Source organism: Schistocerca piceifrons, chromosome 10 (genome assembly GCF_021461385.2).
Source record: "Schistocerca piceifrons isolate TAMUIC-IGC-003096 chromosome 10, iqSchPice1.1, whole genome shotgun sequence".
Classification (NCBI taxonomy): Eukaryota; Metazoa; Arthropoda; class Insecta; order Orthoptera; family Acrididae; genus Schistocerca; species Schistocerca piceifrons.
Genome location: NC_060147.1, coordinates 24949004 through 25093182, shown reverse-complemented (window position 1 = coordinate 25093182; position 144179 = coordinate 24949004). Strand labels below are relative to the sequence as shown.

Here is a 144179-nt window from a genome sequence, read left to right as displayed (position 1 = left end):
TACGGATGCCACACTGATGAGCAATACTCAAGTATAGGTCGAACGAGTGTTTTCTAAGCCACCTCCTTTGTTGATGGACTACATTTTCTAAGGACTCTCCCAATGAATCTCAACCTGGTACCCGCCTTACCAACAATTTATTTTATATGATCATTCCACTTCAAATCGTTCCGCACGCATACTCCCAGATTTTTTACAGAAGTAACTGCTACCAGTGTTCGTTCCGCTATATATAATCATACAATAAAGGATCCTTCTTTCTATGTATTCGCAATGCATTACATTTGTCTATGTTAAGGGTCAGTTGCCACTCCCTGCACCAAGTGCCTATCCGCTGCAGATCTTCCTGCAATTCGCTGCAATTTTCTAATGCTGCAACTTCTCTGTATACTATAGTATCACCCGCGAAAAGCCCCATGGAATTTCCGACACTATCTACTAGGTCATTTATATATATATTGTGAAAAGCAATGGTCCCATAACACTCCCCTGTGGAACGCCAGAGGTTACTTTAACGTCTGTAGACGTCTCTCCATTGATAACAACATGTTGTGTTCTGTTTGCTAAAAACTCTTCAATCCAGCCACACAGCTGGTCTGATATTCCGTAGGCTCTTACTTTGTCTATCAGGCGACAGTGCGGAACTGTATCGAACGCCTTCCGGAAGTCAAGAAAAATAGCATCTACCTGGGAGCCTGTATCTAATATTTTCTGGGTCTCATGAACAAATAAAGCGAATTGGGTCTCACACGATCGCTGTTTCCGGAATCCATGTTGATTCCTACAGAGTAGATTCTGAATTTCCAGAAATGACATAATACGCGAGCAAAAAACATGTTATAAAATTCTACAACAGATCGACGTCAGAGATACAGGTCTATAGTTTTGCGCATCTGCTCGACAACCCTTTCTTAAGGCTGGGACTACCTGTGCTCTTTTCCAATCATTTGAAACCTTCCGTTGCTCTAGAGACTTACGGTACACGGCTGTTAGAAGGGGGGGCAAGTCCTTTCGCGTACTCTGTGTAGAATCGAATTGGTATCCCGTCAGGTCCAGTGGACTTTCCTCTGTTGAGTGATTTCAGTTGCTTTTCTATTCCTTGGACACTTATTTCGATGTTAGCCATCGCTCGAACTATGCAGAATCGCGGACAATTGTGGCCTTGTGACATGAAATTTTTGTTTGAGAACCTGAAGTCCCTGAATGCCTGCAAATGGTCTCCATGTAGCCGAACATGAACATTTCCAGTCATTGATCGCTTCATTTGGGCCAGAGGACCCAGTCCATTCCGTTTAAACACACCACACCAGCGCACCAGCTTGCAAGGTGCCTTGCTGACAACTTGGTTCCATGGCTTCGTGAGATCTGCGCCACTCTCGAACCCCACCATTGTTGTTGTTGTTGTGGTCTTCAGTCCTGAGACTGGTTTGATGCAGCTCTCCATGCTACTCTATACTGTGCAAGCTTCTTCATCTCCCAGTACCTACTGCAACCTACATCCTTCTGTATCTGCTAAGTGTATTCATCTCTTGGTCTCCCTCTACGATTTTTACCCTCCACGCTGCCCTCCAACACTAAATTGGTGATACCTTGATGCCACAGAAGATGTCCTATCAACTGATCCCTTGTTCTAGCCAAATTGTGCCACAAACTACTCTTTTCCCCAATTCTGTTCAATACCTCCTCATTAGTTATGTGATCTACCCATCTAATCTTCAGCATTCTTCTGTAGCACCACATTTCGAAAGCTTCTATTCTCTTCTTGTCCAAACTGGTTATCGTCCATGTTTCACTTCCATACATGGCTACACTCCATACAAGTACTTTCAGAAACGACTTCCTGACACTTAAATCTATACTCGATGTTAACAAATTTCTCTTCTTCAGAAACGATTTCCTTGCCATTGCCAGTCTACATTTTATATCCTCTCTACTTCGACCATCATCAGTTATTTTACTCCCTAAATAGCAAAACTCCTTTACTACTTTAAGTGTCTCATTTCCTAATCTAATTCCCTCAGCATCACCCGAGTTAATCCGACTACATTCCATTATCCTCGTTTTGCTTTTGTTGATGTTCATCTTACATCCTCCTTTCAAGACACTGTCCATTCCGTTCAACTGCTCTTCCAAGTCCTTTGCTGTCTCTGACAGAATTACAATGTCATCGGCGAACCTCAAAGTTTTTATTTCTTCTCCATGAATTTTAATACCTACTCCGAATTTTTCTTTTGTTTCCTTTACTGCTTGCTCAATATACAGATTGAATAACATCGGGGAGAGGCTACAACCCTGTCTCAGTCCTTTGCCAACCACTGCTTCCCTTTCATGCCCCTCGACTCTTATAACTGCCATCTGGTTTCTGTACAAATTGTGAATAGCCTTTCGCTCCCTGTATTTTACCCCTGTCACCTTCAGAATTTGAAAGAGAGTATTCCAGTTAACATTGTCAAAAGCTTTCTCTAAGTCTACAAATGCTAGAAACGTAGGTTTGCCTTTTCTTAATCTTTCTTCTAAGGTAAGTCGTAAGGTTAGTATTGCCTCACGTGTTCCAACATTTCTACGGAATCCAAACTGATCTTCCCCGAGGTCCGCTTCTACCAGTTTTTCCATTCGTCTGTAAAGAATTCGCGTTAGTATTTTACAGCTGTGACTTATTAAACTGATAGTTCGGTAATTTTCACATCTGTCAACACGCACTTTCTTTGGGATTGGAATTATTGTATTCTTCTTTAAGTCTGAGGGTATTTCGCCTGTCTCATACATCTTGATCACCAGATGGTAGAGTTTTGTCAGCACTGGCTCTCCCAAGGCCGTCAGTAGTTCTAATGGAATGTTGTCTACTCCCGGGGCCTTGTTTCGACTCAGGTCTTTCAGTGCTCTGTCAAACTCTTCACGCAATATCGTATCTGCCATTTCATCTTCATCTACATCCATTTCCATAGTATTGTCCTCAAGTACATCGCCTTGTATAAACCCTCTATATACTCGTTCCACCTTTCTGCCTTCCCTTAGGCTAGAACTGGGTTGCCATCTGAGTTCTTGATATTCATACAAGTGGTTCTCTTCTCTCCAAAGGTTTCTCTAATTTTGCTGTAGGCAGTATCTATCTTACCCCGAGTGAGACAAGCCTCTACATCCTTACATTTGTCCTCCAGCCATCCCTGATTAGCCATTTTGCACTTCCTGTCGATCTCATTTTTGAGACGTTTGTATTCCTTTTCGCCTGCTTCATTTACTGCATTTTTATATTTTCTCCTTTCATCAATTAAATTCAATATTTCCCCACCATGAGGCCTTAAAAACTGAAACTTGGACTCATACGGCTAGGCAACTGTTTTCCACTCGTCTAGGGTCCAACCGATGCGATCAAGAGCCCAGAAGAGGCGCTGCAGGCGACGTCGTGCAGTTAACGAAGATACTCTGTTTCGCTCGTCAGCTGCCATAGCCTATTAAAGCCAGATTTCGCCGCACTGTCCTAAAGGGTAATTTGGTTTACGTCCCACATTGATTTCCGCGGTTGTTACTGTATGTGCAGTGTTACTTCTATGTTAGCACTGACGACTCTCGGTAGTTAAGTGAAGGCCGTCGGCTACTCCTTTGTCCTTGGCGAGAGGTAACGCCTTACATTTGGTGTTCGCGGCACATTCTTGTCACTGTGGATCTCGGAATATTGAATTCCCTAACGATTTCCGAAACTGAATGTCCCATGCGTCTAGCTCCAACTACCATTGGACTTTCTAAGTCTGTTAATTTCCGTAGTGGGGCCGTAATCGCGTCGGAAACCTTTTCTCTTGAATCACCTGAGTACAAATGTCAGCTGCGCCAATGCACTGACCTTTTATACCCTGTGTACACGATACTACCGCCATATGAATATGTGTATATCGCTGTCCCATGATTGTTGTCAAAAAAATGGTTCAAATGGCTCTGAGCACTATGCGACTTAACATCTGACGTCATCAGTCCCCTAGAACTTAGAACTACTTAAACCTAACCAACCTAAGGGCATCACACACATCCATGCCCGAGGCAACATTCGAACCTGCGACCGTAGCACTCACGCAGTTCCGGACTGAAGCGCCTAGAACCGCTTGGCCACACCGGCCGGCGATTTTTGTCACTTCAGATGTGCATTCTGCAACTCAATATACAAGGTGCGACAATAAAGTAATTAGATTGATTTTCTTTGCAAGACTGGCAACCCTGCAGGCTTGCGTAGGCACAATATCTTTGACCTTGGTCTAGAAGCTGCTTCTAGTCCAAGCGGCACATCGATGCAACTGTTCAGTCGTGAGTTGTGCTGTAATAAGTTAACACGCGTTTGTGTCTCTCGTCACGGAAATGCAATCGCGTAATATTGAGCCACGGTATGCCATTTCTTTTTGCGTTAAATTGGGTGAAACCGCGACGAGAACTTACGGTAATTTTCAGAAGGCTTTTGGAGAGGAGGTTATGTCAAGTGCTCAAGTTTTTCGTTGGCATAAAATGTTTAGTAAAGGCAGAACGAATGTTGAAGATGAAGACCGCAGCGGACGACCATCAAGCTCATGGACGGATGTCAACTTGGCGAAGGTGCGTGAACTCGTACGATGTGATCGAAGATTATCCGTGAAAATGATTGTAGAAGAACTGAACATGAATTGAGAAACGGTTCGTGTAATAATAACTGAAGATCTTGTTATGAGACAGATTTGTGCAAAAATGGTCCCTAAAACTCTCACACCACAACAGCAAGAAACACGGAAGAATGTGGCAGCCGATCTGTCAGAGAAAACGGAAATAAATCCAGAATTGTTGAGCCGTGTTATCACTGGTGATGAAAGTTGGTTTTCTCAGTAAGATCCAGAGACAAAACGCCGAAGTCCGCAATGCTGCTCAAAGGGATCACCCAGACCAAAATAAAAAATAACTCACGTGTCAAAGTCAAAAGTGAAATGCATGCTTGTGTGCTTCTCTGATTCTAAGGGAATTGTTCATACAGAGTGGGTACCGCCTGGACAAACAGTTAACAAATATTACTACAAAGCAATTTTAGACAGATTTCGTAAAAGGGTTCTTCGTGTCCGTGCCAACACTGCTGATAGTTGGATTCTGCGCCATCCCATACTGCTCTGTCAGTACAGCAATTTTTAACCTCAAAACAAATTTCAGTACTACCACAGCCACCTTATCTACAAGATATCGCTCCGTGCGACTTTTTTTCTAATTCCAAGAGTCAAACAGCACAAGATGTCCAAAAAGCTGTGACGACGGACTTGGAGTATATTACAGAAGATGAGTTCCAGAAATGTTACAGCAATGGCAGAAGCGCTGGAAAAAGTGTGTGCAATCAGAAGGGAACTACTTTGAAGGAGACAACACGAAACTTGACTAAAACGGTAAGCAACATTTTTTTTTTCACATCAGTCTCATTACTTTATTGTCACACCTCGTATACATAGCGCCAATCGTATTCCTAAGTATCATATTGTCATGCAAATTGTTCAAAGGCAATATCAATAATATCTGGCTAGTCGCTGAATAGTTTTCAGTACAGCAGATAATACAATCTACCTCGTTTTAATCTGTAACCGCCCTGTAGAGGCATCTTTGACACCCACCGCATTTTTGCCCTTGCCATCGGCTCTCCGCTATTGGTGGCAGAGTTGCAGGCCGCAAGACTGACAGCGTTACGCAGTGACACGTATCGTAAACACAGAATTTGCCCCGTTTTTTGACAGTGGTTTCACCTTCAGCTGTCTGTTTAGCAAACAAGGAGCAGATCTCGTGTTGGCTTACGAAATAAACCACCACTGTCGTAATAATCGGTCCCTTAAAAAGTGTCTGCTTCATGCCCAGTTTGTTCCTCTATAGCTGCTGGACCGCAGATGTTCTCGGCGCCAACAAGCCCGATACTTGCTTTCTATCAGCATGCAGTGACAGGTGCTCACCATCATCAATCGCGCTGTGACGTACTCTGACACTCCACTGCTTTTCTCTTTCGTCAGAGTTCAGCAGAAACAATCTTTGAGTGCGTTAACTGTATAGAATAAATGACTGGGGTAAGGAGTAGACCCTTCTTCTATGACAGACCACAACGGTGTTTAAGATGTAAGCCGGCCTGTGTGGCCGAACGGTTCTAGGCGCTTCAGTCTGGAACCGCGCGACCGCTACGGTCGCAGGTTCGAATCCTGCCTCGGGCGTGGATGTCTGTGATGTCCTTAGATTAGTTAGGTTTAAGTAGTTCTAGGGGACTGATGACCACAGATGTTAAGTCCCATAGTGCTCAGAGCCTTTTGAACCATTTTTTAAAGATGTAAACAAATAGGTTTTAACGCTAATTTTTTCACAGAAATACACGAATTTTCACAGTTTGCAACGTTACAATTTAGGACAGTTGTCAAGATAACGCATCTCATACTGAGTAAGTGAAATAACTCTAACACAACAATAGCAAATTTTAACCAGAAGTTGCTTTACAACATTATTCTTACAACTACGTCATGAAGTTGGCCAATACTACGATAAATTATCCGGTTCCGGTTCTAAGTTCGGCACTATTTAGGATGACAATCAAGCCTACGGAGGAGGGTTAGTTTTGTGACAAGCTGAGCGAAAGATTACCCAAGGTTGCTCGGCTTTACAGTGGTCACAAGCTGGTGAACCAACAAGTTACGCCTCTGCTCGCCGTATTTACCTTAGGTGCCATGAACTGTCGTTTGTATGGCTGCTCTCGTCCTCAAATTCCTGTAAAAGCTAATCAAAACCTTTGCTGATTTTTTCAGCAGAAACTCTCCTATGTTTCTCGTCAGGTGAGAATATATGCACTCATCCTTGATCTTGGAATATGGCGATATGCACGTGCATGGCTGCAGCAGCAAGCATGTTACACTACTGGACATTAAAATTGCTACACCATGAAGATGACGTGCTACAGACGCGAAATTTAACAGACAGCAAGAAGATGCTGTGATATGCAAATCATTAGCTTCTCACAGCATTCACACAAGGTTGGCGCCGGTGGCGACACCTTCAACGTGCTGACGTGAGGAAAGTTTCCAACCGATTTCTCACACACAAACAGCAGTTGACCGGCGTTGCCTGGTGAAACGTTATTGTGATGCCTCGTGTAAGGAGGAGAAATGCGTACCATGACGTTTCCGTCTATGATAAAGGTCGGATTGTAGCCTATCGCGATTGCGGTTTACCGTATCGCGACATTGCTGCTCGCGTTGGTCGACATCCAATGACTGTTAGCAGAATATAGAATCGGTGGGTGCAGGAGGGTAATACGGAACGCCGTGCTGGATCCCAACGGCCTAGTATCACTAGCAGTCGAAATGACAGGCATCTTATCCGCATGGCTGTAACGGATCGTGCACCCACGTCTCGATCCCTGAGTCAACAGATGGGGACGTTTGCAAGACAACCATCTGCACGAACAGTTCGACGACGTTTCCAGCAGCACGGACTATCAACTCGGAAACCGTGGCTGCGGTTACCCTTGACGCTGCATCACAGACAGGAGCGCCTGCGATGGTGTACTCAACGACGAACCTGGGTGTACGAATGCCGAAACGTCATTTTTTCGGATGAATCCAGCTTCTGCTTTTAGCATCATGATGGTCGCATCCATGTTTGGCGACATCGCGGTGAACGCACATTGGAAGCGTGTATTCGTCATCGCCATACTGGCGTATTACCCGGCGTGATGGTACAGGGTGCCATTGGTTACACGTCTTGGTCACCTCTTGCTCGCATTGACGGCACTTTGAACAGTGGACTTTACATTGCAGATGTTTTATGACCCGTGACTCTACCCTTCATTCGATCCCTACGAAACCCTACATTTCAGCAGGATAATGCACGACCGTATGTTGCAGGTCCTGTACGGGCCTTTCTGGATACAGAAAATGTTCGACTGCTGCCCTGGCCAGCACATTCTCCACATCTCTCACCAATTGAAAACGCCTGGTCAATGGTGGCCGAGCAACTGGCTCGTCACAGTACGCCAGTCACTACTCTCGATGAACTGTGGTATCGTGTTGAAGCTGCACGGGCAGCTGTACCTGTACACGCCATCCAAGCTCTGTTTGACTCAATGCCCAGGCGTATCAAAGCCGTTATTACGGCCAGAGGTGGTTGTTCTGGATACTGATATCTCAGGATCTATGCACCCAAATTGCGTGAAAATGTAATCACATGTCAGTTGTAGTACAATATATTTGTCCAATGAATACGCGTTTGTCATCTGCATTTCTTCTTGATGTAGCAGTTTTAATGGCCAGTAGTGTACAACGTCCTCTCAGCTCTCGCAAGAACAATTAACTAAGTGGCTGTTTCGTTTCGTGGAGCTCAACGCTAATATCTAGCTGAGTGTCTGCCGCAGTTAACGTAGTGTTGACTCAGATTTCTCTTCTGTGTCAGAGTTTTATGCACCCCATTGTGCATTGACGCCAGTTCAGAGAAGAGTGTCCACTGAAATTTCGGTCTTCTCTTTCTCGTAGCGAAACTGTCCCTCACCTGGGTCCTTTCGTGTTCCTCGTCACGGCTTGTTCCGACCAATAGGAGCGTTCCTCTTATTTTGTGGAAACTCTCTCTCTGCCAATCACAAAGGCCCTACCACTAAATTGGGTCGAAATCCCGGCACTTCACTCCTTCCTAGTTCGTTCCCGCCAATCGGACATTTTGTGCCTGCTCCAGACGCCTAAAAGTTACATGCGTCCAGCATGAGGGTACCACACGCTGTTCACGTGATCAACTGTGTCACCGGTTTGTTCGTATCCATTTGGAAATTCCGAAACGCAGACTCCCTTCCATGCTACTCTAGTGGCCCGCTACTTGCATTCCTGCACGAGTAACCTAGTGCCCTCTCTGTGACTCGCGCCATGGGACGCCCCCTAAGAGCTTTCCATTGTACTGGTCATGGTGCGCCCTTCGTGCTTGTTCGTGCCTGCTCCCAAACAAAACGTTTCCTCCCGCTGCTTCTTCCACAGCTTGCTCAATGACATGCAGTATATAGGATCAGTGTGTTAATACCGTCTGTTGAGTGTCATCCGTCTGCATTACATACTTATAGGCAAATGTGCTCATTTTCTCCGAAGTAAGTTAGGTGTCATGTTCACCGTCCCATTACGATGCATAAAAACTCTCGTGTAAGGCGCGAAATTGACAGTCATTTAATCTGCCACCTTACAGTGCAACTGATGTGACTGCACCAATCGCACTCGCCACCCACCCTGAAGCAAAGGTAGAACCAGCACAGTGCCGTAACCTCTGCGAAATAGCAAGTTTTGTGCAGCGCAGCGGCCAGGTCGCCCCAGTTAAGCAGACCGCGATGTTTACTTCCGCACAAATGCAGGGACTCCAGTCAGGACCGAACCAACACCTGTGGTCGCTTCCCGCTACAAAAGATACACTGTAACAACTTCACATAACTTCACTCGCACTGCTAATCACGTATTCCGTCCCACACGGCGTTGTCCGGTATCGAAATGCACGAGTGCTCTGCCACAGAAACCACCTTCAGGCTCTCTTGGCTGCGCGGTCACACCCCGCGTAGAGAATGTCTATGAGCGCTCTGCAAATCTCTCTACGGCCCCACCCCGTCCCCTATCAGAGAGGCAAACCTCGCGCGTAAGGAAATTATCGCTGCCATCGACCACAGAATATCTCAGTAGATGAGCTACACTTTTTTAGAATTCTCCCAGTAAGTCGATCATCAGCCCTCGCTGCGACCATTCGACCTCACTGATACCGAACTTAGGTGTTCATATCGCTTTGCATCGTTACGCACGGATACTTAATCGACATGGCTGTGTCAAGCAGCATACCAGTAATATTGCATTTGTACATTACAGGATTGTTTTTCCTACTCATTTGCATTAACTCATTTTTTTCAATCATCACACCTAGTAGAAATTCTGTTCAAGTCATCCTGTATTCTACATTCAACCAACCACACCATTTCCGCACACTACATCTACATCTACATCTACATGACTACTCTGCAATTCACATTTAAGTGCTAGGCAGAGGGTTCGTCGAACCACAATCATACTATCTCTCTACCATTCCACTCCCGAACAGCGCGCGGGAAAAACGAACACCTAAACCTTTCTGTTCGAGCTCTGATTTCTCTTATTTTATTTTGATCATCATTCCTACCTATGTAGGTTGGGCTCAACAAAATATTTTCGCATTCGGAAGAGAAAGTTGGTGACTGAAATTTCGTAAATAGATCTCGCCGCCACGAAAAACCTCTTTGCTTTAATGACTTCCATCACAACTCGCGTATCATATCTGCCACACTCTCTCCCCTATTACGCGATAATACAAAACGAGCTGCCCTTTTTTCCACCCTTTCGATGTCCTCCGTCAATCCCACCTGGTAAGGATCCCACACCGCGCAGCAATATTCTAACAGAGGACGAACTAGTGTAGTGTAAGCTGTCTCTTTAGTGGACTTGTTGCAGCTTCTAAGTGTCCTGCCAATGAAACGCAACCTTTGGCTCGCCTTCCCCGCAATATTATCTATGTGGTCTTTCCAACTGTAGTTGTTCATAATTTTAACACCCAGGTACTTAGTTGAATTGACAGCCTTGAGAATTGTACTATTTATCGAGTAATCGAATTCCAACGGATTTCGTTTGGAACTCGTGTGGATCGCCTCACACTTTTCGTTATTTAGCGTCAACTGCCACCTGCCACACCATACAGCAATCTTTTCTAAATCGCTTTGCAACTGATACTGGTCTTCGGATGACCTTACTAGAAGGTAAATTACAGCATCATCTGCGAACAACCTAAGAGAACTGCTCAGATTGTCACCCAGGTCATTTATATGGATCAGGAACAGCAGAGGTCCCAGGACGCTTCCCTGGGGAACACCTGATATCACTTCAGCTTTACTCGATGATTTGCCGTCTATTACTACGAACTGCCACCTTCTTGACAGGAAATCACGAATCCACTCGCAACAACACAGCTTGATTAGAAGTCTCTTGTGAGGAACGGTGTCAAAAGCTTTCCGGAAATCTTGAAATACGGAATCAACTTGAGATCCCCTGTCGAAAGCGGCCATTACTTCGTGCGAATAAAGAGCTAGCTGCGTTGCACAAGAACGATGTTTTCTGAAACCATGCTGATTACGTATCAATATCGTTCCCTTCGAGCTGATTCATAATGTTTGAATACAGTATATGCTCCAAAACCCTACTTCAAACCGACGTCAATGAAATAGGTCTGTAGTTAGATGGATTACTCCTACTACCCTTCTTAAACACTGGTGCGACCTGCGCAATTTTCCAATCTGTAGGTACAGATCTATCGGTGAGCGAGCGGTTGTATATGAGTGCTAATTAGGGAGCTATTGTATCAGCGTAATCTGAAAGGAACCTAATCGGTATGCAATCTGGACCTGAAGACTTGCCCGTATCAAGCGATTTGAGGTGCTTCGCAACCCCTACACTACACTACAGTGAAACGTCTCTGTGGAGTCGTTTCAAAAGACGCTTCTCTCACTGGATTCTGTGCATCGTATTCTGCCCACCGCCTGATTGCGGTTAAGACTGAGCAATGAAACTAAAGCGTATTAAATGCTATTATGTTTGATTTTTTTTATGTTCCATAGGAAATCACGATCCGTATTTATTACGTCTTTCCCTTTGCCCTATCCTATGTGTGAGTGAATGTGACTGAATGAGTGTTTTTACTAGTGGTTTCGGGTTTCTTTTGTGGGGGACGCTGAGTTGGTTGTCGCCTCCTAGGAGCAGATGATGTTTGCTTCTCGATTGGAGGGTAGCACAGGATGACCGACTTGGGATCCCAGTTCCTGGACAGAGAGGTTCACCCATTTTAGTCTGAGGTTGGTATGTCTGTCAGGTTGGTGGAGGAAGCCTACCCCTCTGGCAGCTTCCGTTGCACCGATAGTTAGGCGAAGTCTGGTACAGAAAGGACACTGCAGCTAGCGGTTGGTGAGTACAGTTCGTAGCTCCTGGAGACGGTTTCTGCTGATAGGAAGTAGGTCGAATTAGAATTTCCCTATGTTAAACTCATGGAATATTTAAGTACTTCAGCTTAACTGAAGCGTGTGTAGTTATGTATTTTCGGAATGTGGCATAATTATTTCGTTAAAAAAATCGGGGAAGACGGTGGTTGAAATTAAAAGTGCGGAAGTTGCTTTGTTCCTTTCGGACATCATGGTGTGGAATTTCTAGCAGTGAATATGTTTAGGAAAAGCTAGTCAGCCTAACTTCGGGTGAACGTGAGAATAATAGTGTTTTCGAGCGAGTGTGATCTCTATTGTTCTTTTTTCTATTTTTTTGGTGGAAGATGCTATTGTCTCTTTTATTCGTCTCGTACCTCGTGTTTGGTGACCGATGATCCTTCTGGTCTACTACTATACTGCAGTAGGTTTTCATATTACCAGTTTAATTGTTTCGTGTATTATAATTTCAGTAAAATACGAGTTTTTCGTGCGCATACGGTTTGTTTCTGAACGGACCACATGTAAGTTGAAACGGTTGCGGGGGTCTCTGCCTTGCCGAGTTAATTTTATTTCGTCGTGGCAAAGTCATTCTGGTATTGCTCCATTAAAATTTGTTACATTTGTGCTTGGTTTAATCTCTAATTTCTGAACATTTAACTCGTAATCAAGTTTACCATGTGCTGCCGTTTACCATGTGCCGCCGTTCGTAAGCGGCAGGGACGGTTTCTACATCCTATACCTACTCTACTCTACAAAACCTTGCGAATCGGATAAACCTCTTTCATAGCTAGTGCATGAGCATAATAGTGATAGGTATCTCTCTGAACTATTTCTATCGTGGGTACGTAGATGGAATGACTGAATTATTGTATTCCACTTCCCTTTTGCGTGTTTTTTCCTTTTTAATTGCGCCATTCTGCCATTTTTTGGCGATTTATTTAGTTAAATTTTTTATTCAGGCACCAGTCATGTGTACTCATAGGATGTGCATCAAATTCATTCATGAAATAAATGTGCTATGTAAAAGATAAAATCTGCGTCCTTTATCTTTTTCATTGGTGCCACTTTTCAAATTAATATTCTATTCCCTGATTTTTTAAAATGTTAGTCAGCTTGCTTGTGATGAAGAAAACTAGGGAAAACAATCAAAATGAAGAGGTGTACTGTCTCAAAATTAAGGAATTCGCATTTAATTAAACAAGGTCATTGATGTACGACATGCAATGCTGTTCATCTTGTTAGTTTCTTTGAAAAATTTGTATTCTTATAATTAAATTGCTAATTTAATTAGACTGATTATTTCCAGTTCGGTCTTTTCTTAATTGTTAGGAACGGCTTGGGCTTGTGGCGAACCAGTAATTTTTAAATTTATAATTGTTCTTGTGTGGTGGCTTGACCGTCACCACGCACAAGGGTTACATCTCCAGTAGTCCTGGTATGTGACGTATGTCGAGCCTTGGCTAGGATCCGTTTACAGTTCTACATACATATCTTACAACAGTGTCATCAGCAAACAGTCGTAGATTGCTGTTACCAAATCCATCAGATCGTTTATACGTAAGAGCGGACCCATGACGCTTCCCTGGGACGCTCTTGAGCGTACCCTCGTCTGGTGAACACTCGCCGTCGAGAACAACGAGCTGCATTCTATTACTCAAGAACTCTTCTACCCTTTACATATCTGAGAACCTAATCCGTCTCCGCAGACCTTCGTTAAAAGTCTTGATTGAGACAGCGTGTCAAATGCTTTCCTTAAATCTAGGGATATGGAACCTGTCTGTTGCGCTTCATCCATCATTCGCAGGTTCTCTACGAAATTAGGGCAAGCAGAACTTCCCACGAAATCCGTGTTGATTTGTGAATGTAGGCAGTCTTTATAGACGATTTGTTGTATCTACTAGTGTTCTGCCAGTAAAACGCAGTTTCTGGTACGCTAACCCGACAAAATTAACTACGCGATCGTCTCAATTTAAGTTATTCGTAACTGTCCTCGCTAGGTATTAAGCTGAATTGACAGCCTTTACATTTGTGTGATTTATTGTGTAACCTAAACTTAACGGATTTATTTTACCACTCACGTGGATGACATCACGCTTTTTATTGTCCAGAGTCAGTTGGCACTTCTGGAACCACGCAGATCTCTTGTCTTAATCACTTGAAAGTTGGTTTTGATCATCTGAGAATTCTAGTACACTTTAAATGATAACTCATCTGCAAACACTGTAAGAGGGCTTCTCAGATTGTCTACTAAATCGTTTTTATAGATTAGAAATAGCAGAGGGCCTATAACACTTCTGTTTTATTCGATGACGTTCCGTCAGTTATTCCGTCAGTTACTAGGAACTTTCTGACACGAAATCACGAATCCTGTCGCTCTACATCTACATCTACATACATACATACTCCGCAAACATACGGTGCGTGGCGGAGGGTACCTCGTACCACAACTAGCATCTTCTCTCCCTGTTCTACTCCCAAACAGAACGAGGGAAAAATGACTGCCTATATGCCTCTGTACGAGCCCTAATCTCTCTTCTCTTATCTTTGTGGTTTTTCCGCGAAATGTAAGTTGATGGCAGTAAAATTGTACTGCAGTCAGCCTCAAATGCTGGTTCTCTAAATTTCCTCAGTAGTGATTCACGAAAAGAACGTCTGCTTTCCTCTAGAGGCTGCCACCCGAGTTCCTGAAGCATTTCCGTAACACTCGCGTGATGATCAAACCTACCAGTAACAAATCTAGCAGCCCGCCTCTGAATTGCTTCCATGTCCTCCCTCAATCCGACCTGATTGGGATCCCAAACGCTCGAGCAGTACTCAAGAATAGGTCGTATTAGTGTTTTATAAGTGATCTCCTTTACAGATGAACCACATCTTCCCATAATTCTACCAATGAACCGAAGACGACTATCCGCCTTCCCCCACAACTGTCATTACATGCTTGTCCCACTTCATATAGCTCTGCAATGTTACACCCAAATATTTAATCGACGTGACTGTGTCAAGCGTAACACTACTAATGGAGTATTCAAACATTACAGGATTCTTTCTCCTATTCATCTGCATTAATTTACATTTATCTGTCTTTAGAGTTAGCTGCCATTCTTTACACCAATGAGAAATGCGGTCCAAGTCACCTTGTATCCTCCTACAGTCACTCAACGACGACGTGCCCTACGACACAGAACAGTAAGGAGTAGTAAACTGGAAACTTCAGTTAAGACTCATTCGCATTGCCACAGGCAATATCAAGGCAGCAATCGGGCCTCTTGGGGGTCCACGTTCCTGTTCGACACCCACTCGCCTCCGTGTCCTGGAACCAGAGAGATCAACCAACCACACGGCTACCGACACCAAGTACATCACCGATGTTCATCAAGGGTCAGCGTAGAAACCGGAGTTGGACTGAGCGAGACCATTATCCGCGCTGGGCAGTGGCTGCCCCTGCCAACCGGCAACCAGCCGCGGCCTCTAGGTCTCCAACACCGTCGCTTGGGCGTGCAGAAGCTGAGCTGACTGAACAGACGTCAGCGAGAATTCAACACGCAGCTGAATGAAGCGCCAGCCCAGGCTGGTGCGGGAGAGTAACGAATAGTGAACACAGGCTGTAAATAATTGAAATTTAATAATGTTTTACTATAAAACTAACTAAACTAAGCGCCGTGCAAGCAGGCCTCGAAAAGCCCAACGGTACTGACCAACCGCCGTGTCATCCTCAGCCGATAGGCGTCACTCGATACGGATATGGAGGGGCATGTGGTCAGCAAACCGCTCTCCCGACCGTATGTCAGTTTACGAGACCGGAGCCGCTACTTCTCGATAAAGCAGCTCCTCAGTTTGCCTCACAAAGGCTGAGTGCCCGCAGTTTGCCAACAACACTCGGCAGATATGAACGGTCACCCATCCAAGTGCTAGCCAAAACCGACAGTGCTTAACTTCGATGATCTGACGGGAGCCTGTGTTACCACTGCGCAAGGCCGTTGGCAATGTTTTACTATAGTCCGACTCAAATTACCTGACTTGATTTTATCAAGGAAGCAAAAACAACAGTGGTCAAGCCCGTTGCTCCCGGCACCGAAACAGAGTTTATTGTGCGGTATCGCTCCCTGTGTCTCTATCAAAGCCAACCAATGCCCTTGGACAGTGCAAGGAGATCCTTTACAAGTGCTTTGATAGACACAGTTTCTTCAGGTCTGGCTAATCTGAATATTCTGTGTCTTTTAATCTCCAATGCCTCGCACACCAAGATCAAATGTGATGCGGTTTCTTCGCCCACACCACATATCCTACATTTGGGGTCTTCTTCTATTGACCCCACTGTATGTAGGTGTTTTTTGCAATTCCCATGACTTGTCAATACAACCATGAGTTTCATTTCTCTCCTGTTCACGCCCAGGATTGTGAGACTTCTCTTAGAACGTGGTTTCGGCATCGATACCTCGCCATGTTTTTGCTTTTGGACCGAAGCCCAATATTCTACATGCTGTCTCCTTGTCCAGTGTCATAGTTTCATTTTGATCATCGCCTTCGTGATTGTCAGGACAGGTTCTGGTCCAATAAATGGTGTCACCGGCCCCATCCTGGCCAACCTATCGGCTTGCTGAGTGACCAGGGACCCACAATAGGTTTGCCCTATTGCTTTCTGCCAGATCCACAAGGACTTTGTGGCATCCTGCCGCGATCTTTGATCTTGTTGCAGTGGCTGCCAGTGCTTTCTGGGGTGCTTGGCTGTCTGAATAAATGAAAGTGCTACGACCTCTGTAGCACCTCCGCAAGTTCTCCTCCACACACACCCTGATAGCAGATATTTCTGCTTGAAACACAGTGGCCATCTTCCCTGGAGAGATTACACTCTCCAGTCTTGGCTACACTTCATATACCGTGCCCCAATAGCTTGGTCTGTTTTCGAACCGTCCGTGAGCCAGATTATGTCCCCAGTACGGTGTAGAAATTTGTTCTCCCAGAGCTCTCTATTTCCAATTACTATAATGAAAGGCTTGTTGAAGCAGCTGGGAGCTATTATACAGGGTGAAGCGAAATTCGCGCACTCGGGCTTCGCAGCGCGACTCCTCACATGCCAGCGATAAAAAAATGTCTCGTGCAAAATTTCGTCTGTGGAGTGCATCTGGAAGAAAAAGGACGTTAAAGATTGGCAGTCTGGCAACACTGTAACCACATGTATGGTAACTAGCTTTGTCAGCGGATGTTAGTTGTGCTGCACAATTGCTGCACAGGATAGAGTTTTGGACTAGCATGCAGGAGGTCGTGGGTTCGATCCTGGGTTGGGGTGCATTTTTTTTTTATTTTCTAATTTCATTCTGACTTTTCATACTATAATATACGTCGTTTCTTAAGTCACATGTATCCTAAATTTACAACATTTTGTAACTCTGAACGTAACAAATACGTGGTTAGACAAATAAGAAATAGACAGTTGAAGCAAATGACCCGTCATAGGACAGAATAACTACAAAAACAATATCAGTTTCGAGATGCTAAAGATGCACCTGTTCCATGTAACGTGCACTACTCCTCTGACAGATGTTTCCACAGTCCCATCGATAGAATAATAAAAATAATGCATTGAAATACATACTAAATAGCTTGGGGTTGCCAGACTCAGTGATGAAAGGCATGGTGATAACACACACAAATAGTAACCTAGTTTGGACATTATTGGCAAATTATTGGCAATTCTATTGGTAACGTAAGGCCCTAACGAAATGTATGGACCTGAACGAGGCAAGAATAATAGTTGCTACCAATCTCTGGGACCATTGGAGGAGGATACAAAGAAAACATGTTTCGCATCTAGTGGATGAGGTAACTGTGAAATTCCATGACACGAAAAGGGCTTCTTTGAAAGCTGACCAATCTTCCATTTCTACGATTGTAGTATGTAAGTGCAAGAGTTTTCTAGAGGACCCACTGCAATGGTTCAAATGGCTCTGAGCACTATGGGACTTAACATCTGTGGTCACCAGTCCCCTACAACTTAGAACTACTTAAACCTAACTAACCTAAGGACATCACACACATCCATGCCCGAGGCAGGATTCGAACCTGCGACCGTAGCAGTCGCGCGGTTCCGGACTGAGCGCCTAGAACCGCTAGACCAACGCGGCCGGCCCCACTGCAATCGCTGTTGACGATTAAGATGCCAGATACCATACCACCTGGACCACATTTGCCAAATAAAAAACATAAGTCTCAACCCAAAATCGAACCATCGACCTGTTGCATGGTAACCCTAACCTGTAGCCACTGCACCAACTGTACAGCACAAGATCAGTGTGCTAGGAGAGGTAGTTACCGTAAATGTGGTTACAGTGTTGCCATATTGCCACTCTTTAACGTCCTTTTTCTGCTTTGTATACTCGTCGGACGAAATTTTGAGACAGATATTTTATTTCCCGCTGACATGTGAGGAGTTGCGCTGCGAAGCCCGAGTGCGTGAATTTCGCTTCACCCTGTATAGTCGGCCGGTATTTAACTGATAGCCGCGTCTGCCACTAGCCACTACAGTGTTGCCACATCGACTGCCGACTAGTGCCCGGTTATAGATGACGCACAAACGCGACGGGTCACTTTACAAATGCCGTTAACGTGTAACGCGGAGCAATATTGGAAGCCGCAAGGTTTAACGAGATGCTTATTTTACGTGACCAATGAGTGAACTGCAGCAGACGATGTATTTTGTAGCCCTGAAGTTAAACTCATATTCTAAGGTCACCACAACCTCGTGAGAGGCAATGTAGGCCGGCCGGTGTGGCCGAGCGGTTCTAGGCGCTACAGTCTGGAACCACGCGACCGCTACGGTCGCAGGTTCGAATCCTGCCTCGGGCATAGATGTGTGTGATGTCCTTATGTTAGTTAGGTTTAAGTAGTTCTAAGTTCTAGGGCACTGATGACCTCAGAAGTTGAGTCCCATAGTGCTCAGAGCCCTTTGAACCATTTTTTGCAATGTATTCAAGAAAACGGCGATCAGCTACCTGCGGCGGAATTAAAATGAAGGTCGATTTGTTCAAAGATCTGATTAATGCAACCTTCAAAAAATGGTTCAAATGGCTCTGAGCACTATGGGACTTAACGTCTGTGGTCATCAGTCCCCTAGAACTTCGAACTACTTAAACCTAACTAACCTAAGGACATCACACACATCCATGCCCAAAGCAGGATTAGAAGGTGTGCCCGTAGCAGCAGCACGGTCCAGACGGAGGCGACTAGAACTGCTCGGCCACAGCGGCCGGCGTTCGCTTTGTCTTCGGCGGTTAAAGTTAACCTCTAAGAGCAAACCCAAGACAGAAAAATTCACTTTAAGCGCTAAAAACAAACTGTAATTTCTCGATGTCACTGACTACCCGACATTACCCCATACTGCCCACTAGAGCTATCGCGTTTCCAACTGATGATCAGTCCTGGATGGCACCTGGTTTGCAGAATATAGGGAAGACAGGCAGTTCCAACCGAAAAACGAATGATAGGAAGAAATATAAGAGCAAATAAAAGAGTAAGTGCGATGATGAAAATTGCACGACGAAGTAACAGAAATAACAAAAAATAACATTTAGACCAATTAGTTGAATAAAAATAACAATCGAAGTTCTTTAATTACATTTAGAAATTAAAAAAAAATCGCTTAGTCCGACGAGAATCGAATCTACGCTCTATTACGCATCATACCTATATGCTAACCACTGTGCTATTTCAAAACACTGTTCTCAGATGCCATATTTAAACTGTATTCACCCGGTCGCAACGATGAACTGTAGTCTACAAGAATTTGACTTCACACAATGTCACGTGGAGCATATCTAAAGTAAGCCGATCTCTGTGATTATGATAATTGTATACAGGGTGTCCCAAAAAGAATGACCCGATTTTAACTTGTAATAACATTGAGACAAATGTCACTAAGTAACTGAAACAGCGCTAGATGTAATCGGCACGGTCTAGGGCTTCATAAAAAAATCCGCTAGGTGTCGCTACGAGCGCTGAGCTGGAGCGTGCAGCCAGTCTCGCGCAATATGGCGCAACAGAGGGCGTATTATGTTATCGAATTTAGTCGCAGTGCAGCGGGCGTTTCATATTCCATTTCGTGCTAAACCACCATCACCGAAGAACATTCGACGGTTGTATAAACAGTTTGAAGAAACAGGGTGCCTCTGTAAAAGCAAAAGTCCTGGCCGGCCTCACGTTCCTGAACAAACAGTGGAACAAATCCGACGAGCATTTAAGCGGAGCACGCGTCGTGCTAGCCGAATCCTTCCAAAACCCAGGCGATCACTGTAGGCAAGACCACCCCTTCCATCCGCCTCCTTGATTTCTATCTCACCGTCTATGGCCGTCCCATCGCCCTCACTCCCACCCTTAAGTACCTTGGCGTCACCCTCGACCGTCGCCTCTCCTGGACTCCCCATCTCCAGACAATCCAAGCCAAGGCACGTTCCTGCCTCCGTCTCCTCAAGCTCCTTTCCGGCCGCACGTGGGGTCTGGACCCCTCCACCATCCTCCACACCTATAAATCCCTCATCCGCCCTATCCCTTGTTATGCCCATCCGGCTTAGATCTCCGCCCCCCCCCCTACCTTTTATAAATCCCTCCAAATCCTGGAACGCCATGCTCTCCGCCTCGCCTATCGCATCCGTCTCCCCTCCCCCACACGGATCCTGTATGATCTCATCCCCTTCCCCCACCTCCTCCTTTTCCTTGAAAGGATACGGATCCTGTACACCTCCCGTAAACTTGATCCTCCTCACCCGCTCGTCTCCCCGATCCTCTCCCGCCCCCGCCCGCTGCCGCGCCTGTATTCCCACGTTCCGCCCGGTCTCCATCTCTCCACCCTCCTTACCCTCTCCCAAGGTGGCTTCCGCCAGCTCCCTCTCCCTGATGATGCCCTCCTCCCCTCCATCTACCCCTCCTACCAACTTTGATCCTCCCGCCCTCCTCCTGTACTTACTCGTCTGGGCACCCTCCCTCCCTACTCTCCCTTTTCCCTCCCTCCTCCTTTTCTCCCCCCTCGTCCCCCGGGCCTCCCCTCCCCTGTCCCTCTCCTCCTGTCCCCGTCTCCTAAGCCGTGGCATCCTCTTTTCCTCCCCTCTCCCCCTCCTCACCACTGTTCCCCTCTTGGCAGGTCCCCGGACTTGCACACGCTCAGTGGACATTCGCGCGCCGGAGATCGCCGCCATCAGCGTATCGTGTGTGCCGTCATGTTTCGTGTTCAGTTTCGCCGTCACGCTCCATTGTTCACCAGTGCCATCGTCTTCTTCAGTGTTTGTGCGTCGGGTCTACAGTTCGTAGTGTGGATTGTCATCAAGTGTGAACGGATTCTTGTGCTTTTATGTTCTTGTGTCTCCTGTTTTTTCCCGCCGTTTTTCTAAGTGATGCTTCTTCTTTCTTTTATCTCCTTGTACTCTCTTCGGCCAGCCTACCTGATTGTTCAGGTGTCAAAATAACAATAAAGTAAAAAAAAAAAAAAGTGCTAGCCGAGAACTTGCGTTACCGCGCATGGACAGTAAGGCGTCTGTTACGGCGTCGTTCAGTCCTCAAACCGCACCGATTACAACTGGTATAAGCTCTTCGAGATACTGACAAAGTGAAACGAGTGGACTTTAGCAATGTTATTCGAGAGGACGTGGAAGATGGCACTTTTATGTCACGGTTGATATTCAGTGATGAGGGAGCTTCCCATATTTGTGGTAAGGTTCACCGTCATAATGTGTGTATAAGGGGGATCGAAACTCCTCGTGAAACAATTGAACACTAACGTTATCCACCAAAAGTGAATCTTTTTCGCGCTGTTTCGCAAAGCAAGGTTTAAGGCCCCTACTTTTTTGAGGGAGAAACCGTAACAGGACAATCGTATCTTGCAATGCTACGGAACTGGTTATTCCCACAACTTGACTCTGACAATTTCTTCTACCGGGAAGATGGAGCACCACCACACTGGCACAACAACGTGCGCAGTTTCCTCAATGCCAACGTGCCTCAACGATGGATAGGGCGTACAGGACCGCGAGACCAGGCTTTACACTCTTGGCCTCCTAGGTCCTCTGACTTAACACCATGTGATTACTTCTTGTGGGGATACGTTAAACAATGTGTTTACGTTCCTCCCTTACCTCGGGACATTGATGGACTAAAACCCCGAATATCAGCTGCTGTAAATGGGTTCAAATGGGTCTGAGCACTATGGGACTTAACTTCTAAGGTCATCAGTCCCCTAGAACTTAGAACTACTTAAACCTAACTAACCTAAGGACATCACACAACACCCAGCCATCACGAGGCAGAGAAAATCCCTGACCCCGCCGGGAATCGAACCCGGGAACCCGGGCGCGGGTAGCGAGAACGCTACCGCACGACCACGAGCTGCGGGCTCAGCTGCTGTAGCTTCAGTGACAGAAGACACCTTACGCTCAGTTTGGGATGAATTCGGCCATCGGCTGTATGCCGTCCGTGCAGCCAATGGAGGACATACTGAACATTTGTGATGGATTTTTAAAAACTTCTGTCTTTTCTGAGTAATTTAGTATGCAATTTCTTGGTATTAAGGTGGTGGTATCCCAGCATTTGCCTGGAGCGATTTAGGGGTATCACGGAAAACCTAAATCAGGATGGCCGGACGCGGGATTGAACCGTCCTCCTCCCGAATTCGAGTCCAGTGTCTAACCACTGCGCCACCTCGCTCGGTGTGTTGGTGTTAAGCCCTTCTTCCTAATAAATAATTCTATTTAAAATCGTGTCATTCTTTTTGGGGCACCCTGTATATAGTAATGATCGCGTCGAGTGCGGAGATATCCAATAGTTTTTGGTTACTGTTGTGTATGAAATGTATGTATTGCATTAGCATTAGCATTGTTGTGTGTGTGTGTGTGTGTGTGTGTGTGTGTGTGTGTGTGTGTGCGAACGCGCGGGCGCTCGTTGTTTTAGATGTGGTTATGATATATGATGAAATACGATGTGATTCGGAATCCATATACGTCAAGAAAGAAAGCCAGGCAAGGAATTGGAAGTGAACCGCCCAATTGTGTCAGTTTGGCAACGGCGAACGTTTCGGGCTTGACGTTGAGCGCTCTGATTGGAGGAAACCAGTTCCAACGCGTGAGGTGTCAGTTATCAAGTAATTTAAGACGGACTATAGCGTCAAAGACGCTTCACAGGCTCCCAGTAGCCATCCTGACCTCACACAGGTATGTCTCGGATCGGTCCCCCTGCACATGGTACTCCATTGTCACGCAATCTGACCAGAAGTCGCTCGTGAGGAACGACAACAGAAACGTTCTGGAAATGTAGGAGGTAGATTGTACACTTGCGATGTTGGCCGTGTGTAGCTGTGACGTCTGATGTATTCCGCCTGGAGGAGGCGAACGCTGCCCGCTCTACGGCTGAGACGCTGTTGTTACGCGCAGAAGCAGCTACTGTGCTGTAAGTGCCCGGTGCTAATGGCCGGCCGCGCCTCCAGTTTGCGTTCGGCGGCGCCTGCTGGGACACACCTCACCCCCTCCCGTCATTACGGGGAGAGGCGCTCTGCCGCCCCCACCCCACCCCTCCCTCCACCCCGGCGCCGCCCCCACAACGGGGTTAATGGCGCGTTAAACGCGCTGCGCCGCCCCAACTCCGGCGAGATCAGACGCGGCGGCCTAACCGTGCCCGGCGTGCTAACAGCACCCCCCACCACGCACCCACTACCCAGCAGCCGACGGAAACTGCTTACAGCACCTACAAGTGTTCAGTACAGTACCTCGCGATCCAACTTGAAACCTGTCTGCTGCTAGACACCTACCATGACGTGCCCTTACTCACGTAAAGTACGTAACAAAAAGGTCTGGCCAAAGTTTCGAGAAACATTCCTCACACGGAGGAAGGAAAAGAGCCCCAGAAAGGTTTCATTTCCACGTCAGAACTCATTTTCTACTTCTGTTCACTATCAGATTAATCATGGTTCAAAATGGTTCAAATGGCTCTGAGCACTATGGGACTTAACAACTGTGGTCATCAGTCCCCTAGAACTCAGAACTACTTAAACCTAACTAACCTAAGGACATCACACACATCCATGCCCGAGGCAGGATTCGAACCTGCGTCCGTAGCAGTCGCGCGGTTCCTGACTGAGCGCCTAGAACCGCTAGACCACCGCGGCCGGCGATTAATCGTGGGAAATACACAGAAGCAGCACGTGTAACCGTTACATGAAAAGTCTTCTTAGGTAATTTCCAACAATGTTTGCCATCGAAGCCGCATGGTCCAAACGATAGATATCGAACGTGCGATTCTAAATCGATCACGCGACTGTGGTGGCTGGCGTTGTGATCAATTATTTGTGATCGTCATTTTTATCTGTTTTCCGCCGTTCCCTTGGTTGCTCTAAGTTACACGCCTCCGCGAATTAATGGGACGCGGCCGGAGTGGCCGAGCGGTTCTAGGCGCTACAGCCTGGAACCGCGCTGCTGCTACGGTCGCAGGTTCGAATCCTGCCTCGGGCATGGATGTGTGTTATGTCCTTAGGTTAGTTAGGTTTAAGTAGTTCTAGGGGACTGATGACATCAGAAATTAAGTCCCATAGTGCTCAGAGCCATTTCAACCATTTTGAATTAATGGCAAAAAGGGAATTGTTCCCGTAGCGTACACATCACATGGACTTTCACATGATGACAACACCGACAACGAGTAACGTAAGTCGTCTACTTTGTAATTACAAGTATTTTTGTAACGCTCTTCTTTTGTCGTTGCTGTAGTGACCACCACATACAGATAACACCCGCCACCAGAGTCGCGTGATCGATTTAGGATCGCTCGTTCGATATGTATCGTTTGGACCCCGCGACTTCGAGAGGCAATCATTCTTGGAAATTACCTCTTCTTACATCAGATGTTGAAACTACCCAGTAAATGTTCAGACCACGCAGTAAGCTGTAATTCACAGGTTTATCGCCAGTGTTTGTTCTTTCAATTCAGCGAAGGTAATGTAGGCATCTGACCCACTCTGGCGGCCCTTCTTCCTGTCAGAGAGAAAAACCCCGCGGTAATGTGTACGTGTGTGAAGTTACAAGATATCCACCCATGTCTTATAGATATCCCACTGTATGTGTCATGCAGTGTAGGTTCTTTATTAGCTTTGCATCAGATCACCTTCCCATCTTCATACTACGCCAAGTTCTCAAAGTCTATCAGTCAGTTAACGGAACGATGACGAAAACTGTAGGTTCAACACTAACATTATACTATTTTACATGAAATATACGAAACACCTACAGTCCACCCATCAACGTGCTAGTGGTATCTTGGCATTACAGTCCTCAGGAACCAAACGATATGTGTACGAAGTTTGGCTGAATTCATTTTGTTTTCTATAGGGCCGGCCGTGGTGGCCGACCGGTTCTAGGCGCTTCAGCCCGGAACCGCGCTGCTGCTACGGTCGCAGGTTCGAATCCTGCCTCGGGCATGGATGTGTGTGATGTCCTTAGGTTAGTTAGGTTTAAGTAGGTCTAAGTTCTAGGGGACTGATGACCTCAGATGTTAAGTCCCATAGTGCTCAGAGCCATTTGAACCATTTTTCTCTAGGCTGTTCAGAGTACTGCTTAGAAGTCGCTACTTTCCCAATCGTGGAAAGAATGGAGGTGCTAGGGGATATGACTGGAAAGGTAATTTTCAAGTGGAACTATGTTATAGATGTAGATAGACTGGTTTAAATTACTCTAGTCGTTCCAGAGCACTGTTGAACCCCCCCCCCCCCCCCCCCCACACTCACAGACGCTTCATATAGGGTGTTTTACTGTTCCTATTACAGGCTTCAAGCGTTCGTTCAGGGAACATAGCGCCCCCATCGAGGACATCTTGGGAATGACTTCCTTCAGGATAACGACATCGCTCGACCAGAGTGGCCGGCATGTTCTCCAGACATGAACCCTATCGAACATGCCTAAGATAGATGTTCGTGGACGACCACTCTGAGGGATCTACGCCGACTCGCAGTTGAGGAGTGGAACAATCTGGACCGACCAATACAGGCATGCATCAATGCAAGAGGACGTGCTACTGGGTATTAGTGGTACCGGTGTGTACAGCAGTCTGGACCACCACCTCTGAAGGTGAATAATTATAATCTTCCTAGTGTTTAATACGTTAAAACATGGACCTTATATACAAGAGCTTTGCAAAAACTGCTCGAAAGTAACGTGCTCCTAAAATAGCGTAAAACCTCTCTAATTTAATTTATGAGCATAACATTGAGTCATAGGAGAAACGACATGCATGGCATAATTTCCTACTAAAAATCATCCATAAAGTAAGTTAAATGCTTCTAGTATATCTGCAGATATGACTTGTTCCTAAATCAAAGTCACAACTGTCACTATTGTATCGAGTGCATAATACTTCCGTTTTAGATACGTGAAAATGGCCTAAGGCCGAAATTGTACAATCGTGAATGAAATAAAGAGAATGACAGCTGAAGGCGTCACGAAATCATTCAAAAAATTCATCGCAGCTGCAGTTGCATCTATAATAAGTGTTACGATCGGATCACTTCCAAGTCTCCTGGTTCACGATACGCACACGGCGGGGACAATGAGCTCTGATCTCTGTCCTCTACAGATGTGTGTATCGTTTGCTGTAGTGAGAACTCACCTCTGAACTGCCAATGTCGCAGTCTCCTTAGCTGCTCTTCTCCTTTCTCTGAAATCGCCGCTGGTTGGCCCCCGCTGCGCAGAGCGCGTCGCGCAGGGAGCTGATGCAGACGAAGACTGTTGCCCGGCAACGTGCGTCCACGGACGAGACAACAATCAAGCTGTCTGGCAAACGCGGGCGCTGGCGTAAACACGCAGGCGTGCAACTGCTTTGTGTAGAGGCTCTCTCCGCTGTCACGCAGTACCAGACGGTAGGCCAAGGGGAGTCTGGCGGAAGATCTCCCCTGTTATAACACACCAGTAGCACCCTCCTCCCCTCTGCACAAGCATCCGCTTCTGTAACGAAACGAACTCCCATACACAGGATAGCGCAAATGAAAGTAACCCGGGGAACAGAGTTTCAGGGTACAAAGAAACACAGCAGAGGAAAGGGAATACAGCACTAACCTGACTATAGCAATTATTGAAAGTGACCACCACTCATATCTTGGCCCTTTCGGGCCCTGGTCAGCAACTTGCTAAAGGCGGATCGAAGCTGGGCTGCTGCAGTTTCATTCGAAATTTTCTGCTGCAGTCCTTGAAGACTACAAGGGTTGTTGCGATATATATTAGACTTATGGGCTCACCCCACAGGATAATCGTGTTGTGGTTTATGCAGATTAACGCAGCTAAATGACAAGTAACAACTATTTAAGGGACCAAATAAACTTTTGCTTTATTCGTACAACACATATTAATACATTTGGCTATGCAAATATATTACGTTGCCCATCATCAAACACGAAACATGTACAGGGTGATTCAAAAAGAATACCACACCTTTAAAAATGTGTATTTAATGAAAGAAACATAATATAACCTTCTGTTATACATCATTACAAAGAGTATTTAAAAAGGTTTTTTTTCACTCAAAAACAAGTTCAGAGATGTTCAATATGGCCCCCTCCAGACACACGACCAATATCAACCCGATACTCCAAATCGTTCCACACTCTCTGTAGCATATCAGGCGTAACAGTTTGGATAGCTGCTGTTATTTCTCGTTTCAAATCATCAATGGTGGCTGGGAGAGGTGGCCGAAACACCATATCCTTAACATACCCCCATAAGAAAAAATCGCAGGGGGTAATATCACGGCTTCTTGGAGGCCAGTGATGAAGTGCTCTGCCTGGCGGCCGATCCATCGCCTCGGGTAGTGGTGGCGCTCCATCCTGCTGAAATATGAATTGTTGTGCTTCTTGTTCGACCTGAGGAAACAGCCAATTCTCTAACATCTCCAGATACTGTAGTCCAGTTACAGTAGCGCCTTCGAAGAAAAAGGGACCAAAAACTTTATTGGCTGAAATGGCACACAAAACGTTCACCTTAGGCGAGTCACGTTCATACTGAGTTGTTTCCCGCGTGTTCTCAGTGCCCCATATACAGACATTGTGACGGTTGACTTTCCCGTTAGTGTGGAAAGTTGCTTCATCACTAAACACAATCTTTGAAACGAAAGATTCATCTGTTCCCATTTGAGCAAGGATAAAATCACAGAAATCGATTCTTTTAATGTTATCAGCTGCAGACAGTGCTTGAACCAATTTCAGACGATAAGGTTTCATAACTAACCTTTTTCGTAGGACTCTCCATACAGTTCATTGTGGAATTTGCAGCTCTCTGCTAGCTCTGCGAGTCGATTTTCCTGGGCTGCGAACAAATGCTTGCTGGATGCGTGCTACATTTTCATCACTCGTTCTCGGCCGTCCAGAACTGTTCCCTTTGCACAAACACCCATTCTCTGTAAACTGTTTATACCAACGTTTAATACACCACCTATCAGGAGGTTTAACACCATACTTCGTTCGAAATGCACGCTGAACAACTGTCGTCGATTCACTTCTGCCGTACTCAATAACACAAAAAGCTTTCTGTTGAGCGGTCGCCATCTTAGCATCAACTGACGCTGACGCCTAGTCAAAAGCGCCTCAAGCGAACAAATGTACAACTAAATGAAACTTTATAGCTCCCTTAATTCGCCGACAGATAGTGCTTAGCTCTGCCTTATGTCGTCGCAGAGTTTTAAATTCCTAAAGATGTGGTATTCTTTTTGAATCACCCTGTATATTCCGCAGAGCCTAATGCACTCTGCACATGCTGGGTGGCCAGCTAGGGACGCGACGAAACTGACCTCTGCTGCCAGCTCTGTAAGGCGTGAAGATTGTGTAAATGTGCTCCAAGGTTCGGCCAGCTTTATGGACAACTGTTACGTACTGTTGGAAAAAGAACCGTTGGGCATTTCCTCCTCCGTTAAAGCTGCCACAAATTCACGCCCATTAGTATTGTGAGGAATCCACTTGTACGTGGAGCCCGATTTTGTAATATAATTCATGAAAAATGACCTGAAACGATTTTTTTAAACAAAATCTTTACTTCAAACCATAATAATTATACAATGTTCACCCACTTCCTTATCTGATTAGTGGGTGATAATAATTATACAACTGATATAATTAAGTTGCAGATAATTAGAATTTTCAAGTGAGCTACAGTTGGAATTACAAACAATGGGCATTTAATATCAAATACCTACGACTTATATCTATTACTTATAACTAGTTCCTATCGCATGCAGCGTCACCTGTGTGCCAGTAAGATATAAAGCTACTTTTAATCTGCCTTGCTCATGGAGCTAAACCCGAAGAGCATGCCCCTGGCAATGGGCAGGCCAAGATGTTGATTGGCTGCAGTTCCCTAGCATAATTTTCCTAAACTAAGTCCTACAAACTGACTTATCCTACGTCATATCCGGTGCATGTCCTTATCGGTAGCATTGAACCCCACTACCCCTAATCCTGCACGTGGCAGATTCCAACTATGATGGAAAGTCGGGCAGTCCACGCACAGGCGGTGTGGGAATAGGGTTCCGGACGCAATCGGTGTTGGTTGTCTCAGTTGTTATTTAGTTCATGTCCCTCAGGTATTCTGTTAAAACTTTCCGTGATACCTCGTTGGCCAATGTGTTTAGCAGTTGGAAGGTGTCTTCACGTCCGAGCAATTGGTGTGTGTCATGGTTCGGAAGTCTGTCTCGAAGTGTAGTCGCAACATCATTGAAGAAGGGGTACTTGTAAAGCACATGGTCGGGAGTACCCTCTGACACGCCACAGACACATGCGGGCGTAGCCCTCTTCCCAAACCGACATTAGTATGTCGGGTAGGGTCCATGGCCAGTGAGAAAATGGATCAGTCCTCGTGTTGGCTCAAAATACACTCCTGGAAATTGAAATAAGAACACAGTGAATTCATTGTCCCAGGAAGGGGAAACTTTATTGACACATTCCTGGGGTCAGATACATCACATGATCACACTGACAGATCCACAGGCACATAGACACAGGCAACAGAGCATGCACAATGTCGGCACTAGTACAGTGTATATCCACCTTTCGCAGCAATGCAGGCTGCTATTCTCCCATGGAGACGATCGTAGAGATGCTGGATGTAGTCCTGTGCAACGGCTTGCCATGCCATTTCCACCTGGCGCCTCAGTTGGACCAGCGTTCGTGCTGGACGTGCAGACCGCGTGAGACGACGCTTCATCCAGTCCCAAACATGCTCAATGGGGGACAGATCCGGAGATCTTGCTGGCCAGGGTAGTTGACTTACACCTTCTAGAGCACGTTGGGTGGCACGGGATACATGCGGACGTGCATTGTCCTGTTGGAACAGCAAGTTCCCTTGCCAGTCTAGGAATGGTAGAACGATGGGTTCGATGACGGTTTGGATGTACCGTGCACTATTCATTGTCCCCTCGACGATCACCAGTGGTGTACGGCCAGTGTAGGCGATCGCTCCCCACACCATGATGCCGGGTGTTGGCCCTGTGTGCCTCGGTCGTATGCAGTCCTGATTGTGGCGCTCACCTGCACGGCGCCAAACACGCATACGACCATCATTGGCACCAAGGCAGAAGCGACTCTCATCGCTGAAGACGACACGTCTCCATTCGTCCCTCCATTCACGCCTGTCGCGACACCACTGGAGGCGGGCTGCACGATGTTGGGGCGTGAGCGGAAGACGGCCTAACGGTGTGCGGGACTGTAGCCCAGCTTCATGGAGACGGTTGCGAATGGTCCTCGCCGATACCCCAGGAGCAACAGTGTCCCTAATTTGCTGGGAAGTGGCGGTGCGGTCCCCTACGGCACTGCGTAGGATCCTACGGTCTTGGCGTGCATCCGTGCGTCGCTGCGGTCCGGTTCCAGGTCGACGGGCACGTGTACCTTCCGCCGACCACTGGCGACAACATCGATGTACTGTGGAGACCTCACGCCCCACGTGTTGAGCAATTCGGCGGTACGTCCACCCGGCCTCCCGCATGCCCACTATACGCCCTCGCTCAAAGTCCGTCAACTGCACATACGGTTCACGTCCACGCTGTCGCGGCATGCTACCAGTGTTAAAGACTGCGATGGAGCTCCGTATGCCACGGCAAACTGGCTGACACTGACGGCGGCGGTGCACAAATGCTGCGCAGCTAGCGCCATTCGACGGCCAACACCGCGGTTCCTGGTGTGTCCGCTGTGCCGTGCGTGTGATCATTGCTTGTACAGCCCTCTCGCAGTGTCCGGAGCAAGTATGGTGGGTCTGACACACCGGTGTCAATGTGTTCTTTTTTCCATTTCCAGGAGTGTATTTCATGTCCAAGCGCTCCCTCACATCTGGTATGAACTGGAAAGTTCTACGTCCAGTTTCTTCAAAAATGGTTCAAATGGCTCTGAGCACTATGGGACTTAACTTCTAAGGTCATCAGTCCCCTAGAACTCAGAACTACTTAAACCTAACTAACCTAAGGACAGCACACACATCCATGCCTGAGGCAGGATTCGAACCTGCGACCGTAGCGGTCGCGCGGTTCCAGACTGTAGCGCCTTTAACCGCTTGGCCACCACGGCCGGTCCAGTTTCTTCTACCTCCCAAGACTCCTGCCAAAGTTCCTCCCCTCTTTTCCATATTTCCGTTTTGTCCTCCACCCTTACACCCATGATGTCTACAATGACATGATGTCTACCTGAAACGATTGTCATATGTACGGGAGATTATATCTTTGACACCACTTAACCAAAGATGTTGTCCGAGTGACAGAATAGATTGTAAGTAAGGGCGCGCGGAGTGCAGTAGCAGTTGCCGCTGCACTCTGTTATAGGTAGGATGTAAGGCTTAAAACTAGTGGCTAGCTATGAGAATTTAGATATCAGTCTATGGACGCAGCATAATACAGTTTTTTATAAAATCAAGTGATGAATTATATCATTTGTACTCACACGGACCGAGTAAATGTTAGGACGTAGTTATTTCTATAAAACTGTAAAATGTTTTATTAATTTGTGAGGCTGTAAGATTGTCAGGAACTGAAGTTGAAAAATGGTTATAATGGCTCTGAGCACTATGGGACTTAACATCTGAGGTGATGGGTCCTCTAGAACTTAGAACTACTTAAACCTAACTAACCTTAGGACATCACACACATCCATGCCCGAGGCAGGATTCAAACCTGCGACCGTAGCAGCAACGCGGTTTCGGACTGAAGCGCGTAGAACCGCTCGGCCACACCGGCTGGCTGAACTGAATTGATACTGATGGTTAAAAAATGCTGAGCATTGCCCATGGCATTTATAGAAGAGTAATGAATTTATACTGTAACTGAAAGGTAAAGCAACCGGAACAAATTGGCAAGGTAATGAAATTTTGTACATTTAGTGTTCAGTATGCAGCAACGTAATGTGGATTTTGCTAATTTGACAGTGCTGATCCTTGAATGTAGGAACCAAGTATTTTCCATCAGGTCGATTAGGTATACCTGATTTGTAATATTTTGTGTGTTTTGTAATCCTGATACAGAGAAGTTAAATTTTGGAATCTATTTTGTCAAACGATGTCAGACTTTTTCTCATGTAACATTCCAAGTGTTTTTAATTACGGCAGTAAGTGAGAACTGTAGAACAGTTGAGAAGTTCACTGATTTTGAAGTAAACGTTAAATGCTTATATCAGATTTTGTGAAGCAGAAACTTTATTTTGAATACAATTTTCAAACTGAAGCATTTGGTCTTACGATATCCCCTTACGAGTACCTCATCCTCTTCCACGTCGTGTTTATTTGAACCCAATGAATATTTTTTTAAGAAATCATTCTTCAGTCAGAGTAAGAAAAATATTAATGTGCGAGAATCAGAAAGGTATTAATGTGGTAACAGCTTCAACACGGGCAGCATTGCACAGTGCAGAACCAATATCCACTATTTTCACTGAACATTTGCGAAGTTATTCATTTATCAACCAGTCAATGTAATTTTCATAATCAAATCAGTCCCTCTGAAATTCACCCAAGTCAAGTGCAGAGCGATATAAGTGGGACAAGCATGTAATGGCAATTGTGGGGAAGGCGGATAGTCGTCTTCGGTTCATTGGTAGAATTTTGGGAAGATGTGGTTCATCTGTAAAGGAGACCGCTTATGAAACACTAATACGACCTATTCTTGAGTACTGCTCGAGCGTTTGGGATCCCTATCAGGTCGGATTGAGGGAGGACATAGAATCAAGTCTGAGGCGGGCTGCTAGATTTGTTACTGATAGATTTGATCATCACGCGAGTCTTAAGGAAATGCTTCAGGAACTCGGGTGGGAGTCTCTAGAGAAAAGGAGGCGTTCTTTTCGTGAGGAAATTTAGAGAACCAGCATTTGAGGCTGACTGCAGTACAATTTTACTGCCGCCAACTTACATTTCGCGGAAATACCACAAAGATATTATAAGAGAGATTAGGGCTTGCACAGAGGCATATAGGCGGTCATTTTTCCCTTGTTCTGTTTGGGAGTGGAACAGGGAGAGAAGATGCTAGTTGTAGTACGAGGTACCCTCCGCCACGCACCGTATGGTGGATTGCGGAGTATGTATGTATGTAGATGTAGATATTATTTGTATGAAGCTATTTTACGGCCGAAATTGCACTTCACTGTGCCAAGGTTTAATATTTTGTATGCCTACTGTGGAGAGAACAGAATACCAAGATTACATCCGTTGCGACCCTAGAGTTAAGGAACATTTATTTCATTGTTTATTTGCAAAAGGAATTTTATCAGTTTATTGCACAGGGTCATGGAAATCGGTGCTCACGAGAGTGGGTGAATTTCAGAGGGATTGATTTGATTATGAAAATTGCGCATTGGTTTTGCAGATTAAGTCATTTGCTCAACAAAACTTCACACAATAAATTTGCATGACACGACCATTACGCATTTCCTATTCATTTGCAAACAAAAACACAAAACCTTATTAAAGAACGTTAAACTGTTTTAAAGGACGTTACATCATCAACTCGTCTGAACCACTTTTATTTGTTCCACCCTGTATAAAACTTTTTCAAATTTCTGCCTGTTTTACAAATGAGCTGATATGTTACACATACCGACATCGTACATTCCGACAAGGGTCACGCAACATTTTACTTCGTCCATCATACGTCTGGCAAAATGACAACAACAAGAAAAATTTGACACACTATCTCATATGGAGACTAGCTGAGAGTCCTCCTTCCAGCGCAGCGTTTAGGAAATTAACGGAAAAATGATAGCAGTACCACAAGTACCCTCTGCGACACACCGAAAACTGACTTCGGCGGTGTGTACACATTTCCATACTTGGGCCAGGTGTAGATCCAGTTGGCTCAGTCACCCTATAGTCGACAACCAGTGCAGAAGTATGTAAACGAACAAAGTGATTAAACCACATTTACGATATAGTGAACTGTGTACATTACTGTTCGGAGTCAAAATACGATGGCAGTTCAATAAGTAATGCAACACATTTTTTTTCTGAAACAGGGGTTGTTTTATTCAGCATTGAAATACACCAGGTTATTCCACAATCTTTTAGCTACACAACACTATTTTTCAACGTAATCTCCATTCAATGCTACGGCCTTACGCCACCTTGAAATGAGGGTCTGTATGCCTGCACGGTACCATTCCACTGGTCGATGTCGGAGCCAACGCCGTACTGCATCAATAACTTCTTCATCACCCGCGTAGTGCCTCCCACGGATTGCGTCCTTCATTGGGCCAAACATATGGAAATCCGACGGTGCGAGATCGGGGCTGTAGGGTGCATGAGGAAGAACAGTCCACTGAAGTTTTGTGAGCTCCTCTCGGGTGCGAAGACTTGTGTGAGGTCTTGCGTTGTCATGAAGAAGGAGAAGTTTGTTCAGGTTTTTGTGCCTACGAACACGCTGAAGTCGTTTCTTCAATTTCTGAAGAGTAGCACAATACACTTCAGAGTTGATCGTTTGACCATGGGGAAGGACATCGAACAGAGTAACCCCTTCAGCGTCCCAGAAGACTGTAACCATGACTTTACCGGCTGAGGGTATGGCTTTAAACTTTTTCTTGGTAGGGGAGTGGGTGTGGCGCCACTTCATTGATTGCCGTTTTGTTTCAGGTTCGAAGTGATGAACCCATGTTTCATCGCCTGTAACAATCTTTGACAAGAAATTGTCACCCTCAGCCACATGACGAGCAAGCAATTCCGCACAGATGGTTCTCCTTTGCTCTTTATGGTGTTCGGTTAGACAACGAGGGACCCAGCGGGAACAAACCTTTGAATATCCCAATTGGTGAACAATTGTGACAGCACTACCAACAGAGATGTCAAGTTGAGAACTGAGTTGTTTGATGGTGATCCGTCGATCATCTCGAACGAGTGTGTTCGCACGCTCCGCCACTGCAGGAGTCACAGCTGTGCACGGCCGGCCCGCACGCGGGAGATCAGACAGTCTTGCTTGACCTTGCGGCGATGGTGACACACGCTTTGCCCAACGACTCACCGTGCTTTTGTCCACTGCCAGATCAGCGTAGACATTCTGCAAGCGCCTATGAATATCTGAGATGCCCTGGTTTTCCGCCAAAAGAAACTCGATCACTGCCCGTTGTTTGCAACGCACATCCGTTACAGACGCCATTTTAACAGCTCCGTACAGCGCTGCCACCTGTCGGAAGTCAATGAAACTATACGAGACGAAGCGGGAATGTTTGAAAATATTCCACAAGAAATTTCCGGTTTTTTCAACCAAAATTGGCCGAGAAAAAAAATGTGTTGCATTACTTATTGAACTGCCCTGGTATTCTGCCTCAAGTACTCATGCCGCTGGCATAACTGACACGGTGGTAACGCATCTCTTTACGAATAAATACGTCCAGAGAGCTTAATATATTTCATTATATATTACGACGTTCCGACTACTGCCACCACCAGGTAATAACTTAAAAGCCATAAAACAAAATTACATTATCGAAAGTATCTTCTAAGATGGCTTGAGCCATGCTGGTGACACTTCCAGTGAGGTGTTTCAATGTCTGTGTGGGAATGGCAGCCCATTGTTGCTCAACAGCCGAAAAGACGGCAGGCAGTCGTGTTGAACGATGGGATGTTGAGCTGAGCAAACAGATCGCAAAAGATGTTTCGTTAGGTTAAGATCGAGACTTTAGGCACGCCAGTCCATTTCAGGAATATTTCCCACAAACAATTTTCTCACTGACGCTATTTGGAGACACGATGATTCATGCAGTCATCGTCTCCAAACTCATTCCTCTACTGTACGCAGCACACAATGGTGTCAGTATGTTCATATCGTTCAACTTTTAGAATTTTCTTAAGCGAAAGAAGGGGGTATACGAGTAGTCTTCGAATAAGATGGGTATATCTCTGAGCTAAGCTCTTCTTGTAGTGGTTGTTGTTGTTGAGGCCAGGCAGTCGAGAGTTGTCAGATAGCGGGGCAGTATGGAGACGGGAGGCATTGTCGACTTGTATTATGAGTAACTACAGTTGTGCGTACTGTTCTCAGGTTGATGTTAAAAGTGTGTACCTCCATGAAGTGAAATAATTAGTTACAGTAGAGAAAAATGCGTATCAGAAATTATTTCGTGTTTCCAAAAGACGGAAAAAGAATTCTTACGTCATCGCCTCTTAGCCAAAATAAGAGGTACAAGGTACTGTCATACCTGATCAGCAAAACTTATAACAATGGAGAACAGTTCTGTATTAAAAAAAATTCTGTAGGAAGCACATTTAATTACGCTGCAATTGGGAACTAAATTATGGTACTGTAGGATTGTATCCACAGGTACGACAATTTCCAGATCAACTCATTTAAATATAGTTGTATACTCTCATTTATATAATCAAATAGCATCACTTTACTACTTATTTTTTATAACTAATTACATTTTTTATTAGATCCTGTGCTACACTGCACGCCGAACTTTGTTCAACACCTTCTACATTCTGATCCGCTGGCGAGGAAAGTCTATACGCCATGTTAAACAAAAAAAGCATCTAAACGACCTAGAAGGTTTTATTCGCTTAATCTGTCATTGATTACACGCTCATGTTTATTTACATTACTAGCTTCATACGCCAAGGACACACAGCGGACTGCGAACACAAGTGAGTCAGCCGGGTCGTGGCGAACTGGGACGCCAGATGGATCGCAGTGGAAGGGTGGTCGGCGGCCGGGGGATGATGACCCGTCTGTTGCCTGGAAGTTCTGCAGCGTCACCCGGCGCGAATTCTCTCGGAGCGGAGAACAGGGGATGAAGCTGGACTCAGTGGGACCTCCCAGGTACGTCTCATTGAGGAAATTCCGGCAAAACAACATGTCCGTGAGTCAACGGGTTTCTTCAATGACGGTGCAACAGTGAGCCGTCGAATAAAAGGGGTGAGGACGCCGTCTTTCCCTGACCACGAAAATTTATTTCTATCGATCTACGTTACATACAGCCAATCAGTTTGTTGCAAATAGTAGCTTAACTCTTAAAGCTTTTTATGTATACACTTCTACGGTGGTGGGGTGAAGAGAAATGCTCCGATTTCTTTATCTGAAAACTCTTTTCTATCAAAACAATCGTCATTAATATTCTACCTCTTTATTATTCATGTCTACATTGTAAGACGTGTATATTTCTATTGTCTATTGTCAAATCACCATTTATGAAAGATGTTTATATTTTATTAATAGGATTAAGTAGGAATAATTAATATTTGTCATGTCGGAAATAATTGTGGTAGCAGGGAATGTCTGCACCAAAGTATTGTTGACAAAACAGACCGCAAATTGATAGAATTGTAGTAAAAATGACGGGAGAGACAGCGTATGGATAGATTTTAAGAGAAGAGAGGGAAAGACCGCGCATTGATACATTTTGTAATGGTAGCAGGGATTGTCTGCACCAGAAAGCATTGTTGGCAGGAGAGACCGCACTTAAGCGTTCGTAGGAAGTCAGTAGTAAGCGAGAAGTGAAGCGAGTCGGTAGCAGGTCTGAAGCGAGAGGTTGAGAGGAGCGGTGTGCCTGCCAGCCACCAGCTATGATTTACAAGAGATTATAAACGGATGTACAGAGACATCAGCTAACTACTATCATAAGAGGAACTAATATTATTGTATTATTTTATTTGAGACACTCAAGACTACTGAAGGTATGTTTGTGCAATGCTAGTTGTAAGATTATTGTAAAAAGTAAGTCCCATTTGAACGTTTGTAAAATCATTTCAATCAGAATATAATTAATTTTTACCAGCAATATTGCATTTCTAATTATTATCCATCCCAAAAACCATCAACGTAAAACTTTGCAAAATTTTGTTGTTGTCAAGTGAAAAACTATCAATTACGTAACTTCAGTCATATTAATTAAAGAATAACGTCAGCTTTGCTATTAAAGAATAACGTCAGCTTTGGTAATAAATACAGCCACTTATTATGACAGCCCACCAGCAGCTAATAGAGTATAGTAAAACAGAGTAAGTATATTCATGTCGCAGTTCGATGTAGCTTAACAAGAAGAAGGGACCGGTTGGTAGGACATGTTCTGAGGCATCAAGGGATCACCAATTTAGTATTGGAGGGATGCGTGGAGGGTAAAAATCGTGGAGGGAGACCAAGAGATGAATACACTAAGCAGATTCAGAAGGATGTAGGTTGCAGTAAGTACTGGGAGATGAAGAAGCTTGCACAGTATAGAGTAGCATGGAGAGCTGCATCAAACCAGTCTCAGGACTGAAGATCACAACAACAAACAACAACAACATGCTACAATTCGGAGTGTTCTACCGGCAAAGGACCGCAAATACGAGAATGTACGCTTGAAGCATAAAGACGTAGAATGTTGATAACGTTTGTTTTATTTAAAAAGCCTTAACAGTTTTCGCATAAAATGTCGAAGACACTACCTGTCAGCATCTCCTCGTACGCATGTACATCTACAGCGTCGGATTACTTCTCTCTCTCTCTCTCTCTCTCTCTCTCTCTCTCTCTCTCTCTCTCTGTCTCTCTCTCTCTCTCTCGTTACAGCTGTAGTAATTTACGAGTCCTGCTGCCACAATGGCGTCTATTTAGGAGAAAGCGCGATGTGTTTTGTACTTTCATGAAACACGGTCGCCTGCAAAAGTTAACTGGCAGTCCTGAAGCGCCTATGGTCTAAATTTGCCGTATGTGAAGAACATAAAACGATGGTGTGGAACCTTCAAAGAGACTGGCAGTGTTGACGACAAGGCAAGAAACGGTAGACCTGGGGCGTGAAAACAATAAATACACGCCTACGTTCACGTCTGTGTGACGTCAGCGATGTAGTGCTAACGGTCGGCAGGCATAGTCGCATATTTTTTTCGAAGGTTTCGTCAAACTTCTTTGACCAAACAGCTCTGCTGGAGCTATTACACGACCGTAAATTTTTTCGTCACAGTCGTTCGGGAAAGAATTCCGAACAGTTAACAACAGCATGTGTTGGCGGCGAGTGCGCTGCTTGAAAAGAAAGAGAAATGGAAACGATAGTGGTTGAAACCGTGGACAGCGAGGGGAGAAGCTCGAAGTGTTCAGCAGAATTAGCTGCGAAAACTACAGCGCGAGGACGTAAAGAAGAACAAAAATTATTTGAGAATGGGCGAACAAAGGTTGCAGTTTGCCTTCATGAAAGTGGACCCTCATATTTGCTTTCACGATACTCATTTAAGACATGCCAGTTCTTAATTTCCTTCTTCATAATCGATGTTTTTGGAAAGTCTACAGCTGTGTCATTCATGACTTAAATAATGAAACACTGCACTAATTGAGTATTTTTTGTGCTTAGTATGGTGATTTTCGACAATTTGTCATCATGAAAAGGAAATATTCACATAGGCATTTTTCGTGGTGTTTGTATGTCTGTTATTTCGCCTTCCTTGCCTTATAGTTATGTTTTATGGTTTACTGCAATCTGACACATTTCTTTTGTCCCATTTTCCGAAACAGCACATAAAATATCTATGAAAATCTTTGTACTTGAAATTGAGAATAAATTCTTTCAAGCCATCTTGCATAAATACACAACTATTTAAGTCATGATCTCTTTTTCTGCTAAAGGTCCTCTGATGGCTAAATTAAGATTTATAGTAACAGGCGAAAGCTATTTCAACTTCCAATATAGTGCTCGAATCCCATGTACTATTTTATGCATTGTTCCAGTAACACGTGAACCAATATATAAATCACCTAATGACGAAATTATGAAGATTAAGTACGGTGCAAATAAATACAATTATTTCTCTTACGTATACAGTGAACACACTCGGCTTTTCACACTCCCATCTCCTTCCACACCCTTACTTTTTTACGTGTAAGCTTCACGTCATCCACAGTGCAGCATTTTCGAATGCAGCTAATTGCTGGAGCTGTTTCTTCGTAAGATTCCAGAAGCTTAGTACGGTTTTTGTAGTCAGCGTGCTTTGAGGTAGGATGAATTTCGTATTCTTGACACTTTCCAATAATCACTGTGGTGGTAGTCACGTGACAAACATACTTCGTTATTTTATAGCTTGTTGTTGTTGTTGTTGTTTTGGTCTTCAGTCCTGAGACTGGTTTGATGCAGCTCTCCAAGCTTCTTCATCTCCCAGTACCTACCGCAACCTACATCCTTCTGTATCTGCTTAGTGTATTCATCTCTTGGTCTCCCTCTACGATTTTTACCCTCCACGCTGCCCTCCAGTACTAAATTGGTGATCCCTTGATGCCTCAGAAATTGTCCTAAGAACCGATCCCTCCTTCTAGTCAAGTTGTGCCACAAACTCCTCTTCTCCCAAATTTTATTCAATACCTCCTCATTAGTTATGAGATCTACCCATCTAATCTTCAGCACTCTTCTGCAGCACCACATTTCGAAAGCTTCTATTCTCTTCTTGTCGAAACTAGTTATCGTCCATGCTTCACTTCAATACATGGCTACACTCCATACAAATACTTTCAGAAACTACTTCCTGACACTTAAATCTATACTCGATGTTAACAAATTTCTATTCTTCAGAAACGCTTTCCTTGCCATTGCTAGTCTACATTTTATATCCTCTCTACTTCGACCATCATCAGTTATTTTTCTCCCCAAATAGTAAAACTCCTTTACTACTTTAAGCGTCTCATTTCCTAATCTAATTCCCTCAGCATCACCCGAGTTAATCCGACTACATTCCATTATCCTCGTTTTGCTTTTGTTGATGTTCATATTATACCCTCCTTTCAAGACACTGTCCATTCCGTTCAACTGCTCTTCCAAGTCCTTTGCTGTCTCTGACAGAATTAAAATGTCATCGGCGAACCTCAAAGCTTTTAATTCTTCTCCATGGATTTTAATATCTACTCCAAACTTTTCTTTTGTTTCCTTTACTGCTTGCTCAATATACAGATTGAATAACATCGGGGAGAGGCTACAACCCTGTCTCACTCCCGTCCCAACCACTGCTACCCTCTCATGCCCCTTCACACTTATAACTGCCATCTGGTTTCTGTACAAATTGTAAATAGCCTTTCGCTCCCTGTATTTTACCCCTGCCACCTTCAGATTTTGAAAGAGAGTATTCCAATTAATATTGTCAAAAGCTTTCTCTAAGTATACAAATGCTAGAAACGTAGGTTTGCCTTTCCTTGATCTTTCTTCTAAGATAAGTCGTAAGGTCAGTATTGCCTCACGTGTTCCAGTGTTTCTATGGAATCCAAACTGATCTTCCCCGAGGTCGGCTTCTACCACTTTTTCCATTCGTCTGTAAAGAATTTGCGTTAGTATTTTGCAGTTGTCACTTATTAAACTGATAGTTCGGTAATTTTCACATCTGTCAGCACCTGCTTTCTTTGGGATTGGAATTATTATATTCTTCTTGAAGTCTGAGGGTATTTCGCCTGTCTCGTACATCTTGCTCACCAGATGGTAGAGTTTTGTCAGGACTGGCTCTCCCAAGGCTGTCAGTGGTTCTAATGCAATGTTGCCTACTCCCGGGGCCTTGTTTCGACTTAGGTCTTTCAGTGCTCTGTCAAACTCTTCACGCAGTATCATATCTCCCATTTCATCTTCATCTACATCCACTTCCATTTCCGTAATATCGCCCCTGTATTGACCCTCTATATACGCCTTCCACCTTTCTGCTTTCCCTTTCTTGCTTTGAACTGGGTTTCTATCTGAGCTCTTGATATTCATACAAGTGGTCCTCTTTTCTCCAAAGGTCTCTAATTTTCCTGTAGGCAGTATCTATCTTACTCCTCATGAGATAAGCCTCTACATCCTTACATTTGTCCTCTAGCCATCCCTGCTTAGCCATTTTGCTCTTCCTGTCGATCTCACTTTTGAGACGTTCGTATTCCTGTTTGCCTGTCTCACTACCTGCATTTTTGTATTTACTCCTTTCATCAATTACATTCAGTATCTCTTCTGTTACCCAAGGATTTCTACTAGCCGTCGTCTTTTTACCTACTTGATCCTCTGCTGCCTTCACTATTTCATTCCTCAAGTCTACCCATTCTTCTTCTACTGTATTTCTTTCCCCCATTCCTGTCAATTGTTCCCTTATGCTCTCCTTGAAACTCTGTGCAACCTCTGGTTCTTTCAGTTTATCCAGGTCCCATCTCCTTAAATTCCCACCTTTTTGCAGTTTCTTCAGTTTTAATCTACAGTTCATAACCAATAGATTGTGGTCAGAGTCCACATCTGCCCTTGGAAATGTCTTACAATTAAAAACCTGGTTCCTAAATCTCTGTCTTACCATTATATAATCTATCTGAAACCTTTTAGTATCTCCGGGGTTCTTCCATATATACAACCTTCTTTCATGATTCTTGAACCAAGTGTTAGCTGTGATTGATTTATGCTCTGTGCAAAATTCTACCAGGCGGTTTCCTCTTTCATTTCTTAGCCCCAATCCATATTCACCTACTACGCTTCCTTCTCTTCTTTTTCCTACTGTCGAATTCCAGTCAACCATGACTATTAAATTTTCGTCTCCCTTAACTACCTGAATAATTTCTTTTATCTCATCATACATTTCATCAATTTCTCTATCATCTGCAGAGCTAGTTGGCATATAAACTTGTACTACTGTAGTAGGCATGGGCTTTGTGTCTATCTTGGCCACAATTATGCGTTAACTATGCTTTTTGTAGTAGCCTATCCCCATTCCTATTTTTTTATCATTATTAAACCGATTCCTGCATTACCCCTATTTGATTTTGTATTTATAACTCTATATTCACCTGACCAAAAGTCTTGTTTCTCCTGCCACCGAACTTCACTAATTCCCACTATATCTAACTTTAACCTATCCATTTCCCTTTTTAAATTTTCTAATCTACCTGCCCGATTAAGGGATCTGACATTCCACGCTCCGATCCGTAGAACGCCAGTATTCTTTCTCCTGATAACGACGTCCTCCTGAGTAGTCCCCGCCCGGAGATCCGAATGGGGGACTATTTTACCTCCGGAATATTTTACCCAAGAGGACGCCATCATCATTTAATCATACTTACTTTAAGGGTGAGTAGTGGAAATGTATTTGCTCATTAAGGACCAGGTGAGAACTCTTTGACTGGTGTTTATTAATGGCCAGAATTTCGAGTAATTTTAGCTTTCTGTCTTAGTTCCTATATGGGAAACATCACATTTCACATCATATGAATAATATTCATTCAGAGTGTGCTCAGCGAAAATGGAATCTTTGTTTTCAGCCTCCAACTCCTTTGATTCTCAGTCTAGTAGTTACAGCCTCTAACAATACCACCACTTGCAAAGTAGGTTAGAAATCAGATTAATAATGTTGCTCACGCAGCATATGTTCGCTTTATCGGGCAACAACAAAGTTATTGACTGTGGATGGTATCGTCAGAATGGAAATAATGAAGTCACTGTAAGAAAGTCATTAATTTTGGCGATTATCTTGAATCGATTCCCATGTAGATTTCGTCGAAGTTGTTATGGCTCATCTTGTTGATTCTAGGGTGATTCCACTTTGACTGCTAGAAGGTCCAGATCTGTATTTTAGCAATATTTGAAGACCTAACAAATGCGTTTTTCAGGAAATTGTTAATGATTAAACAATCGCAGATCAGAACAATGGTATGGTAGAAATAATTTTTGACTTGGTGTTCACGATCCACATTTTTATTAAACTTCTCGTAAATTCACATATACACTCCTGGAAATGGAAAAAAGAACACATTGACACCGGTGTGTCAGACCCACCATACTTGCTCCGGACACTGCGAGAAGGCTGTACAAGCAATGATCACACGCACGGCACAGCGGACACACCAGGAACCGTGGTGTTGGCCGTCGAATGGCGCTAGCTGCGCAGCATTTGTGCACCGCCGCCGTCAGTGTCAGCCAGTTTGCCGTGGCATACGGAGCTCCATCGCAGTCTTTAACACTGGTAGCATGCCGCGACAGCGTGGACGTGAACCGTATGTGCAGTTGACGGACTTTGAGCGAGGGCGTATAGTGGGCATGCGGGAGGCCGGGTGGACGTACCGCCGAATTGCTCAACACGTGGGGCGTGAGGTCTCCACAGTACATCGATGTTGTCGCCAGTGGTCGGCGGAAGGTGCACGTGCCCGTCGACCTGGGACCGGACCGCAGCGACGCACGGATGCACGCCAAGACCGTAGGATCCTACGCAGTGCCGTAGGGGACCGCACCGCCACTTCCCACCAAATTAGGGACACTGTTGCTCCTGGGGTATCGGCGAGGACCATTCGCAACCGTCTCCATGAAGCTGGGCTACGGTCCCGCACACCGTTAGGCCGTCTTCCGCTCACGCCACAACATCGTGCAGCCCGCCTCCAGTGGTGTCGCGACAGGCGTGAATGGAGGGACGAATGGAGGCGTGTCGTCTTCAGCGATGAGAGTCGCTTCTGCCTTGGTGCCAATGATGGTCGTATGCGTGTTTGGCGCCGTGCAGGTGAGCGCCACAATCAGGACTGCATACGACCGAGGCACACAGGGCCAACACCCGGCATCATGGTGTGGGGAGCGATCTCCTACACTGGCCGTACACCACTGGTGATCGTCGAGGGGACACTGAATAGTGCACGGAACATCCAAACCGTCATCGAACCCATCGTTCTACCATTCCCAGACCGGCAAGGGAACTTGCTGTTCCAACAGGACAATGCACGTCCGCATGTATCCCGTGCCACCCAACGTGCTCTAGAAGGTGTAAGTCAACTACCCTGGCCAGCAAGATCTCCGGATCTGTCCCCCATTGAGCATGTTTGGGACTGGATGAAGCGTCGTCTCACGCGGTCTGCACGTCCAGCACGAACGCTGGTCCAACTGAGGCGCCAGGTGGAAATGGCATGGCAAGCCGTTCCACAGGACTACATCCAGCATCTCTACGATCGTCTCCATGGGAGAATAGCAGCCTGCATTGCTGCGAAAGGTGGATATACACTGTACTAGTGCCGACATTGTGCATGCTCTGTTGCCTGTGTCTGTGTGCCTGTGGTTCTGTCAGTGTGATCATGTGATGTATCTGACCCCAGGAATGTGTCAATAAAGTTTCCCCTTCCTGGGACGATGAATTCACGGTGTTCTTATTTCAATTTCCAGGAGTGTACTTCTTCTTAATTGTCACTTCATCAAGAAAACAGTTTTGTATCAATCTTCATATATTTAATTTCCACTTTAACCAAACACAAGACTTGACTGTTCTTTTAGAAAGCGAAGTAACAACTTAACTTCTGCAAAGTGAAACTAAGACTGCTCTGTGCGCATTCGCGCCAAAATCATTACAATTAAGTCAAAGATTATGACAGTCTCACAGAAAGGAATACACACAAGAACCATATCACTGCAACATATCGATACATCGGAGTACCTATACATTAATAAAACCAAATGTGAATATTGTCACAAAAATATGTCTGTTACTTCGCAGAAAAATAGTACGATATTACTGGTATCGAGAACTGGGGTTGGAGTGCCGTAATGGTCACGTAAATAAAGAACCATTACAAGCCCTACCTGATTGACCTACATATAATTTGCCACACAGATTGCAGGAAATCCTATAAATTTCGCTCTGTTCTGAAGATGGAATCTTATCTTTACTGATGAACAGAAAGTGGGCAACAGCATTCCTAGTGTGAAAAGGTGGAGTGTATTTCCTGGGTTTTAGTTTACTGACAAGAACGAGTGAAGTTCTACCCACATATAGCATGGGGGCCGATTTGTTACCAGTGTGGTTTGGTGCTGCCTGCGGCGGATGAAGAAGTGCTGTTATCCTCTGACTCAAGTTCGAGAATTCAGACTGAGAGTCTGATAACAAACAAACGATAATGTTTTGTGGTGTAATTACAAATTAACAGTTTCAGATCTTTTCCTTTGCTTGTAGCGTGAAACCTTACTTCCTGTCAAATTTCACGATCCTGTATTAACATTAACTACCCTATGGTGTTTTGATGAGTGAGTTTGCGAGTATCACAGTATGTAGCGTAAATGAACGTGTCTTTTGATAGCATTGACTTAGAAGCAAACGTTAATTCACCCAGAGACCATAGACTTCAGTATCTGACATACACTTCAGCTTGATACGTTTACCTGTTCCGAAGAAAAAGGGATCTATCTTAACAGACGGACGGACAGACATACAGTCTGATAACAAATTACAAAGACTTTTTTTCGTGTTATGTAATTACTGATTAACATTTCTCGGATTTTTTCCGTTGGTTGTGCTGTTACACCATGCTTCTTGCCATCTTTCATGGTTCTGGGTCAACAGGAAATACCCTGTAGGTTTTGATGAGTGACATCTTTATCTTTTGAAATCCTGTCTTCCTCTGTTGCGTGTAATATTGCGGTATATTAGATAGATTAAACAGGATCCCACTCAACAAGACAAGCTATGAAAAAGAAATGAGTACAATCATACAACAACGAGTATGACGCACATGTAATACACAGGCTCAATCAAAACATAAAAATACAAATACAAAACAAACACAAGAATTCCAGTATACAAGATAACTCACAAGCTGCAGACTTACAAACACAGTCAACCAACACACACAATGAAAACATCACACAGAAAAGAACCAGATAATATACTATGACTTACACACATAAATTAGCACACAGAGTTGCCAACATACTAAAGAGATAGGATTTTCACATAGCAAATAAGACTGAGCAAACCCTCCAATCGCGCCTAAGTCAACCAACTATCAAGAGGGATAAATTCCAGGGATCAGGAATATAAAAACTTAAATATCAAAGTTGTGATGCAGTATACAAAGGCATGACATGCACGAATTTTAAAACATGGTACAAACCATTCCACATGTGCACAATATTTAAAACACCATAACCACCACCCTACAAACAAGGAACAGGAAAAGAAAATAATGAGAGTAAACAACCATGACAAATACCTTATACAAATGCAAGAAAAATTCCACATTCAGAAAGCCATCGCTGAAAACAAACATGTGATAAATGAGCAAACACACATCAGTACAGGCTCCCTACTACACTTAAAGAAATGATAAGATAAAAAATTGTCCGTTTCACACAAGCAGCCACAAAAAGCTCACCAGAATAAATATTGTTTCACACAAACACACACTATATATATATATATATATATATATATATATATATATATATAAGAAGTTAAAGAAATAATGAAGTCACTCAAGAATCGTAGAGCACCAGGAGAAGATGGCATCATCGCGGAAATCTGGAAGTTGCAAGACCCAGAACTCACCAAAGACATCCACAGGATCTTGGAAGACATCTGGAAGACCATGAAAATTCCTGGCGACTGGAAAACTGCCCTGATACACCCACTACACAAAAAAGGTGACGAGACTGACCCGAACAACTTCAGAGGAATATCCCTACTACCGGTCACATACAAGATCCTCTCTAAAGCTTTACTGAACAGACTAGAATGCCAAACCGACCACTTGATTGGGGAATACTAAGCAGGCTTCCGTAAAGGGTGGTCTTGTGCGGAACAAATTTGGAACCTGAAAATGATTTTACAACACAAACAGAACCTGATCATTACCTTTGTTGACTTCAAAAAGGCGTACGACTCTATCGACCGGAAAACTCTCTTCAATATTCTAGCAGAATACAAAGTAGACAACAAAACACGGGCTATCATAGAGCAAACTTTAACCAACACGACCTTCAAAGTAAAGTTTTGTGGGGAACTATCAGAGCCCTTTGAAATTCGCACAGGTGTCCGACAAGGCGATGGCTTCTCACCTCTCCTTTTCAATCTGGTGTTAGATAAGGTCATAAAAGAATGGGAAACATCACAACAGGGGATAACCTTAGGAAACCTACAGATTACATGCCTGGCTTTTGCAGACGATTTGGCGATTGTCACGAAAGGTATAAAGGAAACAAAAGACGCTATTGAAAAACTGCACGAAATCGCTTCCAAAACTGGACTACAGATCTCTTACGAAAAGACACAGTTTATGAGCACAAAGAAACTCTCATCTCTGAACACAAAGTATGGCACGATTTACAAAACGGCAAACTTCAAATACCTCGGTGAAACACTACAAATGAGTGGACATAACAGAGACTCAAGCGAAGAAAGAAAGACTAAACTGGACAAGGCATACAAAGTAGTGTGGAATCATTACAACAAGAAGTCTATCTCACAAAAAGCCAAATTACGCCTCTACGACACGGTGGTGCTCCCCGAGGCACTATATGCAGCAGAGACCACACTAATCCTAGGGCATACACGTATCAGACAAATAGAAAAAGTAGAACGGAAAATACTTAGGAAAATATTTGGCGCAACTAACAACAATGGAATATGGATCAAGAAACCTACAGAGGAACTATACAAACATACGGAGACAATCACAGAAAAGATTAGAAAACGCAGACTACAATTCTATGGACACCTATACAGAATGCCATCACACAGGCTGACCAAACAGATCTTTGACTGGGTAACCACTAGAAACAACAAATGGGTGGCAGAGGTAGAAAACGACCTGAACCAGCTCAACATAACAGCAGACACAATAAACGACAGAATAAAGTTCAGAAACATCATTAAGAAAAGTAAACTACATGAGATACAATGCGACAAACGAACAGGCATAAAATGGACCGAAGAACGCAAGCAAGATCACAGCCAGAAGATGAAAGAAATATGGGCAACCAAAAAGGCAATCAAGATGAAGCCGAAGACACAAAGCCGACAAGAAGCATGGACAGAGGACCGGAAACAGAAACACAGCGAGCGAATGAGGGAAGTTTGGGCAGCAAAAGGAACTGGCCATGTAGTTTAGTCCAAATGCGCTCTTTAAGGGCAAAACACCAATAATAATAATAATAATATATATATATATATATATATATTATATATACTCGGGACGGACCAAAACTATCACATCCTCGAGGATAAGTACCCGGAGTAAAAACCGGCGAAACGAAGAAAACTAACACAAAAGCCCAGACACGTCTGTGTGGTAACCACCGGTACTCTGGCCAGCGTCTGTCACCAATGGTGCGGCTGATACGAGCTCCAGGAACTGAAAATCCCTGGTTCTACCAAACTGGCGCAAGCCAGACGAATTACAAGCATAATGGCAAGTACACCTAAAAACAACATTACCCCAGGTGGACGATCCACCCGTCGCGAGACGGCAACCAGGCACTCGGATTCTGGGGGACCTGGAGATGTACTAAAGGGGGAGTCGGAGCGCTCTGGCAAACTACCCAAGAAAACACACACACACTTTGGCACCTTCAACATACAGACACCAATACAAACGGGAAAATTACACAATCTAACAACGGAACTCACCAGTCAAAAGATCTCGGTCCTAGCGCTACAAGAAACAAGATACACGGATTCAGACACAATAGACTACGGAAACTACAGATTCTTCATGAGTGGAACCAACAGGAAAATCGGCAAAGGAGGAGCACTCCTCGGCATGGCCTTCGCAGTAAACAAAAACATCCTAGACTCAGTAAAAGAAGTCAACGCGATCAACAACAGGCTCATGACCATGCGAATCAAACACGCCAACAAGAACTACACCCTCATCAACGTACATGCCCCCACGAACGCAGACAACAAGGACAAACCAGAAGAAACAGACAAATTCTGGGACAAACTCGAAACCACCCTGGCAAAAATACCCCAAGACAACGCGAAAATTCTACTAGGCGATTTCAACGCACAAATCGGCAGAGAAAAATGCTACAGAAAATCAGTAGGAAATTTCCCTGCACACAATTTCACCAACAAAAACGGCACCAGACTGATCGAACTCTGCCAGCAAAACAACCTCAAAATCATGTCAACCTCCCTGATGAAAAAGCCCAGGAAACAAAAGACGTGGCGATCACCAGTCCACTCACTAGGCGAATTCCAGATAGATCACGTGGCACTCTCCTATGACAACCAGAAAGAAATCCACGACGTCCAAGTGAGAAAAGGCGCCAACATAGATTCGGACCACTACCTAACAAGAATCAAAATCAAACTCACACCAAGAAGACAACACAAAAAGAAATTGACCTCACCGAAATTTGATACAAGAAAGATCAGAGAATCGAACATCACAGAACACTGGGAAAAACAAGAGGCGAAAGATTGGACCAGCTTTAAACAAAAAATTGTGAACACAGCCAAAGAACTGATCCCGCTGACTAGAAAACCCAGGCACCCTTGGTGGAACCCTACCTGCGAAATCGCCCTACAAAATCGAAGAACAGCTTTCACAAACTACAACAGCAACAAAACACAAGAAACACAGGACAACTTCTATGAAATTCGAAGACAAACATCGAAAACAATAAGACAAGAGAAACGCAAATACATAAACGATCAGCTAAACTCCATCGAAGAAGACTTCAGAAATTTCAACACACGGGATTTCTACAGGACGTTCGCCAACCAAGTCAAAGGATACTCACCACAGAAACTCTGCTTCAGAAAAGAAGACGGAAAACTGGCACTTACCAACAAAGAAAACTGTGAAGAGCTCGCGAAGTACTTTTCAAAATTACTAAATTGCCCGGAACCTAACTCAACCTTCGAACCCCGAGAACCGGCCAACGCACCGGAAGACTCACCAAAACCAACAAAAGAAGAAATCCTCCACTGCATAAAGAAACTGAAAAACAACAAGGCAGCCGGTGAAGACGGAATAACGGCAGAACTGCTGAAGAACCTAGGACCAAACTCGCTAAACGAAACCACACAAATCATACAGAACACCTGGACAACCGAAATCATACCTGACGACTGGAAGACCGCACTCATTCACCCGCTACACAAGAAAGGCGACAGGACAGACACAAACAATTATAGAGGAATTTCCCTGCTACCGGTCATCTACAAAATTCTATCAACCTGCCTTCTCACCAGAACGCAAGGACAACTGGAACCCGCCATTTCGGAATACCAAGCGGGTTTCAGACCCAACAGTGCCTGTCCCGAACAAATCTTCAACCTGAAATTGATCATAAAATCCCACATGACAAGCCCCAAAAAAATCATCTGCACTTTCGTCGACTTCAAAAAGGCTTACGACTCGATCGACAGAAAGTCCCTCATCCAAATCCGCAGAGAAAAAGGCCTAGACCAAAAGACCCGAAGACTAATCGAACAGACACTAACCAATACAAAATCCAAAGTCAAATTCATAGGCGAAATCTCGGACCCCTTTGAAATCCACACTGGTCTAAGACAAGGGGATGGACTATCCCCGCTATTGTTCAACATCGTCCTGGACAAAGTAATGAGCGAATGGGAAGCTGAAGTCAGGAGACAAAACACCTGGAGACCAGTCACATTAGGAAGGAAAAGACTGGAAATCCCTTACCTAGAATTCGCAGATGACCTAGCGATACTGACCTATGACCCAACATCAGCAAAAACACACATCGAAATCCTGAAAGAATGCGCCGAGAAAGTCGGCCTACAAATCTCTTTTGAAAAAACGCAAGTTCTAACAAGAGAAGGCGACGACATCACAACCAAGTACGGCAAAATTAAAGGGGTCACACACTTCAGATACCTAGGCGAAATCATCGAACCGACCGGAACAGAGAAACTGGCTTACGAAGACAGACAACAGAATACACGGAAATCACTAGGCATGGTACGAAACGTCTACAACAAACAATGCATTTCCAGAAACACCAAGATCAGACACTATAACACAGTGATCAAACCCGCCGTACTGTATGCCAGCGAAACACTAGCACTCAACAGGAAAATCAAAATTGAAGAAATCAAAAAAGAAGAACGCAAAATCATGAGGAAAATTTTAGGAGGAAGACCCACACCAGATGGCTACAGACTACAGAAGAACTCAACAGTAGAAGCATGTTCGAACATCGAGAACGATATGAGAAAAAGGCGCCTTAAATTCTACGGACATTTAGATAGACTTCCTGAAACAAGACTCACCAAGAAAATTCTAGAACACATCAAGACACTTAAAGTCTCGACACCCTGGATGGAAGGAGTCCGAAAAGACCTACAAGCAATTGGCACCACAAACACCACAGACAGAAGCACCTTCCGAAAACACATAGACAATTGGGAAGTAAAGTCAGAAGCGCTAAAACAGCGGACCAAACAAGAATGGTCTGAGGAGAGAAAAGAGGCCCTCTCCAAGAGAATGAAGGAGTACTGGAAGGACAAGAAGAACAAGCCTTCAAAGTCATAAGCTTAACGATTTCCTTTTAGGGAAAATTCGCCAACAATAATATATATATATATATATATATATATATATATATATATATATATATATATATATATATATAATAACACAGATACTTCAAAATGTCTCTATTCAGTTCCTAGTGCTGTGAAATGTGGAAAAACCCATGTGGGAATTATAAGAAGAGGAACGGCACCGAAAATGGAACAGGAACGTAATATGTAGAAAATCGTCCACGGAACCTGTAAGTAGAATTTAATATATTGCAACATAATAGCAAAAACCAGCCAGCAGAACTGTTTGTAACCTATAGGTACATTGCCCAAAATGTAAACTAAATAGTAAAAATATGTACATATTTCAGGCCACTGAAGATGCCTTGGAGAGAATAAAGCCGAATCGCGTATGGCGTTCACTTACAGTCAGACGGTCCAAAAGTAAAAATATCAATATACCATAAGTTTAATAAGTGAGTTTATGAATATCAAAATATGTGACATAATTGGCCGTGTCTTTTGATTGCATTGACTTAGAAGCTATAATTTTTGCTCTGTCAAGATACTATAGGTCCTAATACGTGAAATAAATTTCACCTTCATATGTCTACCGGCTCCCGAGGAAAACGGTTTCGAACAGTTGGAGCTAGACAGATAGGAAGGCAGACGGGCAAAAAAGTGATAATATAAAGGACCCATTTTTACGGTCTGAACTATGGAAACGCAGATAGACAGGCAGACGGACAAAAAAGTACACTACTGGCCATTAAAATACAACACCACGAAGATGACGTGCTACAGACCCGAAATTTAACCGACAGGAAGACGATGCTGTGATATGCAAATCATTAGCCGGCCGTGGTGGCCAAGCGGTTAAAGGCGCTCCTGTCTGGAACCGCGCGGCCGCTACGGTCGCAGGTTCGAATCCTGCCTCGGGCATGGATGTGTGTGATGTCCATAGGTTAGTTAGGTTTAAGTAGTTCTAAGTTCTAGGGGACTGATGACCTTAGAAGTTAAGTCCCATAGCGCTCAGAGCCATTTTTTTGCAAATCATTAGCTTTTCAGACCGTTCACGCAAGGTTGGCGCCGGTGGCGACACCTACAGCGTGCTGGGTGGACGAAAGTTTCCAACCGATTTCTCATACGCAAACAGCACTTGACCGGCATTGCCTGGTGAAACGTTGTTGTGATGCCTCGTGTAAGGAGGAGAAATGTGTACCGTCACGTTTCTGACTTTGATAAAGATCAGATTGTAGCCTATCGCGATTGCGGTTTATCGTATTGCGACATTACTGCTCGCGTTGGTCGAGATCCAATGACTGTTAGCAGAATATGGAATCGGTGGGTGCAGGAGGGTAATACGGAACGCCGTGCTGGATCCCAATGGCCTCGTATCACTAGCAGTCGAGATGACAGGCATCTTATCCGCACGGCTGTAACGGATCGTGCAGCCACCTCTCGATCCCTGAGTCAAGAGATGGGGTTGTTTGCAAGACGACAACCACCTGCACGAACAGTGCGACGACGTATGAAGCAGCATGGACTATCAGCTCAGAGACCATGGCTGCGGTTACCCTTGACGCTGCATCACAGACAGGAGTGCCGAACCTGGGTGCATGAATGGCAAAACGTCATTTTTTCGGATGAATCCAGGTTCTGTTTACAGCATCATGATGGTCGCATCCGTGTTTGGCGACATTGCCGTGAATGCACATTGGAAGCGTGTATTCGTCAACGCCATACTGGCGTATCACCCGGCGTGATGGTATGGGGTGCCATTGGTTACACGTCTCGGTCACCTCTTGTTCGCATTGACGGCACTTTGAACAGTGGACGTTACGTTTCAGATGTGTTACGACCCGTGGCTCTACCCTTCATTCGATCCCTGCGAAACCCTACATTTCAGCAGGATAATGCACGACCGCATGTTGCAGCTCCTGTACGGGCTTTTCTGGATACAGAAAATGTTCGACTGCTGCCCTGGCCAGCACATTCTCCAGATCTCTCACCAATTGAAAGCGTCTGGCCAATGGTCGCCGAGCAACTGGCTCGTCACAGTACGCCAGTCACTACTCTTGATGAACTGTGGTATCGTGTTGAAGCTGCATGGGCAGCTGTACCTGTACACGCAATCCAAGCTCTGTTTGACTCAATGCCCAGGCGTATCAAGGCTGTTATTACGGCCAGAGGTGGTTGTTCTGGGTACTGATTTCTCAGGATCTATGCACCCAAATTGCGTGAAAATATAATCACATGTCAGTTCTAGTATAATATATTTGTCCAATATCCTTTTATCATCTGTATTTCTTGGTGTAGCAATTTTAATGTCCAGTAGTGTAATACTACAACGGTTCTATTTTTACTGTCTGAATTGGGGAACCGCAAAAATTATTATTATTATGAGCAGTCCTAGTATAATCCGCCACAGACTGTAATGCGCTTTTCGGAGAACGGATATAGATGCCACACCTCGTTACGTCATCGCCTCCTGCACGTGTAAATTCTCATGGATAACTACACATTGTCTTGAGCACGCCGCTCCCACCGCCTCGCGAACCTTAGCCGAGTCCTGGCGTGTGATTTACGCCTTTCAGCCATCCCTTGGGCCCTTCAGTCCTTCCCTCGACCGATATCACCCCTCCTCCCTTTCTCCTCCCACCCCTCCTCTCCCTACCTTCATACACGGCTACACCGCGGCGCAAAACTTACCTGCATTTCCTGCCGCCATATATAACCGCCTTCATTTCCCGCCGTTGGCGGCCGAAGAGCATCGCACGCGAGTTCCGCGAGCGAGCAGAGAGAATCTTGCAAACGCCCCGCAAAACTTGTATAATATTATTTTTTATCTCTGCCCCTCTAACTCTCTCTCTCTCTCTCTTCATTCCATATCCACACAGGTTGCCCCCTCCCCCCGCTACCTCTTACAATCTCCTACTCCAGATGACGACGCTACGAAAGGGAAATTGGAGGGGTAAGCGAGGCGCGGTTTCGAGTTTCGGCAAGTGGTGGCAGGAAGGCGGCAGAATGCGACCATTTTTCACCGAGCGGCGCCGCAGCTGTCTGTAGGCGGCGCGGCACCCCGCCACTGTCTGCTGCAGACGCAGACCGGCGAACCAGCAGGACCAGCACTGCGCGAAGCGTCGGCAGGTGGCGAACGGTCCCCACATGTACCCGCAGAAAAAAATCCTCACTTATCATTACCTCCCCTGTGACTATTTTCACTCTTCACTGGTATACAGGGTGAAAAGTATTTAAACCGAGAAACTCTGGGAGGTTGTAGGGTTGGGTTGTTTTGGGGAAGAAGACCAGACAGCGAGGTCATCGGTCTCATCGGATGAGGGAAGGATGGGGAAGGAAGACGGCCGTGCCCTTTCAGAGGAACCATCCCGGCATTTGCCTGGAGTGATTTAGGGAAATCACGGAGAACCTAGATCAGGATGGCCGGACGCGGGATTGAACCGTCGTGCTCCCGAATGCGCCACCTCGCACGGTGGAGATTGTAGGGGACATCAAAATAAATATTTTTCCCTAAAGTCATTTTTTCCTACGAGGGTTATTTAAACCGTTGGAGGCCGTATTACGCTCTTCAGTTGATAGAGGCCGTATTACGATCTTCCGTAGTTAGAGGGCGTATTACGCTTTTCAGTTGTAGGCAACTGCTGTCCACCAGTGCAGTAGTGCATTGTCTCTGTTTACTAATGGAGCGATACACCTGGAGTGAGTACACTGATATGGTTGGTGCGTACTACGTAGCGCACCACAGCGGACGAGCTGCACAGCGGGTTTATCAACAACAATATCCTAATCGCCGTATCCCGCATCATACGACATTTGCTGCTGTGTACCAACGTCTGCGTGAGACCGGGTCATTTAGCAGGTTACCTGGACAGCGACTCCGTCGCACAGTAAGAACGCTGCAATTTGAGGAAGCTGTCTTGCAGCATGTGGAGCGGGATCCTTCGATCATCACTCGTGCAGTGGTGCGTCACATGGGGACGAATCAGACGAATGTTAAGAACAGTCCTTCGAGAGTAACTGTTACGTTCATTTCACTTACAGCGTGTCCAAAACCTGGAACCAGTTCATTATCCACCCAGAGCACAGTTTTCGCAGTGGTATCTGGAATAGTGTGAAATGCTTCCTGCATTTTCCATCCTCTGTGTTGTTTACCGATGAAGCAACGTTCCAGGGTGATGGAGTCTTCAACATGCACAATTCGCATGTTTGAAGTGAGGATAACCCACATGCCACGGTTACTAGCGCTCATCAAGTGCGGTTCTTCGTTAATGTGTGGGTCGGTGTTGTTGGAGACTGTTTAATTAGTATCTGCTACCTGGTTGTTGTCACTTGGTCATAAAAAAATGGAAAAGTGTTTGTTGGTTTAATTAATTTGCCGCCAGAGAAATCTTCCTCTACCGGTTTAAATACTCCTCATAGGAAAAAATGACATTAGGGAAAAATATTTGTTTTGATGACTCCTACAACCTCCCAGAGTTTGTCGGTTTAAGGGGCTCCGGAAAGGCTCAAAATCATGAAAAGTTCAATTTTTAGTTTTTTGCAGACTATTACCTTTTAATAGATATATAATTTATTCAATTCCGAAGACTGCAACTATTTTTAAATTTTTTTTGAAATGTGTTCTACATGGGCGTGACCCACTGTGGCGCTGTTAAACTGCTGTCAAATGGTGTTATTATTAACGTCCGTGTTCATCAGGTACATTTTAGTGATGTGAGATAAAGTATGTGCTGTGGCTAACCTGTGATGGTTCAATATATATCGCTGGTGTGATTGTCGATTGTTTCATGTTTATTTACTCTGTCGTTATCTCGAAAATATTCGTAATTAATTCTGTTTCTTGAGTCTCTGTTTTGTTGAAGTATAATAATGAGTAAAAGTAAAGTTATTAGAAATCCACTGAAGGCTTTTAAGAAAAGGAGAAATGTTGGAAAGCCAAAGGTATGTGTTATTACTGTAAACAATAAAGACGATAACCAAGTGAGTGAACCTAACCTCTCAAGTACACCTGCCCATAGCAGTCAAAGTGGGGAAGAAAATACTTCACAGAAGAAGCTTGGTTCAATGAGTGAAAACTATGAATGTTTTATGGGCGAATCGGATGTGAATGAAATGTTTGATATGTCGGTTCTCAAAGGAATTTTTTCAAACCGTGTAAGATGTATTCATTGTAGTGAAGTTGGTCTGGAACTCTCCATAATAAAGCACGTAGGACTTGCTAGTGAAATACAACTGAAATGTGATAAGTGTTCATACATGACCACCTTTTGGAACAGTGTTGCAGTAACTGCAACTGAAGAAAATGGTAGCAAAATCTACGAACACAACAACGAGCGATGCTTGCTTTAGACAAGGAACGCCTTCGGGCTGCAGACAGGGCTGTAAAGAGTCTAGAAATACAAGCAAGAGTAAAGAGGAGGAGGAACAAGAGGAAGCTGGAGGAGGAGTTTGCAGAGGATGAAGATAATCCATTCTATGGACCTGGAATGCACTAAAAAGTTAATCCAATCTTTGTCGCTCGATTCCCAAAACTTTTATTTTCTCATACTAATTACATGTTTTCTAAGGATCTTCCAAACATATTTGTTTCAAACTTTCAGTAAATGTTACACAGTACCATATGCATAATTTAACACAGCCTTTTTCCAAAAAACTGTATATTTTTGAATATATAAATAAAAAATTGCAAAAAAATGTTGTGAATTTTCATTACAATTGAAAAAATCATCTTTAATAACTGAACTAAAATTTTGTAAAATCCCTGTGTTAAGTTGTAGCCCATATTCCAATAAATAATCTGTAAAAAGTTCAGCTTCCTACCTCAAATACTTTGTCAGGAAAGATGTAATTTATAAGCGTTATTTTAACATTGCAAGTATAGGGCGTTCCGGAGCCCCTTAAATACTTTTCACCCTGTATAAGCTGTATACGGGGTCAGGCACCTAATACAGACCACTCCAAATATAGACCGAATCTTTTAAATCCACACATATTATAAAAACGAATTTATGTGTGTGCGTGTGTGTTTTCCCCATCTTCTCCTAACCACTGGATCGGTTTCAACCAGACTCGGTACACAAACATTGATGAGCCAAAACATTATTGGAATCTGTGATTCTTCAGTATCTCCCGGCGTATTTCTTGCTCGAACTGTCCACGGGTATACTGTCGGTCCATAGTGTCCAACGGGCGCAATATTTCGGCGATCAGACATGTCACCATCGTCAGGTGCGCTGACGAACTGAGCTCCTGAGGTTTGTTGTTTTTTATTTTTTTAGCACTTCTCATTCCCGCCTCTGAAGGAGGGCGGCCTGTTTCAGGGCATGCTGGCGTCCCTGTTCAGCCGTAGAGTTTTTACATACTTATTTTTATTTGACACAATTTATGTTTCCTGCAAGTGCGTTGTTATATATGGGTGACAATTTCGTTACAGCAGGTTTTTTTTTTTTTGCAAAAAACAAAAACAAATATAATAACATAACAGATTTTAAGTACAAAAAAGAAGAAAAGGTATGAAATACACAATGTACGTAACGGTAAAAGAGAAAAGACATATAGAATACAAAAACATGTTAACATTATAGGAACTAATTGGGTAATTAAGTTAAATATATGTAACGTATATATGTATGTGTATTTGGTTGATAGTGTGGTGTGTGAGAAGTTGGAGCGTAGCTGGTTTTACATTTTTTTGTAATTATATATAAATAAATATATATATTACAGTATACATTTATAGGTGGTGATGTGTTTCTTCCTTATGTGTTTCCATTTTGGTACGTTTTTGGTTGTTGATTTATCCTGAGAGAGGGCGTGCGGAGTTTAGTGTTGTTTAGATTGTTTGTGTTTCTCGTGGTGGTTTGTGTGTGGCAGATGTGGGTGTGTTTGTGGTTAATCATTTACTCTTTATTCAAGGTGAGTTGGTGTTGTTGTGTTGCAGGATTGGGATGAGGTCAGGGAATCTTTTGGCTGTGTTTTGGGCTATTGTGTGAGATCGGTGTAATTGCCTCGTCCGCTCTAGTCGCCAGTTCGTTTCCTTTGCTGGCCGTCTTTTTGCATAGACGCAATGCTGGTTCCGATGCCCTGCTGAGGTTGTAGCCGGAATCTCGGTTGATGAGTCCGAATTTCGATAGCCTCTCTAACGACGCTGTCCCAGTATATAGATGTCTGTGCCAAGACTGTGCCATGTTGGTAGTCCATTTCGTGATTTTCGGACAAACAGTGCTCTGCGACCACCGACAAGTTGGAGTACCCAAGTCGAGTGTGCCACTATCTTCGATGGTGCGCACCGTCTGTCCTATATAAGTCATCTCACACTGACGCGGAATCTGGTATATGCCGGCCTTCCGCAAACCGAGATCGTCTTTGACACTTCCCAATAATGCTCGCGTTTCATTTGGTGGGCAAAAGACAGTTCCAACTCGGTGTTTCCTCAATATTCGTCCTATTTTCCCCGATAGTGCCCCAGTATACAGTATATAGGCAGTGGCAATCTCTTTCCCCGTGACTTCTTCCGTCACCACACGTTGTTGGGTTGGGTTGTTTTTGGGGAGGAGACCAGACAGCAAGGTCATCGGTCTCATCGGATTAGGAAAGGAAGTGGGCCGTGCCCCTTCGATGGAACTATCCTGAAGCGCTTTAGGGAAATCACGGGAAACCTAAATCAGGACGGCCGGACACGGGATTGAACCGTCGTTCTTCCGAATACGAGTCCAGTGTACTAGCCACTGCGCCACCTCGCTCGGTCCACACGCTGTAGTGTAGACGTGGGGCGGCGAGCGCGTCTGATCTGCCATTCCGAGTACCCGTTTTTCCGGACTACAGTTTTGAGGTGTTCCAATTCTTGGGGCAGACTCTCTGCGTCAAATATGGTGCGCGCCCTGTGCACCAGTGTGTTTAGCACCCCATTCCTTTGCGCCGGGTGATGGTAGCTATCCGCTTGCAAATACAGGTCATGTGCAGAGAACATCAGAGGCACACTCCACTTGGGTACCCCAACAAGTCGGCGGTCTCAGAGCACTGTTTGTCCAAAAATCACGAAATGGACTGCCAACATACCAGGGTCCTGGCACAGACATCTAAATACTGGGACAGTGTCGTTAGAGAGGCTGTCGAAATTCGTACCAGGGACGGATTCATCAACCGAGACTGCGGCTACAACATCAGCAGGGCTCGGGAACCAGCACTGAGTCTAACTAAAAAGACGCTCGGCAAAAGGAGAAGAACGGGAGACCAGGGCGGACGACCCTCAGGGGCTCAGTTCGTCAGCACACCTGACAATGGCGACATGTCTCATCGCCAAAATATTGTGCGCTTTGGACACTATGGACCGGCAGTACACCCGTGGACTCTTCGAGGATTATAACAATCTGCTTAACAGCTTGTTTCTCCGTCTTTGCAACGAAATACATCACTGATTCAGCGTTATCAGGGATCCACGAGTTTGTTGGTAGGTTTCTCCAGGCGCGTGGCATTAGATGTCTACGCACAGGTCATCTAATTCGCTGGTTTGCGTACGCGGTTATGGCACACGATAGCGACCAAGATGGTTTCCATAGGATGTATTGTTGTTGTTGTGGTCTTGAGTCCTGAGACTGGTTTGATGCAGCACTCCATGCTACTCTATCCTGTGCAAGATTCTTCATCTCCCAGTACTTACTGCAACCTACATCCTTCTGAATCTGCTTAGTGTATTCATCTCTTGGTCTCCCTCTACGATTTTTACCCTCTACGCTGCCCTCCAATGCTAAATTTGTGATCCTCTGATGCCGCAGAACATGTCCTACCAACCGGTCCCTTCTTCTTGTCAAGTTGTGCCACCAACTCATCTTCTCCCCAGTTCCATTCAATACCTCCTCATTAGTTACGTGATCTACCCATCTAATCTTCAGCATTCTTCTGTAGCATCCCATTTCGAAAGTTTCTATTCTCTTCTTGTCCAAACTATTTATTGTCCACGTTTCACTTCCATACATGGCTACACTCCATACAAATACTTTCAGAAACGACTTCCTGACACTTAAATCTATACTCGATGTTAACAAATTTCTCTTCGTCAGAAACGCTTTTCTTGCCATTGCCAGTCTACATTTTATATCCTCTCTACTTCGACCATCATCAGTTAATTTGCTCCCCGAATAGCAAAACTCCTTTACTACTTTAAGTGTCGCATTTCCAAATCTAATTCCCTCAGCATCACGCGACTTAATTCGACTACATTCCATTATCCTCGTTTTGATTTTGTTGATGTTCATCTTATATTCTCCTTTCAAGACACTGTCCATTCCGTTCAACTGCTCTTCCAAGTCCTTTGCTGTCTCTGACAGAATTACAATGTCATCGGCAAACCTCAGAGATTTTATTTCTCCTCCATGGATTTTAATACCTACTCCGAACTTCCATTTTGTTTCCTTTCCTGCTCAATATACAGATTGAATAACATCGGGGAGAGGCTACAACCCCGTCTCACTCCCTTCCGAACCACTGCTTCCCTTTCCCATAGGAAATGTTCATCAGGCGAATTTGGTAGTGAGAGCTCGCACCATAATGCTCCTCAAACCACTCTAGCACGGCTCTGGCTCCCAGACACGAACTACTATACTGCTGAAAAATGACATCGCCGTCGGGGAAGACATCAAGCGTGAAGGGATGCAAGTAGTTCGTAGCTGTTAGCGTGTCTTCGATTACTACCACAGGTCCCATTCAAGCGCAGGAGAATGTCTCCTATAGTGTAATATCGCTCCCACCAGCCAGCGTCCGTGGCGCACTGCACGTTTCCAGCCGCGGCTCACCTCGATGACGGCGTCTGTCGAGACGAGCATCGACCTGGTGCACCAAAAACGTGTTTCGCCTGAACAGCCGACACGTTTCCATTGATCGACGGTCGAATCCCGATGGGCCCGAGTCCACAGCAATCGTAACCGAGGATGTCGTTGGGTCAACATGTGAACACGTAGGGATCGTCTGTTGCGGAGCTCCATGTTCAACAATGTACGATGTGTCGGAAGTTCCATGCGGCTTTTCGCGGATGATGCTGTAGTACACAGAGAAGTTGCAGCATCAGAAAACTGTAGCGAAATGCAGGAAGATCTGCAGCGGATAGGCACTTGGTGCAGTGAGTGACAACTGACCCTTAACATAGACAAATGTAATGTATTGCGAATAGATACAAAGAAGGATCCTTTATTGTACGATTATATGATAGCGGAACAAACACTGGTAGCAGTTACTTCTGTAAAATATCTGGGAGTATGCGTGCGGAACAATTTGAAGTGGAATGATCATATAAAATTAATTGTTGGTAAGGCGGGTGCCAGGTTGAGATTCATTGGGAGAGTCCTTAGAAAATGTAGTCCATCAACAAAGGAGGTGGTTTACAAAACACTCGATCGACGTATACTTGAGTATTGCTCATCAGTGTGGGATTCGTAGCTGGTCGGGTTGACAGAGGAGATAGAGAAGGTCCAAAGAAGAGCGGCGCGCTTCGTCACAGGGTTATGTGGTAAGCGTGATAGCGTTACGGAGATGTTTAGCAAACTCGAGTGGCAGACTCTCCAAGAGAGGCGCTCTGCATCGTGGTGTAGCTTGCTGTCCAGGTTTCGAGAGGGTGCGTTTCTGGATGAGGTAGCTAATATATTGCTGCCCCCTACTTATACATCCCGAGGAGATCACGAATGCAAAATTAGAGAGATTCGAGCGCGCACGGAGGCTTTCCGGCAGTCGTTCTTCCCGCGAACCCTACGCGACTGGAACAGGAAAGGGAGGTAATGACAGTGGCACGTAAAGTGCCCTCCGCCACACACCGTTCGGTGGCTTGCGGAGTATAAATGTGGATGTAGATGAAGATGTAGACCGGCGTACTCCGAAAGACTTGTGCGTGCACCAGCATTGTCCTCTTTCGTCAGAAATGCCGCACATCACCTTCTAACCTATTTTACAGAGCAGCCAAGCCTCCAAACCCCACGTCCTGTGAAAAGTTGTGGACGTCCAACTACCTAGCGCCCAGTGGTAGTTTCACTGTCCTTCTACATCTTTCCGTAGATGCTCACGACAGTAGCACGTGAACATTCGACCAGCTTTGCCGTTTTCGAGATACTCGTTCACAGGCTCTGCGTAAAAATAATCTGCCCTTTGTCAAAGTCGCTTATCTCAATGGATTCCTCCATTTGCAGCGAATATCTTCGCTAGGCCGATCGCGTCCCCCCCCCCCCCCCCCCCCCGTGTCTGCTCCGCTTACATGCTGTTGTTACCGCGTCACCTGCCCACAACGCCACCAAGAGCCATCCAAGCGTCGTGGCGGGCAGTGGTCGTAATGCTTTGGCTGGTCAGCGTATGTAGACATGAAGAATAAAGGGGCAGAATGTCAATAACCGTTATTTTATTTAAAAAGAGTTCTCACATAAAAACGTCGGTGCATTTATCTTCAACGTGCCACCATGGAAGTGTGTACATAAAAAGCTTTAAGAGTAAAGCTGCTCTTTCCAACAAAGTGCATGGCTGTATCTAGCGCAGAGGGATAGAAATACACTACTGGCCATTAAAATTGCTACACCACGAAGTTGACGTGCTACAGACGCGAAATTTAACCAACAGGAAGAAGATGCTGTGTTGTGGAAATGATTAGCTTTTCAGACCATTCACACAAGGTTGGCACCGGTGGCGACACCTACAACGTGCTGACGTGAGGAAAGTTTCCAACCGATTTCTCATACACAAACAGCAGTTGACCGGTGTTGCCTGGTGAAACGTTGTTGTGTTTGCCTCGTGTAAGGAGGAGAAATGCGTACCATCACGTTTCCGACTTTGATAAAGGTCGGATTGAAGCCTATCGCGATTGCGGTTTATCGTATCGCGACATTGCTGTTCGCGTTGGTCGAGATCCAATGACTGTTAGCAGAATATGGAATCGGTGAGTTCAGGAGGGTAATGCGGAGCGCCGTGCTGGATACCAATGGCCTCGTATTACTACCAGTCGGGATGACAGACATCTTATCCGCACGGCTGTAAAGGATCGTGCAGCCACGTCTCGACCCCTGAGTCAACAGATGGGGACGTTTGCAAGACAACAACCATCTGCACGAACAGTTCGACGACGTTTGCAGCAGCATGGACGATCAGCTCGGAGACCGTGGCTGCGGTTACCCTTGACGCTGAATCACAGACAGGAGCGCCTGCGATGGTGTACTGAACGACGAACCTGGGTGCACGAATGGCAAAACGTCATTTTTTCGGATGAATCCAGGTTCTGTTTACAGCATCATGATGGTCGCATCCCTGTTTGGCGACATCACGGTGAACGCACAATGGAAGCGTGTATTCGTCATCGCCATACTGGCGTATCACGCGGCGTGATGGTATGGGGTGCCATTGATTACACGTCTCTGTCACCTCCTGTTCGCATTGAGGGCACTTTGAACAGTGGACGTTACATTTAGATGTGTTACGACCCGTGGCTCTAACCTTCATCCGATCGCTGCGAAACCCTACATTTCAGCAGGATAATGCACGACCGCATGTTGCAGGTCGTGTCCGGGCCTCTCTGGATACAGTAAAATGTTCGACTGCTGTCCTGGCCAGCACATTCTCCAGATGTCTCACCAATTGAAATCGTCTGGTCAATAGTGGCCGAGCAACTGGCTCGTCACAATACGCCAGTCACTACTCTTGATGAACTGTGGTATGGTGTTGAAGCTGCATTGGGCAGCTGTACCTGTACACGCCATCCGAGCTCTGTTTGAAAATGGCTCTGAGCACTATGGGACTTAACATCTGTGGTCATCAGTCCCCTAGAACTTAGAACTACTTAAACCTAACTAACCTAAGGACATCACACACACCCATGTCCGAGGCAGGATTCGAACCTGCGACCGTAGCAGTCGCGCGGTTCCGGACTGAGCGCCTAGAACCGCTAGACCACCGCGGCCGGCGCTCTGTTTGACTCAATGCCCAGGCGTACCAAGGCCATTATTACGGCCAGAGGTGGTTGTTCTGGGTACTGATTTCTCAGGATCTATGCAACCAAATTGCGTTAAAATTTAATCACATGTCAGTTCGAGTATAATATATTTGTCCAATGAAAACCCGTTATTCATCTGCATTTCTTCTTGGAGGAGCAGTTTTAATGGCCAGTAGTGAAAATTTTCGTAATCAGTTAAAGACGGTACCCTCACACTGTATATTCGACGGCTCACTGTTGTACCGCCACTGAAGAAACCCGCTGAGTCACCGACACGTTGTGTTGCGGGCATTTCCTCAGTCAGACGTACCTGGGAGGTCCCTCTGAGTCCAGCATCATCCCCTGTTCTGTCATGCAAGAATAACTGTTGCGATAAGAACCGTCTATCTATCATAGTTCAAGAGATATGATGGCACAAACATTGCGATGTGTGAAAAACTGTCTCATCATGCACGACCTTTAAATGTATTACTTCTGTCCTACTATCGATATTCGCAATAAATTTCTCAGTCAGAATCCACGTATTTCGCTAAATGTACCTACGAAAAGTACGAGGGTGAGTCAAATGAAAACCTTAAATATCTCTTTAAATATTATTTATTGTACAGAAGTGGTACAAAGCTGTATCAGTTTTCAAGATAATCTCCCCTACGCTCAATGCAAGTCCTCCAGCGCTTACAAGGCGCATAAATTCCTTTAGAAAAAAATTCTCATGTTAGTCCGCGCAACCATTCGTGCACCGCGTGGCGTACCTCTTCATCAGAACGGAACTTCTTTCCTCCCATTGCGTCTTTGAGTGGTCCAAACATGTGGAAATCACTTGGGGGAAAGTCTGGTCAGTATGGTGGATGAGGAAGACACTCGAAATGCAGGTCTGTGATTGTTGCAACTGTTGTACGGGCAGTGTGGGGCCTCGCATTGTCATGTTGCAAAAGGACACCTGCTGACAGCAATCCACATCGCTCTGATTTGATTGCAGGCCGCAGATGATTTTTTAGGAGGTCTGTATATGATGCACTGGTGACAGTGGTCCCTCTAGGCATGTAATGCTCCAAAATGGCGCCTTTTTCAACCCAAAGGAGAGCCAGCATAACCTTCCCTGCTGATGGTTCTGTTCGGAACTTCTTTGGTTTTGGTGATGAGGATTGGCGCCATTCCTTGCTTGCTCTCTTCTTTTCCGGTTGGTGGAAGTGAACCCAGGTTTCGTCCCCAGTAACGATTCTTGCAGGGAAACCATCACTTTCTCGTACAAAGTGCCGAAGAAGTTCTTCACAAGCATCAACACGCCGTTCTCTCATTTCAGGAGTCAGCTGCCGTGGCTCCCATCTTGCAGACACTTTGTGAAACTGGAGCACATCATACACAATGTGGTGTGCTGGCCCGTGACTAATCTGTAAACATGCTGCAGTGTCATTCAGTGTCACTCGGCGGCTTTCCTTCATTATGGTTTCAACTGCTGCAATGTTCTATGGAGTCACAACTCGTTGTGCCTGACCTGGACGAGGAGCATCTTCCACTGAAGTCACACCATTTGCAAACTTTCTACTCCATTCGTAGACTTGCTGCTGTGACAAACATGCATCACCGTATTGAACCTTCATTCGTCGATGAATTTCAATAGGTTTCACACTTTCACTACGCAAAAACCGAATATCAGAGCGCCGTTCTTCCCTGGTGCAAGTCGCAAGTGGGGGCGGCCATCTTTATACACATACTGCGACGGCATGTGTGTATTTGCACTATGCTGCCACCTACAGGCCATTCTGCACGCTGTCTGTAGTATGCTTACAAGCTGAAAGGATAACGGAGCGAAATTTCGATTTGTTATTACAAATTAAAGTTTTTCATTTGACTCACCCTCGAATATTATGATACCACACATAGTTTAGGAGGTATGATCTTATAAACACTGGGATGCGTGAAAAACTGGCGCGTCATGTCTGATGTTTAAATTTATTACTTCGTTGCTACTAACCTTACTTGCAACGCAAATGACACACAGCATTCACATATGCGACTGAATATACCTGCAAAATTAAATCATTGTACGATTCATAGTACAGGATATACGGCGTCATCAATATTAAGCTACATGAATAGATACATGTGAAATATAGATATTAATATGTGATAAATCTGTGAAGCCCCCCCCCCCCCCCCATGAACCATGGACCCTGCCGTTGGTGGGGAGGCTTGCGTGCCTCAGCGATACAGATGGCCGTACCGAAGGTGCAACCACAACGGAGGGGTATCTGTTGAGAGGCCACACAAACGTGTGGTTCATGAAGAGGGGCAGCAGCCCTTTCAGTAGTTGCAGGGGCAACAGTCTGGATGATTGACTGATCTGGCCTTGTAACACTAACCAAAACAGCCTTGCTGTGCTGGTACTGCGAACGGCTGAAAGCAAGGGGAAACTACGGCCGTAATTTTTCCCGAGGGAATGCAGCTTTACTGTGTGATTAAATGATGATGGCGTCCTCTTGGGTAAAATATTCCGGAGGTAAAATATCCCCCCATTCGGATCTCCGGGCTGGGACTACTCAAGAGGATGTCGTTATCAGGAAAAAGAAAACTGGCGTTCTACGGATCGAATCGTGGAATATCAGATCCCTTAATCGGGCAGGTAGGTTAGAAAATTTAAAAAGGGAAATGGATAGGTTAAAGTTAGATATAGTGAGAATTAGTGAAGTTCGGTGGCAGGAGGAACAAGACTTTTGGTCAGGTGAATACAGGGTTATAAATACAAAATCAAATAGGGGTAATGCAGAAGTAGGTTTAATAATGAATACGAAAATAGGAATGCGGGTAAGCTACTACAAACAGCATAGTGAACGCATTATTGTGGCAAAGATAGACATGAAGCCCACGCCTACTACAGTAGTACAAGTTTATATGCCAACTAGCTCTGCAGATGACGAGGACATTGAAGAAATGTATGATGAAATTTTATTCAGATAGTGAAGGGTGACAAAAATTTAATAGTCATGGGTGACTGGAATTCGGTAGTAGGAAAAGGGAGAGAAGGAAAAGTAGTAGGTGAATATGGATTGAGGCTAAGAAATGAAAGAGGAAGCCGCCTGGTACAATTTTGCACAGAGTATAAGTTAATCGTAGCTAACAGTTGGTTCAAGAATCATAAAAGAAGGTTGTATACATGGAAGAATCCTGGAGATACTAGTATGTATCAGATATATTATATAATGGTAAGACAAAGATTTAGGAACCAGGTTTTCAATTGTAAGACATTTCCAGGAGCCGATGTGGACTCTGACCACAATCCATTGGTTATGATCCGTAGATTAAAACTGAAGAAACTGCAAAAAGGTGGGAATTTAAGGAGATGGGACCTGGATAAACTGACTAAACCAGAGGTTGTACAGAGTTTCAGGGAAGGCATAAAGGAACAATTGACAGGAATGGGGGAAAGAAATACATAGAAAGACGAATGGATAGCTCTGAGGGATGAAGTAGTGAAGTCAGCAGAGGATCAAGTAGGTAAAAAGACGGGGGCTAGTGGAAATCCTTGGGTAACAGAAGAAATATTGAATTTAATTGATGAAAAGAGAAAATATAAAAATGCAGTAAATGAAGCAGGCAAAAAGGAATACAAACGTCTCAAAAATTATATCGACAGGAAGTGCAAAATGGCTAAGCTGGGATGGCTAGAGGACAAATGTAAGGATGTAGAGGCTTATCTCACTAGGGGTAAGATAGATACTGCCTACAGCAAAATCAAAGAGACCTTTGGAAAAAAGAGAGCCACTTGTACGAATATCAATAGCTCAGATGGAAACCCACTTCTAAGCAAAGAAGGGAAAGCAGAAAGGTGGAAGGAGTATATAGAGGGTCTATAAAAGGGTGATGTACTTGAGGACAATATTATGGAAATGGAAGAGGATGTAGATGAAATGGGAGATACGATACTGCGTGAAGAGTTTGACAGAGCACTGAAAGACCTGAGTCGAAACAAGGCCCCCGGAGTAGACAACATTCCATTAGAACTACTGACGGCCTTGGGAGAGCCAGTCCTGACAAAACTCTACCATCTGGTGAGCAAGATGTATGAGACAGGCGAAATACCCTCAGACTTCAAGAAGAATATAATAATTCCAATCCCAAAGAAAGCAGGTGTTGACAGATGTGAAAATTACCGAAATATCAGTTTAATAAGTCACAGCTGCAAAATACTAACGCGAATTCTTTACAGGCGAATGGAAAAACTAGTAGAAGCCGACCTCGGGGAAGATCAGTTTGGATTCCGTAGAAATATTGGAACACGTGAGGCAATACTGACCCTACGACTTATCTTTGAAGCTAGATTAAGGAAGGGCAAACCTACGTTTCTAGCATTTGTAGACTTAGAGAAAGCTTTTGACAATGTTGACTGGAATACTCTCTTTCAAATTCTGAAGGTGGCAGGGGTAAAATACAGGGAGCGAAAGTCTATTTACAATTTGTACAGAAACCAGATGGCAGTTATAAGAGTCGAGGGACATGAAAGGGAAGCAGTGGTTGGGAAGGGAGTGAGACAGGGTTGTAGTCTCTCCCCGATGTTATTCAATCTGTATATTGAGCAAGCAGTGAAGGAAACAAAAGAAAAATTCGGAGTAGGTATTAAAATCCATGGAGAAGAAATAAAAACTTTGAGGTTCGCCGATGACATTGTAATTCTGTTAGAGACAGCAAAGGTCTTGTAAGAGCAGTTGAACGGAATGGACAGTGCCTTGAAAGGAGGATATAAGATGAACATCAACAAAAGCAAAACGAGGATAATGGAATGTAGTCGAATTAAGTCGGGAGATGCTGCGGGAATTAGATTAGGAAATGAGAGACTTAAAGTAGTAAATGAGTTTTGCTATTTGAGGAGCAAAATAACTGATGACGTCGAAGTAGAGAGGATATAAAATGTAGACTGGCAATGGCAAGGAAAGCGTTTCTGAAGAAGATGAATTTGTTAACATCGACTATAGATTTAAGTGTCAGGAAGTACTTGTATGGAGTGTAGCCATGTATGGAAGTGAAACATGGGCGATAAACAGTTTGGACAAGAAGAGAATAGAAGCTTTCGAATTTTGGTGCTACAGAAGAGATCTGAAGATTAGATGGGTAGATCACATAACTAATGAGGAAGTATTGAATAGGATTGGGGAGAAGAGAAGTTTGTGACACAACTTGACTAGAAGAAGGGATCGGTTGGTAGGACATGTTCTGAGGCATCAAGGAATCATCAATTTAGTACTGGAGGGCAGCGTGGAGGGTAAAAATCGTAGAGGGAGGCCAAGAGATGAATACACTAAGCAGATTCAGAAGGATGTAGGTTGCAGTAGGTACTGGGAGATGAAGAAGCTTGCACGGGATAGAGTAACATGGAGAGCTGCATCGAACCAGTCTCAGGACTGAAGACCACAACAACAACAACAACAACAAATGTGTTAAGCAGAAAATGTGGCTTACCAGACAAATGATCTCGTAAAAAGCTCCTCCAGAGCTCCTGGATCGATTTAAACCAAATTTTAGTACACATATTACTCACTATCTGAGAGGAAATACTGCAGATGTAAGAACCAGCCATCTCTTATTGGTGCAATGGTGATAATTTGGAGAGAGAAGGGGAGGAGTACATGAACAAGAAAAGAGGGGGAAGGAGGATATTGATAGAGAGAGGGGGAGAGGTCAGACAGAGCAGAGGGGAAATGGACAGACGAAGGGAAGTGGAGGAGATTAACAGAAAGGGAAGAGAAGAAATGGACAGAGACTGGGAGATGAAGAGATGGGCAGAGAGAGAAGGAAAGAGGAGATAAACAGCAAGAAGGCGTAGAAGTACATGGATAGGGAGATAGGTGCAGCAAAGATGGACAGCGAGGGGGGGCGGGAGGAGGAGACAGAGAGGGGGGGAAGAGATAATGAACAAAGAGAGAGGGGAGGAGTGCATGGACAGAGGGTTAGCATGAGATGGACTGACGGGAAGGAGAAGTTTGACAGTGAGAAGAGGTGGAGGAAATGGACAGAAAAAGGGGAGAAGATGGACAGAGAGAGAGGGGTGATGAGGAGTGAGAGAGAGAGAGAGTGAGAGTGAGTGAGAGGGAGAGAGAGAGAGAGAGAGAGAGAGAGAGAGAGAGAGGAGGGAGAATGAGATGAAGAGTGGGAGGAGATAGGAGGAGACAGAAGGGAGAGGGGAAGGTGGAAAGGGAGTAAGTAAGGGAAGAGGAAATGGACAGAAAGAGGGGCAAGAGGAGTTGGACAAAGAGGGAGGCAGGAATGGATGGACTTAGAGGGGCAGTGGATAGATGGAGTGAGTGGGAACAAGGAGATGGACAGAGGGGCAGAGAAGATTGACGGAGAGAAGGGGAGGAGCAGATGGACAGAGAGGAATACATTGACAGTGGGAGAGGAGGAAATGGACATAGTGGTGTTGGACGAGATGGATAGAGAGGAGGAAAGGAGGAGATGTAGTACTAGAAGACTGGAATAAATACACACCCAGGCAGTGCATACGCAGTTGCTTTCACGTCATGGAAAAGCTTCACTAGTATTTCTAATACGTGTTGCTCGCGTTTTAGACCGAACTGGGGAACGCAACTCTTTTGAAAGTCGCAAGCAGTAAATAAATAAAACGGCCCGCGTACAGCAGGTCGTTAATCACTCTCGCCTTCCGCACGCGTTGCGTCCGCTCATCCTAGCCAACCCTACCCTGTCCTGTCCTACCTACCGTATGCTGGGGACGGCAAAGCAGTCGCTTTATTGGCGATCAGCGGCGCAGAAAAGGGATTACGGCGCTACTCCCGCGTTTGCGGCTGATTTATCGATCGCACCCCTGGGTGGGGTGCCCGCGCGCACCCTCCCGTCCCAACTGCTCGCGGGGGAGGGGGCGTGGGTGTCCTAAATCGCAATCTAGCGCGGCTACCTGCGGCCGGGGGGTTGTTTAGGGGCGGTTGTCAGCGGCGGGTGGGCCGCGCAGCCTGTACCGCCCCCACACCGGACAGCGGTGGACGGGGGTAGTAATGAGCCCCGCTAACCGCGCCGCGGGGGCGTGCGCCCTTTTTATCGGCGGATTTGCACGCGCCGCTTGCCGCGACGAGCGCTGCGGCGCGTGGCGGAGGGCGGTTGCGACGTCCCGTGTCGCGGCCGGCTCAGTAGCGCGGGGCTTATACCTGCTCCGTACCCTGGCGCGGCGCTAACGTTTATTTTTAGTGATTCTTCACACCGGATGAACTTGTTCGCGTGTCCCGTCGGTGGGCGTATCTGGACACTGTGGGAGACCAGCGGCGGTGCAGGGTGGGGTGTTTTCATGTCCTGCGTGCGGAGAGCGGGGGTTGGGGGAAATTCGGATTATAGCAGAGTGCGCAGCTCTCCATGTTGGGCGATTCGCAGCTAATACGGTGCAGAGGGACTGGCGTATGTCCACGCAGAGGATCGACTATTAAAATGTGAGCGCCTAAGACAACAATTACAACAGCTACCTGTTGAAACGTCTCTGTGAAGTCGTTTCATGAGACGCTTGTCGAATTCGGTACAATTTATTCACTTTACTACCTGATTTCAGCTCAATTTATGAATGAGCCGTGGCGGCTCATATCGATAGTGCCACTCTGGTGGTTTATCTTTCCTGCCACGGTCAGGGCGGTAAGCAGCGCCCTCTGGGGCCTACGCGAGGAGAAAGCAAGCAGCGGGCGTCCTGTTATTTGTGTGAAGGAGTAACGATTTTTGCATTGGATATCCCAGTGGTTCCCGAGAGTTGCGGTGGCTGCTTTTGGAGAAGAGAATTGGTTTGTACATGGAATGATGATATTTTGTCGATTGCGGCAACAACTTCCTGTGTGGGGAGATCCTCTGAGGGACTTGTATTGTACTGTTGCAGTGCAGTCCATCTGAAACGTGCTGCTTAAAACTTGGGACTGCAGCTCTCTGATGTTATATATTACTGTTTAATCTTAAATGTCTTGGATGTAATATGGTTGTTGAGGATTATGTAGTTAATTTTGATCGCCGGTTTCTTAAAGGAAGTATTTCGTTTTAAAATATGTGCTCGGTCAGAGCCTATTTAAATATGATTTTAACTTATCATTCAATATTTCTAGTCTTGCTTTCTTAAAATGCTTTCAGTTAAATGATTGCTATTTGCCTGTTTAAATGTTTCAGTGACTTAAAGGAAAAGAACATTATTTTGTAATTTTGTAATGATTGTTGCTTTTGGGTAATACCTGACTTGTGTGTTCAATAAATGAGTGTCTAGTCAATAGTGATGGACTCTTCTATTGCTAGCCTACCCCTTCCACTCCACAGCCTATTAAGCTGCTTTGTGTCGAAATTGTGTTCAGAACAACCCTCTGACCTGACACCTCAATGAACTCTTCCAGAAAGACTGAGCACTCAAATAAGGCCTATTTAATACAATACGTGTGTTTTAATGTGGGGTTTCGGTTTTGTTTTGTAGGAAACGCTGAGTTGGTCACTGTCTGCTGGGAGCAGACGACGTTGCTTCTCGTTTGAAGGAGAGCACAGGATGACCAACTTAGGTTTCCAATACCTGAACAGAGTTTACCCACCTTAGTCGAAGGCTGTTTTTGTGTGTGAGGTTGGTGACGGAGGGCTATCCCTCTGGAGGAGCTAGGTAATCTCGAAAGAGAAAGCGGCACTCTTCGGTGAACGCTTGGTGAGTACGGATCGTAGCTCTTAAGGGGGGTTTCAGCTGATAGGAAGCAGGTTTAGTTAGAACTTCGTTATGTTTAACTGTTGAAATACTTAAGAACTTCAGTTTAACTGAAACGTGTGAAGCGAGCTATTTTTCAGAATGTGCCATAATTATATTGGTTTAAATAGGCGATTTTTGGGTGTTCGAGTTAAAAGCATGGAAGTTACTTTGTTCATTTTGAACAACGATGAAGTAGAATGTCAAACGGTAAATCGGATTAGGAAGAGCTGGTTAGGATCACCTCAACCGTACGTGAGTGTAATAGTGTGTCGAAGTGAATATGATTTTTAATGATTTTAATCTTATATTTAGTGGAAGTTGCTTTTGTCTTTGTTTGTCGATTCTGTGCCATGTGTTTGGTAAACAATGACCCTTCTGGTCCACCACGGCACCGCAATGGGCTTTATTTTAACAGTTTGCTCGTTTAATGAGCTGTAATTTCTGCAAGAATATCGTTCCTTCGTGCGCTTTCTACAAAGCAGCACAACAGTTTGATTCGGAATGTACCACGTGCTCTAGTTCGGCCGTTTGCAAGCATGTTGAATAATTATCGCACAGCTTCGTGCATTGGTTAGTCATGCTCGTTTGTAATGAACGCATTCGTTCCACTTATACTACTGATTCATCTGTCGTACTCGTCCCTTAGGTGTTCTTGCGACAGAGTTACGTGTTGTTACGGCAGACTTACGCGAAGTTGTGAACTGTAGTACAGCTGACGCTATACCTCTGTCTTACACTCTACGAAAGTCTCCGCCTAACACAAACCCGAGTGCTAAGCAATTCTCTCTCGCCTGTTGTGTGTAACCAAGCCAGAGCCCCTGCGTGACGACACATTCCGATACACACGCAACCCTCTTACCTAATCTGCTGCCTCTGGCTCTCGGCATAGGCAACGAAACTTTGACAATATTCCACGTTTCCAACTCTTTACTGTGCCGCGATACTACAAAACAAAAGGTCAGAGCGGAGACGTACGTGTGAGGTCTGAGGTGGATTAATGACGTCACAGTGGCACCAAATTTCACCACTGTTGTGCCCAACGACATCGTGGACGTGGGACGTGATGGTTGGGTCTTCACACGCAGGAGTCTGCGATGGAGGTCACAACCGCGACTTCCAACATTGATATCACGTGATTTTCTTATGGGTGGTCGAGGAAAACGTTTAGGACATATCACCTCCCAGACTCGACACGGAAAGCCCTCGGGAACTGGCGTAAAGATCGTCAGTGAACCGACCCGTTCCCTTGGCGCGTTGAGTTCCACGTATTTAGTGGTCGGAAACAACAGTCCCAGTGCGATAGGCAACAGTTTGAGGTTTTTGACAACCTTACTACATCTACATCTAGATAGATACTCTGCAGACTACCGTACGGTCGATGGCGGAGGGTACCCTGTACCACTACTATCCATTGTCCGCCCCCGGTAACTGAGTGGTAGGCGCGACAGAATGTCAGTCCTAAGGGCTCGGGTTCGATTCCCGGCTGGGTCCGAGATTCTCTCCGCTCAAGGATTGGGTATTGTGTTGTCTAATCATCATCACTTCACCCCCATCGACGCGCAAGTCGCCCAAGTGGCGTCAAATCGAAAGACTTGCACCCAGTGAACGGTCTACCCGACGGGAGGCCCTAGTCACACGACATTTACATTTTTTTTACGATCCATATTTTTTCCTGTTCCACTCGCAAGTAGAGCGATGGAAAAACGACTACCTATATGCCTCCATGCGAGCTCTAATTTCTCCCATCTTATCTTCGTGGTCCTTACGTGAAATGTATGCTGGCGGCAGTAGACGCACTCGGCAGTCTGCTTCATATGCCGCTTCTCTAAATTTTCTCAATAGTGTTACTCCAAACGAACGTTGCGTTCCTTCCAGGGATTCCTATTTGAGTTCCCAAAGCATCTCGGTAACCCTTAGGTTGTGTTCGAACCTGCCAGCAACACATCTAGCAAACTGCCTGTGAATTGTTTCGAGGTCCTCCTTCAGTCCGACCTGGTACGGATCCCAAACACTCGAGCAGTGCTCAAGAATAGGTCGCACCATCGTGCTATACGCGGTCTCCTTCACAGGTGAACCAATCTTTCCCAAAATTGTCCCAACAAACCGAAGTCGACCGTTCGCCTTCCCTACCACAGTTCTCACATGCTTGTTTCACTCTATATCGCTTTCCAACGTTACGCCCAGATATTTGAAATGACTGTCAAGCAGTACACTAGTAATGCTGTACCCGAACAGTACAGGTTTGTTCTTCCTACCCATGCGCATTAACTTACATTTTCCCACATTTAGAGCTAGCTGCCATTCATTACACCAATAAAAAATTTTGTCTAAGTCATTCTCGTGGCCGGCCGGGGTGGCCGAGCGGTTCTAGACGCTACAGTCTGGAACCGCGCGACCGCTGCGGTCGCAGGTTCCAATCCTGCCTCGGGCATGGATGTGTGTGATGTCCTTATGTTAGTTAGGTTTAAGTAGCTCTAAGTTCTAGGGGACTCATGACCTCAGAAGTTAAGTCCCATAGTGCTCAGAGCCTATCTCCCTACAGTCACTCTACTTTGACGCCTCACCATTCACCACAGCAGCATCAGCAAACAACAGCAGACTGCTGCCCATGCCGTCCGCCAAATGACTGCTGACACCCCAACGATTCAGGCCTTCTCTAAGGACATCGAGGGCCTGCAACAGCGCTGGACACGACTGGATCCCTTTGCAGTGTACCGCGACAGAAATTTTTGCTCTGGTATAGAGGGTGGAACCAATAGGGACCATTCAAAATGTTTCGACGAAAGTTTAACACGATAGTAAGTGGCAAATGGTGCTTATACTTTTGTTTGTGCCCCTGTTTCGCGCGCTTCTGTTGCTTGAGCACGGGTGAGTGGGACATTGACGCATACGTGAATGAAACGGCGAAAAGACAATCTAGTCCCCCCCCCCGCCCTCTCAGTTCGACAGCACTCGCGGTGTCACCCGCACACCCATGTTGACCACATTAAAAATGTACCTGCACAGAGACGGATGGTCACTGATAGGCGCCCGCGTGACAGGCAACCCTTCCGACACCCCTCAGATATCGCATGTGGCGAGCAGGCGCTATTCTTCAGAGTAGCTCCACTCTGACATGTCGAAATTTATTTATTTATTTATTACCTGTTTCCACCCACCTGTCGCTGTGACTCAGTACATCAGATGTTGAAGTTTGGACACGTGTACGCAAAATGGGTAGTCTATAGTGACAGGTATAGTTCACTTAATCCAGCATTTGTGATCATCCTGAAACATTAGGTCGTAAAGTCTGATGTCTTTGTGAGAAGACTGTTCGACACAGAGAAAAACCGACTGATGCACTGATGTGCGTACATATTAATGTATGGTTAAATGGAAACGAAAGAAAAGAGAAAACGTATGTTTTTAATATTTAAGGGAATTCAATAAACGTCTTGATCTCCTTCTCCCCCCTGTTTCAATACATCACCTCCTGCCCCCTTTCTCTGTCCATCTTCTCTTCCTCTCTTCTCTCTCGATCGCTTCCTACCCTTTCCCCCCGCCCTCTCCCTGTACATCACCTACTCCACCCTTCCTATGACCATCTTTTCGTCCCCCTCTCTCCATCTCCTCCATTCCACTTTTTATGTCCATTTCCTCCCATCCTTCTGTCCATCTCCTCTCTCTGACTTAGTTTATTGTTTTGTAAATTTATATTAGTCTAAGCATAAGCCGATAAGCCATAATACAACTTTACTGCTGGCTAATAACGTTTATACATGTTGCCACGGACATAAGTGCAAATATATATATCTGCTGATTGAGGACTGTTTACCGAACAGCAATATATCAGTATTTTCTTCAACTGCAGACAAATAATTATAGCCATTGTAAGTGTCATGTTTTTAGGTTGGTTAGTACCTCCAAGTACATGTGGCAAGAACAAGCCATTAATGCTCTTTTTTTTCTCGTGGGCAGCACATCAGATGTTGAAGTTTGGACACGTGTACGCAAAATGGGTAGTCTATAGTGACAGGTATAGTTCACTTAATCCAGCATTTGTGATCATCCTGAAACATTAGGTCGTTAAGTCTGATGTCTTTGTGAGAAGACTGTTCGACACAGAGAAAAACCGACCGATGCACTGATGTGCGTACATATTAATGTACCACATATAAAAATATCTGCACTTGTACCCTTACGCCCTGCATATTACATTTTTATTCATATATTACATCTACGTAACAGATAGGTAGTATAAAAACATGTGGGCATACAAATGCAACGTTGATTCAAAACTTCGAAGTAATCAGTGAAGAGCTTTCGGAGATATATTATTTTGGACAAACGAACATTTACACTTTTATTTATATACATTGGCCTTTGGTTTCACGATCATACAGCCAACGGCAGCTAATGTGTACCTATAACTACTATCAAATATGGTTCAAATGGCTCTGAGCACTATGGGACTTAATATCTGTGGTCATCAGTCCCCTAGAACTTAGAACTACTTAAACCTAACTAACCTAAGGACATCACACAACACTGGGACTTAACATCTGAGGTCATCAGTCCCCTAGAACTCAGAACTACTTAAACCTATCTAACCTAAGGACATCACACACATCCATGCCCGAGGCAGGATTCGAACCTGCGACCGTAGCAGTCCCGCGGTTCCGGACTGAGCGCCTACAACCGCTAGACCACCGCGGCCGGCAACTACTATCAGTTTTGACTATTATCTATTTACAAATTTGAACCCATTTATAGCAAAAGAGGTATAATTTTTATGAAAATGATAGTTGTAGCATGAGCGGCAAAGAAATGGTGTGGGATCCGATGGTTGTCCTTCAAGCTACATGAAGCTGTTTTCGTCGTCAAATGAAATCTTCACTTGTGGGACGACTGTGTATTGCGAGGAAAAGCCAGAGGCTTATTCTAGTCCTATGTCCATTATTATGATAATGTGGTAAATGAATTAAAAATGTAGTGCAGGCTTTTGTACTCAGAGGATAGTGGACCTAGTAACATGTTTTTGGTCGGTTCTTCAATCTAGTGACTGATAGAATCAATGAAGCAATGTGCACTAGAGACTGCCATAAGCATTTACTGGCATTTTCTACAGTTTTTTTTTTTTTGTTATAAGACATACTGGTTGTGTATATATATCAACAGTGTTCGCTTTCAGCTGCCACTGCTATATCATCAGTTATTTGTATTCTGTCGATTTTCCGTCCTTTATACATAGTAATAGTCCTTTATGCTGTGTCGTCCGAACAAGACACAGCCAGGGAAAAAGCACCACAGGCGCGAAGATGCGAGCTGGTGGCAGTGATAGAGACTCGCCACTAGCGCGAGTTCCACAAACTCCGGGGAAGGGACGATGAGCTCTTACGTGACGACCGCGCGACCGCTACGGTCGCAGGTTCGAATCCTGGCTCGGGCATGGATATGTGTGATGTCCTTAGGTTAGTTAGGTTTAGGTAGTTCTAAGTTTAGGGGACCGACGACCTCAGAAGTTGTCCCATACTGCTCAGAGCCATTTTTTTCTTACGTCACGTCCAATCACATACCAGATGTGTTCAATTGGGTTCAGATCTGGCGAGTTGGTGGGCCAGCACATCAACTAGAACTCGCCACTTTGTTCCTCCAACCACTCCATCACACTCCTGGCCTTATGATATGGCGCATTATCTTGCTGAAAAATGCCACTGCCGTAGCGAAACTTGATTGTCATGAATGGGTGCACGCGGTCTGCAAGCAGTGGACGATACCCCTAGGTCCTAGAGCGTCATGGTGCCTTGCACGAATTCGACTGGATCCGTGGATGCTCACGTGAATGTTCCCCAGAGCATACTGGCGCCGCCGTCAGCTTGTCCCCGTCCCACAGTACAGGTGTCAAGGAGCTGTTCCCCTGTACAGTGTCCTCTGTGAAATTGTAGCGAGAAGGAAGCGACTCTGCCTTACTTCTCTGGTTTCTGTATCACTAACCCGGCGTCTTGCTGCTTCCGTAGTACCTCGCCGGACATTAGTAGCGGTCAGGCGCCAGGTTCAATGTAGGTGATCCTGCTGAAGTGCAGTGTTTCGGGATGCCAGTTGTTAAATATCAACAACGTTTTGTACTATACTCGTTTTAATGAAGACTACTTTGAAACACACGTCACAGAATTTCCAATATGGCGGCTCTTGTCTTGCCGTCATGTTCAACCCGTTACAACACGTTCACACATTTCTGACTTTCCATACTCGTGATATACATTGCCCACGACACGTGGCGTTCACTGATAACTAACCTCCACTTCATATCTTGTTTAACAGCTCGCGACCTTTCTTTCAGAGCCGCCCCGGTTACTCGACCGTGCATTTTGAGTGGCGCCTCGCTACTAACTCGACCTGTCTTCCCAAAGAACAAGTGAGACCCCACCTTTCTTCCTCAGCCAATAGGGACACTTCACTCGTCACCTAACGCATATATACATATATACACAGGGTGTTACAAAAAGGTACGGCCAAACTTTCAGGAAACATTCCTCACACACAAAGAAAGAAAAGATGTTACGTGGACATGTGACCGGAAACGCTTAATTTCCATGTTAGAGCTCATTTTAGTTTCGTCAGTATGTACTGTACTCCCTCGATTCACCGCCGTGATTTCATACGGGATACTCTACCTGTGCTGCTAGAACATGTGCGTTTACAAGTACGACACAACATGTGGTTCATGCACGATGGAGCTCCTGCACATTTCAGTCGAAGTGTTCGTACGCTTCTCAACAACACATTCGGTGACCGATGGATTGGTAGAGGCGGACCAATTCCGTGGCCTCCACGCTCTCCTGACCTCAACCCTCTTCACTTTCATTTATGGGGGCATTTGAAAGCTCTTGTCTACGCAACCTCGGTACCAAATGTAGAGAGTCTTCGTGCTCGTATTGTGGACGGCTGTGATACAATACGCCATTCTCCAGGGCTGCATCAGCGCACCCGGGATTCCATGTGTCGGAGGGTGGATGGATGTATCCTCGCTAACGGAGGACATCTTGAACATTTCCCGTAACAAAGTGTTTGAAGTCACGCTGGTACGTTCTGCTGCTGTGTGTTTCCATTCCATGATTAATGTGATTTGAAGAGAAGTAATAAAATGAGCTCTAACATAGAAAGTAAGCGTTTGCGGACACATGTCCACATAACATATTTTCTCTCTTTGTGTGTGAAGAATGTTTGAGGAAAGTTTGGCCGTACCTTTTTGTAACACCCTATATATATCAAAACTTTTAGCCAATGGGCTTTTAGATCGCTGTTGCCAGGGGGATCTGACGTCACGTTTGCGGACATTGTGACGGAAGTTTGTCTCGGAACACTGTCTCAGATTGTAAGATCCTACTCCCGAATAGTCGGATCTTGTCCCTACTAAGATCGCACAACACTGCCTCTTATGATGTCCTCGTTAATGCCCCTTGTTGATGCACAACTGTCAGATGGGCATGTAGCCTGGCTGCTACTGAGCATTGCGGATCGCATAAATGGGTATAATAATTAGCATAAACAGGTGAAGGAAGTGCACGGATGCATTACACCTGGAAGAACATGGATTCACGCCCTCCCATCGGCATGGTGAAGAACGTATCGTGATCTATCAGAACGTGCAACGCTCTGCCACTGTGCCAACGTCCAGTGCCGAAGGTCACGTGCTAATCTCAGTCGTAGTTCCCGTGGTGTTAACATTGGCACGTACATGGGTTGTTGGCAGCGGAGGTCCACCGTTAGGAATGTTCGGTGCGCTGTTTGTTCAGACACACCTGTACTGTCCAAAGCATTAAAGTCGGATGGTAGCTCCGCCACAGTTACATCTGTAACGACAGGTGGCCGCCCAGCTGCACGATGTCTGGACGTCGTTTCTCCTTGGTCTCTCCACGTGTTGGAGACGCTCATCACAGCACTCTGAAAGGTCTCCGTTACACTCCTTTCATGCTATTTTCCTCGGTTTATTGTTGTTTACGTCATACAAAAAATGGTTCAAAAGGCTCTGAGCACTATGGGACTAAACATCTGTGGTCATCAGTCCCCTAGAACTTACAACTACTTAAACCTAACTAACCTAAGGACATCACACACATCCATGCCCGAGGCAGGATTCGAACCTGCGACCGTAGCCGTCACGCGGTTCCAGACAGTAGCGCCTAGAACCGCACGGCCACACCGGCAGGCTGACGTCATACATTTGCACCTCTAAATTTACTGTGCTATTTCACAATTATCTGGGAGGAGACTGAGGAGTGGAATATGTTACATTCAGATATAAACAAGAACAACGTGCCATACAACACTTCCAAACATATTTTTCTATGTAAATCCTAGAAAACCCACATCGGCCTTCTTCACGGAGTGTATATGATGTCTGAAGATACTGTCATCTCCTGGTATGAATGGATGAATGAGAGAGAGTATTTGTAGCTGCTTCCTCGGTGGTAGCAGAGAAGTTCTTTCTGTAGGACCAGCGTCTGAGTAGGCAGATACGATTTCTAAGGCAAAGAGGTTTGTCTCCCTGGTGTGGTTCTGTCCGTCCCTTGTGAAGTTGGTACAGGAAGCTGCCTCTCTGGACACTTCCTATTGCATCTTTGGGACACCCTTGTACGGGGCCCCCGCTTTTTCTTTTTTAAATCCATTTTGTTCGTGATTGTTCGTTGAATTTGTCCGGGGCGGACGTCCGATCACACTAGTTTAGGTTCTATTTTTTTTTTTTTTTTTTTTTTGTTACAGAGGGTAGCTAACCCTGCTGACCGAACACGGCGAGCTACCGTGCCGGCAAAGTGGTAACATCTCCGGGTAAGCGCGTGTTTGGTGAGTCCGAAGGACAATGAAATTCTTAAATTTTCAGCCTAACTGAAATATGAATTACTTTTCTTACAGATCTACATCGAAAATGTTTTATAGACTATTTTAAATCGGGATGCAGTGCGATTTCAGTGTTGGCTTGGGAGTGTATTGCGATAGTTACTTTGTTTCCATTTCAATAAAGGAAAGTGGAAGCACGTTGTCATGAGGTGTACTTCTAATTAAGATCATCGCTCTTTAGGTGTGAATGTGCATGTAATTGTAAGGTTTCCTCTCGTTGAAATTTTTCGAATTAATAATTTCTCTTTGTGTTCAACCCACGTGGTGTGTGCTTTGTAGTAGCAGTACCACGTGCTCATAAAATTGTTTGAGCCACCAGGTCAATACTATGCCGTTATTAACGCAGTTCGGAAGTTGCTTTCGTAACTAATATGTTTGGATTTGGTTTCGTCATTAAAATCGTTGTGGAATCATAGATTTTCTGTAAATGTACTTGTGCACGGGGAACATGTGCTGTAGTAACAAAACTAGCCCTCAGCTACTCTTTTGCATAATATTTCGCGTATTCAGACTTAATTAATCGTTATCGCCAGTTTTCCTATTTCAGAATTTCTAGAAATATTTTTATAGGGCATTTGCTAAGATTGTGGATATATCGAACCATGTCATCTCTGTCTAAACGTCCAATACCAGTCTGTGGTTATCCATTGGGAACACGACTGCGCTAGGAGCGGAATTTCCTTGCCTTAAATAGAATGGACTGGCGACGGTGCAGTTCCTTTCTTGCCTACCCTTGAACTATCTTTGTGTGGGTGTTTGAATGCAATATCCCATCCTGTTTCCTATTCTTTCTGTTTCCTATTCTTTGAAAATCGCATTTTTGACAATTGAGCCCCTCTCACTAACAATTTTCTTAATTAATTCGCAACAGTAAATAAGGCACCAGCTTTGAGTCAGTCTTAGCATGTGTTATACGTTTTATTGAACACTGATGAATTTTAAAATATCAGAGTTTAAACTTACTTCTCTTCAATCTTCTGTTTATTTAAAATAATAATAAAATTTAAAAAATGAGCTGATAGTGTGGGTGACTATTCCTTAGATTTAAAAATTTATAACAGTTGTAAAAAATTTGACAGTCACCCACGGATACTTTACACCCTATGTTCGGAAGGTGTTTTAAAAACACTAGGCTCATTATAGTTCCTCGAACAGCTGACAAGTCGAGGAGTTTCCAAAATGCTCGTGGTGCCGAGCCTCCAGGCCATCGTAATCTGCCCCTGGTCAAACACAGACAGATCGCACAACTTTCGCAATCTACTTGCGGACAGCACATTCACTGATACTACACGTGGCCGTGCGTGTGTCTGACTAGCAGTCATTCCTGGGTAGGTGATGCTGCTATCGCCTGGGCGGGTTCATATCGACAGTCGGTCGGTGACCATAATGTTTTGGCTGATCAGTGTATAGGCCGACGGCCTTGCCACAGTGGTAACGCCGGTTCCCGTCAGATCACCGAAGTTAAGCGCTGTCGGGCTGGGCTAGCACTTGGATGGGTGACCATCCGGTCTGCCGAGCGCTGTTGGCAAGCGGGGTGCACTCAACCCTTGCGAGGCAAACTGAGGAGCTACTTGATCGAGAAGTAGCGGCTCCGGTCTCGGAAACTGACATACGGCCGTGAGAGCGGTGTGCTGACCACATGCCCCTCCATATCCGCATCCAGTGACGCCTCTGGGCTGAGGATGACCCGGCGGCTGGTCGGTACCGTTGTTCCTTCATGGCCTATTCGGGAGGAGTTTAGATCAGTGTATAGCGCCACAATAAACTCCGAAGCACAACATTTTTACTTTGAATCTGCTTTCCTAATCCGTTTACACAAAAACAGAATCGTTTAGCAGTGTATCTATACATGTCAGGCGCTTATTGGAGCTGCAGTAGCGACGTTGCCGAAAAGCTGTGCCAGTTTCGGGGTTCACTATCTTGAACTCTTTTTGCAGTACTGTTGTATCATTTGCGATGTCTACGGTACGGAAAATCATATTCGCAAAGAACACGCAGCATTTCCACTGAAAAAAAAAAGGTTCAAATGCCTCAGAGCACTATGCGACTCAAGTTCTTAGGCCATCAGTCCCCTAGAACTCAGAACTATTTAAACCTAACTAACCTAAGGACATCACACACATCCATGCCCGAGGCAGGATTCGAATATGTGACCGTAGCGCCTAGAACCGCTCGGCCACCCTGGGCGGCAACTGCAATTTTTGGTTGATTAGTAATAGAAGAATTTTGTCCACATTCAGTGGAATTAGAAAGAACCTGCGGACTCGAATTAAATTCGGACGCGATCTGAAATGGCGCACCTATTTCAGTTTTGGAGCGACGAAAGCTAAGTTCGATGCACCACTGAACTTAAGCGCTACAAACACGTGTCGTAGTGATACCGTAACACAAAGTGTGGTTTTTTTCTTTTCCGCGGCAGAGAAAACACGTCTGGGAGTCGAGCGTCACTCCGTGATTCTGTGATTATACGGTGCAGGACGCGGGCTTAACGGCGCAGGAAATTGTGAGTAAGTGAGCCGCGGCGCATCTCCAAAGGGAAGAGGAGAGGAGAGATGGAAACAGAACGCAAGCGTGGGAAGGCGTGGCGACGCGACGCGCCGCACGGTTTGCGGCGGCGACGACCGGGAAAATGGCTCATTCCAGCGTCCGAGGGCGTTGGGAGGGGGTGTGACGTCACAGGCGATGCGGCCGACCCGTTCACTGCCAAGGGCGCTCCGAGAGCGGCAGCGTTCTGGCCAGGTGAGATACACGGAGACGCGGAGAGGGTGCGAAGGAGGGTTGGGGAGGCCGGGGAGAAAAGTTACAGGGTACGAAAGTAACGTCCCTCCCATACCTTCGCATGCAGCTCCGAAACTCACGTGATTCAAACAATGCATTCCCTCCATGTTTCCCAACTGCCTACCAATTGTTGGTCAGTATTGGAGAGTAGGGATGGGCAAACTGAAACACGTAACTGTTTCGAAACAAATGAAACAGTACAATGTAATGTTTCGAAACAGTGAAACAGTTTGTGTTTTGTAATCTAATAAACCTACACATTTTATGATCTTGAATGTCTACTCTATAAGTATGTCCATATAAACACAAATGAGGTGCGAGAGCGCTGATCATATCACAGAAAGCATGAAACTATCACTTAGGCGACTTGGCAGTTTCGTATTTCTTGCAGCAAATGTGCTGCTTTCGTGTCGTGTGACTTTCATACTTTTCAATCGGCTGAGGACAGCCATAGCTGAAGACAGAAGAACCACCACGAACGGAACTGGAGGTGGGAGCAAACTGCAGAAACAACGGATATGCTACTGGGATTCCCACATTCCGTTACTATGGGTAATATACCCATCCTGCTAATTTCCATGCACACAAAGGGAATCATTGTGGATAATAGGCACAGTGACTATATACTCACAAATAACGCCAAGTAATTCCAATAAATAACAAAATATAACAGAAAATTTTTTTATCTGTTATAAGAAAGTGGATGTCTTGCGGGACACTGCCCATGGGCATTGTCTTTCAGTGATACGTCAGATTGCTTGCAATTATCCCTACATCAAATTTATGTATATGTCTAATAACTGTCACTTTACGCCTTTTTTTATTCAGAATGTTGTAGGCTTATTTGCGTTTCTTAACGTGATTACTGTACATGAACAGAGAAGGGTATGTTATAAAAAAGTGTAATGATTTTCACATATTTATTATTTTGAATGTTAATAGTATGCGTTGTTTTATTGTTTGGTTAGTGTTTATAAAGCAGATGTTACGCCATTTCGTAGTAGGACAGTCAGCTAGAAACGAAGCTTTATTTTCGGATATCTTAAGCTTCATGCTATTGCTTGTCAAAAAGATTTCGGCACTCTTGAAAGAGTTTCATGAAGTGGTACGTTGTGTTTCAGTGCCTGTGCCGAGTCCGAATTTCGTCCGACACAACAACGTAATGAAACATCACTGTTTCGATACAATTAGTCCGTTCCAAGCACAGGTGGACTGAAACAGCCTTATTTTGAAACAACCATACAGTTTCCGTGTCTGGCTCGAGATCGAATCTGGTCCGGTTATCCGAGACAGGGGCGGAACGAAACACCACTGTTTCGAAACAGTGAACCACATCCGTTCCGAAACACTGAAACCGTGGCCCAGTCTATTGGAGAGTCTCTGTTGGGTGTGGCGTAGTAAAACGTTTTTTCATTGTCTCACGTAAGTTTTCTCAGTTTTCTTAGTTTTGTGATAACGGTGGCATTACGCGGTAAATGTAAGTCTACTGTAATAATTTAACTATGTGAAACTTTCAGTTTTATGCCACCAATATCAACTTTTTCATGACTTGTATAGATTGTGTCTAAAATATCAAACAGAAAAGCATGGTCGGGGACAAAAGAAACATTACTCCCGGGGACGGAAGTAACAGTGTTTCTTTCATTCCTGAAGAAGTATTATTAGCTGCAGGTCCCCCGTTTTGTTGTTAGCGAAAAATGAATAAGGTATGATACTGTTACGAGTAGTAGTGTCTTGCTGAACAAACTCGTTATTACTGGACAGACACGTTAATTACTTAGTTATTTCGTTACAGGGAATTATGCCACGAACACGGGTTAAGACGACTACAAAAGGACTAAATCCTACCACACTACTGGCCATTAAAATTGCTACACCAACAAGAAATACAGATGATAAACGGGTATTCATTGGACAAATATATTACACTAGAATTGACATGTGGTTACATTTTCACGCAATTTGGGTGCATAGATCCTAATACGCCTGGACATTGAGTCAAACATAGCTTGGATAGCGTGTACAGGTACAGCTGCCCATGCAGCTTCAACACGATACCACAGTTCATCAAGAGTAATGACTGGCGTATTGTGACGAGCCAGTTGCTCGGCCACCATTGACCAGACGTTTTCAATTGGTGAGAGATCTGCAGAATGTGCTGGCCAGGGCAGCAGTCGAACACTTTCTGTATCCAGAGAGGTCCGTACTGGACCTGCAACATGCGGTCGTGCATTATCCTGCTGAAATGTAGGGTTTCGCAGGGATCGAATGAAGGGTAGAGCCACGCGTTGCAGCACATCTGAAATGTAACGTCCACTGTTCAAAGTGCCGTCAGTGCGAACAAGAGTTAACGAGACGTGTAACCAATTGCACCCCATACCATCACGCCGGGTGATACGCCAGTAGGGCGATGACAAATACACGTTTCCAAAGTGCTTTCACCGCGATGTCGCCAAACACGGATGCCAACATCATGATGCTGTAAACAGAACCTGGATTCATCCGAAAAAATTACGTTTTGCCATTCGTGCACCCAGGTTCGGCGATGACCGTAGCAGGCGCTCCTGTCTGTGATGCAGCTTCAAGGGTAACCGCAGCCATGGTCTCCGAGCTGATAGTCCATGCTGCTGCAAACGACGTCGAACTGTTCGTGCAGATGGTTGTTGTTTTGCAAACGTCCCCATCTGTTGACTCAGGGATCGAGACGTAGCTGCACGATCCGTTACCGCCATAAGATGCCTGTCATTTCGACTGCTAGTGATACGAGGCCGTTGGGATGCCGCATGGCGTTCCGTATTACCTCCTGAACCCACCGATTCCATATTCTGCTAACAGTCATTGGACCTCGGCCAACGCGAGCAGCAATGTCGCGATACGATAAATCGCAATCGCGATAGGCTACAATCCGACCTTTATCAAAGTCTGAAACGTGTTGGTACGTATTTCTCCTCCTTAGCCGGCCGGAGTGGCCGTGCGGTTCTAGGCGATACAGTCTGGAACCGAGCGACCGCTACGGTCGCAGGTTCGAATCCTGCCTAGGGCATGGATGTGTGTGCTGTCCTTAGGTTAGTTAGGTTTGAGTAGTTCTAAGTTCTAGGGGACTAATGACCTCAGATGTTAAGTCCCATAGTGCTCAGAGCCATTTGAACCATTTTCTCCTCCTTACACGAGGCATCACAACAACGTTTCAGCAGGCAACGCCGGTCAACTGCCGTTTGTGTACGAGAAATCGGTTGGAAACTTTCCTCATGTCAGCACGTTGTAGGTGTCGCCACCGGCGCCAACCTTGTGTAAATGCTCTGAAAAGCTAATCATTTGCCTGTCACAGCATCTTCTTCCTGTCGGTTAAATTTCCCGTCTGTAGCACGTCACCTTCGTGGTGTAGCAATTTGAATGGTCAGTAGTGTATGTTTGTCCACCAGCAGACGCCACTGTTTACATTTTCAGTTCCTGCTTCAGGCACGTCTCGAAATGGTATGAAACTCATGTCATCACGTCGACTGAACGAGGCCCTTTTGTCACTGTCGCTATTGCCATCAACGCTCAGGGAAACAGTACACCACCTATCTTTGTATTCCCTCGCTTGAGGTGTCACGAGAATTTTATTAGAGGCGGTCCTATTGGTTGCAATGGAGCAGGAAATGCGAGTGGCTGGATGCAAGACGAAGGATTTTTGTTATTCTTGCACCATTTCGTAAAATCTGCTAAATCAACTCCTGAGCACAAATGTTTACTGCGTCTCGACAATCACTAATCTCATATATCCATCAGAAGCCTGAATTTTTGCAAAAGCAAGGAGATTGTTATGCTGGCATTCCCACCGCACTGTATACACAGGATGCAGCCTCTAGAACGTTCAGTTTATGGTCCATTTAAACAGATCGTGAATGCTTTTGCTGACAACTGGATCAAGAATCATCTGGGAAAGACCATGTCAATTTATGACATCCCTTCAATTGTAAGGGAAGCACTTCCACTTGCTGTAACTCGCAAAAATATTGCAGCAGGGTTTCACTGCACAGGCGTAGCACCATTTAATAGGAATGTGTTCAGTGAAATCGATTTTGCACCATCTTCTGTCACTGATCGCCCAGCACAAGCTTCCAATTGTGAAAAGCAAACTTTGTCCTTAGCAGAATCATCAGCGATTTCTAGTGGCCCATCTGAAATTGGGAGGACATCTAATCCTGATCCAGTAGCAAATATGCGAGAAAACACTTTTCGAATGTCACAGCCTGTGATGCAGGACCTAGTGGTTTACAATCATCTTCTTCAGTTCGCGCAGCCTTTTCACCCGAAGGAGTTCGTCCGTTAGCAAAAGCAGGTCCGGGGCAATAAACAAGAAAAGGAAGAAAAAGGAGAAAGTCTGCAATTTTGACCGACACTCCAGAGAAACTGGCTATAGAAGAAGAGCTGAAGGCCCGTCCCCAGGCGAAAGAAGCGGAAAAAAACTAGATTTAAAAAGCAGCTGGCCAAAAGTGCGAAAGCAGAAAAAACCTGAAGAATCATCATCAGAAGAGAATGATAGCTACTGCCTTGTATGTGTCGAGCCTTTCCGCTACAGTCATCCCAAAGAGAAGTGGATTCACTGTTGGGAATGTAAGAGTTGATCTCATGTTATTGTACCAAGTGGGGGGAGGGGGGGGGGGGGTATTTACGTGTGCCACAATTGTGAATCTGAATAGGAGTACGACATGCATTACTTTTCTTTTTTATTGACTCAATGAACATTTACTCAAAAAGCCTGAATTCGTTCAGTGCTATTTGCTATTTCAATTGGTATAATAATTTTAAACGAATGAGAATTGAAGTTTATTGATGTTTAATTAATGTTTTGTAAATGGTAATGTACTTTAAGTTACTGTATATGTCCTTTAGGTAATAAAATGTGCCTTAACATATCTACATCTACATATACATACATACTCTGCAATCCACTACACGGTGCGTGGCGGAGGGTACCTCGTACGACAACTAGCATCTTCTCTCCCTGTTCCACTCCAAAACAGAACGAGGGAAAAATGACTGCCTATGTGCCTCTGTACGAGCCCTAATCTCTGTTATCTTTGTGGACTTTCCGCGAAATATAAGTTGGCGGCAGTAAAATTGTACTGCAGTCAGCCTTAAATGCTCGTTCTCTAAATTTCCTCAATAGCGATTCACGAAAAGAACGCCTCCTTTCCTCCGGAGACTCCCACCCGAGTTCCTGAAGCATTTCCGTAACACTCGCGTGATGATCAAACTTACCAGTACCAAATCTAGCAGCTCGCCTCTGAATTGCTTCTATGTCCTCCCTCAATCCGACCTGATAGGGATCCCAAACGCTCGAGCGTTACTTTCGTAACCTACCTGTATTACTTTCGTCCCCAGTAATGGGGACAAAAGTAACAGGTACACTGAAGCCTTAAAATTAGTTTTACAAATGCCAAACATATGTAATTTTGTGGAAACTAAATTCATTTGTGTTAGGAAAGCTTCAGAGAGCACACACATTAGTTCCTTTTGTTTCAAACGTTTATAGGGAGGTAAAAAAAAGATGCAATATGTAAAATGTTACTTTTGTCCCCGGTCTACTCTACTTTATTTATTGAGGTTCGAAATTCCGCCTGCTGTGGAAAAAAAGCACTGTCCGGTCCCAAGTGTCCGGACACCTTGCGTAATGCGGAATTGACGTCTAGACGTTAGAATCCGTGCAGAATAGTGTAACCGGTAGATGCGGAGTTGTCAGGGCTTGCGTGGGGAAAGCGGCAGTGGTGGGGGCTGTGGGTAGGCACTGTAGGGGAAATGCCGAGTGCTGGAGGGGAAGTGCCAAGAGCCGCTCTAAACTGAAGTCTGCACTGACATTCTTTATAAATGTTAAGTGGAGCCCCTTCCCACCCACACTTGCGTGGTGACCATTCAAAAAGATCTACTATCACATCTGCCTTGGTTGGCATCTAAAAAGAATTACACCGAAAATGCAACAAAAGCAGCGATTTATTGTCGCCTCACTTTTTAAGGGGGGTAGGACGTCAAACGGGCCGACTTGGAGCAAGAGAGGCATCACAGGACATTTTATTTCCTACTGTCTATACTTTTACAAATAAATTCATAAAACTTTGTCAGCATTACCAGGAAGGATTCAGGATTCACACTCATAAAATAATTTTTTTTTTTTTTACATATGAAATTTCATCATATTTTCACTTACTGTTGGCTGCATTTGTTGCTATAGGTACATTTTTCTTCACAAGTAGGAGATTCTTTGATGAATTTTGCACAGCATACAAACCATACTTACAGGTGTATGAAACTCTAGAATTTTCCAAATCTATTAAAAACTGTGGTAAAAATGTAGATAATTAACTACAAAATTTGATTTTTTTCTAAACATAAAGTTTAAAACGTAACAGCTCATTCATTTTTTCATAAATTAAATAGATTCTAGAGTTTCAGACACCTGTAAGTATGGTTTGTATGCTGTGCAAAATTCATCAGACAGTGTCTCTAACTTATGAAGAAAAGTGTACCTACAGCAACAAATGCAGCCAATACTAAGTGAAAAAATGATGAAATTTCACATGTAAAAAAAACTATTTTGTTATGTTTTTGAACTTCCGCTGCTACGAGTGTGAATCCTGAATCCTTCCTGGTCATGCTGACAAAGGTTTTTGAATTTATTTGTAAAAGTATAGACAGTGGAAATTAAAATGTCCTGTGGTGCCTCTCCTGCTCCAAGTCGGCCCGTTTGACGTCCAACCCCCCTTAACAATTTATAATTTTCAGAGAAGTGTCGTGATTGGTGAATTTTCACTTAAACCTGCATTTCTCTTGTTGCCATCTTAAAATTTGCTACTTTTGACAAAACACAATGGAGTTTACACAATATCACCTGACTAACATGTTGTCCAGGCGCAATTGCTAGAGAATTCTGAACCTGTGGTTTATTAAGTTTATTAAGCGAGGAACAGAGGGAAAGTAAGGTCAGCAGTTTACGAGAAAGCACATCCTTGGGACAAATTAAACATGTAATGTCTTCAGTTACATTGTTCCTAAACCCAAACATATCTCGTTTCACCAACTATCGATGGTCCCTAAAAATTTCATTTTTTTCATTGAGGAAGTTTGTAATTAGCGGAATAAGACGTCAGATGATGTCGTTTTGCATAACCACATCGCAAAACGTTCTCCTCCTTTCGTGCTATCATGTGCCAAAATGTCGTTTCCACATCACAAACCGTTTATGAAATATGAGGAATGTTGTGGATATTTCACTCTGGCTTCATGGCTGGCGCAGAGCGATCGAAAACGAGTGTGCCATGTCAGATCAGTTTTCTCTTCACTGGTGACAGATATCTCCACCCAATTCTGAAGAAGTAGTGTTACAGTACGAGAGCATTCTACTTGTTTACGATGTGGTCCTCTTATTGAACTTCAGAAAAAGGGAGAATATGAACACATTATATGGTATCACGTACTCACATTGTGTAGAGTAGAGGAACAGTTCGAACAAGATGATTGTGTGAATTGGCAGAGCAATGCACTCTGTCATAAAGCAGCATCTCTGAGCAATACTTTACGCAGAATACAATTCTTCAAATGGACTGGCCTGTTCAGTGTTCCAACGTGAACCCAATGGAACATCTTTGGGATGAGTCAGAACGTCGACTCGTCTCCAGACCCCAGCGTCCAATATCAGTGCCTTCTCTTGGTTTGGGTTCTTAAGGAAGAATGGGCTGCCATTCGGACACCTCATTGACAGTGTCCCCACCAAGAACTGAAGCAGTCATAAAAGCGAAGGGTGGACACGCCCCTTATTAACGTCCACTAATCAATGTCCAAATATTTTTCATCAGATAGTGTATGCGAGGCTGAACGTTTCATGTTTTTACCGGGGACCACTAAATGGCGCTATTGAGGTCTGACAGCATTACAGTTTTAAAATTCGTCGCCTTCTATTTTTAGAACAGAAGCATGTCAGAAACTGTCCGAATAGTTCGTACACGGTGACTGCTTCAGGAGTCAATGTAGTTGGAAAGTGTTTTGTAGAGGGGGTTCAACAACGAAGCATTGAATCGAAACGCTCAAGTTTTGGTAATGACAAATAAACCGAGGAACTTCAGTCACTGTGAAGTAATGGGTACGTCAGAACAGAGTAGCACCGTTCTGACATCCGGTCAGATCTCCACATCGAATTTATCTTATCGTGCCGTTTCCATTTGGGCCTGACAGTGCAAAATGCTGTCATTGAAGGTTACACCCCACACAGATCCAGTGGCTGTAGAGGCCTGCTCCATACCCCATATACCAATGATACCAACCAGTTTATCCATTCATTTTACGTGACTTCAGTTCCCAAACGAGGTTTCGTTTTGTAACAGCAATAAACATTGCCCAAGGTCAGAGAAAAGAAGAACAGCTCAGACAGCGGGTTGGAGAAAATGGACAATGAGGGGAGGAGTAGATGGATAGAAGGAGGAGAGGAGGAGATCCGCAGAAAGAGGGGGAGGGAGGAGGTGCACAGAGAGAGGAGAGGAGATCCGCAGGAAGAGGGGGAGGGAGGAGATGCACAGAGAGAGAGGGGAAGAGGACATGAACAAAGAGAGGGGGAACAAGTAGATGGACATGGGGAGGGGGAAGGAGTAGATGCACAGGGAGAGGGGGAACGAGTAGATAGACAGGGAGAGGGGAAAGGAGTAGATAGACACGGAGAGGGGGAAGGAGTAGATAGACAGGGAGAGGGGGAAGGAGTAGATAGACAGGGAGAGGGGGAAGGAGTAGATAGACAGGGAGAGGGGGAAGGAGTAGATAGACAGGAAGAGGGGGAAGGAGTAGATAGATAGGGAGAGGGGGAAGGAGTAGGTAGACAAGGAAAGGGGAAAGGAGTAGATAGACAGGGAAAGGGGGAAGTAGTAGATAGACAGGGAGAGGGGAAAGGAGTAGATAGAGAGGGAGAGGGGAAAGGATTAGATAGACAAGGAGAGGGAGAAGGAGTAGATAGACAGGGAGAGGGGGAAGGAGTAGATAGACAGGGAGAGGGGGAAGGAGTAGATGGACAGGAAGAGGGGGAAGGAGTAGAAAGACAGGAAGAGGGGGAAGGAGTAGATAGACAGGTAGAGGGGGAAGGAGTAGATAGACAGGGAGAGGGGGAAGGAGTAGATAGACAGGGAGAGGGGGAAGGAGTAGATAGATAGGGAGAGGGGAAGGAGTAGATAGACAGGGAAAGGAGTAGATAGACAGGGAAAGGAGTAGATAGACAGGGAAATGAGTAGATAGACAGGGAAAGGGGGAAGTAGTAGATAGACAGGGAGAGGGGAAAGGAGTAGATAGACAGGGAGAGGGGGAAGGAGTATATAGACAGGAAGAGGGGGAAGGAGTAGATAGACAGGGAGAGGGGAAGGAGTAGATGCACAGGGAGAGGGGGAAGGAGTAGATGCACAGGGAGAGGGGGAAGGAGTAGATGCACAGGGAGAGGGGGAAGGAGTAGATGCACAGGGAGAGCGGGAAGGAGTAGATGCACAGAGAGAGGAGTATAAGCATATTACGACATATATCCAATTCCAGTCCATATGTAGCAATTGTGCAGTACTGCCAGGTTCGCTAGTCTGTGTGTCTTTCCTACCTGCAGAATGACCATAAAATGACGACTATAGGGCGAAAGAAAGAGAACACCGCACACAGACAATACTAACGGAAGTTCCCGCATCACCTGAAAACGTGAATCAGTTCCCGTAACGCGTTGATACGCGATTCGCGTTAGTCAATGCGAGGATAAAAACGAAATGAAGACAGATACCGTCTCGCTACGAAAACTGTGGAGAAACTCTCATCCTGTCTCTGGCACGCACCGCTGCCGAAACTGCAGGAGTAATTTGTAGCGGCCGTGTCAGGGCGTGGATGCTGGCGCGTTGTCGCCGGTATCCATCACGGCGGCGCACGTCTCTGCCGCGTGTTTGTCGTGCGGTCGGACAATACAAACAAACACACGAGGGCGCGAACGCTCGTCGCCGCACCGTCTTCACGGGCGCGCCGAGATGGAACATGGAAACAATATTTTTTTTTTTGTTCTGCTATTTTGTTGTTCCTGTTAGTTGCCTCTGGAAATAGCAACACGGGACGCAGCGCTGCGGCAGGTTCTCCGCGCGGCGGGTCCGGCGTTCCCGCAGTTATTCTTAGCCGCGGCGGAATGAGGCGACTCGGCGCCCTGGAAATAATAGAGGCGCGGCCGGGAGATGAATAGGATCGAATGAAGCGAGACGGTCGCGGCAACAGATTGGGCGCCGAGCGAGAGATTTGTGGCCGCGTCGGCGTGGGCGGCGTGCCGCGCCTCGCGAGGTATTTACGCGCCTCCTCGAGATTAACGGGCTGCGACGGCCAGATGTCGGCACGCGGCCCCCGCTCGCTCACCGGTTTCGACAGACGCCGCGCGACGTTTCGACACGAGACTGTCACCTTCAGCGGCGCCACATTTATGTTTTATAGTAACTGCGAGAAAGGATCAGAAAAATGGGAATTTTTTTCCCACAAGCATAATATGGACACAAAGTACAGCAGTGAGATGGAAAGAGGTAGAAAAGTTTGAGAACATTTCGGAAAACCAAACATGGCCTGTGAAGGAAAAGAGTGAGTCAAATAAAATGGATAGAAAATTGGGAAAATATTTGAAATATATGAGATGGATGACGAAAAAATTGGGTGGCATAAGGGAAAGGAGTGGAAAACTTGGGAAACTTTTCAGAATCGAGAGAAGGGCAGCTGAGGAATGGGGTGATTTAAGAGAACAGGTTAGAAAAATGGGAAAACTTTTCAAAAGTATAAAACAGACAATGAAGGAATGGTATGACATTATTGGAATGTGTAGGAAAGTGAGTGAACTTATTGGAATCCAAAGAAGGGCAATGAAGAAAAGCGATGAGTTAAATGAAAGAGGTAGAAAATTGGGAGAACTTTGCAAAAGTATGAGATCGATAACTAAGAAATTGGCTGAGATACGTTAAAGATGTGGAAGAGTGGCAGAACTTTTGAGAACTGTGAAGTGAATAAAGTATGCGAAAGTGTGAGATAGGTTTTCGAAAGCGTAATTTGGATAATGAAAAAACTGGATCAGTTAAATTAATGTGGTAGGAAAGAGTGGGAGAATTTTTCAGAAGTATGAGAAGGATAGTGAAAGTATTTGTCAAAATAGTGGAAAACTGGGTTTCAAACTCATGAGACTAACGAGTAATTAATAGACTGATATAATGAACAGGATAGAAACGTGGGTGAATTTTTGAAAAGTTACAGATGGACAGCGGAGAAATGAGAAAAATTAGTCAAAGGAGTGGAAAACAAAACGTTTGAGAATCATAAGCTGGATAACTAAGTAATAAGCCCACGTAAGTAAAGGGGACAGAAAAATTGATTCAAAAAATGAACAACGAGGAGTGCAATGAGTTACACGAAAAACAGGCAAATTTTTCAAAAGCTTATTATGGTCATGAAAGTACTGAATGACGTTAGTGAAAGGAGAAGAAGAATTTTTCACAAGCATCAGACCAGTAACTACGGAGGGATTGACGTAAATTTGAGGGGTACAGAAATAAAACAACTTTTCAAAAGCATTAGTAAGCATGGTTATTAGAATGTACTGCAATTAAATGTGAGTTGCTGAGGGAATTAGATTGTTCAAATGGCTCTGAGCACTATAGGACTTAACTTCTGAGGTCATCAGTCCCCTAGAACTTAGAACTACTTAAACCTAACTAACCTAAGGACATCACATATATCCATGCCTGAGGCAGGATTCGAACCTGCGATCGTAGCGGTCGCGCAGTTCCAGACTGTAGCGCCTAGAACCGCTCGGCCACAGCGGCCGGCGAGGGAATTAGAGTAGGAAGCGCGAGACAAAAAGTAATATATGAGTTACGCTATTCTGACAGCAGAATAACTGACTATGTTTGAAGTGGACACGATAAAGTGCTGACTAGCAATGCCAAAAAAAAGAAAGCGTTTTCAAAAATAGAAATGTTTTAAAAGTGAATACGAATTCTGGTATTATGAAGTCTTTGTCTTGTGGATATCTGTCAAGAGTGCAGTTTTGTACATAAATGAAATTTGGACACTAACCAGTTTAGACAAGAAAATGGTAGAAGCTTTTGAAATGTGACGCTACAGGAGAATAGTGAATGTCAGATGGGTACATGAGATAATTAATAGAGAGGTACTGCATCGATTTAGGCGGAAAAGAACTTCATGGCACAATTCGACTAAAAGACGAGATCAGTTGACAGGACACAACCCAGGGCACCAAGGAATAATCGATTTGGTTATTGTCTAAAAAGGAGAGCCCAGGTCACGCTCCCATGGTGCTTTGCGATGGTAAGCATTTGGTCCTTTATATGACTATAGCAGACAGTGTTTGCTTACAGTTCTTGTCAAGACAGTAAATTTCTGGTGACAAGAACTTCGAAATGATACGATATGCTCCATGGAAATGTACCGTCAGATCGGCAAAAGGAATAAGGCTACTCAGAATTCCCACAGAAAACAATAGGAAAGGAAACTGGTTCCAAAACAGTAGAAGAGACAAGCGAAACCAACTATATACTTCAACTTCCGCGAGCTAAGTTATTAATTCATAATTACAGCAGTGACGTGTTTTTCTCCAGGGTAAAACCGCATACGATTTGCATAAGCTTCACTTCGAAGACCCGAAGTTCGAGATGAATAGACCCGACGGAAGGAAGCTGTTAAAATGGAATGCAGATCAATAAAAATTTGCACTAGTATTTCCTATCCCTCATTATTTGAAACACAGTATAAAGTGAAACAGTTTGAAGCAAAATCTGGAATTAATGGAGGGTACTAATAATAACTGGGAACAGCAAACTGTTGACAGTTTCTGGTTAATAATATATCCAGTGAATGGTACCTTTACGCAAAACAAAATCCTTAGGTCATTGCATTGGCACTATTCTTTGTTCTGCTTTCCCTAAACGCCTTTATGTTGAGCTTCAATTTAGTACGCTATCCTCCTCCGTCTTCCGGTCATTCAGTTACAGTCGTGTGAGTTAGAAAAAGTGTTAGAGAGCTATTATTGTGACCAGCATGTTTCCACTCTTCCCATTAGAGGTGCACATATTTGTGAAAAGGAATCAGTAAGATGTGTTACGTTCCTACTGACTTCCAAGATTTTTATAAGACGAAGCTCGCATACGACTGTGAAATACGCACTGCTCACTCTCATGATTACAAAGGTACAAATGTCGTAAGAGTCTTAAGTTACACTCGAAGTTCATTTTTAATTAATATCTCTGACTAATGCATGTAAACATTCCGTATTCATAAACGTGAACACAAATTTGTCATCATAAAAGCTGCACTAGCGATGTGACCGTGTAACGTCGCGAGTCAATCCACAATGGTGTTTTAATGCAGTAAGGGCCGGTAGCTTTGGAGCCGGTGGCGGTGACAGCCTCTTGTACCTCGGCGTGACCCTCTCGCACCTGTCGCTAGAACGGCCGTGGGAAGTGTTACTTGTGCGTCAGAATACGAGGGCAGTTCAATAAGTAATGCAACACATCTTTTTTCTGAAACAGGAGTTGTTTTATTCAGCATTGAAAGACACCAGGTTATTCCCCAATCTTTTAGCTACACAACACTATTTTTCAACGTAATCTCCATTCAATGCTACGGCCTTACGCCACCTTGAAATGAGGGCCTGTATGCCTGCACGGTACCATTCCACTGGTCGATGTCGGAGCCAACGTCGTACTGCATCAATAACTTCATCATCATCCGCGTAGTGCCTCCCACGGATTGCGTCCTTCATTGGGCCAAATATATGGAAATCCGACGGTGCGAGATCGGGGCTGTAGGGTGCATCAGGAAGAACAGTCCACTGAAGTTTTGTGAGCTCCTCTCGGGTGCGAAGACTTGTGTGAGGTCTTGCGTTGTCATGAAGAAGGAGAAGTTCGTTCAGATTTATGTGCCTACGAACACGCTGAAGTCGTTTCTTCAATTTCTGAACAGTAGCACAATACACTTCAGAGTTGATCGTTTGACCATGGGGAAGGACATCGAACAGAATAGCCCCTTCAGCGTCCCAGAAGACTGTAACCATGACTTTACCGGCTGAGGGTATGGCTTTAAACTTTTTCTTGGTAGGGGAGTGGGTGTGGCGCCACTCCATTGATTGCCGTTTTGTTTCAGGTTCGAAGTGATGAACCCATGTTTCATCGCCTGTAACAATCTTTGACAAGAAATTGTCACCCTCAGCCACATGACGAGCAAGCAATTCCGCACATATGGTTCTCCTTTGCTCTTTATGTTGTTCGGTTAGACAACGAGGGACCCAGCGGGAACAAACCTTTGAATATCCCAACTGGTGAACAATTGTGACAGCACTACCAACAGAGATGTCAAGTTGAGCACTGAGTTGTTTGATGGTGATCCGTCGATCATCTCGAACGAGTGTGTTCGCACGCTCCGCCATTGCAGGAGTCACAGCTGTGCACGGCCGGCCCGCACGCGGGAGATCAGACAGTCTTGCTTGACCTTGCGGCGATGATGACACACGCTTTGCCCAACGACTCACCGTGCTTTTGTCCACTGCCAGATCACCGTAGAAATTCTGCAAGCGTCTATGAATATCTGAGATGCCCTGGTTTTCCGCCAAAAGAAACTCGATCACTGCCCGTTGTTTGCCACGCACATCCGTTACAGACGCCATTTGAACAGCTCCGTACAGCGCTGCCACCTGTCGGAAGTCAATGAAACTATACGAGTCGAAGCGGGAATGTTTGAAAATATTCCACAAGAAAATTCCGGTTTTTTCAACCAAAATTGTGTTGCATTACTTATTGAACTGCCCTCGTATTTCAGCCCCTAACAAGAAAACCTCCCCATCGCACCCCCCTTAGATTTAGTTATAATTTAGCACAGTGGATAGGCCTTGAAAAACTGAACACTGATCAATCGAGAAAACAGGAAGAAGTTGTGTGGAACTATGAAAAAGATAAGCAAAATATACAAACTGAGTGGTCCATACGAACGATAAGCAACAACAAGGAGGCCGTAAACTCAAGAGCGCCGTGGTCCCGTGGTTAGCGTGAGCAGCTGCGGAACGAGAAGTACTTGGTTGAAGTCTTCCCTCGAGTGAAACATTTTAATTTTTCATTTTCAGACAATCCGTCCGATGCGAGGTAACTGCGCCGTAGTATGGGGACGCTACACCTAAACAAACATCGAAACACGCGACGTCAGTCGACTACAGCGCGCAGTACTCCTGCTAACGAGGCTCCCTGGCTGGCAGTTGACTGTTCGCTACTTTGGACGAGAGTGCATTAAATACGTGAGATGTATTCCGTGGGCAATATGTTTTCGGTTCCCATTGGAGAGGCACGTCCTTTCGTCTACTAATCACACGGTTTTGCGGCGCGGTCGCAAAACATAGACACTTAACTTATTACAGTGAATAGAGACGTCAATGAACGAACGGACAGATCATAACTTTGCGAAAAAGAAGAATGTAAACTTTTCACTCGAGGGAAGACTTGAACCAAGGGCCTCTTGCTCCGCAGCTGCTCACGCTAACCACGGGACCACGGCGCTCCTGGCCTTAGATTATCCTTGATGTTGCCTATCTTGCGTGTGGACTACTCAGTTTGTATATTTTGCTTATTTTTTTCATAGTTCCATACAACTTCTTCGTTTCCAGAATGAGATTTTCACTCTGCAGCGGAGTGTGCGCTGATATGAAACTTCCTGGCAGATTAAAACTGTGTGCCCGACCGAGACTCGAACTCGGGACCTTTGCCTTTCGCGGGCAAGTGCTCTACCAACTGAGCTACCGAAGCACGACTCACGCCCGGTACCCACAGCTTTACTTCTGCCAGTACCTCGTCTCCTACCTTCCAAACTTTACAGAAGCTCTCCTGCGAACCTTGCAGAACTAGCACTCCTGAAAGAAAGGATATTGCGGAGGACATGGCTTAGCCACAGCCTGGGGGATGTTTCCAGAATGAGATTTTCACTCTGCAGCGGAGTGTGCGCTGATATGAAACTTCCTGGCAGATTAAAACTGTGTGCCCGACCGAGACTCGAACTCGGGACCTTTGCCTTTCGCGGGCAAGTGCTCTACCAACTGAGCTACCGAAGCACGACTCACGCCCGGTAGTTTGGAAGGTAGGAGACGAGGTACTGGCAGAAGTAAAGCTGTGGGTACCGGGCGTGAGTCGTGCTTCGGTAGCTCAGTTGGTAGAGCACTTGCCCGCGAAAGGCAAAGGTCCCGAGTTCGAGTCTCGGTAGAGCACACAGTTTTAATCTGCCAGGAAGTTTAAACTTCTTCGTGTTTTCTCGATTGATCTGCGTTCAGTTTTTCAAGGCCTATCCACTGTGCCAACTTATAACTAAATCTGAGGGGGATGCGATGGGGAGGTTCTCTTGTAAGAATTGAAATAAACGAAACTAAATATTATTCAAATATGATAAAAGTTAATATGTAGCCTTTTGTTATTAAAAAGAAGCTGGTTGCAAAATCTCAGCTTTCTGACTGACCCCAGTAAAAATTAGAGAAAATTACCTAAAATACCAAAAACCGACACTTAGGGAATTAAATTCAGTTAGGAACTATAATAGTTTATCTTTTGGTATTATTTGAAAACATAAAGAGAACTCTCAGTGTGCAGAATTAATTAACTGAGATTTTCATATTGAAACGTTAATTTTCATATTCGTAATATAAAATTCAGACAAAGTTATTAGTTGTGTCTTATGTCGTTGTGGGAGTAAATGAGAGTGAGTGAGAGTGTGTATGTGGGACATGCGTTAAATTTCAGGATTAATTTTGTGTAATGCATTACGCAAGGATAGCGTGGGAAACATGTTTGTACCCACGTTGCTGATGACGTATGTCCAAGCGTACTTGTTTTTGTAAGAAGGCAGACAGAATAGTTATTTTTAGAGTAACGTTTTCCTGAAGTTATGTCAAGACTAATTTTCGTTTAGTTTCAATTAATAAACATTATAGTAATAATTTGCTTGTCGAAGTGACACCAATGAATCTGATGTAGTGAGTGGCTCAGAACCGTTTAGGCGCGAATATGATCTTGAAAGATTGTTCTGATTGGCTGTTCATTTGATCAACCAATCAGAGTGAAGTCTTTCCCGCGCTCTGTTGTTGTTGCTGTTGTTGTTGTCCTCAGTTCTGAGACTGGTTTGATGCAGCTCTCCATGCTACTCTATCCTGTGCAAGCTGCTTCATCTCCCAGTGCTCAATCAAGTAGTATATGCACTGTGACCAGCAGCATTGAGAGGGTCGCTCGCTAGCTTTGAACGCAGACGGTCATGTTACTATTGCCAGTAAAAATAATGTGTAAGATGAAGAATTACTTAGTGTTTGAGTTATTGGTGAGCTAAGTCGGTAGCAGTTGTTGGTGAGGACTGCTTGGCGAAATTTCAGAGGTTTTGAGTAAATCTGTTGGACAGATATTCGCGTGTGAAATATTGGCCTCCACAGTATCCGCGTGGCATGTTTCAGTATTTAACTACTGAGCATTTTTGGCGAGCAGTTTCATTTTTAGAAATTCACAAGAAGGACCGAAAGTAATAACTCATATTAGAGAAAACGTTGTATAATTTGAGTCGGGTTTGGACAGATTTCTGGCTGCTGTGCGTGTGAAATGTGTGTATGAATCGAGAACTGGAAGGAAATAGGTTATAGTTTGAATGTGGACTGAATAGTACCTTTTCTTCGGTTATCAAGGAGTATATAAACATTCTGTGGAAATTTCGGACATTATTTTCCAGAAGCCAATCCATTTTATTACTTCCCGATGAAACTGGATGACAGTATATCTACAGAACTTTCTTCCATAAATAGAGTTGCGCGGCCTCTGTACTTGTAGATATTAGGTGGTGTTTTTCATGAACGCTGCTTTTACATCATCTTGTAAGTATCTACGTTGCCGAGTGAAGGGACATTGAGCAGACGGCGTTCTGAGGTAGGTGAATTTTAATTTGCAGCCTGCACAGTGACGACGACCAAGACACGCGAGAAATTAAACTCCGACCCGCCGTAACCGTACTTACATTCAGTTATCCCGGTGGTGTACTATTTAGCAAACACGACACTCACATTTTGATGGTGTGGATTTTGTCGAGCAATTTTTTATGTGAACTGAGGAGGTTTGCGATTTTTCTCTAACTAAATTACAAAATCGGCTTGGTATGATGGCCGTAATTTATTTGTAAACATAGCAATGAAATTTCTCGTTCGTTAGTACCCACAAAGCGATACACAGTGCCAAAAGTAAGAATATTCCTTGTTAACGACCTTACACCGAGTCTTATGCTTTGATCGCGACGTGAAGGCTCCGTAAGGAATGCTTAATGTCCCGTCCCCTCTATAGACACGTTCGATTTGGTAATGAAGGGAAGAGTGAGTGTGTGTGTGTGTGTGTGTGTGTGTGTGTGTGTGTGTGTGTGTGTGTGTACGGTGGGATTGTAGAGGGAGACGAAACGAAGTCTTTGCTACAGTAAGCGCAGATTCCAGCGTATATGTGTTGGAGCACTCATGGACAGAAGAGATTTTCGCAGCATAGATTAGCGCTGAGACCTGCATCAAACCAGTCCTCGGACTAAACGAAAAACGGACTTGACAGAGTCTCACTGTGTTTGAGTAAAACGAGGGGAAAATGTGTCCGTGGAAAAATAATGATTTCCGGGCCCATTCTTAACCACGTAATGTAATTAAATTCATCCCTACTTGCATGAGATTCTAGGGTGATTAATTAAAAACCTAAGAAGATGGACAGAGGTTAGAAGAAAAAATGAAAAAGGTTAAAAGGAGTTTTATAGATGTGTTATGATGATGATGATGATGATGATGATGATGGTGTTTGGTTTGTGGTGCGCTCAACTGCGCAGTCATCAGCGCCCGTAAAAACTCCGAGTTTTTACACAGCCCAATTTTTGTACACAGTCCAATCCAGCCACTGTCACGAATAATGATGATGATGAAATGATGAGGACCACACAAACGCCCAGTCCCCGTGATCCAGAGGCAGCATCGCTAGCCACTAGACCAGGAGCTGCGGACATAGATGTGTTATGGAATCACGATTCCATATTGCATGCAATACCTTTATTGCTACGTTTTCGACAAGCGTGTAAGATTGAAATGGTGATACAATTCCATGTGTTACTTTGTAGTCATGATGTTCGTTTTCGATTAGCTGAGCAGTTTTCTTTTTACGTGTTGAGCGTATAAGGCAACTTTTATGCCAAATGTATCTGGCTATGAGTTTGGTTACATAATCGAATGAAGATTTTGTTTCCGTGGGGATCCACAGACTCTAAGTGCTTGATAAAAGAATACACTGACCGTTGTAGGCTGTTTGTGCTTCATTAAAATTGTGCTGTCAGCTAATTTCGGCTGTGAGCCATTATCAAGCTCATCTGCTATGTCCTGTATTTCATATCGTGCTCATCACATTCCTTTTGTATCACATCCATAAAAGCAGAAGTAGTATTCCATCGGAACATACCCTGTATGCTTCAGCACGTTGTGTATTATCGAGAAATAGGAGAGAGAGCGTCGCTGAGATGATACAGGATTTTGGGGTGGGCATCATCGAAAGAAGGCAACGGCCTTGCCGCAGTGAGAACACCGGTTCCCGTGAGATCACCGAAGTTGAGCGCTGTCGGGCGTGTCCGGCACTTGGATGGGTGACCATCCAGGCCGTCACGCGTTGTTGCCATTTGTCGGGGTGCACTCAGCCTCGTGATGCCAATTGAGGAGCTACTCGACCGAATAGCAGCGGTTTCGGTCAAAGAAAACCATTATAACGACCGGGAGAGCGGTGTGCTGACCCCACGCCCCTCCTATTCGCATCCTCATCAGAGGATGACATGGCGGTCGGATGGTCCCAGTAGGCCACTCGTGGCCTGAAGACGGAGTAGTATAGTATGTATCATCGAAAGAAAGGCGTTCGTTCGTTGTGGCGGGATCTCCTCACGGAATTTTATCATCAACTTTCTTCTCCGAATGCGAAAATATTTTGTTGACGCGTACCTACATAAGGAGAAACAATCATCACCTTAATAAAATAAGGAAAAAAAAAATTCGAAATTTGTGGTAAGTTCCTATGGGACCAAATTGCTAAGGCCATCGGGGCCCCAGTCTTACACACTACTTAACCGAACTTAAACTAACTTACGCTAAGGACACTTTTTTTCCACATGCCGCCCTGATTTTACGACCCACCACCTGATTGCTCAAGATGGGTCTTTATTGACCACTTGGCCGGATCGGTATATGGGCGCTGATATGGCTGAACCTCCACACACCAGTTCCCGCATCCGATCTCACCGTTGCCCGTGTCCCGCCACGTGGAGGCGAATCATAGTTGATCGTGTTTTGTTTTTGTCCATTTTATTTTGTTTTCTTTTACTTGGTTATCTTTGTTTGCTATTTGTATTTCTTTTCTTTTCTTTATGGCAGCTTTCCCAAACCGTTTAACAAAAATTTACGCGAAATTTGAATTTTGAAAAATAAATACGAAAATATAGTTTAGAATGGAGAAGAGGAGAGGAGATAGGAAAGGAAGAATGTTATAGTCCCTCCACCCTGGGGAACTGAGGATGAAAGCCTTGGAATTAGTCGTCAAGCCATTGATCCTCAGTCTCTAAATGCTTACCTGTAACTAAGTTGATCTATGCTAATCTATAATTACTATGCTGATTACTAAAGCTGTTACTAAGATAATTACGCTATAGACAGGTTTAAATTGCCGTGTTTGCCTGTGGCAATTGCGACGGTGCCCCGACACTGTTTATATCCATTCATGTTGAGCTTTAGTTATGTGTAATCTATTGTGATATCTGTACATTTTCTCGCTTCCCGCGCCCGGGTTCCCGGGTTCGATTCCCGGCAGGGTCAGGGATTTTCTCTGCCTCGTGATGACTGGGTGTTGTGTGCTGTCCTTAGGCTATTTAAGTTTAAGTAGTTCTAAGTTCTAGGGGACTGATGACGATAGATGTTAAGTCCCATAGTGCTCAGAGCCATTTGAACCACTTTTGATATCTGTACATTACGTTTAGACTAACGCCTTTCTGTCGGTCTTCTTTCTGTCTCGGTTTTCATCCTCCATACTATGGCGTCTATGTAGGTGCTGCAACTAGATTTGTCGTCTGTACGGTCTCTCGCGCCTGTACTCTTTATGGCATTCATCTGAGATTTTTTTCTGTCAGTACGTTTAGTTCGTCCCATAATTATGGTGTTCTGATTGCATCGTATATGTGTCGTTCAGTTTGTAAGTGTTTTATTCCTGGAGTGTACCTGTGTTGTCTGTATTTCCCGCAGAACAGGACTGTGTGTTCGGGGGTTTCCATACCTACGCATGTGCGTGTAGATGTGTCTCTCAGACTCACGCGGTTCAAGTGCGTGGGATAAGGTCCGTGCCCAGTCAAGAAATGCAAGATATGCGCTAAGGACTACATACACACCCATGCCCGAGGGAGGACTCGAACTTCCGATGGCGGGAGAGCCGCACGAACCTTGGCAAGACGTCTAAGACTGCGGGGCAATAAAATAAGCGAAATCAGACCTCGCACGGAAAGAGACAGGTGTTCGTTTTTTACACGCGCTGTTCGACCGTGGAATAACAGAACTATTGTGAAGGTGCTTCGATGAACGCTCTGCCAGGCACTTAACTGTCATTTGCAGAGTAGGCAAGCAGATTAAAGAGTAGCTGTAGATTTCACTCTGCCAATCGTTTGTGTTCGACTACTCTAATACAACGGACGATGAAACAGTACCCGTTTGACGGTGATGCTGCAGCGTATACGAAACGTAGTGCGACAACGCTGCAGGTATATAAGCACCGACATGCCTGCAAGGGGAAAGCGATGCATTTGTGTATTTCCGACGCGCGTGAGGTAAATGTGGAGACGTGAACTGGCTCTTCGAAGTGAACCTTATGTAAATGGTATGCGGTTTTACCCTGAAGAAAAATAGGATGTCACAGCTGCAATTATAAGTTGGAACGTATACAAAATGCATCCAAACAGAACCAACGTGCTGTTACTCTTTTCCTGGCTGCCAAAAGACAAACACCGGTAGACATCCATTGGAGAATGATGATGATTTTTGGTTTGTAGGTCGCTCAACTGAGCGGTCATCAGCGCCCATAAAAAGTCCCAATTGTTTTACACAATCCGATCTATCCAACGTCACGAATGATGATGATGATGATAAAATGACAAGGACAACACAAACACCCTGTCCTCAGGCAGAGAAAATCCCCAACCCGGCCGGTAATCGAATCCGAGACCCAGTAATCCAGGGGCAGTAACGCTAGCCACTAGACCACGAGCTAGACTGAAGGATGTTTATGGAGTCGAAAGCCCCAGCTGTGGAATGGTGCACAACAAGGGTTGCCGCTGCTTCATGATAACGCACGTTCCCATATCGCAAATGTAAAGCAGAAGTTAAGACAACAGAAGCGGGAGACACCTGAAACCGCCCTATAGTCCTTTTGATCTTTCCCCATGCGATTATCACGCCTACGGTCGCTTAAAGAAGGCCTCTAATAGTCAACGATTTCTGTCGGTCGAAGGTATTCAGCAGGCAATTACGAATTTCTTCATGCAGCAGGACACGATGTTCTACCAAACCAGTATTTTCAATTCGATGCGTCCATGGGATGATTGTCTCAATCGTCACGGCGATTTTCTCTGCCTGACGTGCCGACTGTCGGCTGTACAGCCTTGGAACGGAAACTCTTCGATCAAACCTTATAATAGTACCAATATTACGCTACTGGCCATTAAAATTGCTACATCAAGAAGAATTGCAGATGATAAACGAGTATTCATTGGACAAATATATTATACTAGAACTGACATGTGATTACATTTTCGCACAATTTGGGTGCATAGATCCTGAGAAATCAGTACCCAGAACAACCACCTCTGGTCGTAATAACGGCCTTGATACGCCTGGGCATTGAGTCAAACAGAGCTTGGATGGCGTGCACAGGTACAGCTGGTCATGCAGCTTCAACACGATACCACAGCTCATCAACAGTAGTGACTGGCGTATTGTGACGAGACAGTTGCTCGGCCACCATTGACCAGACGTTTTCAACTGGTGAGAGATCTGGAGGATGTGCTGGCCAGGGCACCAGTCGAACATTTTCTGTATCCAGAGAAGCCCTTACAGGGCCTGCAGCATGTGGTCGTGCATTATCCTGCTGAAATGTAGGGTTTGGCAGGGATCGAATGAAGGGTAGAGTCACGAGCCGTAACACATCTGAAATGGAACACCCACTGTTCAAAGTGCCGTCAATGCGAACAAGAGGTGACCGAGAAGTGTAACCAATGGAAGCCCGTACCATCACGCCGGGTGATAACATCTGTGGTCATCAGTCCCCTAGAACTTAGAACTACTTAAACCTAACTAACCCAAGGACATCACACACATCCATGCCTGAGGCAGGATTCGAACCTGCGACCATATCAGCACCGCGGTTCCGGACTGAAGGGCCTAGAACCGCTCGGCCAGTATGGCGATGACGAATACACGCTTCCAATGTGCGTTCACAAACACGCTTCCAATGTGCGTTCACAGCGATGCCGCCAAACACCGATGCGACGATCATGATGCTGTAAACAGAACCTGGATTCAATCGAACAAATGACGTTTTGCCATTCATGCACCCAGGTTCGTCGTTGAGTACACCATCGCCGGCGCTCCTGTCTGTGATGCAGCGTCAAAGCTAACCGCAGCCACGGTCTCGGAGCTGATATTCCATGCTGCTGCAAACGTCGTCGAACTGTTCGTGCAGATGGTTGTTGTCTTGGAAACGTCCCCATTTGTTGACTCAGGGATCGAGACGTAGCTGCACGATCCGCTACAGCCATGCGGATAAGATGCCTGTCATCTCGACTGCTAGTGATACGAGGCCGTTGGGATCCAGCACGGCATTCCGTATTACCCTCCTGAACCCACCGATTCCATATTCTGCTAACAGCCATTGGATCTCGACCAACGCGAGCAGCAATGTCGCGATATGATAAACCGCAATCGCGATAGGCTACAATCCGACGTTCACACGAGGCATCACAAGAACGTTTCACCAGGCAACGCCGGTCAACTGCTGTTTGTGTATGAGAAATCGGTTGGAAACTTTCCTCACGTCAGCACGTTGTAGCTGTCGTCACCGGCGCAAACCTTGTGTGAATGCTCTGAAACGCTAATCATTTGCATATCACAGCATCTTCTTCCTGTTGGTTAAATTTCGCGTCTGGAGCACGTCATCTTCGTGGTGTAGCAATATTAATGGCCAGTAGTGTATTTAATTGATGCCACTGTGTCAAGCGAAACACTACTAATGCTGGATTCGAACATCACGCGATTATATTTCTTGGTCATCGGCAATAACTAACATGTTTCTACATTAATAGCAAGCTGCCATTCATGATACCAACCAGTAGTGAAACAATGATAACAATACTGTGCGCGGCACTATAGTTACTGTTGTGACGTGTTGTCAGTTGGTTTGTCTGTTTTGAAGTGAGGAATGAAGCAATTTCTTGTCTATTGCAGAACATATCAGCAACTTGTAGAACACATTGTCGTGAGATATTTAGCATTTGTAACTTGTATGCCTCAGTTTCACAGTCATCGATGTAAGGTACAAAGAACGACGTATAGAACTACGCATAGCGAATGGACTATGTGAAGAATGTGTAGTCTCTAGCACACAGTGTCACGTGTTAGTGGTAATAATTAAGGAAAAAGTAATTTTTGATAACTGAGACAGTCATTAGTAAGAGTCTTATAAATTGTGATATTAATGTGATCCTTTAAAAATAATTTACTCATTATGACATTCACAGTCGAACGCTTTTGGTTCCTAACTGTAAAAAAATTCCATTGCACTACTTAAAGGTAATTTGCTTCAGGTTGCGGAGCATTCCTACAGAGATTTGAATTTCCCGCTTACCGAAAAACCGTCGAAGATTATGACGAGGGTAAGCCACTTTATGGAGATTTGTTAATAATGGAGCTCCTACTTGTTGCGTGCTTTCATATAATATAAAGAAAGGCGGGGGTGAATAGCCCAGAGGCGCAGAAAAAATTGTTCAAATGGCTCTGAGCACTATGGCACTTAACATCTGAGGTCATCAGTCCCCTAGAACTTAGAACTACTTAAACCTAACTAACCTAAGGACATCACACACATCCATGCCTGAGGCAGGATTCGAACCTGCGACCGTATCAGCACCGCGGTTCCGGACTGAAGGCCCTAGAACTGCTCGGCCACAGCGGCCGGCGAGTCGCAGAAGTGGCCATCGCATTTGTCTGCCCACAAAAGTGCTGCTGCCTACCGGGAAGTCGTCCCACCAGGTTAAATGTACTCCATCATTGTTGTCACTGACTCTGACACAGAAAGATTGTTGTGTTATTTTTTAGCAAAAAGTTTCCTGGTTTTCAGTCTTCTGATGAAAGGTAAGTGTATTTATGTTATTCTTGTTACCTCACTTACACATAGAGTAATGTTTTTTACAATATCGATGTTTCAACAATGTGACTTGTCTTATACGCTGGAGAGTGTAACACCTACAGCGCCTCTCGGTGTTGAAAAAACACAATTAGTTCCCAAATTAGCTCCCATGTCCTTAAAATGTGAATTCGCAAAATGGCCCATGTCCCTCCACAAGTAGTAATTACGAAAAATAAATAAAAAATAAATAGAGGGAAATATCTAGTATAGAAAGCAAAAGAAAAGGAAAATTTAATTATAAATTTTAGAAACATGGGAAGGGGGAAAAACAGTAGAAAATATCAAAATATTAGTTAATCCAATACGTAATAAAATCAATATTATAGTCATAGAACGTAGGTCTGGGACATCAAAGATAGCGTTTATTAAAGTGTAAATAGCCATACGTTGTAATTACGATACTCCAGTCTCTATTCTGCACTAGTTCAGAAGTTATTTAGGACGTACAGCTTTAGAGAACAACAATTGGGGCTTTATTAAACGGGGATCAAGAATAGATCGTGACGAGATTGTTTTTGAGGATTGTCAATTCAAGACTTTAATTTGGACATTTATCAGATTAGATAAATGGGAAGGTGAATAGTAATCTCTTTGGCTTTAACGTCAATTCGTGTGAATATTTAAACGCTTTACTGAAGTGAGAATTTTAACCGGATTCGGGCTTTGAATTGTGATAGTGGGAAACTTTAACTTCACGCGACTAGTGATAGTTGATAATGACAGTTTGCGGATATTAAATACAAGTAACTTATTTACCGAAAGTGACAGGATATTATCTAACATCTCTGATGCTAGCGGCAATCCTACTGAGACATCTAATTAAATAACTTTTTTGAATGAGAGCGTATGAGTGAACCTATTTAATAATAATTCTTGTCAATAAACTGACGTTGTTAATTTGAAACATAACGCAAGTCTTGAACATTAATTTAACTTAGATTAATAAACGTTAAGGTTACGTGATCTATGCCAAGAACAAACTAGCGATTCGTAACTAAAACAATTGAACGAAAGGTTAAAGTATCGTCGTCTGTAAACATTGGTAGTAAAGCTACTAAATATTTTTTCTCTCAGAGTTAGGAAGACTATACGTGTAGTGTCCCACGTTTAACATTGGGTTTTAAAAGTAATCAAACTCATACTTAGCCGGGGCAATGTTAAATAAAAGTGAAACCCTTCAATGACAGTCGACGTGTAAAGAAATAAAATCAAACTTCCACCTATTAGACGAGAAAGCGAAAAGAGAAAAAGGGCTGCTACAAGAAAAAAAGAAACTGGTACACCTGCCCAATATCGTGTAGGATCCCAGCGAGCACACAGAAGTGCCGCAGCGCCACCGTGGTTTGGACTCGACTAATCTCTGAAGTGGTTCTGGAGAGAGTTGACATAACGAATCCTGCATGACTGTCAATAAATCCGTAACAGTACGAGTGGGTGGAGATTTCTTGTGAACAGCACGTCGCAAGGCATCCCAGATATGCTCCACAATGTTCATGTCTGGGGAGTTCGGTGGTCAGTGGAAGTGTTTAAACCCAGAAGAGTGTTCTTGGAGACACTATGTAGCTATTCTAGACGTATGGAGTGTCGCATTGTCCTGCTGGAATTGCCTAAGTCCGTCGGAATTCACAATGGACGTGAATGGATGCAGGTGGTCAGACAGGATGCATACGCACGTGTCACCTGTCAGAGTCGTATTTAGACGTATCAGGGGTCCGCATAGCACACCAACTGCACACGCTCCACACCATTACAGAGCCTTCACCAGCTTGAACAGTCCTCTGCTGATATGCAGGGTCGATGGATTCCTGGGATTGTCTCCATACCCGTACACGTCCATCCGCTCGATACAATTTGAAACGAAACGAGTCCGACCAGGTAACAAGTTTCCAGTCATCAACAGTCCAATGTCGGTCTTGACGGACCCAGAGGAGGCGTAAAGCTTTGTGTCGTGCAGTCATCAAGGGTACACGAGTGGTCCTTCGGCTTCGAAAACCCATACAAATGGTATTTCGTTGAATGGTTCGCGCCGGCCGAAGTGGCCGTGCGGTTAAAGGCGCTGCAGTCTGAAACCGCAAGACCGCTACGGTCGCAGGTTCGAATCCTGCCTCGGGCATGGATGTTTGTGATGTCCTTAGGTTAGTTAGGTTTAACTAGTTCTAAGTTCTAGGGGACTAATGACCTCAGCAGTTGAGTCCCATAGTGCTCAGAGCCATTTGAACCATTTTTGAATGGTTCGCACACTGACACTAGTTAATGAGCTAGCATTGAAATGCGCATCAATTTGCGGAAGGGTTGCACTTCTGTCACGTTGAACGATTCTCTTCAGTCGTCGTTGGTCCCATTCTTGCAGGAACTTTTTCCGGTCGCAGAAATGTCGGAGATTTGAAGTATTGCCGCATTCTTGATATTCACAGTACACTCGAGAAATGATCGGATGGGAAAATCCCCATTTCATCGCTACCTCGGAGATGCTGTATCCCATCGCTCGTGCGCCGACAACACCACCTCGTTCAAACTCACTTCTATCTTGATAACCTGCCATTGTAACAGCTGCTCCAGACACTTGATGCTTTATAATAGGCGTTTCCGAGAACAGTGACGTCTTCTGCCTGTTTAAACATCTCAGTAATTGAATACACACGCCTGTACCAGTTTCTTGGGCGCTTCTGTGTATTTGAGGTTACTTAATGTAAAGACAACCTGCAGCCTGAATTGCTTTACATACGAAATCCGATCATTCTTGCTGTACGCTGCATCGTATTTTCTCGCAGTGCACTGCGTATTTAACACGGCTTCCCGTCTCCCAACTTCGCTTTTCTGCAGCGATATCTGTGCCCGGTTCCATCATAACAGCAAAATTAACAGGTAACAAAGGGTTGATTGAGGTTCAAAGTGGAGTTTTGTTTGTATGCAATCTTAACTGCGAACTAAACATGAGTATTTTTACATCCACTGTACGCTTTGCGTTTCACCCCACCTTCGAAAACTTTGCGTTGTGAACTCTTTTACGGGATAAATCACACAAGCAGGAAACAAGCAACAAAGGCTATGCATAATTTACCTACAAAACCGTGAAATCAAAAGATTGTAATTTCTTTGATCATTGGCAAAATTTTAAGGAATTCATGAAACAAATGAAAAATCAAAATTAAAGACGACCGCGTCTTTATAAAGACAAATTGAATGTTATTCGTGTGTGGATTAAAATTACCCTGCCGAAAGAGTTCCACAAAATGATTTCGAAGAAAAATAAATGTTCTACATTAAGATGGTCCAACTGTTAAATATATTACACAGATCGTTGTTACTCTTTTATTAGACTTATTGAAATGACTAGTTATTAAATATCTTTTTGTTTTCCATCCCAGAAGAGTATATAATTGTTCATTTTGTTTCATGAAAAACGTTTGGCTTCATCCGCACTCCATTCGCAAATGGTGCAACGTTTGTCGTTAAGACGTATTTGGATTTTTCACGTCACCGTCATTTTGCGAGATATAGTCCACCCGGGTGGAAGTCACAGGTTGCGTAATCCTTTCCTAAGCCTAGGCTGCGGACGTCTTTTACGAAAAACCATTTATCTCGCAGTTGCAACTAAGACTTGCAGATATAAATTGTTCCTAGAGTTACAATGTGTCCTTGGGTACTAATTAGGTTTTTCTCCTGACGCTGTATAGGCGAAGGAACTGGCTCCATGCGATGAAAGAATGTAATAGAGAGTAGCGTAATACATTTGATTGTATTTAATTACATTTTTCTCCTGACGTTGTTGTATGTATAGGTATAAAAATTACAATAAAAAATGACAGTTGCGTTTTTTCCTATATTGTAATTTTTATGTATAGGTATAAAAATTACAATAAAGGAAAAAACACAAGTGTCATTTTTTTTTACATAGGTACTCCGGCTACGAGGGTACAATATTTGTCTTTTCTATTTGTAGTAATCCTACCTAGAACGTGATTTTAGTTCAGACGTTTGATAAACCTGATACTTGAAAAAAAAACTGAAGGCTTTCCAGCTATCCGTGCAGCTTACGTGTGTTGCCGGCTGTGGCTATCGTGTTTCTTTGGCGCTTCACCCGTATTCCGCATACTTCACCCGTACTCAATTCGCAAACGGTGCAACGTTTGTCGTTAAGACTTCTCTTGGATTTTTCACGTCAGTGTCATTTTGCGTGATATAGTCTAACCGGGTGGAAGTCACAGGTTGCGAAATCCTTTCCTAGGCTTGGGCTGCGAGCGTCTTTTATGGAAAGCCATTTATCTCGCAGTTGAAAGAAAGACTTGCGGTTGTAAAGTATTCCCAGAGTTTTAAAGCGCCGATCGTATGTTGGAGGTTGGATCCCTATAAGAAGCACACTGCGGTCGGAGCTGCCCGTTATGCTATGTAGCGAGTCGCGTTTCGTGCTCGTGGTCGTGGTTGTGGTCGTATTCGTTTGTTCTTGGTTGTTCCAGCGTTGATATTTATGCGGTGAATGCGTCGAACAGTATTCAATGTGTATTCGACAGAGCAGCGAGACGGCCAACGGCCTTTGAAATACAGGAATGGAAATTTGGTGACCTGAAAGTACCGGTAAATGACGTCGACACCTTTCAACTGGATTTTGTCTTATTCTCGTTATTCGTGAAATTTCTCGACCAAGAGAAATACGAGAAGTATGGCCTGGCACTCGCGGGCGAACATCCGATCCGCTACTTCGACGGAACAGTGCATATAGTGCCATCTGGCTTTGGGATACGGACTGTGCTGGTATTTAACGTACCCCCTGAGGGCCCCAATGAAGTAATCGGCCGTGTCCTGTCGCGGTATGGCAAGGTGCTTAGCATCACGAATGAAAAATGGGGCAGTGCCTACCGTTTCCAGGGCAACAGCGGAGTCCGTAGTGTTCGTATGGATCTCCGCCAGCACATACCGTCACACTTAAATATTGCCAGTACAAGGGCACTGGTTACCTATATAGGGCAACCACAGACATGCTCCCTCTGTCAATCTACGGAGGATCTACGCGTGGAATGCCCGCGCAGGCGCCCTGTGCAACTGCCGCGGGAACGCACTGAAGGTGACAACTTTGTGCCTCTTCTCAGCGGCGGGTGCTGCCCACCGAACCGCTGAGAGAACTGACGAATCGACCCCGGGTCCGTCAGGAGAGGTGAAACCGGTACCTAGTGCATCTGTTGACAGCCCTATTGAGATTGTCCCGGACCAGACGCCCGTAGCGCCTGCTGTGGCCAGTGATGTTGTCACTGCAGAACAGATGGAGGTAGTTCCTCCTACCCCACCCCCACCGGCAGATGACGCTAACAAGGGGAGGCCGCCAATTGTGAAATTCAGATTCGATTCATACTGCGCATAATAAAAGCTCATGGCCAGAGGTATAATGTGGCAAAGCACCAAGATGCACTTCTCAGCCGTTGTAGAGAAAATCGACAGTTAAAAGAAACCGTTGCGGTGAAATACTCTCTACGATTACTAATTTTCTACACCGTCGTGGTGCAACGGTAAGCGGTCAGATTCGTAATCCAAAGGTCGCCGGATCGATTCTCGCGCCAAGCTACTTTTTTTAAGTATTTGTTTTTTGTAATTCAAATATATATATATATATATATATGTACTGGCGACTTCGAACATCATTATGTTTTCCGCAAACAAAGTTGTATTTCACAAATGTTATTAATTATCTTCGTAATGTTAACCACGTATAGTTAACGGAAGACGTAGAAACGATGTTCCGAAACGAATACGTATAGCGTAAGTCAAACGTTCGAATTAGAATAGAGACCCCACGAACACAAACTTGCTATGGCAGGTATGAAATATAAACTCCGTTAATCGCTCGTTACACTTGAAGGACAGATGTTGAATGGGCGGAAACGAGCCGCCGCATAACTAGCGTAGTTGCCTGCTAACTTCGAAAGAAGGTAGATGCGGTCCCTAGCGCAACTTATAACATCGTCGAAAATCAGTGCGGACGGGAGAGCTTTGGTACACCCTGTTAAACAAACGGAAAAATGGAGGCGGTACAATTGGAGAGCGATCCGCCTTCACCAACATGCATAAGAAATTCATTAATAGTTTATATATATATATATATATATATATATATATATATATATATAAATTACAAAAAACTAATAATAAAAAGAATTGCACGGCGCGAGATTCGAACCGGCGACCTTCGAATTACGAACCCGAGCGCTTACCGCTGCGCTACGGCGCTGTTGAAAATTATTAATCGTAGAGAGTATTTCACCGCAACGGTTTCTTTTAACTGTCGATTTTCTCGACAACGGCTGAGAAGTGCATCTTGGTGCTTTGCCACATCACACCTCTGGCCATGAGCTTTTATTATGCGCAGTATGAATCGAATCTGAATTTCACAATTGGCGGCCTCCCCTTGTAAGTCCCCCCCGGCGTCGTCACAGGCGCAAGAAAGCGAGCCAAGAACAGCAAGCGGAGGAGGAGGGCGTCATACGTCCTCCTCCTGAAAGCAGCAGTGAGGCTGAATCTCCGGCCTCCTCAGTCACACGCTCTGTTTCCGCTGACCGCTCGGACGGTATGCGGAAAACTGCTCGCCAATTAGAGGCGCTTATTAGTTCATCACGAGATCGGGGAGCAGTCCCCGCAAAACGTAAAAATGAACAGGGTAGCGAACGGCCGCTGCAGCGCACTCGCACCCTCTCACATACCGCTGCGACTGGGCCGTCTGCACCGCCTGGTTCGGACTATCCCGCCGATGGGGGAGGACTGAACTGGGCTGACGACGAACACGACGAAATGCGTGATTGAGTGGGCTCGTTCCCACATGAGCTGCCTGGTATTTGTCTTTAACATCCGGGGTGATGTAGCAGGGTTACAGTTTCGATATTTACACACCTGCTTACATACGACCATGACCTTATCTGACGTTACTTTCTCTGTGTTGCTTTCTCATGCCTGCAATTGACCGTCAGCCGGGAGCCCTCTCCCTATTAACAGTAAATATCAACTCCATCTCCAACCCAGTAAAACTACGCTCTCTGAAGGACTTTCTGCGCCTTGGTGCATTTGATGTGGTTTTCCTCCAGGAGGTTTGTGCCCCCTTTCTCTCTGACCTGGTTGGTTATGAGGCACTATATAACATCGACCCTGACGCCAGGCGGGGCACTGCTTTGCTATACAGATCAGAGTTAACTCCATCCAATGTTACAAAACTACCCAATGGTCGCGTTCTTGCGTGTATCATTCGGGATGTACTTTTTATTAACGTCTATGCTCCTTCAGGAGCTAATCACAGGCATGACAGAACAACACTTTTTACGTCAGACATCACCCCTTTCTTGACAGCTCGTCGTCTTATCGTGTTTGGCGGAGATTTTAACTGTGTGGTAGCCGACGCTGATCAGGTCCCAACGCCCATGAGGTGTGAAGCACTCGCTTCACTCCCCCAGGCGGCTGACCTTAATGATACGTGGCGCCACTTTCATCCCGCCTACACACAATTTACTCACATCTACCCCACTGGAGCAAGCCGTATTGACCGTGTTTGTGTCTCTGCTGATTTGCTTCCTGCCCTTTGTGCCGTCCAAGTCATTCCTGTGGCCTTTAGTGACCACTGTGCGTACTATTGCTCCTTGCATATCACGGGCCCAACCCCGGTTCCTCGGGGCACCTATTGGAAGATGAATACACTTCATCTCCCAACGCCCGAACTACGCACTCTTGTCACGAAAACATGGCGGGATGCTACTGCATCGAAGTACCCTACCACTGTAGTTTGGTGGCTCCGCTGTGCGAAGCCGCGGTTGCGACGTGTTATCCAGCAACATAGTCGCGAAGTCGCACACTGGAAGCGTAGCACATTAGACTTCTATCAACAATGTCTAAACGATGCGCTAACCCTTCCTGCTGACAGGTGTGACCAGCTACGCATGCGCCTCAACAAAATTAAAGCGACAATCCTTCGCTTCTCACGGGAGACGGCCGAGGGGATGGTGGTGCGGTGCCGCTCCACATCCCTGATTGAGGGCGAGAGGCCATCCAGCCATCACCTTGACTCTGAAAGGAATCATGCAAAGAAGAACACCATTCTACGCCTTAAAACAGACGATGGTGCGCGCCTCACAGACCATCGTGAAGTTCTCAAACACCTAACAGACCATTATACGCACCTCTTCCAGGACGTTGCGGTAGACGCCGCCGCCCAACGAGCACTTATCGGTGGGGTCCCAACTTCACTGGATCGTCGAGACCGCGACTGTTTAACCGAGCCACTCACACTCGCTGACCTCACATCTGTCCTCCGTGCCTGTCCGGGACAAAAATCACCTGGCCCCGACGGTCTCCCTTATGAATTCTACCAACAATTTCCAGAGGTTCCAGAGGTTGCCCCTCAGTCTGCAAGATCCGGGCAGTCGCAGAGGGTGGGCTTACTGGTAGTTGGGAGCTCCAACGTCAGGCGCGTAATGGGGCCCCTTAGGGAAATGGCAGCAAGAGAGGGGAAGAAAACCAATGTGCACTCCGTGTGCATACCGGGGGGAGTCATTCCAGATGTGGAAAGGGTCCTTCCGGATGCCATGAAGGGTACAGGGTGCACCCATCTGCAGGTGGTCGCTCATGTCGGCACCAATGATGTGTGTCGCTATGGATCGGAGGAAATCCTCTCTGGCTTCCGGCGGCTATCTGATTTGGTGAAGACTGCCAGTCTCGCTAGCGGGATGAAAGCAGAGCTCACCATCTGCAGCATCGTCGACAGGACTGACTGCGGACCTTTGGTACAGAGCCGAGTGGAGGGTCTGAATCAGAGGCTGAGACGGTTCTGCGACCGTGTGGGCTGCAGATTCCTCGACTTGCGCCATAGGGTGGTGGGGTTTCGGGTTCCGCTGGATAGGTCAGGAGTCCACTACACGCAACAAGCGGCTACACGGGTAGCAGGGGTTGTGTGGCGTGGGCTGGGCGGTTTTTTAGGTTAGATGGCCTTGGGCAAGTACAGAAAGAGCAACAGCCTCAACGGGTGCGGGGCAAAGTCAGGACATGCGGGGACCAAGCAGCAATCGGTATTGTAATTGTCAACTGTCGAAGCTGCGTTGGTAAAGTACCGGAACTTCAAGCGCTGATAAAAAGCACCGAAGCTGAAATCGTTATAGGTACAGAAAGCTGGCTTAAGCCAGAGATAAATTCTGCCGAAATTTTTACAAAGGTACGGACGGTGTTTAGAAAGGATAGATTGCATGCAACCGGTGGTGGAGTGTTCATCGCTGTTAGTAGTAGTTTATCCTGTAGTGAAGTAGAAGTGGATAGTTCCTGTGAAATATTATGGGTGGAGGTTACACTCAACAACCGAACTAGGTTAATAATTGGCTCCTTTTACCGACCTCCCGACTCAGCAGCAGTAGTGGCAGACCAACTGAGACAAAATTTGGAATACATTTCACATAAATTTTCTCAGCATGTTATAGTCTTAGGTGGAGATTTCAATTTACCAGATATAGACTGGGACACTCAGATGTTTAGGACGGGTGGTAGGGACAGAGCATCGAGTGACATTATACTGAGTGCACTATCCGAAAATTACCTCGAGCAATTAAACAGAGAACCGACTCGTGGAGATAACATATTGGACCTACTGATAACAAACAGACCCGAACTTTTCGAATCTGTATGTACAGAACAGGGAATCAGTGATCATAAGGCCGTTGCAGCATCCCTGAATATGGAAGTTAATAGGAATATAAAAAAAGGGAGGAAGGTTTATCTGTTTAGCAAGAGTAATAGAAGGCAGATTTCAGACTACCTAACAGATCAAAACGAAAATTTCTGTTCCGACACTGACAATGTTGAGTGTTTATGGAAAAAGTTCAAGGCAATCGTAAAATGCGTTTTAGACAGGTACGTGCCGAGTAAAACGGTGAGGGACGGGAAAAACCCACCGTGGTACAACAACAAAGTTAGGAAACTACTGCGAAAGCAAAGAGAGCTCCACTCCAAGTTTAAACGCAGCCAAAACCTCTCAGACAAACAGAAGCTAAACGATGTCAAAGTTAGCGTAAGGAGGGCTATGCGTGAAGCGTTCATTGAATTCGAAAGTAAAATTCTATGTACCGACTTGACAGAAAATCCTAGGAAGTTCTGGTCTTACGTTAAATCAGTAAGTGGCTCGAAACAGCATATCCGGACACTCCGGGATGATGATGGCATTGAAACAGAGGATGACACGCGTAAAGCTGAAATACTAAACACCTTTTTCCAAAGCTGTTTCACAGAGGAAGACCGCACTGCAGTTCCTTCTCTAAATCCTCGCACAAACGAAAAAATGGCTGACATCGAAATAAGTGTCCAAGGAATAGAAAAGCAACTGGAATCACTCAATAGAGGAAAGTCCACTGGACCTGACGGGATACCAATTCGATTCTACACAGAGTACGCGAAAGAACTTGCCCCCCTTCTAACAGCCGTGTACCGCAAGTCTCTAGAGGAACGGAGGGTTCCAAATGATTGGAAAAGAGCACAGATAGTCCCAGTCTTCAAGAAGGGTCGTCGAGCAGATGCGCAAAACTATAGACCTATATCTCTGACGTCGATCTGTTGTAGAATTTTAGAACATGTTTTTTGCTCGCGTATCATGTCATTTCTGGAAACCCAGAATCTACTATGTAGGAATCAACATGGATTCCGGAAACAGCGATCGTGTGAGACCCAACTCGCCTTATTTGTTCATGAGACCCAGAACATATTAGATACAGGCTCCCAGGTAGATGCTATTTTTCTTGACTTCCGGAAGGCGTTCGATACAGTTCCGCACTGTCGCCTGATAAGCAAAGTAAGAGCCTACGGAATATCAGACCAGCTGTGTGGCTGGATTGAGGAGTTTTTGGCAAACAGAACACAGCATGTTGTTATCAATGGAGAGACGTCTACAGACGTTAAAGTAACCTCTGGCGTGCCACAGGGGAGTGTTATGGGACCATTGCTTTTCACAATATATATAAATGACTTAGTGGATAGTGTCGGAAGTTCCATGCGGCTTTTCGCGGATGATGCTGTAGTATACAGAGAAGTTGCTGCATTAGAAAATTGTAGCGAAATACAGGAAGATCTGCAGCGGATAGGCACTTGGTGCAGGGAGTGGCAACTGACCCTTAACATAGACAAATGTAATGTATTGCGAATACATAGAAAGAAGGATCCTTTATTGTATGATTATATGATAGCGGAACAAACACTGGTAGCAGTTACTTCTGTAAAATATCTGGGAGTATGCGTACGGAACGATTTGAAGTGGAATGATCATATAAAACTAATTGTTGGTAAGGCGGGTACCAGGTTGAGATTCATTGGGAGAGTGCTTAGAAAATGTAGTCCATCAACAAAGGAGGTGGCTTACAAAACACTCGTTCGACCTATACTTGAGTATTGCTCATCAGTGTGGGATCCGTACCAGGTCGGGTTGACGGAGGAGATAGAGAAGATCCAAAAGAAGAGCGGCGGGTTTCGTCACTGGGTTATTTGGTAACCGTGATAGCGTTACGGAGATGTTTAATAAACTCAAGTGGCAGACTCTGCAAGAGAGGCGCTCTGCATCGCGGTGTAGCTTGCTCGCCAGGTTTCGAGAGGGTGCGTTTCTGGATGAGGTATCGAATATATTGCTTCCCCCTACTTATACTTCCCGAGGAGATCACGAATGTAAAATTAGAGAGATTAGAGCGCGCACGGAGGCTTTCAGACAGTCGTTCTTCCCGCGAACCATACGCGACTGTAACAGGAAAGGGAGGTAATGACAGTGGCACGTAAAGTGCCCTCCGCCACACACCGTTGGGTGGCTTGCGGAGTATCAATGTAGATGTAGATGTAGAACAATTTTGGGACCTGTTAGGAGATTGCTTCTGCAAAATGTGCGAGGAGATTTTTGCTGGTTGCGAACTACCCGCCGAATTTCTAGCTGGACGTATGGCCCTTATTCCAAAGGTCACAGGTCACTGTCGAGCCAAAGACCTGCGTCCTATCACCGTTCTTAACGCTTATTTTAATGAATAAGGTACTTTGCCCCACTCAATCATGTGGCGTTTCGAATCGAACCATCTTCACCGCCGCTCCTATATACCGTGATGCTGTCTTACTCACCGCCGACACTCGAACCCCGGCTGCAATTCTTGCCCTAGGTTTCGCCGGTGCCTTTGACAGGGTCTCCCACCCTTACCTGCTGGCCGTTATGTCGCGGATGGGTTTTGGGGTGCGCTTCATAAGAATCATCCGGCACTTCTTGGATGGAACAAATTCCACAATCGTTGTGAACGGCTGCCGATCACGACCAACTCCCATCAGACGATCAGTTCGACACGGGTGTCCCTTGTCAATGTATTTGTTCGCTTTAGCGCTGGACCCCATGCTGCGTGACATCGGACGGATGGTCGATGGTGTCGCTCTCCCAGGCGTAACCTTCCGCAGTGCGGCATACGCGGATGATGTCGGTGTGTTCGTCGCAAACGCTAGGGACATCGATTCAGTTCGCCGAGTTCTCAACGTTTATGAACGAGCATCCGGTGCCATGTTAAATTCCAACAAAACGGTGCTGATCCCGCTAGGACCACGATCATTGACTATCGAACGCCCATGGTACCGAGTTGTGGGGGAACGACGTATCTTGGGCCTTGAGGTGACTGCCTGCCCGCAGCGCATGTTAACACTCACGTGGAGGCGGCTTCTCACGCGCATCAGAGGACTATGTGTGAGTCACGCTGATCGACGACTAGACCTCCATCAACGAATCCAACTGATTAATACTTACATCCTATCACGGGCATGGTATGTAGCACAACTCCTTACGCTACCGAAACAAACCGGCAGAGCCATCTCACGAACAGTATATTGGCTCTTGTGGCGGCATGCACTGTTCAAAGTTGATGTACAGACTTGTACACAGCCAAAGGTCGATGGTGGCCTTGGACTGACTGACTTTCCCCGCAAATGTGCGGCCCTCCTGGTTCACCGTATCGCCACTTTGCGTGAAACTGAACCGGGTGGGACAACAGCGGTTCTTTTCGACCGTTATCGCCCACAATCGGGGCGTGCACCAGTATGTTTGACACATATTCCGTTCCGGATGACGACAGTTAAGGATTATTACCTCAATCAAAGTTACGTCCTAACAGTGGCCACTGACAAGGCACGCACGTCGAAGCGCCTTTACCAGGCACTTCGAGGCCAGCCCACACCACATAAATTAGAGGACAGACGACCGTCGGTCATCTGGCACCAAGCTTGGGCTAATATCAACAACCCAGCCCTTCCCACGGAAGTTTCAGCGCTATGGTATCGTGTCGTAAACAATTTAATACCCACTAATCATCGCCTGGCGGCCATCCGCCTACGGCCCTCGGCTGATTGCGGCCGATGTGGTGACGTAGACACCAGACAGCATCGTCTCCTACGCCGTCACGTCACAGAAGTGTGGGACCTTGCACGTGTGCTATTAGCGCTGATCGGTGGGACGACACCAGACAATGTGTCAACCGACTGGTTCCTTACCCCTGATATTCAGACCAACCCCCGACCACGACGTAACGCAATGGTGTGCCTCTTGGGCCACACCACTTTCACGGTCTATGACCTTTCCCTCACCGATGCTGTCTCTTTCATGGACTACCTGTGGAGCCAGCATCGCCTGGCGGAATCTGACCGGAAATATACCACTACCTTTGCAAGATTTCTGAAAGTTGCAATGGTTCATGGTTATCAAAAGGTGTTCCGGGTTGACTAAGGCACCTCGTCCAGGAGTTGCCTGAGTTTATCCCTGGATCTACGTCACTCGGACTTTCAAACTACCCTTGACTTGCCTATACCCAAGATTTGACATTGGCCTACTGGGCATCACTAGAGTAGACTGTTCTGTGATGCTGATGATATGGCAATTGGTAACATGGGAATTGTGTGAACCTTTGCATGGGGCTTAATTAAATATATGATTGAAAATGATTTTCTTTTTAGTAGCTGTATGTCCGATTACGCAGTGTCTCGTAATCGGTTGGCCCTGACTAGTATTATTACGCTATCTGACTGCAACAGACAATATAAGAAAATTTTCGTAAACACAGTTAATTAATTAAGTCCCCAGCAACTATAAAACCTACAAATCCAAGCACAAATGTAACTGTTCTGTATGTGGGAGTGTGACTCAACGTCCACATGTGGCACGGTTCTTTTCCAACAAGACAAGAATTTTTAAATACCAACTATGCTGACGTGACAAAAGAAATTTAGAAAAACTATAATTACGCAAGAAAACCAGAATTCACTCTAATACAAGAACACAAGCCAGATGCTTTGTTGACTGAACCTGTAGTGACGCATTATTTCAGACACACAATTAATAAAAGAATATTGTAGTTTTTACCTTCATATATATTGACGAAATGCACACAATAACATCTGCTATCTCTCCCATCAAATAACTGCATAAAACATGGAACAACACTCTTTACTACAACATCTTACTCCGACTTCACGACAAGCAGTGCCCACTAGCACATCTCGGCACGAACTCTTAACACACACTGTCCTCTACGAGCTCTCTACTAGCACTGACCTCCACGAACTCTCAACAAGCACTGACTGCCATGAACTCTCGACAACCACTGTGGAGGCGGCTTAATAGTACTCTTTGGCGCACTCTCTGGCGCAGTGGCACAGTGTAGCCACCTTTCATATGCCCCTCCTCCACAGGCCAGAATTTGATGGTATTTTTGCCAGCATTGGTGGTGAAAATACCACCAAATTCGTCCACAAAAATACAGACAAAAAAATAAAAGATAATATTAATACCTAAATATCACATAATTAGTTAAAAATTTTGGCTTTGCACTGACCTTTTACTAACCTAATATATGAAATACAGTAAGCAATACAACTTCTTTTCATACATGTGACTTTACATAATAGTTTACACAATATACAAAAAATCAGTTTATACAAATGTTCACATAAAATGCTTTCAATGATTAGTTTATACAAAAAAAGACACCAACAGGTAACATCTTTTCAGTAAAAGCAGTCCATCAGTGGCACCTAGTAAAGTTTAGCAGGTACACCCAGCAACAAGTCACATTAGTTCAGTAGAAGCAATCCATCAGAGGTACCCAGCAATGTTGAGTAGGTGCAGACAGCAACAAGTGACTTCATTTCAGTAGAAACAGTTCATCAGTTGCACCCATCAATGTTGAGCAGGTGCAGACACCAGCAAGCAACATCATTTCAGCAGAAACAGTCCATCAGTTGCACCCAGCAATGTTGAGTAGGTGCAGACAGCAAGAAGTGACATCATTTCAGTAGGAGCAGTCCATCAGTTGCACCCAGCAATGTTGAGCAGGTGCACCCAGCAACAAGTGACATTATTTCAGTAGAAGCAGTTCCATCTGTGGCACCCAGTAAAGTTCAAGAGGTACACACAGCAACAAGTCGTATTAGTTCAGTAGAAGCAATCCATCAGTTGCACCCAGCAATGTTAAGCAGGTGCAGACACCAACAAGTGACACCATTTCAGTAGAACCAGTCCATCAGTTGCACCCAGCAATGTTGAGAGCAGGTGCAGACACCAACAAGTGACACCATTTCCGTAGAAGCAGTCCATCAGTTGCACCCAGCAATGTTAAGCAGGTGCAGACACCAACAAGTGACACCATTTCAGTAGAAGCAGTCCATTAGTGGCATCAGCAATGTTGATCAGGTGCACACAGCAACAGGGGACATTTTTTTCAGTAGAAGCAGTCCATCAGTGGCACCCAGCAATATTGAGTAGGTGCAGACAGCAAAAAGTCACATCTCTCAGCAGAAGCAGTTCCAAAAAATTCACTAGCACTGATCACACTATTTATCAGAGTTTATGAGCAGAAATTAAACATGTCCTAGTGGCACCAATCATGTAGAAAAGGTACAAATAACAGTCCATAATTTTTTTTACAATCACTGATCACACAGTTCATCAGCAGAAATTAAACACGACCAAATGTCACACATCATGTTGAAAAGTGCAGGTAACAGTTCAGAATATTTATCTTCACTAATCAGACAGTTCAGGCATGAACAATAGTTTGAATGCACATACAAATGCTTTTACAGTAACATATAAATCATAACAAACACACAAATGATATCAGATAATTGTCCTATTAACTATTACAATACACAAATACCAGTAAACCTATAATATTTATGGGTGTCAGTGCAAGCCACTTACCAACAAATAAAATAATATTTAGGAGATAGGTGGTTAGGATTAGTAAAGGAAAACACACAGAACACACTCACTCATCTCTCATCCACATTAGTGCTACTGTGTAATTGAATAATGTTAACTGTGTAAATGCAATTCTGTCAAAATTTGATGTTCATCATGTGTATCAACTAGTAGTGGCAGCAATGTATAACAGTCAATAATAGTTAAGTCAACGTCATAGTCATCATGTCAAGACCAATGTTTGCCAAGCCAGATCAAAATGTACTGTTGTTGAACAACTGTCAGTGAGCGAAGATATGCAATTACTTCCTCTCTCCAAAAAAAAGTATATACTGCTTAGTGATTTACCAAAGTGTGTGTATAGACTATCTTCCTTCTATTTTAGTGTTCTAGTCTGCTCTCTTCATCCTCCTTGTTCCATAAGACCAACAAAAAAAATATGCTCCTCACTTACTTTACCTCTTATACACCAAAACTCCAATAATCATCAGCTTCACACAATCTCAATAATACCTCAATAATACCTCTTCAATACGTCTTATCATCAATATCATTTACCTTACCTCTTGTCCACAAAAACTCCAATAATCATCAACTTCATATAATCTCTATACCTCAATAATACGTCATCAATATCATTTACCTTACCTCTTGTCCACAAAAACTCCAATAATCATCAACTTCATATAATCTCTATACCTCAATAATACGTCGATAAATATAAACCTCAGCACCAATATCATTTCACTTCCAACACAACTCTTTCCTCTAGTCAGTCTCCTCGAACAAGTACAGATAAAATCCTAGTGCAAACCTCATCATCCCATACAATCCGAAGACACACTGTCAACACACAACCTCTGTGTAATCCATCTGACCCAAATTTTCTACTCATTATAAATTATAAGATACATTTTGGTTCCTTGTCCATCATTAAATAAAAGAAATGCATACCTGACCTCTAACAGACTTAGTTCGAATAACTCTCAGTAATTAAGTACGATTACGGAGTGTGAATGATCATAATATTTCACAGTGTGTACACCACTTCAAGAATTATGGCAGAAGCAAACATGTGGAGTATTTTTTGTGTCAAGTGTCCCTTCCTATTTCAATTGCTCACGAAAAATGCAGTGTAATAACTGTTAATGGTCTAAACCTAGTATTGGTCTGTCATGTCGTTAGCTTCCTTCCTATTAGCATAAATTTATACAGCTTCCATAAAACTTTAGCTCATGTGACTTCAATGACTTTCTTGTACTAATGTCGTTCGTCGAATTATAGCAGTTAATTTTCTTATCTTAAAAATATAAGGCACTGAGCGTAAGCAAAACAAGCAATAGCAAGTAAATATACCAGTAGAGAACACAATGTCAACAAGTGGATGCAGCTCAAATCCTACAACGAGGCTCTCCCAAGTGAACAATCTATAATTAATCCAATAGTGTGACCTAAACTCTATGTTTATACACAGTATATCAGCATTTCTATACATCAAATTAAAGAGCAGTTATGGCAACAAAACAGAAATGTGTAAATATGTAATCCATACGCATAGCAGTAAACATATATCTTACGTAATAAACAAGTCATTAGCATCATATCAGCATAAGCAAATAAATGTTCATATGTCATCTTAATAAGTAAACATGGAGGCCCAAGCAGATAAATCACAAAGTATAACTTACATACATATCAGCACAACTAATCAGGTGACAATTATAATTTAAATAAATAAGCACAGCAGGCACATAATTAAAAAATATGACATCAGTGAAATAGCAGTGCAGCCAAGCGATGCATAATATATACAAGTCACAACCCAGTTCATTAATAATCATTGTCAAAATCAGTTAACGTACGCAAGCACGTCGCTTCACACGTAAATTCATAGAACATGAAATTTAGCACAAAGTATGAATCACGTAATCGCGAGCAGCAAATTACGTCTAAAGTACGTACCTAAGTGGAAATTTGTTACCTGAAAATAAACTCAATTAATAGTTACCTTTTTTTTTTTAGTTAATTAGTTTCTTCTTCGAAATTACATTCTTCCTGAAAATTTCTCGATAGCAAGTCGTCTTAACGTCGGAGACACACAGAATTTACCTGAAGTTCTCAAATATTTTACACAACCGTATCCTGGAAAATACTGAATGTTAATAACACAATTCAACAAGTCCTTATAGCTTTATACTGAATTTAATCGGAGAAATTAGACTGTGTGTTTGTTTACGGCTGTCAGTGCATTCGCACTGAGCGCTCGATCAGCTGTGGGCGCGTGACGTAGGAAGCTATTGTTCGCGGTCAACGACTGCCTTGTGCGGCGCGCAGACTTGACTGTTGCTTTGAGTATGTGCCGCCGCCAAAACACAGCGCGGTATCCTTGTACTCTCTGCGTGTTTACATCTAGCTGTTGGTTTCTCACAAGTATGTCATTCCACAAAAATTTTAACGTTTGATATATGATGTATTCCTTTAGAGCGTCGAGATTTAAGAGTTTCTACTTCAACAGTGTTATCATGAATAATTTTGCGAATTCTGTATGGACCGTTATAAAGCAGAAAAAATTTGCGACACAAGCCTTTTCCTTTGTACGACAAACGATGAGACTTAATTAACACTTTTTGACCAACTGACAAAATTTTTAAACGAACAGGACGCTTAGCTGATTTCTCTCTTCTAGCAGCCGCAGATGCAATATTTTGCAGAGCCATGTTCACAACTTCAGAATGCCGCAGTTTCCGTGAAGGCGGGAAGGAACGATTTCAGATATGCGATTTGTCGGTGCTTTGTTTTTTAATATCATTAGAGGCGGTAAAGAAGTTGAGTCATTAGGAAGTTCATTCAGAATGTTTTGAAAAATATGAAGATACTGATCCCAAGTTCTGTGATTCTGATGACAATAAAGACGGCACAATTTATTGATTTCCTTCATCCATCTCTCTGAAGCGTTAGATTGAGGGTGAAAAAGTGAAATGAAGATTGGTTTAATTTTACGACGCTGTAGAGTACGAAGCCAAATTTTAGAACGAAACTGTGATCCATTATCTGATATAACCTTGTCAACATGACCAACTTCTTTAAGAAAATGTTTGATGAAAGCGTTAGATACTGAACGAGCTGTTGCTTTGCGTAACGGTGTAAAACACACATATTTTGATGTCAGTTCCACTGCTACGAAAATGTACGCAAAACCATTAGTAGAACGAACCACTGGACCAAACAAATCGACTGCAGCCATCTCCTTTAATTTCGCTGGAATGATGGGAAACAACGGTGCTCTGTGAGAAATCGTTGGAGGCTTAGCCATTTGACATAATTTACATTTGGCAAGAACAGATCGAATACGTTTTTCCATATTACTGAAGTAGCAATTTTCTCGTAATTTATGAAAGCATTTTCGGGGACCAAAGTGTGCATAACTGAGATGCGTATACCAAATCAATTTATTGACCCACTCATCAGGAATACAAACTAACCAAACGGAGTTGTCGACCGATTTTCGTTTAAAAAGAATGTCATTGCGAACTAAATAATGCTGTCTAATCGCTACGCTTTCCTTTCTCCTCCACTTCTCCTTAATGTCCTTCCAGACAGGATCCTTATTTTGCTCCTTAGCGATGTCCTGGAGCGAAGACGAAATAAAGTTCTCAAACGCAACACCTTGAATATACATCAAACAATAATTGTTTTCCTTGCAGTCCTCTTCAGCACTTTGTTTCAAACCCATAGGTGCACGAGATAAAGCATCGGCAACAATATTTGAAGAACCCTGTATGTAAACAATACTAAAGTCAAATTCTTGTAGGTACAACGCCCATCGTGACAATCTGCCATGAGTTAATTTTGTCGACATAAGAAATTCCAGAGCTCGATGATCGGTGTAAACCTTAGTATGTCTGCCAAACAAAAATGTGCGAAATTTTGTGAAAGCCCAAACAACAGCCAAAGCTTCAAGTTCCGTAATCGAATAATTCTTCTCTGATTTAGAGAGAACACGACTTCCAAATGCAATAGTTTTCTGGACTACAACGCCGTTTTCTTCTATCTCTTGAAATAAGTGTGCACCTAGGCCTTTGTATGATGAGTCCGTCGTCAAACAAAAATCTTTAGATAAATCCGGATGTGAAAGAAGTGGAGCAGCAACTAAAGCATCACGAAGCTGTTCAAATTCTGACTGAGCTTCCTCATCCCAACACCAATTAGATTTCTTTCCGGATAGTTCACACAAACGAGGTGTGGCCAAATCGTCCAATTTAACAAAGCGTCTAAGAAAATTACAGACACCAAGGAAACTACGAACATCACGTTTTGTAGTAGGAACAGCATAATTACGAATAGCGTCTAATTTCTCTGGATCAGGAAGAATACCTTCTGTAGAAATAATGTGACCGAGAAATTTCACCTGAGAACGACCAAATTCAGATTTTTCTAAGTTCACTGTGATGCCAACTCTTGCAAAAATACGTAATAATGAGTCCAAAATTTTGTTATGCTCACTCCAAGAACGTTTAGCAATAAGAATGTCGTCAACATAAGAAGTAATGTTGTCACGAAGATAAACAGGTAACATTTCATTTAAGCTACGAATGAATGCTGCTGAAGATACAGTAAGTCCAAACGGTAATTTCCGAAATTGGTAACAGTTACCGAAGGCTAAAAAGGCGGTGTATTTTCTACAATCAGGGTGGAGTTCTATTTGCCAAAAACTTGCGCGCATATCAATCGTGGATAAAACTTTAATTCCATGAAAATGTTGAAGAAGTTCATCTAAATTTTGTGGGCGGTCAGTTTCAGGAATGATGATGTTATTTATCTGTCTGGAATCCAGAACCAAACGAATTGACCCATCCTTTTTAAGAACAACGTGTAATGGGCTAGTATAAGGACTGACTGCAGGCTCAATAATGCCCTGATCTAACATGTACTGAAGTTCATTCTTAACCTTGTCTCTGTAAGCCAAAGGTATAGCGTACGTTTTTCCGCGAAATGGTGTGTGTTCTTTTACTTTAAATAAATATTGTAAGCCTTGTATAGTTCCTGTGTGATGACTAAACACTGTAGCATGTGAAGTCAAAATGTGGTGCAGCTCTTCTCTTGCAACGTCATCTGGCACTTCAGCTTTCTTAACCTTTCCGTTAATTAATTCTTCGCTATTAATTATATCATCCATCGCGTCTCTGTATCTGTTGTCATTATCATGAATAAACACATTGTCGTCATAATGCTCAACGAAAACATCAGAAGTAAGAAACCTTAAACATTTTGTATCTGACTCAGATCTTGTTAAACACTCGAAAAATTTTAAACTTTTCGGCATTCCGGCAACAGTCAAATTCACACTTCCTTCTTTAAAGTTCAAAATTGCCTTATGTGCGTTAAGAAACTCCATACCTAATATAATTTGTGTACTGAGTAATGGAACAATAATAAAATTAGCAGAAAATTCGTATTCTTGACAAATGAAATTTAAATTGGTCTGTTGTTTGACCTCCACACTTTTTCCAGAAATCGCACCTCGAATTGTAGTTTTAGAAATAGGTAACACAGGACAGGCAATAGTTCTTTCACATATACGAAAAACTGATTCACTAATGACATTCAATGGGCTCCCAGAATCTAAAACTGCAGTGAACTTATTCTTACCCACACATACTTCAATAACAGGATGTAAAAATGCGTCTACATTATTTTCCTTTTCATCTAACAAAATGTCTCTCATGTCTTCCAGGCGTACGTAGTGTAAAGTCGTAGTGTCATTACTTTCTGAACCGTCTATATTGCTGCCAGAAGCCGATGCTGCAAGTCATTGTCGATTGTTTGCGTCACGTCTTTGAGTATTCGCGTCATTTCGCGGATCAATTTCTACTATTTGTACTTGTCTCTCTGAATTTCTGTCACGTGGAGGATGCCAATTAGGTCCTTCCGGTCTGTTAGATGCAAATTCTTGGCTGTGTCTGTTATTAAAATTTCTGTTTTCCTGTCTGTCTGCATAACTACTTCTTGTGTAATTTCGACTGTCATTTCTGAAATTATTGTTGTATCTACTACCCTGGTTATTTCTGTAGTAAGAATTTCTATGACTGTATGAATAATTTCTGTCCTGATGATACCGATTACTGTTTCCGTATGATTGATCATTCCGGTACGAATTACCGCTATTGTCTGTGTAATTTCTGTTAGAACGTCTGTTATTATCATAAGGCTGGTATCTGTTGTCCTGTCTGTTACGTCTGTCATTCTCAAAATTACCGCTATAACGTCCGTTCCGACCACTATCACTTTTCTCTGAAAATCTATTGTAATTACTGTTACAGAAAAAGTTACAAGAGGTCCCGTCATCGTTGTCATACTCAAGTTCTTGCAACAAAGTCTTAAAAGTCTCAATGTCGTCTTTACATCTTCCGGCCAAAGCAATTTGTCTTATGGATTGTGGCAGCTTAGTTAAACAAATGCGAATTAATTCAGTCGGGCTATAAGGGTTGGACAGGAACTGATTCTTTCGAATCATATCTTCAAAGTACTCTGCCGGCGTGCGGAACTCAGACTGTTTAAAATTACGCTGCATAATCAGACTATGTTTGACTCTGTCTTGTGTGTTTTCGGACCAATATGCCGATAGAAATGCATGATAAAAATCATTTAGATTATTACAATCTCTAATGAGTGCACGCATCCGCGTCGCTGGTTCGTTTTCTAAATATCCACACATAAATTCCAGTTTGTGACTTAGTGGCCAATTTGGTGGAAGTGCGTACATAAATTGATCTAACCATGCACATGGATGTATGTCATTCTTAGAATTGCGGAAGATCTTAAATTTCCGGACAGTCAAAAAGTGTTTATAGTCAAAGTTTTCGCCCCGTGGCGACAAAGACCTACCGCGTCTGTCCCAGTCCGAATGTCGATTATTGTCAAGTTCGCGCGCCTGGCGCTCTCTTGTTGCTTCTCGTAAATGAAATAAATTACTTTCTTCATACCCCTCTGCTATCTGTGATTCTAAGTTCCTTCTACTGTCCTCTCCTACTATTTCGCCTTCAATTTGTTTGACTTGCTTCCGTAATGCCTCAAATTCCTTTTTCACGCGTTCATTAAATTTTCCCTGATTTTCAACATGCTTATTTATGTTCTGATACTCTTCGGTTTCTGCAAATGGTAATGGAGCTGTATCATCCGAATCTCTGTCCCCATGTAAACTAAGATTTGTCAGTTTATCTGAAATTTCCTCAACTCTTTCCGATAAGTCACCTAATTGTTCTTTCTGTTTATTTACGTCTTCTGCAAGTGTCGCGACTCGGGTTTCAGTATTGTCACATTTAGTAGTTAAGTGTTCACACTGTTGCGTTAAGTTATTTATTCTGTCATTTGGTACGGATTCCTCGATTCTTTCAATTATTTCTTCCTTGTCTTGTGCACGTTGTAAATTTAACTCTGAAAATTTCTGTACTATCACGCGATCTCTTTCTTCCTGTTCTCTATCCTGTTCCCTTTGTCTGATTTCTACTGCAATTAATCTATTATTGTGAGAATTCAGAATCGGTTGTACTTCCTCTCTGATTTCTTTCTTTAATTCATCTTTCATATTTTTGAAACATGTCCCTATTCGTGAATCTAACCGTGTTTCCAAAGTTCCCATCTCTTTTTTTAATTCAGATCCTAACCGAGTTTCCATTGTTCTCATATCAGTTTTAATAGTTCCTATTTGTGTTTCCATATCTGTTTTTAATTCAGATCGTAACTGTGATCCCACATTTAATATAGCACTCATCAACTGCTCCATAGTAACTGTTCCAAAATTCTTTTCGCCCCTCACATTTCCCACAAAACCAGCTTCCTTCTGCATGGCTGTAAAGCTATCTGTGTTCGATACTATTCCAGAATCTTCTATCGTTACTCTCGTATTCTGTGAATTTTCTGATTGAGAAAAACCTTGAACTGGTTCCGGACTGTCTTCCCGACTTATTAAATTGTTTTCCACTTCATTATCCATCATACTGTTTTCCTCTGTTGGCGAGTTCGCCATGTTAACAATTTCGTTATTCTCACTATTCATCATTTTTGCCTTTTTCATAGACCGCGTAATCATTTACAAAACATAAAAAATTCGTCACTGTTCGAAAATCCCACACAATGACTCCTTATCTCCAACAATACTATTCACACGAGATGTTTCCTTCAAACACGATCAATCGAACAATTGAAATAATTGCACTAAATTGTCAAACCCGTTGACAAGACAACAAATTTAATTCTGAGAAAAAAAAAATACCATTAGAAGAATGCCAATTACCAAATCTACACATGCAATATAACCTACAATTACTAAACTACAAATTACTACAACAATACTACAGTCTACAATTTTCACAATCAGAAGAATCCAAGGGACGGTCCGAAGCAGCGGTCGCCACGTGCATGGGGGCTTAATTAAATATATGATTGAAAATGATTTTCTTTTTAGTAGCTGTATGTCCGATTACGCAGTGTCTCGTAATCGGTTGGCCGTGACTAGTATTATTACGCTATCTGACTGCAACAGACAATATAAGAAAATTTTCGTAAACACAGTTAATTAATTAAGTCCCCAGCAACTATAAAACCTACAAATCCAAGCACAAATGTAACTGTTCTGTATGTGGGAGTGTGACTCAACGTCCACATGTGGCACGGTTCTTTTCCAACAAGACAAGAATTTTTAAATACCAACTATACTGACGTGACAAAAGAAATTTAGAAAAACTATAATTACGCAAGAAAACCAGAATTCACTCTAATACAAGAACACAAGCCAGATGCTTTGTTGACTGAACCTGTAGTGACGCATTATTTCAGACACACAATTAATAAAAGAATATTGTAGTTTTTACCTTCATATATATTGACGAAATGCACACAATAACATCTGCTATCTCTCCCATCAAATAACTGCATAAAACATGGAACAACACTCTTTACTACAACATCTTACTCCGACTTCACGACAAGCAGTGCCCACTAGCACATCTCGGCACGAACTCTTAACACACACTGTCCTCTACGAGCTCTCTACTAGCACTGACCTCCACGAACTCTCAACAAGCACTGACTGCCATGAACTCTCGACAACCACTGTGGAGGCGGCTTAATAGTACTCTTTGGCGCACTCTCTGGCGCAGTGGCACAGTGTAGCCACCTTTCACCTTGTATGAAAAATTATTGGAAAATTAGAAAACACGTAATCGATCTTAGAGGACTATTACTTCGTTAATTCTATGGGCGATGGGATTATCTCGCCAGTTTCGTTTTCATTTGTGTGTGCTGCCGTCCCTGTTTTTAATTTTGCCTTCATTTCTGTCTTTATTTATTTCTTCCTTTTAAGTTTCTAAACTCATCACTTGCTTCACACCTGCAGAGAGAGGTGTATTTCTGAGTAGTGTGTCGTCGCCCCCTGAGGCATAGCAGAGTATGCCTCCGCTTTTATTTTCGGTTTATGGCAGTAAGTCTTGCTACTAACAGCACACTGCTTTAAGTGCTGTGTCGACACTAGAGGATGGCGGCATTTTTGAAGAGGAAAACGTAGGGCTATAGGGAAGGAAGGAGGCCCATAAAAAAAATAAAAATAAAAATAAAAAAAATAAATAAAAAAAAGTGTTTTCTAATACGAGTGCATTTCCGTGTCGTATCGTTGCAGTTTTTGCACCACGTAACAGTGTTGGTATACCTAATATTTCGGCGTTGGTTTCTTAGTAAATATTCCCCAGGATAGTTGGGAAGTTTTTGGTGTGCGTAGTCCTCTCGTACCGGGCCCCTGGCTGTGTCAGGCGGATCCGTGTCCACTGTCGAGAAGTTGGCGGAGGAGCCTTCACGACCCTCCGACTCTTCCACCGCTGCCCTTCGGGGAGAACGGCGTCGGAAACGCCGCACTTCGCGGCCTCCCGTAGCGTGTATAGGCCGGTTCCCACTAGGGCTGCCGCGCGTCAAAACCGCGCGTCAGCGGCGTGGTTGCCACGGAAACGGCGTCAGCGGCGCGGCGCGGCGGGCTCTGCGTCGCTGTTTGACCATGTCGAACCGCTTCCGCTGCCGCGTGACGCGCCCCAGGTGCGCGCCGCCAATCACAGAACGCGCTGAGCGTGACGTCAGGTACGCAACCCCGGGCCACAAGAACTTTCGCCGAACCGCTGGCGCGGACGCGGCGGCAGCTATGAAATACTTATCATCCGATTCCAAGGAAACTATTCGGTAGAAAAATTTGATTCTTGGGCATGTTACAGCCTGATATCTTCTCTCGATAAAGGGCCGAATTTCTTTTCGATATTCGTCGTGGTTACTTGCTGTATCGCATTTACGTAAACCTTTACACGAAATTTTAATGAGTGTGGAGAGGTAAAAACGCATTGCGTGGACTTTGCGTACAGTTCATTTTAGGTAATACATTATTGCGTATGAAATTTAGTCAACATATCGAAATTGCTTTTAAAGCTGAGAGCAGAACGATAGCTATCACCGTTCTCGAGATATTGAATGATATGTCAGCGGACGGGCTGTGCGGTGAGCGCGCGCGGGTCGCCCGCGACGGGACCGATACTTCGTCCTGCTCGTTGTAAACCATGTGGTTGTATCAACCGCAAATTTCGTAAACGGTTCAAGAAATCTAAAAGTGTTTTTTTGCAAACGATAACTTGTAAAAAGTCATGTATTTCGTCGCATGATAAATATCCAAAATCTGTTTATCTACCGAGATGTGAAAGAAACTACAGTTTTTCAGAAGGGATAGATGATTTTTTTTAAACAGCATTTAATAGCGTGTGGAATGAGAAGTTAAACAGAAACTAATTTGCTGGTATGTCATAAGATGTAATTTGCTAAGTATCTACAGCTATTGATTATTTCCTTTGGTAAGTAACAAACGTTTTTTTTCTTTATCGAGTGTACTTTATTGGTTCAAGAGGCGTTTCGCCTTTTACTTTAAGGCATTTTCGGTGGAATCTAGAATGATTCAGTTTTGTTTTAAATGCATAACTGATTACTTACAGTGAATCGAGTTTTTGGCGGACATATACGTTTCCCCTCACCTGGTCACATGCTGGAGGTTGAACTGAAACTTAGATTATGGAACATAAGCACATTTTCATGTTCGCTCTTTTTTCTTCTGTCACTAGCTGTAGACATTTTACCAAAAACACTGATTTGAAGTCGTAACTACAGTGTGTTCACCTCATGTCCCTTCCTCTTTGGTTTGTTTATGTACTGTAAGTAGGCTGTTTAGGTTTTTTTATTGGTAACGCCACCTCTGTATGAAAATCACTGGCTGTGCTGTGTGCAGTCTGTGGCTGCTTTGCATTGTTGTAATACTCGCCATTGTAGTGTTAGGCAGCTGGCTGTGAACAGCGCGTAGCGTTGCGCAGTTGGAGGTGAGCCGCCAGCAGTGGTGGATGTGGGGAGAGAGATGGCGGAGTTTTGAAATTTGTCATGAACTGCTATATTTATATATGATGATATCAAGGTAAATACATTGTTTGTTCTCTATTAATATCTTTCATTTGCTAACTATCCCTATCAGTAGTTAGTGCCTTCCATAGTTTGAATCTTTTATTTAGCTGGCAGTAGTGGCGCTCGCTGTATTGCAGTAGCTTGAGCAGCGAAGATTTTTGTGAGGTAAGTGATTTGTGAAAGGTATAGTTTAATGTTAGTCAGGGCCATTTTTTTGTAGGGAATTTTGAAAGTCAGATTGCGTTGCGCTAACAAAATATTGTGTGTCAGTTAAAGGACAGTCTTGTATAATTGTTTAAAGGGGACGTTTCATATGTCGACCCTTAGCCGAGGATACCTCACTGGCATCTTCTGATTTTTTCTTGTAGTTTGTGTAATTAGTGTAGCTTTTGTTTATTGCTAGCGCGTGATTGTAGAGAAAATCTCCTTTGTAGTTGCAGTCTTTCATTGTTGTACAGTAAAACAGTTGTGGCATGCATGTAGATTTGCACCAAGTATTTCGCAGCTACAATTAACTAGATATTATTTTCAGTGTTATGTTAATGTGTTCTCTTATTTTTGCTCTTCAAATTGTGCTTTTCTGTGTTATCGTGAAATATTGTGACAATAATGGCGTGTGAAAAACGTAATACTAGGCTCCAAAGTAAATTGAGAAATGACAGTGAAGACGAAAGCAGTGTGTTAGCGCCGCAGAGTAATGAATTAACTAATGTTCAAAGTAGTAATTTGGTAATTGTGCATAGGGAAATGTAGCGGGCGGCAAACAATGGTGTAGACAGTGAAACAATTAGAGAACAGGGAAGCATTATCGATCGATCGGTCGGCAACAGCTCGCCTCAGGAATCCGAAATGACAGGAAACAATCTCGCAAATACTGTAGATTCAGGTTTTGGATCCTCACCGTTTTCTCAAATAAGTCAAGACACATTTTCTGCTTGTCAAAATGTGAATGTTTCCGGTGCAAATTCACTGCCGAAAAGCACTGAGGAACATGTTCCAGACACCAGTGCATTGTTATTACAATTAATACAGCTATTGGGACAAACACAGCAAAAGCTTCAAAAGTTAGACACAATGGAACAAAATCTTCAAAAGTTAGACACCACACTTGAACAAACACGTGAAGATTTAACTACTGACTTACATAACATTGAATCGAAATGTCAAAAAGTCTGTAATGACGTAAAAACACAAATTTGTGAGCATTTTCAACCTATTTTTTCGCGGCATGAAAATGCATTACAGAATCACGAAGCAGCCATAAAAGAACTGCAAACCATCGTTCATGAAAATCATGAGACCTTGTGGGCTAAAACTGACTCTGTTGCATCTACCGATTCGGTTACGCAACTTGCAAAAACTCAGGAAAACTTAAAGGACACAGTAGATTCGATTTCAACACAAATGGACACTCTGAAACTTGGTTCAGAAAAACACACTGAGGAAATGTGTTCACTATCGGAGAAAGTAGCCGAACTTTCGGATCAGGTCACTAACTTATCTACAAAGGTAGATGATGATCTGAATGACACAAGACATGTAGCCTTCACTGACACAGAAGAGTATGAACAAATTAGAAAATTCAAACAGAATCAAAATCAAATCAATACACAGTACAAAAGAGAAATCCGGGAAGTACAAGATCAGCTGACACAGGTAATACAAGAATTACGTATTTCAGAGGATACTCGCGCCCCAATATGGGAAGAGGGACATAGAAATACGGAACAGCCACAAAATAATAACACAGGGCATTTCGGAAGTTATGAAAGAAATTGGCAATGTGCACCGAATTTTGATATGGAACTGCCGACACGACCTAACAATGACCGATATGCGACTTGCCGACATGATGATTTTGACTATAAGCTGTTCATTACTACACATAAATTCAAAACATTTAAGAATTCTGGCAACGACATTCATCCACAAGCATGGCTCCATCAATTCTCGCATTGTTTTCCTCCCAACTGGTCGTCGGAACACAGATTAGAATTTATATGTGGCTACTTGGAGAATGAACCAGCTGTAAGAATGCGATCGGTAATTCACGATTGCCACAGTGAAGGAGAGTTTTACCATGCCTTCCTCTCACCATATTGGTCTCAAGCCACACAAGACCGAGTAAAACATAGCATCATAATGATGAAACGTTTCGAACAATCTGAATTTTCCAGCCTTATGAAATATTTTGAAGACATGTTGCATAAGAATCAGTATCTTTCAAACCCATACAGCCCCTCAGAACTCATCCGCATTTGCTTAATCAAACTGCCTGAACATTTACGACATATTATTTTGGCAGGACGTTGCAAAGACGACATTGAAGCATTTCAGGGACTCCTACAAGAATTAGAAATTGACACAAACAGTCGCGGGATGCGAAAACAGGAAAACAATCACTACAGGTCACATCCGTCACAATTCCGTGACGACAGAAACAATAACTGGCCATGACAAGCCTATTCTTACAACGCAAATCGTGACCAAAACAGACACCATCCATATGACAACCACTGGCAGAGTAATAATAGTTACAGAGAAAGATCGCATTTCCGTAGTAATGAATATGACAGAGATTACCTTAGAAACAGACAATATGGGAACCAGAATAATTATTATCAAGGGAGACAGAATAATTTCAGACACAACAGTTCAGCGCGCAGTTACGATTCAGGGAGAAATTCTCCACCACGTGACCGACACGAAAGAAACTGTGTAAACTACCGACAAAACGACAGACCTGAATTCCATCAGAACTGGCGAGCTTTAAACAGAGCTGGGCTCTCTCGGCAAGGCGAATTTGTGGAAGTTAGGCCTCCTAATCCCAGTAATGACGCGCGGCAACAAAGAGACAGACAATGACTCGCACCGCAGGCATACACGTGCGCCGGCTGGCTCCGAGAAAAATAACATTATATCTGGTACTGCTAATGAGATTTTAATGCAACATTTTGGTTTACTTGAATATACATTCTGAATTAAAGTACTTTATGAGAGATACCAGATGAGACAGTGGTTAGTTTATGTGACAGCTACACGATTATATCACGACGTTACTAATGAGTGACAATTTATAATATTGCTTTTGTGGTGTATCTGTTTTATATCTGCACAGTTTTTCTGAATTATTCTGGAAAGTAAAACAGGTTTTAGTAGTAACTTTTGTAGTATAGCTACAATGAGACTGCCTTTTCTGTAGCACAACAATACGTTACAGCACAGTACTTTCCTCATCACGGCAAAAAGCGTAATAACTAAGACATTTATACGCAATGCATTTCACTTTTGTGTATTATGAGGTAAGTACATTGACTTCTGCAGAACTTAGCTTTCGGAGGACGATAACTACGACACTTCCACACAGATTATGTTGCAACAAGACGCACATTTAGCGCTACAGTACACGTATTTGAGTGATTAATTTTGTACTTAAAACATTTATTTTTAAAGATTTTTGAATTACAAAGAAAGTTTTCCGTGATACATTTCATTCCATTGCTGTAATCTGTAACACCTGAGGGTATAATTACATTAATCCTCAGGGGGGTACACGCTTACTTTGTGTACCATGTGTTTGGCAACCACAAGGAACCCTAGCTAATATGGTATTTGCTTATACAACTTTACACATCGGTACCATATTTCTCTAACACATAAATTACACAGCTATCTGATCATTTAACTGAGAGATAAACATTTTTTTACTACATCAGTGACACATGTTTACACAATTACACAGTTGGATAACTTCACACTTATGAAATTGTATTTTGTCTGTACTTTGTGAAATGCTCATATTTTTCGGAACCATTGTGATACTATGAGAGCTTTGAATGATGTATTTGGCATGGGATCATGATTTTTAAAGTACGTTTGAGGCAGGTGACACTTTTGACATGAGCAGAGAATTTTTTTAGGTTTTGACATTAATGCAGAAAGCTACGACCTTTTTAGATTTGACTGAGGTGTAAAGATGTTATTTTTACGACGACGATGTGTATTATGCTGTTGAGATATGTTTATGATCAATAAGCTGATGTTATATGAGGAATCTGATTATGCTATGTAGTTATTATGTGTTGATGAATACGAATATGTATATGTGTAATAAGGTAAGGAATAATGAATAGTGGGTAGGGACTCTTGATTTGTGGAAAAGGATGTTGGAAACCAAGAATCGTACTTTAAGAGTTATGAAATGTGTGTAAATGCGTGAATGTATCACAATGCCGGCAAAAATTTTTTGGACACTGTTATATCAATAGCATTTTGTTTCTACACATTTGCAACGCAAATTCTTGACCTGTGAAATATTTTTATATGAGATTGTCACTGTAGCGGAAACTGCTGTCGTAAATATTTCCGTAAGAAAGTTAAGTGACCACCTGCACGTAATGCGTAATGCGTCGCGGGCACCCACCTGGGCGACAGCCGCCCGAAAAAAAAGCCATTAGCCTTTCAGCGGCACAGGTAGAATAAAAGAAAGGGGAGGCCATTGTCCTCGCTATTGACATTTCCTTGTTGAAAGCATACTGTGGAGCTCGTAATTTATGATATTTACTGAAATGCCTAATGAAATGACGAGAAATATTTTTACATCTGCACACCTGATTACGACAAGTGTCTTTCTACGAGAGTTGAGAGAATTTCTACTAATTTATGAAATGTCACATGACTATTGAATGATATTTTTATGCTTTGCTTTTCGTAGTTGCTTATTTCACTTGATATCTGGTTTCCAGCTGTGTTGCAGCATTGCTTTTATAAAATAAAATGCATTTGCTAATGTGAACACTTTCTGTCAACAGATCTATTAAATAATAATTTTGTAATCCACATTCTTTAAAAAAGGAGCACTTGGAAAGGAAAGAACAATAAGAAGGCACTAGTAACAGTAACTGGACACATAATTTTCTTTTCAAGTACATGGTAATATTTTTTTTACAATAAGTTGTTGTGGTGCACCACTTTAATTTACATAGACATTAAGATGTGAATATACACTTCTCTTATCTGCATTGT

General features: G+C 44.2%; 1 pseudogene; it reads left to right on the top strand.

Moving 5' to 3' along the window:
- Nucleotides 1–84578: 84578 nt before the first annotated feature.
- Nucleotides 84579–84696, top strand: LOC124719261 (annotated as a pseudogene).
- Nucleotides 84697–144179: the final 59483 nt, after the last annotated feature.